General features: G+C 41.8%; 1 protein-coding gene across 5 annotated transcripts; it reads right to left on the bottom strand.

The window, feature by feature from the left end:
• Positions 1-5,009: 5,009 nt before the first annotated feature.
• On the bottom strand, positions 5,010-108,641 carry tln2a (talin 2a). 5 transcript variants are annotated; one of them, XM_010891225.5, is made up of 59 exons: positions 108,260-108,641; positions 77,853-77,900; positions 54,670-54,837; positions 53,406-53,503; positions 52,508-52,637; positions 51,811-51,963; positions 50,625-50,767; positions 49,352-49,479; positions 48,658-48,721; positions 48,397-48,501; positions 46,501-46,656; positions 44,669-44,770; positions 44,242-44,318; positions 42,903-43,083; positions 42,625-42,738; positions 42,278-42,386; positions 41,121-41,329; positions 39,100-39,198; positions 38,681-38,848; positions 37,799-37,933; positions 37,502-37,661; positions 36,623-36,789; positions 31,168-31,296; positions 30,273-30,386; positions 30,040-30,153; positions 29,655-29,789; positions 29,077-29,205; positions 28,824-28,926; positions 28,218-28,426; positions 27,055-27,174; positions 26,672-26,869; positions 25,762-25,901; positions 24,903-24,996; positions 24,516-24,605; positions 24,201-24,323; positions 23,808-23,951; positions 23,491-23,652; positions 23,287-23,427; positions 22,949-23,130; positions 21,920-22,052; positions 21,670-21,771; positions 21,065-21,235; positions 20,698-20,844; positions 19,413-19,514; positions 19,079-19,198; positions 18,834-18,980; positions 15,009-15,175; positions 14,585-14,768; positions 14,221-14,346; positions 13,340-13,456; positions 11,842-12,027; positions 11,535-11,642; positions 11,327-11,432; positions 11,194-11,199; positions 10,626-10,750; positions 8,761-8,949; positions 8,446-8,628; positions 8,192-8,317; positions 5,010-7,999 (listed from the first exon to the last, which is right to left on the bottom strand). In XM_010891225.5, the coding sequence occupies exons 3-59, from the start codon at positions 54,803-54,805 to the stop codon at positions 7,871-7,873; spliced, it is 7,635 nt and encodes a 2,544-aa protein (XP_010889527.3). In that variant the 5' UTR covers positions 54,806-54,837; positions 77,853-77,900; positions 108,260-108,641; the 3' UTR covers positions 5,010-7,870. The 5 variants fall into 5 exon arrangements, with proteins under 5 accessions (XP_010889527.3, XP_010889528.3, XP_019910935.3 ...); XM_010891226.5 differs by lacking the exon at positions 11,194-11,199; XM_020055376.3 differs by lacking the exon at positions 77,853-77,900.
• Between the last annotated feature and the right edge of the window lie 2,975 nt (positions 108,642-111,616).

Raw genomic sequence — 111,616 nt, 5'->3', positions numbered from 1 at the left:
ACAGTCAACCCACTGAGTGTTTAAGAACCTGTGAAAGTGATTGTCCCTGGGAGGGATGTTCTGGTATCTGGGCTGATTGGTTCTGTCAGGGAGGAGAGGAACATGTCAATTTGAAGAGGGCCATCAGATAGTGTTGCATTAACAGGAGCATATCATTCAGTGTCAACTCTGTAAGCTCCTACATGCCCCAGAGTGTTTGACAAACCCCCAGTGAAACATAGAAGTACTTTGGCATTTCAACAATCTGTCTTCTCCTTTGTGACAATTCACAGGGCCACGAGAGTCAGCTGCAGTTGTCACGTACGTGCAGGGGAACTAGAGACCCGAGTCCAAACACACCGTGATTGGCTGCATGGTAGGGCCTAACTTGAACTTCACTTTTACAGAAACGTATATAGGATACATTTTTATGAGGATGAGAATGAAAAAGGCATGTCACGTATTGACATTTACAGTAGACATGCTTTGCAGTACTCAGAGGACGTACAGAACATATGTTAAACGTGATAGCACATGGGTGAGAAGTATTCCATACTGCTCCTGAAGGTCATATATTAAGATTGAATACTTGTGCTGGCAAGGTGAAACTTTTACCACTCTGAACTTGAGCAACACAGACAACTCTGTTGCTACTAGTCACTCTGGATTAGTATATATTAAATGGGAAAAATGTAAAACTGAATAAGCTATACAATGACGAAAAGAAGATCAACTAAAAAACTATGTGGAATTTATATCACTGTATCCTTCTACGTTCCTTCAAAGAAGGCTTCTTGATGTGTTTTATAATTCGTCTTGTCCACACAAGTGACACCAACACAGTGATAATAATTGTTCAGAGATATCACCCATTTGCTTTTCACTTAAATACGATTGTTTACAAAATCTGGTAAAAGGTGAAAAAGGGTGTATGGATGTTTTATATCTACTGTAGGTGAATAGTTTGCTGTGGTCACTAATGTTCTCCCTGGGGTGTCTGCATCTTTTTTTAGGATACACACTAGACACAGGCAGCTGTCATTCCCTTGATAGACCAGGCTTTGTCCAGCTACTGCCAGGCACACCATGCCACTCATAGAGACAGATCAGAGACCACAGGCACCGCTCATCCACAGAGATCAGAGAGGCTCAGAGCAGAAGCTATGATATTCGAGGACTTTCTAGACTAATGGAAAGAGATGCTACTAGATAAAAACACAATACCCAGCCAACTCATAATGGTTTAAACTCCCTTGGCAACCATCTAGGACCTCTGATAACCTCTGATACCCAGTTCTGTAAATTGAAATATCCAACTCCTAAACAGCTTTTGGATTAAAAAAAGCACACAGATTTTAATTTACCAGCGTTAATAGTATGTAGGTATATTTAGTGTTGTAGTTATTAAACATTTTAGTACAGTGCATTTTCATGCTCTTTGCCCCCATAGTTTGAGTGTTCGCTCTCATAAAAATGCTAATAGGCGCACTGAAGTATCTGACTCGAGGACGATGGCCCTCCATTACTGCAAACCTGAGATAACATCCAGTTACTCTCTCCTTGTCATGTGTTTCTTTTAGGCTTCTACCTTCACCATTATTTTAACAGTATCCCAGTATCCTCTGTCTGACAATAGCATAGTGGTGTCTAGAGGCTTTCCAGGGTGGTGGGAAGTATGTGGCCCGGTCGCACAGTTGGTCATAACATGGCTGTGGAGAAGTGTGTTGGTCAGTATGGAGTAATGGACTCTGGTAATCACTATGTTAACCCTGCAGACCTTCTTCATTACATTGGATTGTCTTTCTGTTGTTTTGATTTATTGTTCTTTTTTGTTGTTGACACTTCATGTCTTATCACTGGAGACAGATGTAAAGGGGACAGTAACCTAATGCAGTAGACATTCTGAGTGTATTACAAGGAAAATAAATAGATGCATACAGCCTGGCCACCCAAACACTATGATCTGGCCAGATGCTACGCCACACCCAAAGACGTTTGTTTCTTCTATACAATAGGAATCCTGTTTGGAAATGACCAAACCATTTCATTGGTCCCAGAACATGATGGGGTACATCTGATTTGTCCCAGAAACAGATGTAATTTGCTTTGATAAAATTGTTGAATCATTATAACCAATTGCTGATTACCTTCTTTAGTATAACACTATATTTACTACTCCAAAAAAAAGTGCAATGGAAGGAGTTTCAAGCTGAAATATGGAGCGATAAATCGAGAGCAGGATCTCAATTTATCAGGCAACACTATGAGCACTCCCAAGACAGGAGAATATATTAAATTATGTCAAGACTAGTTGAACAATAAAAATGTTTCAATAGATTCTAAAAAGAAATGGAACTTGAATGGTCCTTTAGGGGTTCTTCACGAATCAAATATTACGTAAATGGAACTAAGTTAACGCAAACTTTTGCAATCTCATTTAAGTAATGCAAGTTGTTCAATTCTCTCCTGCAATGAAGTAATTGCTCACTTACTCTATAACTGTTTGTGCCACATTTAGCTGCAATGACTTCAACGAAATGTTTCCTTAATGTAGATGTTGATAAGTGTCTCAAATCGCTATGGAGGAATTTTGGCCCACTCTTCCACGTAGAGTGGCTTTAACTCAGCAACATTTGATATAGAGCTTGAACTGCCCTTTATAGGTCGTGGCACAAGATCTAAACTGGGTAAAAGTCATTGATATGTTTGCTATATTAAGTTACCCAAAACACACATGAAACACGTCAATTCTCCTGGAAGAATGTTGTATACAGATGAGCGAAAAAAAAAATGCTTTTTGGACAGCTTGATTCATAAAATGCTCACCTATTTCAGGCTTAACCTAAATGCTTAATTCCACATAAGAGAACCTATATAAACAGCCAAGTATGGTGGTTGTGTGATGTTTTGAAGATGCTTTGGTCCTGACAATGAAGTGCACCTGAATCGTGCAGCATGACAATGATCCAAAATACACATGCAAGTCAACATCAGAATGGCTGAAAAGTAAATAAATTCAGAACTAAATCCATTTGAGATGTTTAAGTTGTGGCAAGAACTATAGAGTGGTTCATGTTTATATATCCACATACTTCACGTTGATGGGTTAAAGCAGCTCTGCAATAGAAGAGTGGACCACAACGATGTTTGACTGATCAACAACTTAAAGAAGCGTTTTGTTGACGTTATTGGAGCTTAAGCTCACAGCACCAGTTACTAAGGGGGCATCACTTTTTCACAGGGAGGGGCACCTGATAATAAATATATACATTTTGTATTATTCATTAATTCAGATTCCTTATATTGAATATATGGTTTTGGTTGAAGACCTGACAACATTCACTGTCAAAATAAGCGAAACAAATTGAGAAGATCAGAAACGGGGAAAATACTTTTTCATGACGTTGTTGTTTGTGCTGACAGCTTTGCGACATCAGGTGTCACCCACCAAGAGATCACATCCATGTGTGATATAAGTGTCTCTGGTTGCAATATTCAAGGGTGCTTGCTGCTGGCATTTAGACATGATGTCATTAGTGTGTCATTTTCCCTATGTGGCGGAAGGCATGCTAAGGAGTCAGGTTTGGAGGGCGGTTGGAGGGAAGCGACAGTTAGCCTGCCCCTTCGAAAGACAACAGCTGATTCATCAAGTTTTATTGTGGTGACCTGTGGCACTATGCTCATCAAAAAAGCTTCACTGTCCTTGACTCCCAAAAGTTTCCTATCAAAATGTAATGAAGGAACACTTTAAATCCCATATAGAACAGGCTTATCAAGTGTCAATGCAAAAAAGATTTGGAAGAATTGCCCTACACCATTTAAAGGTTGAAGGCAATTTCATAAAGCTGTACCATTTTAAGCTTTGGGCTATTTAAAGGGACCATATAATTTCATTAGTAATCAGTGGCATCTCATACAGTAATTCCAATTTTCCAAGGATTCGATAAGTGTAACTTCATTTTTACCTATACATTACACCTTGAGTTGTGATTACAATATTGAGATCTCCACTTCCTGCAAAGAATTCTGGGTATTATCCTGAAAGAGCTAGCAGCTGTGCCACAATGTAATGTAAATAACCTCTCCGTCACATTTTAGAGCTGCCAGAATTTGCGCATGTCTCCACTCTAACCTAGACCAGCTGAATATAGCACAGGGCTCACTGCTGATTCAGAAATACCATCTACCTTACACCTTACTTACAGAAGAGCTGCTTAATGTTAGTAGACTGTCGGAAGAAGCACTTGTGCACAAATCAGGTCACAGTGGCTCAAAAGTATTCCCCCCTTGGATTTTCTACATTGTGTTACATCATGAAATAAAAATGTAGTTATTTAAAAATGTTAGTTTCATTTAAGTATTTTTAGAATTTATATTGTCAGAATAGAATCTACAAACACAAAACAAAAATGTTTGAACTCTCGACTGGATTGTGTTCCAGGCTTTGACTGTCCTACTCCAGGATGTTGACCTTTTATACTTTTAATCCACTCCAGTGTGTTTTTGACTGCATGTTTGGTGTCCTGCTGGAAATGCAACCTTCTCCCAGGTCTCTTGCAATCTTCAGATTGTCTTCCAGGATTTGTCTGTACTCTGCTACCTCACATTCTACCTCTAAGGCCCTGATGCGGAGCAGCGATGATGTGATGTTATGCTTGCCCCAAACATAGTGCTTAATGTTGAGACAATAAAAATACATTTTGGTGTCTTCAGACCATAAAATCTTCTTCCACTTGGTTTCAGAAGTCCTAGCGAGGGTGAATACATTTTGAGAACCACTGTATTGCTGTGATAGCTTGTTTTTAAATACAATAAATAGTCTGCTTCCTTTGTCATAGGTTCAAACAAAAATAGTCAAACCTCAATAAATATGTTCTGTGATTTGAGTTCCAGTTGGTCTGAACCTGAGAACAACAGCCTTTGAGGCCACTGGAATCAGACAAACTGTTTTGCTGGTACATTCAGGGAAGCTCAAGGCATTTCCAAAAGATACTCCTGTAGTCAACAAAATGACAACTACAAAATCCATAAAGACATTACTTTGAAAGCCTTTATTTTCAGCGAATACAAAAAATATGTTGTTTTCTTGTTGCCAGATAGTTTGTCATTACTTCATATCTTGTAGTATTGTCATTTTATTATCATTTAATTCATAATGGAACAAACATACAGGTAAAAACAGTTTCTCCCAACCTTTGAAACATGTCACACTACATTAACAGTGACAGCTATATAATCTCAATATCCTCATCACAATTATCATTCAAAAACTAATTCAGTGGCTTGAAAGAGGAAGAAAAAAAAAATTCCATAAAACTTCAGTGATTTACTTGTAACATACAATAACCGAATGACAGCCTAAACAACTTCAATCTGTCATATGTACATAGTTCAGAAGCATGTTGGTACATACCCACGGAATGCAGTACAAAAATGTGTTTTCTTCATATATATAATATACATACGTATTGTATACATATACGGATGGTACTTTTTACACAGTGACACATTTGTCTCTGCCTTCAAGGCCATGGGTGCAGCAGGCAGGTCGATGGGGAGGAGGTACATAGCTTATGGGACTGTACAATAGTACCAGTGAGAAAGCATGGAAAGGGCCCTGTGTTTCTCCCCCAAACAGGGAACAGACAGTCTTGGAAATGGGCTATGACAGTAAAAACCCTGGGCCCAACTCAATGATAATAACTACACTGCTCTGACAAGAAGAAGAAGCAGACCAGATGCTGTATGGACTACAGACTAAGGCACTAATAATAACACTACAAATACCAGATAAGCTTATGACAGAACCGTTCCAGTAATTGAACTGTAGAGCACAGTCACACACCAACACAGAGTAAAACATGTCTAACATGGACTGTGTGTTTATTGGGGGTTACTGTCCTTGTGCAGCTCAGAATACAAATATAATTCAGTGCATTCTATTTAGGTTTATTTAGTGATCCAAAAGAGTAATAGAACCACAAAGCCATGCATACTGACACTGCAAGAGCACAACTTTACCTCACAATAAGGCTTATATTACTAACCAAAACTCACTGACTGTCCATAAGACTAGTAAAACCAAACACTAGGACTACATCTGAGTACACATTAGGAGAACGGAATATGTTTGTTTTTGAAATGAGCATTTGCTATTCAACAATTCCAAGTAGTCCCTCCCAGTTAGAGTATGTTTTCCGGATGAACACAGCCCTGGCAAACATACTGGTAAATATACTTCAATAGTAGCCCATTTCATCTCTCAAGTCGTGCAGAGCAGCATTACAGTAAGAGCAAGGGATTTGACATTAAACAAGAGAATGGGATCCACTGTAGTGATTCAGCAGAGCCCTGTGAAGGCAATGGGGACTCCCTCCATGTGACACAACAGGGAGGGGAAACCATAAGAAGCACAGCACATTGTGCGTAGTCAGAGGTACCGCTTTGCATTCATTCAAAAGGTCTAAGGTGTTACAATACTACCGCAATCAGTTTGCAAGTTGGTTTAGGAGTTGTAGAGAAATTACACAATTTTCAACTACCGTTTGCCTGGGTTTTTCAATTAAAACACTCCCCCCTTCAATCAAATGGTCAATAAGAGCCGTTGTTTCCTACATTCAAATTTCTGCTTACAGTATATGTAAACCTTTCAGAAGTTAGGGGCCTCTTAAGTACCTAGTGTAGCAGATTGGAACAGAGCAAGAGATAGAGCATTATAAAATCGCACCCCATGCAGCTAAGACCGCTACACTGCACCCTACAGCATGGTTTAAATATTGTAACATCTGTTCCAGCTGTAGTGGGAACAGATGTTAGTGAGAACTGTATAGGGAAGTCTTTTAACTGACTCACCTTGGTCCAGTACAGCTGAGACAGCTTTAGAAGAGACGTATTTGTAGGAGCCATGAAACTTAAGCTTATTGTAATTGTCAGAGGAACATAACTTGCTAAAGATGTTACTCCTTCTGTAGTAACTCAACCTCCACATCGCTGAATAGCATTATACATTATAATGCATTATAAGAGGTTTGGTTGTCGTAAAGGGGTCCCTAACCAAGGGTTTAATAACACTTGATTATTGTCTAAAAACAGGAGGGTTACTTAGTGTCTAGAACACATGCACTGTATAGGAGGACTAAAATGTATTTGCAAGACAAAGCAGTCATTCCAATAGAAATGGTCACTAGTGTACATCCATACATTTTGTATAAGCTTTTTCTTTTATTTAGTATGGTCCAAATACCGCAACTGTCATATCTGTTGTTTGACAAGAAGGCAAGATATTGACCACAAGGAGCTATTAGTCTCCAAATGTGCAATACATGTGACGTTAAATGCAAGTTTTACCTATTAAATGCTGTAATTTATCAATTGGCTCATAAAAGGGAAATGATAGCGATGAGTGTGCGTGCTAAATGTCTACTGTACTCTATGCACCAAACATCCCATTCTGTCTACCTCCATGCAACCCCGTAAAATAATTTGAAATCCTCTTCATGTAGAGATTCAATGTTAACACTGATAAGGACATATAGTCAATAGATCTATAGATAGTCATTCAACGTTTTTGGAAAGTCCCATCAGGATACATTGCTGGCTGAGCCGCTACTAATGCTTTCCTTATAATGCTATTCGGTTCGCAGTAACTGACATGCAATGCATGTCAGTTAAACTGAAAGCAGCCAGGTCCTGGTGTAGTGGTAGGAGATCATTGTTGGTAGTTGAAGACCACAACTTCCGATGATGTAGGATGGACCCCACTGGGTATATTGAAAGGCCAACTTTGCCATGTTTCACACTGAGAAAGTCAATTCATACGGCCACTTGTGTGTGTGGAACATATAGATACCGTGCATGCACGCACAAACACACGGCAGCAGTAAGGCAGAGCTCAGTTGTCATCCTTCCGTAGTTCGCTGGGTAAGAACTTGTACTGCTGCTGTCTGATCTGAGCCAACTTCTTCCTGGCCTCCTCCAGCTCCCTCTCCTTCCTCAGCATCTCCTCCTGGGCTGCTATGATCTGAACACCAGGTAGAACCAGTACCAGTTAGATCACATCCCCTGACTGTAACATGCTATCTGGGCATGATAAAGTAAAGGCATCAGTCAGAACACATCTGATTCCAGTAAGTCTAGGCAAAACACTTTGCAGCCAGCCTGTTGATCTATATGCTAACATCACTGAAGAGTCTGCCAGAGCCCGGAGTCTCACCTGAGCGATTCCTCCCACAAACTTGGTCTTGACCACCACGCGGTCATCGTCTGCCTTGTCGAATGCCGCTTTCTGGGCTGCGCGCACCAAGTTGTCTGACGCCCTCTTCACTGCATTCCCAGCAGCCTGAAAGAAGAGGACAGTCCACAGTCATACCACACACACATTATGACCCCTAGCTGCTGCTGCTGCTATATTGGAAGTGTAAGAGGACCCAGGGTCAAGGGTCAGTTTGGTATTTATGGGTCTCGTACCTGTAGCCTCCTCATGGCCTCGGAGTCCTGATCAGCCTTGACCTTGCAGGCCACCAACAGCTGGGCAGTGGAGGCCGCCACCTGTTTGGCGGATGAGATGAGCTTCTCCTCGCTGGCGTGGCCCTGGACAGAGGCGTTAGCTGCCTCACACAGGTTACTAGTAGCTGCTGCAACCATCCTGGCCTGTAGGACCAGAACACACACAGGGGAAAAGGTTTCTAGACTTTCACACAGATTCATTGCGGCCATTATTCGTGATGGGACCGACGGGTTATCCCGAGGCTTTATTCACGAGGCATCTGTGTAAACACTTACCGCTGAGATAAGGCCCTGGGACCACTGGCCATCATCCACAGCGTTTGCTGGGATAGAGCCAACTTTGCCCTGAGCCACCAGCTCCCTCTGGGCAGCTGAAGCAGACTTGACCAGGGCACTTGTGGCAGCAGCGATGGACTTGGCTGCCTCCAGGATCTGCTCCTCAAAGTCCAGTGTCTCGTCGGCTTGCTGGGGGGGGTGGGGGGGGGATGAGAAGTCAACACTCAGACGTCAGAGTCAGCTCATTACATGACAAACAAATGTTTTTGGTGTTAAGCGTTATATCCAGCAAAGCGATTCATTTGGTCACTTCTGTACAGGCTGCACAACACAGAAACCTCTTGACGTGACATCATAAGCGGAAAAACAAAGCAAACCAGAAGAAACACGACAGGGTTTCACCTGCGCTGGACTGCAACTGCTGAAACCCTGATACTTATTCCAGAATACATTATTCTACTGTCTGTCAACCCAAGATCACACCCCCAGTTCACCCCCACAAAAAAAAAAACACACACACACACACACACTTCTCTGGCGCTCGCTCACAGACACAAACACTATAGGTCTGTAGACAGGGCGGGACACTGTAGGAATATGTTTGATATATAGTTGGATTGAATAACAACCTAATATATCAAACATATCAGACAGAGCCCTGCAGAGAAGGCTTCCAGGGTTTATAGTCTGGGTCTGATCAGAGATGTAAAGCTACAGGACACAAGGAGATGCTTCAACAGGAGCAACACTACGGAGGGGGGGGGGGTCAGTCACAGAGCAGGGAGCAGGGGTTTCCTTGTGAACAATGTGAATATAATAGGACTGGTACACCGACCCAGGTACAGACAGAATGTAAGTCATGGTACATTGGGGAAAAAGGAAAGTTGACACTACTTTTAAACTACATGAAGAGAAGCACCACAAGTGGACATTTAAATACACAGAGAATCCCTTTATGAATCCAACACTAGGATTCATGTCAACTGAACACTCCTGAATCTAAGTGTCAAAACTGATGAGAGAGTGCTTCTTTAAACAGACATAAACAGACAATGACACACACATTGATAAACACACCAACAACAACACTGACAATTATGAAGACAGAATTTGCTTACAGGATTTGTAATTGCTAGAATTTATGAATCCTACATATTTTATTTCGCACACAAAAAAACATGTAACCATTTTCAATTTTTCATATGCCACATGCCCAGGCAGGTCTTGGCTACTTTGGTATTGGCAACTATGTTGTGGACCAACCCAAATAAAAATAATTAGAATTTTACCCTGAGCGACTTACATCTAAAATTATTATTTTCAACTAACTGAGGGACTGTCAGTAAAATTGCACACTGCATATTCTACTTCTCTAACTCACCAGTACAGGCTGATTAAAACATATAGGAAATTCAAGTATAATAGGTAGATGCAAGGATGGTAGTGTGCTAGCAAAATCTGACTGTGTAACATATATTATTACATAATCTAGCGTATAGCCAGAGGATGGTAGTTGGGAAATGATTCACCTTCTGTAACCACCATGTAATGGTTGTTTTGACAGCTGCGCAATATCAGTTGATGGTCAAATTAGATCAAACGCACACCTTTAAAGGGTGGAGGCCCGAAAGGAGCTTAACATGAAAGGAAGATAGATGCCACACACTCACATGCTCTGACACATATCTTAATGAAATATGAACAGACAACCTAACAATCCCCGTAGATCGAAAACATTTTCTGTTTGTTTTTAATAAAGATGTGTGGTGGAGCATGTGTTTATGACTGTGCAGCCACTTATATTTTATTTCAATCAAAAGAATCCATACCAAGTGAGATGCATTATGGTTAATGTAGACTCCTACCTTGGGCTTGGCTCTTGGTTTCAACTGCTCCAGTTTTTTAGCCGCTGCTTCGATAGACGCCGCCGCCCCCAACAGTTCAGTCTCTGCTATCACTGTGGGGTCCTCTGGGTCCACCCACTCAGTGCCTGAAACACACGCAAGTCTGTTACCTCACACGTAGACACAAACACACCCAAGTTAAAACCTACGCGCCATGGCAGTGAAACGACACGGCATGCTTCACAACAAGACTGCACACACACCAGAGGGAGGCAACACATGACTCGGCATGCACAGCCAATCAAACGTGTTCAACATTAAAAGCAGCTTCCCGTCGGTGACATTAATACGCCAATGAAGAGCACCCACGCAGCAATTAACACTGTGACCTAACATCAAAAAGCACACTAAAATGAGGTGCGTGGCCGGACGGGTGGGTATACAAAACATGGTCTGTCATCGTGGATTACTACGCGGCCCCCAAATGGGACTGTTAAAGACGGAATGAATGACAGCCGACGCCGTGGCGGAGGGGTGGTAGTTACTTTGTATGAAGGGTGAGTCACAACCGTTTGCATTTCTAACTTACCCCCGTCTGTGGCAAAGAAGGTTTGAACATAACGTTAATAGAGCATTCAGGATACGGTCGTCCGCTTAATGGTAACTATGGCAGTGCATTACGCAGCCTGGCGCACCGAGGCGAAGGCAGCGTCTTCCCTCACCTTTCATGGCCTCGGCAGCCTGGATGAGTTCAGTAACAGCCCCAGCTACACGCTTAGAGTAGGCTGCCAACTGCTGCTTCTGCTCTGAGGTTGGCCTTTGAAGAACCTGGGTTAAGACCGAGCAGAGGTGGCTCAGGAAAACAAATCGGAATGATCACCATCTCAGGTCACTCGGGCACATAAGCAAGCGGGCACTGGTGTAACATACCAGTAGGACATGTTCAAGCAAGCTGATGTAACCTGTGGTACATTCTGCCCCATAGAGCAGCGCTCTGCTTCGTACGTCCTCATTCACCTCCTGGTGATAGGCTGCTTGCTGAGGGAGGGAGGGACGGACACACACACACACACACACACACACACACACACACACACACACACCCAGACACACCCAGACACACACAGACACACACAGACACACACAGACACACACACTCTGTTAGGAGTCGAACGTTTCACTAGACGGGGCAGGCTGTGGTGTCTGCCCTGAGATGGTTGGGTGCGTGGATCAGAACCTTGCATGTGGTGAGCATGTCGAAGATGGCCTTGCGACTCAGATTAGCGGTGGCTATGACATCCTCCTGTCGGGCGGAGTTCCCAGCTGCCACGGCTTTGGCTGTTGCCGTGGTGATGCCCTTAGTCATGCGGATGAACTCCTCAGGCGTGGTGGACCTCTCCGGGACGTCTTTAGACTGGAACACCTGACAAATTCAACAGGATTTTAAAAACATCATTGATTTTGGTCAATTCCATTTCAGATGGGTAGCAGACTAATGTCTACCTGAGCATCTGAAAAGAAAATGGATAACTACCAAATGGAACCATGCTCCCTCCTAATTATCATTAAGGTTTAGAATTTCTGTGATTTATTTGACCAGCTGACATAGAAAACTATATGCATTTTGACTAATATCGAGTAAGTGGCTAAGTCTCAAATATGGCATTTTAGTCAATCCTATTTCATGGCTTTTAGAAGAGGGTCACGGCTTGTTTTTCCACTCACAGGCTTTTATGCTTTACTGGATAGAAATAAAGTGGGCTAGATGGAGGAGAGATTGTGCTGAAATAGCAGTAGGCTGGATTAGATTCGTGCTGCAGGGATACACATGCGCCAAAGGCCGTGGCTTAGACCAATAGACCTGCCTAGGCTACAGAACTCTTCTGTACTGTCTATTTCAGATCCAGATAACATCTATTATGGTCAATTATCTTCTGCAAAGTAATAATGGAACATTACAATGTTTTCAATAATATGGTTTCTGTGTTCAGCCAAGACGTTTTTTCAAACTTCGACTTTTCCCTAATGTTGTCGCCCCCCTAATGTTGAAGCTCTCTCATTTCATGGAATTGCACTCCTAATTTGCTTTATTTCCCATCCTCATATTCGTGCCAGTAAGTCACACCCGCCCTGTTTGTCCATTTTTGAGACATAAAAGTTGCGATTTTAAAAGCTAATGTAATCCCCATTACGCTGCCATCTCCTATACTAAACAACCCTAGAAATAAACCTGAAATGTACAGCTATGTATAGCACCTAACAGGGCTATGTTCTGAAAGAAACCAACACACAAGCTGCACTGAACTATCCCAACGTTACATTGTTCATTGAGTTTTAACTTGAGTTTGTCTAATCTTGTAAGATTCTAAGACTCCAGTGGCAGTATCTGCACATCGAGGCTGTCCTGAGGGATAATGATTAGGCTGGGAGCTAATCACCAGAACAATCAACTAATGGAGATTAGTGGCTGACAGAGGAATACCAAAGGACAGCTGGGAAAATACAGGTCTTGGAACCTTTAAAAAATGTAATGCCTGTGTTGTAGCTAAATGGCTATGGTGCAATCACTACAGATGGGTGAAGATTTTAAGTATCAACTCTTTAAAGGCATGAATCCCAACGACTAAGTACGCGTTTAGGGCAAAAAGCGTAAGTGAGAGATGCATGTTTGCTGTCATTCGTCCTTATGGAGTGATTAAATGATTCATTTAATTCATTAAATGAGGCCTGCTTACTGTGAGCTCCTGTTTGATACATTCGATGGTGGCCTCCAGGGCCCTGGTCCCCCGCGTAGCCTCGTCCTCCACAGCCTTCACAGTCTTCAGCAGGGACGTCACATTGGTCACCATCACCTGGTGGGTTACAGGGATCACCTTCAACCACAGAGTACATTTACACATACCCAGAATATTACTTGTAAAATGGGGATGCTAGTGGCAGGGACATAGAAATATTTAGTGAACTGAGAATTGAGATAAGGAGTTAAAAAGGGATTTAATCGGGTTTTGTTTAATTCACGTTGCGTATTTATTCTCTAACCCAGTGGTGTCAAACCGGTTCCACAGAGGGCCGAGTGACTGCAGGTTTTCACTCTCACCTTGTACTTGATTGACTAATTAGGTCACTAATTGGTTCGTTTCTACCCTCACCTGGTTGTTTTTAGGTCTGAACTGGGAAACAATTTATTGGAAAAACCAAAAACCTGCAGACACTCGGCCCTCCATGGAATGGTTTGACACCCCTGCTCTAACCCTTTTGCTGATAGTACTTTATGTATGTAAATCATGACATGGTACTGAAAGACAGGGGGAGCACAACACCCATTCAAACATACCACAGAACAGTTTGAGCTGAAATACAAGCACTGCTGTTCCGCCTCCGTATAATCACAGACCCAGCATGCCTTTCCAGTGTACTGGAAGCCACAACACTCTTAACGCACATATCAGATTTAGGAGGCATCCCATTCACTGCCATGGGCTGTTGAAGGTGCAATGCTGGACAGAGACATTAATATATGCGCTGGGTCTCACTGACACACCTACCAGGAAGTAGAACCCCCTGGGTCTCACTGTCACACCTACCAGGAAGCAGAACCCTCTAAATTGTCCCCTACCTTGGCAGCACTCTTCAGCTGGTACATGGATGGGTCGTCTGCAGTCTTGCCGGCAGCACATTTAGTGGCTCCTATTAGCTCAGCCAGGGCCTTGGCTACATCTTTCACTGCGTTGATCAGAACCACCTAGGCAAGACACATACATATCAGCTTCTTAAGCCCATCCTATGGCGGGCACATCAAAAGTTCTACTGAAAAAGCTAGAGTACTCCTTACATTTAAAAGCAGTTTCTTTAAAGACAGGCTGCAGTAAGCTGATCCTCAAGTCAATTTATAATTGATTCAATTATATTAAAATTACCTAAAAAGTTTACAATTGAATGGCATGTTTACTCACAAACCACATATAAATGACTTATGTTACCTGAGTCTCTGGGTCATCAGAGCCGATGCTGGCGGCACCCAGTTTGACCACGTCAGTGAGCTGCGTGATGGTCTTCGCTGAGGACTGAGCAGCCTGGGCCAGTCTATCCTGACCGGATGCTGCTCCAGAAACCAACATTTTAGTGTCCTCCACCAGAGCCTTTGCTGTCTTCAGGATGTTTTCCCTGAGAGGGACGAGAGAGAAACAAAGAGAAAACTTGGTAAAATGTCCATAAAAATCTACAGATCATATCTTTCGACAGTTTTCTCTCATACCATCCTGCTAGATGACCCACCCAAAGATATGCCATGGCTAGTTTAACCCTTTAGAAAACGTAGCTCCATTTAGGCCTAAAGCCTGATTCCAGATTACTACAGTACCCAGTGCACACCTTGGCGTGTCACACAAACACAGTCTCAAGCACCTGTGATCAGCGAAGGACTCGTCATTCTCTGCGTTAAGTGTGCCAGCGGAGGCAAACATGATGGTGGTGTCCAGGTCAGCGATGATGCCAGATACCGCACTGGCAGCTGTGATGCAGGCCTGGGTGCCCTTATTACCTGCCTGTAGAGCCGATAGCACCATGGACACCTGTTGCGGCACAGAGAGAACATATACAATCGTTGCCATAGACATTTGGGGAAATGCATCCATACACAGTGTCACAAAGCTCAGATTAATGCATGGGAAAGATCTGAGAATCCAAGCAGTCAACGGAAGTCCATAGTGATGGTTGGTGTGGATTTATCTTCGGACGGACAGGTGTTTTTGGAACTGTTCTCCAGTCATTCTTTTGTATCATTTTGAGAGGTTTTGGTTAATCTTGTGGGTTTTTGATATTATGCTCTTTGCACTGCAAAATGTTTATTTATTTAGATTTATTGATGTGTTTGTCTAGCCGTATCAGACAGACAATAGGAAGTGGAGGACCACATGAATCAGAATGACAGCTACATGGCATGTTTATTTCCTTCAGTACCCACTCCGCTGAGTGAATATTTGAGTAAATCAGACTCAAACCTAATATGTCCATTCAAATCCAAGGACTAAGAAAATATATTTGAGTTCCCCTTACACATGAGTATACAAATAATGTTGAAAAGGCTTTAGTCCTGAGTATGACAGGGACATGGCCTGGGCAGCGTCCAATAACACGTTCTACAATTATAGAACACTACTTTTGACTAGAATGTTATCGGTTCTTAAAGGTGGTGCATTACAGGTGCTGGTCATAAAATTAGAATATCATCATAAAGTTGATTTATTTCAGTAATTCCATTCAAAAAGTGAAACTTGTATAATGTATATATTCATTCCACACAGACCGATATATTTCAAGTGTTTATTTCTTTTAATTTTAAAGATTATAGCTGACAACTAATGAAAACCCCAAATTCAGTATCTCAGAAAATTTGAATATTGTGAAAAGGTTCAATATTGAAGACACCTGGTGCCACACTCTAATCAGCTAATTAACCCAAAACACCTGCAAAGGCCTTTAAATGGTCTCTCAGTCTAGTTCTGTGGGCTACACAACCATGGGGAAGACTGCTGACTTGACAGCTGTCCAAAAGACGACCATTGACACCTTGCACAAGGAGGGCAAGACACAAAAGGTAATTGCCAAAGAGGCTGGCTGTTCACAGAGCTCTGTGTCCAAGCACATTAATAGAGGCAAAGGGGAGAAAAAGATGTGGTAGAAAAAAAAAGTGTACAAGCAATCGGGATAACCGCACCCTGGAGAGGATTGTGAAACAAAACCCATTCAAAAATGTGGGGGAGATTCACAAAGAGTGGACTGCAGCTGGAGTCAGTGCTTCAAAAACCACCAAGCACAGACGTTTGCAAGACATGGGTTTCAGCTGTCGCATTCCTTGTGTCAAACCACTCTTGAACAAGACACAGCGTAAGAAGTGTCTCGCCTGGGCTAAAGACAAAAAGGACTGGACTGCTGCTGAGTTATGTTCTCTGATGAAAGTAAATTTTGCATTTCCTTTGGAAATCAAGGTCCCAGAGTCTGGAGGAAGAGAGGAGAGGCACAGAATCCACGTTGCTTGAAGTCCAGGGTAAAGTTTCCATGGTCAGTGATGGTTTGGGGTGCCATGTCATCTGATGGTGTTGGGCTACTGTGTCTTCTGAGGTCCAAGGTCAACGCAGCCGTCTACCAGGAAGTTTTAGAGCACTTCATGCTTCTTGCTGCTGACCAACTTTATGGAGATGCAGATTTCATTTCCCAACAGGACTTGGCACCTGCACACAGTGCCAAATCTACCAGTACCTGGTTTAAGGACCATGGTATCCCGGTCCTTAATTGGCCAGCAAACTTTCCTGACCGTAACCCTATAGAAAATCTATGGGGGATTGTGAAGAGGAAGATGCGATACGCCAGACCCAACAATGCAGAAGAACTGAAGACCACTATCAGAGCAACCTGGGCTCTCATAACACCTGAGCAGGGCCACAGACTGATCGACTCTATGCCACACCGCATTGCTGCATTAATTCAGGCAAAAGGAGCCCCAACTAAGTATTGAGTGCTGTACATGCTCATACTTTTCATGTTCATACTTTTCAATTGGCCAACATTTCTAAAAATAATTTCTTTGTATTGGTCTTAAGTAATATTCAAATTTTCGGAAGTTACTGAATTTGGGATTTTCATTAGTTGTCAGTTATAATCATCACAATTAAAATAAATAAACATTTGAAATATATCAGTCTGTGTGTAATGAATGAATACAATATACAAGTTCCACTTTTTGAATGGAATTACTGACATAAATCAACTTTTTGATGATATTCTAATTTTATGACCAGCGCCTGTATAAGGAATACGGTGACATTTTCACCTTGGTCCGGGAGAGCCATCAAAATCAAGGCAAATCATAGAGGCCAATATGATACTGACTCAAGCAGAAGCAATCACATTCAAACAAACCTTGAAAATGTGTTTCCTCTTAAAAGGCTACGATAAAAGCTGGACACATAAAAGCAGAACAGTATCAAAGCAGGATACATCAAAACAGAACAGCAAATCATTATACGAAGTAGAAAGTGTGTCCACCTTTAGACTCCGCTCTTTGTTTCTACTAAGCCAACATACCAATGTTTCAGTATTGATTAAGTGACAGAGGAATACTTACCATGCATTATTAAACAGAAGTGAAGACCCTGGCTCTCTACCTAAGAATCTTTAACTATAATGCTGTTATTGATGTTCCTCAAGTATTTATATACATTCCTATAGTAGTAGTCAAGACCTTGGGACTAAAAGGTTCTATCTGCATAGTCTAGCCACCAGTCTGAACTGTAGTTAGTAGGCAGTAAGTAGTAGTCGGAGCAGTAATTATAACTAGAAATGAGAGAAGTAAATGTAGTGTGCCTGGCAGGCTGTTTATGTTGAAATAGTTTGAAGGTGGGACTGCTTAAGCATGCGGTCACATTGGTTTTAAGGATACTGTAAAGAGGGTTAATTAAGGATAATTATGCAAATTATGTCAATTAATATAGTCATGTTTAAGAGTTTGAAGTTGGGGTAGCCTAAACACGTGAACCAGAGTTAGTTTGATCTCTCTGGCCTGAATGTGGTTGTGCTTCCACACATTACGATACAAATATCTTTGCCTGGTTTGAAAGCATTCGTGGGTTTAGACCCCGCCTACAGTACATTGTTAGAACCTTGTCCATAGATTCTAAATCAGTCTGCCTGAAAATATGAGGGAAGTAGAAACACTTCACTATTTTAAAAGGGATCTTAAGACACACATTTTATCCTTGCTTAAAATTCTGATAATTTACTTCATTCATTTTATTAATTAATTCAAGAATGTATTGATTTCATTTTATTTTTTAGATTTTACTTTGCATTATTTTATATTAATCAATAAGTATTTATATTCTATATATTCTATTTTTTTTTTTATTATTATTGGTTAAGCACTTTGAAACACATTTTATGTAAGAATTGTGCTACATTAATAACACAGAATGAAGTTAATCTTAATATACACATCTTAATAAGGCCAGAATTTGGAACGGGTTTACTGGCCATTCGTGTATATGGCTAATGGTAACCAGGATTAGAGGTTACACAGCCATTTATAAGTGACATTTGTAGTTAAATTCAAGTAATTAATCAACATTCGATTCAGCAATTCAGGACTTTTCATTACCTAATAACAAATTAAAAAAGGTATTGACCCCAAATCCGGTGTGGTCAACCAGGTAATGTCCGCCTACAGTACAATACCTTCTCAGTGACGGCACGGGCACAAACAACAAGCTCTCTCTTTGTGTAGCCGTCAGAGGGGGTGATCTGCAGGGCTCCAGCCTTCTGCACCAGGAAGATACAGCTATGACCCAGGTCCTGGACACGCGTCTTGATCTGAAAACCAATCTGGAGGGGAACAAAATCGGGATTGATTAGAAAAAGCCATAGAATAAGGATGGATGGAATGACTGCAGGATGGGACCCAATCGGTGGTGGTCGGTCACCTCGGGGGGTTCAGCAGTGTGCGCAGCTAGGCGTCCCTGGAGCGCTAACTGGCTGTAGTCCGTGGTCACCTGGGAGGCCAGCCCCCCCAGCTCCTCAGGACAAGTCACCGACTTGGTCATCTGGAGGACAGAAACATTGACATCAACACAACACTGGATCCTTGAAAGGAATGAGGAGACCAAGAAACCACAAAACATGGACCACCGGAAAGTAATGACCTACGCTCCACAAAGAGCATGGGGGCTTCATGATTGGATGGCAAAAGACTTACTGATAAATTGATCTAAACAAAACCAGTAAAACAAATGGGTACTTCCATGTGAAACCTCTTACCATTTCCTGAGCAGTGACAGCAATGGCTTTGGAGAACTTCACCATGGTGGTCTGGTAGTCAACAAATGAGCCCTCTGGTTCTGGAGTAGTTCCCTCATCCAGCTGAGAGGAAAAACAACACATAAACCACACTCTTCAAACCAAACACAAACCTTATTTCACCAGAGACTCAACTATATTTAACCGAAAAGAATGCGCTTATTCACCATCTAAAATCACCTGATCAATTGGTTTATCTCTCTGCCTTTCTGTCTACATCTTCTTTGTATCCATTTTGCCAGCAAACTGCAATTGGTTCTGTGAACAATCCCATAACATTTGTTAACGTGCAGAAAACGCTCTGATAACGGTCCAATTTTCGTGTTTTAGGGACATGTTCCCAACTGACTGTTCTCACAAACTTACAGTATTATACATTCTAGTAAACTTTAAAAACCTGACAAAATGTGTTCAGGGAACATTCTTGTTATATCAGGTTTATGGTTTTTGCGCCTTTGAAGAAACATTCTCTAATAATTCTCAGCACAGTTTGCATGTTACTGGAATGTATGCCAGTACATAATACATTCTAATTAGATGTTCATAAAAACCAATTTCAGTTTGCCGGCTAGCATCATATTATAATAAATAGGCACATCTAGCACAGTCAGTGAATCTACTTTCCCTAATTAGAAACCTGTCATTATTATGTGAGCCAGTCTACATCAGACATACAGAAAGACACACATGACCTCCAAACCCGGTGATTAAAACAAAAATGGTTTTTTTTAAATGTCAGCTTCTGGGGCGCTTGGTGAGATGTATAAAGTAATTGATTGGGGTACACTAATGTTATAACCTTCCCTGCAGACACAGATTGAAGAATGCCATTATCTCAATGGATTATCTCAACAGATTATCCACATTTAATCAAGTCAGACACATTCATTCAAATTTAGAGCTCACAGTAATGTACATTAATTATTCATGACATAAGCTGCAGCAAAACTGCAGGCGGATTCAAAGGCAATATTTAGAATGTATGCATGTCTGAGATTCCACACCTTTCACAGAGCACAGAAAAAAAGAGGGGGAGGAGAGGTAGAACGAGACGTTCAATGAGTCATGTTTACATTCCAGGCATCCTCTTCCTACACAGCCATGTTGATTATTTATAATGCGACTGATAATTATATAATGGCAAATGCCTTCAATGCATCTCATTGTCAGCCTTACGGCAGTATTTTAACCTAGAGCTGTGTCGCTTCTCCCAGACACTTCCAGTCGGAAAGGCCCCTCCACTCACCCTGCCCATGGCCGCTGCAATTGAATCCACCATGCCCCCTACCATTCCCCCCTCGCTGGCAGCCTCATTCAGGGTCACCATGATGTCATCCACAGCCTCCGTCATCAGCTGGGCAGCCTCTGCTATGGCATCGTGGGTATGGGAGGCCTGCAGGCAGACATCTGGGTGAGTTTCTCTACTTTTAAGATTGAACTTAGAAAAGGCTCCCTCTCATTATTGTTCAAACAACAGATGTATTCGTTGTTTGGGGAAATGTAATTGCCTAATCCATTGAAATCAGGAGACTTTGAACACTTTTTGAATCCAGTCAATGAAAGTCGCTGGGCAACCTGTAATGTGTAATGGTGATGGACTTCTGGAGCTGTACCTTGGGGTTCCCGCCACCCTCTTTAGCGGCATAGAGCATCTGCAGGGCAGATTCTGCCAGGGTTTTAGTCTGGTCCAGGAAGGTCATCTGCTGCTGGTGGTCCTGCAGCTTGGAGGCCACACCCACAGACGCCACAATCAGAGGCTCAAAGTAGCCAGCCAGCTGAGTCACCTAAGATTGACAGGAGTCAAGGTTAAAGGTGAAGACGTCTGACCGCTGTTCCAGGTCATTTTGTTAGGTGAGCTCAGAATAACTGATCTTGGAATGCCAGGGCAAGTGAACATAAATGGACATAAATCTTTCCCTTCCAGCACTGACTTTGCTGATTGCTACATCAATGAGTACATTTTTGCCATATACATTTTAGTGATGTAGCCGTAAAGAATAATAGGAGGGTATTTCAGCGTTACATGTTTTCCCACCTTGTCATCTTAAGATGAATGAGCTAAACGGCAAGTTTCTACACATAACACTAATGACTAACAGCATAAATCTATGTTGTGCATCATGAAAAAACGAAATAACCTGAAACACAACCACTGACTGAAGCTAGCTGGGTGATATACACAATGAGTAAAAATGACCATGCTGCTGCAATTAGAGACCTTGTGTCCCAGCTCGGCAGCCTGACCCCTGGCGGCTGTAGAGATGGGGTCGATCAGGTGGCCAATTTCTTGTACTGTGGATGTCAGCTGCTCTTGCAAAGCCTGAAGGGAAGTGAGATGAATCAAGCTGCTTTTTCACATAAAATATACTGTTTGTCCTAATAAGCGGTGGATCTACAGATCCAATTGGAAGGGATGGAGAGAGGGACAAAGAGGTTGCTTTTGGGTTAGTGCTGAATTGGTTTAGTACCTCCAGCGAGATGTCATCCCTGCTGGCAAGGTTCTGGCTGACTGCAGCTAGCGAAGCCTGCTCTATGTCCCGGATACATCTGTTGATGTTATCTATGGAGTAGTCACACTCCCTTTGGCCTGGAGCCTTGTCCCTGAGAGGGAAAAAAGAACCAAGAAAAATATTGGCAAGGTTTCCATTGACATGCCAAAAATAATCTTGCAACATTTGTAATGTCAGAGGCAGATAAACTGAATAATTGTTCATCCTTTCGACAAGGCAGAATTCTCTTTCTTTTCCTGTTGCAAAAAAGTATAGTGAAAACCATTTTTGCAGAAATTATGGCGATAGAAAAAGTCTGGAAATAATCCTACTTTTTTAATGTAACTACTGTAGATAACATTTCTAGTTGCCTAAGCTACTACTCTATGAAATCAGTAAAGCTACCGAAATACAAAGATAAAGTATCTCAAAATAAATACTGTCTTGACTTATCATTGCAATTAGAAGTTTCATTATCAAATAAATTCACATCACTAGGCCTACATTAAGTGCAAGTAACCAGAACACAGTTACAGGCAATAAAGTAGGCATATACACATTTTTAGCATGGCAAATACTAACAAATTCTTCCACTCTAACCATTGTCTTTTGCGGGCTACCATAGACAAACAGATTGATGAGCAAAAATGTGCCAAATATTTGGAAATACTTCACTTTCTTCAATGTTATTTGATTTTGTGAAAAGTCATGAGGTCATTAAGTCCAGCAATTATCAACACAACACAGTTCAATAGAAAAGCACAATGGAAAGTTCCTATGCAAACAGTAAATATCAAAAAAAGGTTATGTAGCCAGAGACCTTGACAAATGCTATGTTTTGACTAACCATGAGTAGGTTTACAAATAGTCCTAAGCCAAATCAGCCCGACAAGGTGTACATTATTTGCCTTGCCCATCCTCTGAAACTACCTATTCTGAATGAATCATTTATAACGGATTAAGATGTCTACATTGAGTCCAGAACATGCGTGATGGTCTGTGACTTACCTAATAGCTGTAATGAGACCTTTGATAGAGTCGGACACTGTCCGGGAATGGCTCGCCAGGACCGACCAGGTGGGTGGGTCTTTGGGGTTGATGACCAATGAACGAGCAGTCTTCAGCAGGTGTGTGGAACTGTCCAACATGGAGCGAGTTGAAAGGAGGATGGGCTCCTGTGCAGCAGTGCCCTGCACACAAACACATGGAAAAGCTCCCTGTCAATCACACCAATTGTTTCACAGAACAAACAATTTTTTCTACAAGTTGATTGTTACTCAAATGTTTGTAAGATTTCAGTATACGGTTTCATGCTTAGCAACGGCAGACAGTTTGTATAGTTATACCTCATGGCTGATTTTAGCAGGGATGCTGGCAAACTCTGGATTAGAAGCAAACGCTGTGAGGTTCTCCACAGCCTCTATTAGAGGAGCCGTGGCCACACGACACTTGTTCCTGTTCTCCTCAGAGAAATCACCATCCAGAGCCTGGAGAGAAACACACATTAATACACATCAGGGGCCAGTCTTAGGGAGACAAAAAAGTTTTACCTTTATAGTTTTGACCAGGTTGGCTGTGCTGTTGGCCACTTCTTTGGCAGACTGAACAAAGTGCCTCTTGGCTGTAGGATTGGCTGTCTTGGAGGAGGCCAGACGACAGGCGTTGCACAGAGCTGATGTGTGCTTCGCTACAATGGTGGCGGATGATAGTACCTGGAAAAACCCACCATAACAGATCAGATGAAGGAAAAGAACCACTACACAACAGAGGTGAGGTTGCAGCTGCCAAATATGCAAGGATCCCATGAAATCAGACCAACTTCAATAAACACTAAATACAAACAAACCTGTGTTATGTCCCAACTGACCTGTGAGGGGCTGCTGTTTGGATCCACAAGGTTCTGACAGGCTGTCTGGATTGCCTGATTGGCTCGTGCAAACTGGATGGGGTCAACCAAACCCTGATGCCCTGCCTGGCTGTTGGGGTCAGACACGCCCACCAGGTAGGAGGCCTGTCGGGAGAAGGGGAGGGGGGCGGGTGTTGTCAGACGGGACCAGACCAAAGCAGAAACATTAGTTTGTCTCAACAAACAGAAGGTCCCCACTCCTACTCCTTTGATAGCACAAAATCTCCCTCCTGCAAATAGAGTGAGTAACTACAGCGATCAAATAATATATGATTATAGTCGAGACACATTATTCATTGGTGGGGGGGGGGGGGGGTGGGGGGGTTTCAGGTACAAAGAAGAATATGAACTCACCTGTCCTGCGGCCTCAGTCAGGCCACACAGGGCTTTGGAGGCCACTCCCACGCAGTCACCAAACGACAGCACATCCCCCGTCTTACAGTTCTGAGAAATGCCGGCCATGGATTCTCCCAGGACCTGGCAGGACAGGGGGAATGAGGGGAGAAAAACAGGAGAAGAAAGGAAGGGATTACAAGTTAAGCTGGTGCATTCCTCAGCCAGGTCGCCTCACTCACACCCATCTCCCCCTCTCCATCAGTCCGGGTACACGGGAGGTAGCGGTTACGTGGGTCACTGTTTGGCAGCTCTCCGGGTCGTGGCCCTCCCTACCTTGGAGTTCTCCATGACGCTCTCGATGCAGTCAAAGTAAGAGAGATCACTGACTGGCTCGTTGGGGTTGTCCAGCATTCCTTTCACTGCCTGAGTGATGAGAGGAAACATGCTTTTAACACACAAAGAAGGGAGGAGAGAACCTTGATTACATTCAGTCAACTACAGAAGAACAGATCATTATTGGGGAGGACACATTAACTTACTGGAACACTCCCAAAACGCGAACGTTTATTAAATGTAACATTTAATCATAGGGAACTTATCAATGACTTATTGTTGCTAATATCCCCTAATTAGGAAAAAAAACTGCATTCAAAAGGAAGATTATTGCTACTGGACCACAGTTATCATCAGCAAAGCTAATGTTATTGATGATCATAGTACCTCCAGCTCTCTGAGGGCATTGTCACACTCCTTCTGTCCCGGGGCCTGCTGTGTGGCCAGCGTGATTAGCTGGTTAATGCTCTCTGTCACCGCTCTGAAACGCGGGAAGAGAAGGAGAACAGAGAGAAAGAGAGGGGAGAGAGCGAGCGAAGTGAGAGTAAGAGAGAGGGGAGAGACAGACCGAGAGAGAGAGACAGACAGAGAGAGAGAGAGAGAGAGAGAGAGAGAGAGAGAGAGAGAGAGAGAGAGAGAGAGAGAGAGAGAGAGGAAGAGACAAATGGAAAGTAAAAGAAAGAGGGAGAGATGGAAAGAGGTTGAGACAGAGTTCAAAATGAGAGGCACTTAAACCAGCGTTCCGCTACATTACACAAACACAAGGGCCCAAGCTCCATTGGCTCCAAATCTAATAAGGTGTTCTGGGTCTCTCTCCTTCCTTCTACTCGGGTCCTCCTCGCCAGGCTTCAGTGAGCCAGTCAGACATTCCAGTCCGACGCCTCCCTCCCTCCGTCTATCCTAACCTTCCAATTACCAGACGGGAAATCAACAGTCTCCACAGGCCCTAAGGGAGGCTGGGTCTACCACTCAGGGGGACACGTCTGCTGTGAAGTGCAGCCCCACTGGAGGTGTAAGAGTAGGGGTGTAAAGAGAGTGCGCGCGCGTCACACGAAAAGCCTTCCAATTTCATAAGGCACAGTGAAATTCCTTATTGCTTTGGCCCAAGCAGAAGTGTATTGTAACACGATGCCAAAGGTTTAATGAGCTGCTGGAGAGAAATGTGCCCTTGTTCTAAATCCCAAAACGACCTAAGAACCAGTCAGCAGGTGTGGTGTTGCGTGATACCATGCAGTCGGGTAGCTACCTCGCTGCAGCAGCCAGCAGGTTCTTGGCATTAGCAGCACCAGGGTCTACAGACAGAGACTTGGCTGCCAGGAGCAGCTTGCTGGAAGCCATGGAGATGTTCTTTAGGTTCCCTATCACCTGGATCTGGTCATCCTTCCTCTGCAGAATCCACAGCAGAATCAGGACATTATTATACGTTGTTAGCACTCACAAAATCTATCAATCAGAAGTCAGACAAAAAAAAAGTATAATAACATTCTGCTCTTTGAGATCTGATCCATTTCATATTGTATTAGGACATATTGCCCTAAGACCAGTGACACTGGCGAAAAGTGCTGAGCAACTCTCTAGCTTCTCCAAAAATGTCTATAGTTACTCTCAAATTCAGTTCTAAATATAAAGAGAGTTGTTAATCTGCGTCATGCAACACATTTTCTACTTCCTCCGAGAAGTGAACCACTCCGAATTAAGAGCAAGGCAGCCCGAACACAACCTCTAACTGTGATCTTATTAAGACTCAGAGCACCGGTATTTACTGTATGACAAAAGCTAACGAACAGACAGTTTGCCAGGTTCTGTTTCATGACGCCAATCGGTGAACCAAAAGGTGATGAGAATTACATAAGTCACCTAAAAACAGAAGAATTCAGTTGTCTGTGGTGCCTCAGTTGCGTTCAGTCGGCGGAAATGTTGGTCAAGGGCTGGGGGTCCTTCCCGTAAGGGACACCCAGCCATTCCATTTGTTTTATATATTCCAAAGTTATTACACCTGATCCAGGTTGACAAACTATCAAGCCTTTGACTACGTAAATCTGGAGAGTTCATTCAGTGCAACAACAACAACATCATCTAGAAATATTTGTGGTCCCAGATGAGAGTTTTGAGAACAATTTGCCATGTTTAGAACCACACAGACAGACTACTGGGACCTGGGTGTGTCCGGCCATCTCGATTCCGGCGTCCAAGAACTCATCGAAGTCTTCGCTGAACTTCCCAGACGCATCTGCAAGCTGGCCGCTCGAACCTCGAGAGGCGTGAACCACATCCCCTGCTGATTGGTTCAGATCTGCTGCCGTCTGGTTCAGATCGGTTTGGGCCTCCTGGAAAGACTTGGTGGATGGAGGAAGCTAGAGAAAGAAGTGAGCAAAACACAGTCAGTTTTTCAGTTGTGATGGATTAGTGATTAGCCTGAAAAACCTTTATTTAAATGAGACCTGTTTGACTAGGCATCAGCTTCAAACTGATAAGAGTGATTGTCTGAGGTAATCAGCGGCTTTACTTGAGATATGATTCAATAAGAGCTAAAACCCACCGTTTCCACCAGCAGTTTTTTGCTGGCCTCTCCGATGCTCTTGAGGGCCATGTCTACATCCTTCTGGCCAGGCAGGCAGTTAACACAGTTATTCAGCGAGTGGGACACAGCCTTAGCAACCTTAAACAGAAAACAGGTGCGTGTGAGAACGCATGTGTGGCTGCGTGTTTTCGACAGCAGTGATAATGTTGAGTTACAATCAAAATCTAAAATGCTAATGAGCCAAGAAGCAGAGCGGAGAAATTGATGTTAGTAATTTGCACTTCTGTTTCTAACAGAACATAGGCCAACCAATTAGTCTTAGTCTCTGTGGGGCCAACAATAGAACATGAGTCATGCTGGTGAAAGTTTTACTGACTGCATAACTAGGACTAACACCACCTGAGAACATGAAAGGGACACAATTGAAGCATTTTATTTGTAAAGATTTGAAAGAGCTAATCAAAGACAAATTCAAGGACTCACAATTGATTTGAATGGAGTCCATTTTAAAGCAAAACCGAGTATCAGTGGCATTTAAAATGGGTCCTAACTGACTTGCAAACGGACACAAAACACAACACAAGACATTGTTCAGTCTTTCCCTTGTTAGTTTATCTCTAGTACCATCTAGAGATGTATAATTTATTCATCATGCAGGAAGGATATGGGAAGAACTAGGCGTAAATGTTTTATGTGTGCTTAGGCTGTAAATCTGCTGCTACTGTAGATTTGGATCAACAAGAATACTTCTTGTCCAGCTAGGTTAATAGATTCTTAATAGAATCTAATTTGTACAGTTGTAGTTATTTTTTACAGGCAAGTAGTCAGAACTAGCAATGGAATTTGTGGAATCACTAAAGAAACAGTTGACTTTGATTTGACCTTCACCCTAACACAAGCAAGACTGAGTTGGTGGTGAATTACAACAAATAGCTCTTTGTTCCTGGGAATTTAAGGCACAGCTGTTGAAGTCAGATGTTATCAGCGCTTTGGATGTTAAAGAGCGTCAGTTTAACAACAGATTGTTGTTATATCTACGTATCTTGTCACCAACAAGACGATAAATGGAGAGCCTGGATGTTTGTTAGTCTCAGATTCACACTCTGATTCAGTCTTGAGTGAAGTAGGAATCAACTGTTGGAGCAGTACAGTAAATGCTCCCGGTGTCAGGCCGGCCTAACCTGTGCTAGCCTCTGCTGGCTCTCTGCGTCGCCGGGGGAGATCAGGGCCTGTTTGGCCTCGTGGATCAGCATGGCCGAGCCCTCCATAACATCACGGGCCGAATCCAACATGGCCGCTGCTGATGATGGGTCGGTAGTAGAGGCTGCCACACCCCTGGCTGCCTGGGCTAAGGTTTTCAGAGCCTGGGCTGTCTCTCTGGCTGCTACCCCTAAATACAGAGATACAGCAAAGTATCAAGCACCTCGGTCTGAATCAGTCATTTAGCACATGTATTTACAGTCACTGCATACAGTATACTCTGTTTTAGCTTGCATGGGAATAAAACCCACAACTGCACAGTTAAGCAATGTCACATCACATTCTTTTGCCTTAAGGTTCTGTGCTAGTTTCAATAGAATACATGCTTTATCTATCCATCTATCGCTCTCTACTGAGCTTGCTTCAGGATATGGTGGAAATACAGTAGTAGTACAGTAACTGTGTAGTGTTCTTATTTAACAGTATTACTGCCATTATAGTGGGTAGGGCAGTAGTACAGTACCTGTGTAGTGTTCTTATTTAACAGTATTACTGTCATTATAATGGGTAAGGCAGTAGTACAGTACCTGTGTAGTGTTCATTGCCCTGTGCAGCACAGGTGAGCAACTGCGCCATGGATGATCCCACCGACTTAGAGTTGCTGCCCAGGTCCTGAGCACACTTCTCCAACTGCACCGAGGACACAACACCACAACATACAATCATTTTATAACACACTTAGTAGCAGAAAAAAACAGTTATCAAATTGAACAATAGAATAATTTACACATATTATTTTTTTTCTCCAATGAATCCAAAATATTTCAAAATCTCCCTAACTGATTCTCCAGGTAATGGTTTCAGCTGCCGGTCAACGGCAGCCATCTTGGAGTCTTGCAGCTCACTCTTCAGAGTCTGGACGGCTGTGAGAGCTGAGTCAATCTCCATGGGGCCACAGGCTTCATGGGCCTACACACCACAGAGAGCAGACCAGTGAATTAGTAACTCTAGACAGCCTTTAATCCATCAAAGACACTCATACTAAATACCTGCTTTCAGGAACTGTCTAAGCCAAACAGCAGGGTATAGTGACAGGTAGGTGACTAGCACGACTTAAGTGTGGTGGGTATAAAAAGTAACCACCCCCTTTCAAAATGTTAAACTTCTGTTGCCTAACAGTCTGAAGTGAATGCATACAATCTTGACTTTTCCCTGCATTATTTACACGCAGTAACCCACAATATGCAAGCAAAAAACATGATAAAAAAAAACTGAAATGTCATAAAATGTAGAGTAAAATACCCCTTTTGGACACTGAACAAGCCAATCGGCTTTTATCTGTGATCAACTGTAGTGACTGTATTTTGAAAGGGCGTGGTGACTTTCTACACCCATTGTTTGTTTCCTAGTTTGTGTACCTTCTGTGCAGCGGTCCTGAGCTCTGCCAGGCTGGTTGCCAAGTTCTTTGCACACTGACCCAACTGCATGGCAGCAGCCTGGTCCATCACCGTGGGAACAGACGACTTCGCTGATGTCACCATCTTGCTGCCAGGCTGTCCCGGGAGAAATATGAAGCATGTCAAAATCCTAAGAAAGATCAGGTTTTATGCCTGATATATTTGTTATTTAATCTAATACAGACCAACCCAATTATTAATGACCATCAAGCAGTAACCTCTTGAATAACTGACAGGCTTGGTAAAGATGAGTAATCAAGAGATGATAATTTTTCTGAAAAACATTCTGACGGACACTGTATGCAGCTTTCAAGTGCGCGTGCACACAATGTTACTAGCTGTGTACCTGTAGAAAGTTCTGGCTGGCGATGATGAGGGCTAGCTGGACACTGAGGTCTTCAGGCTGGGCTTGGCTGCCTCTCACCCCCTGAACCAGCTGGGGAATGTGGTCAGCCACTGCCTAAATTCACACACACATAGACCACATACAAACAGTAGTCAGTAACACTTTCCATACGGCTGTAGTCAGTAACAGTTTTTTATAGGCCAACAAATAGTGTAATGAGACAATCCTAGTACCTTGCAGCTCTGCACCAATTGCTGGTGAGCGGCAGTGTTCTTGTTGGAGGCTGCTGCATTCTGGGAGGCTGCAATGGTCTGAGTGGCGGCGGCTGCAGCTTGCTTGGCAGCATTCTGTTGAAAGATCAAGCAACACGGCAGGTATCTCTCACCACTTGTCCAATCAAAACCTTCAAATGACACGTTAGGGTGGTTTCCATTCAGAGCTAGGGGTCCTCAGGTGAGAGATCAAATATTTAGCAGGTCGTTCTTTAATATAGGACTCACATTAAGTCCTGATAATGGTCACAATGCTTCTTTTAGATTTCTTCTGATAGTAGTGCAAAAGCAAGATACTGAAAACTTTATTTCCATATGAACTTAAAATGTACAAGTGCTTCTCAGTGTAAAAAGGGAGAGAAAGACTGTTAATACAACAGCTGAAGGTAAGGAGTTTACTGTAAATGTCACTCATATTCAACTGGCGTTGTTAACATCCAATTACAACACTGGAAATCAATAGCTCTGGTCACATAGTTCACTATGGCGCAATTGTATTATGTAGCAGAGCATATAAGAGCATATATAAGAGCATATAAAAGAACATTTCCAGACTTTCAAAGCCCAGTATTTTCTATGTGATTAATCAGGCCATTCATGTAGAGCATGATGTGACCCAAAGCGATTATCAGTACGGTAAACCCACTGACATCAACCGGGGAGGTCGGCCCATATGTACAGCAACAGGGCTCTGCCCAGACCAGCCCCATCTAACAGACACAGACCTCTAGCCTGTTGATGAGCTTCAACAGGGCTCTGCCCAGACCAGCCCCATCTAACAGACACTGATCTCTAGCCTGTTGATGAGCTTCAACAGGGCTCTGCCCAGACCAGCCCAATCTAACGGGACACTGACCTCTAGCCTGTTGATGAGCTTCTTCTTGATGGCGTTCTGGGCTGCAGCGTTGGTGGCCACGCGCAAACCTTCGGCCGCCTCCCTCAGTCTCTGCTGCTGGTCTTCATTCTCTGGGTACGCCGCTGCGCCCTGTCACACACACACACACACACGAGGAGATGTATACAGACCGAAGGGCATCCGGGCAATCTCTGCAGTCCATCTGTAAATATGTCTGACACGACAGCAGCTGGCCTTTGTCTATCCATCACATCCTGTTAATGAGGAAATGAGGAGTACTGATTCATTACCTCCCTCGCTGGCTCCAGCTTTATCTCGCCTCCTACCCATCTAACTACATCTCCTTCTCGCCGTCTTTACCTACTTCTGTATCTGTCCCTGTCTTGCTTCACCTCTCTTCCTCGGCCTCAGTAGTTCTCAGACTGCCCCCCCCCACCACCGCTCTCCCTTTACTACTCCCCCTGTCCTTTTACCAGTTTGTCTCGCTGTCCCACTCTCTCTGCAGCTCCCACAGATTTTTTCCCCCTAGATGTTCAGTTCACACAAACCAATATATCTAAGAGCTTCTCTGCATCCCATTGTTGTGTTGTGAGGGAATGTAGTGAGGCTAGAAGCTAAGCCGCCATGCCATTTAGTTAATTAAGCAGCCAGGTGCCTCTCACCTGCTGCTGAATGTAAGCCTCTACAGTACAGTCATCTTACAGGAGGCATAAACACACATATACAGCAGGGTAATAATACAGCCCCAAGGCAATGTTTATGGTAAGCACACATTAATGTAAACTGACATTCATATTTCCCCAAGAAGAGGGAAATAATCTGCTTGACTGTGGAAATGGAAGACAGCCCATCTTAGACAGCCCATTACAATGTATCCTTGGTCCTAGTGATTCCTGTCAACCAGGTAAGCAGTCTCAAATGTGTGAGTAAGAATTGTCCCTGAAGGGAAAACCATCATATTTAATAATTCGACATTGGATGCGACACACATTGGTAATCTGAAATTAAACCACATGGCTTGTGTACAGATTGTGTCTCAAACAAGAAGCTTCCTACCCTATTTTAACCCTGGACTGTGGACTACTGCTGATAATCCTCTCTCCATGCCTCAGCAAAACCCCTGCTTTCCTCTGGCTGGGGGTAGTGCTGTTCAACATAATACAGCTGGCCCCTTTCTGACAGTAAACAAGGAAACCGTGGCTGGGCAACGGTCTAATCCTCTATTGATAGTGATAAAGATACGGTAGCTGGTACGGTTTGATTAATGTGACATGGATCAAAGGCATCTAACCAGCTGTAAGCTATGGCCCTGTTTAGCATTCCTGATAGCAGGGATGTTATAACTGTTATGCCAGGCAGAGAAAGAGATGTGAACTGCCTCAAGAAAAGTAGACATTTAAATAAACATAACCAGGATGCTTCGAAACAGCACTTCAGAAAAAGCAAATCTCTTGCAACTAAGCCAACACCTTATATTTTATTTTTGTCTGATATGAAATACAACCATGGCTGAATGACAATTTCATATCAAACATTCACGGATAGCTCTGGGAAATAAAAACTGCACTTTGAGACCATTGCCTAGTGGAGAATATCCACATTCATACAGTAAAGCTGCCTTCACTATGGCAGTGAGTCGGTCAATTGTTGGTCTCAGAATGGTGTTTAAAGCGAGAGACCACAAAAAGACAGACACAGCGGTATAACAAGCTATACTCCAGAGATCTCTAGGGGTCAGAAACAATGTTGAGAAATAGAGCATGGGAACATAGTGATCTATCCCTGCATTTATAACCAAGTAGAGAAATGGAATTTCAGTTGGATGCAATCATGTGCTTTAAAGTTGAGGAATGCAAATTGACTAGTGGTCAATAAGCACTACCAACAATACATCCTTTTACAGTGTACAAAAAACATTAATCAATTGCTTTTTTATAAATAGATGCCATTAAGTAGGCACTTGGGAGAAGTCATGGGGAAAGTCAGAAGTGTAAGAAGTGAGAGCTCAGGCAGACGTTTTCCTCTAATAATTCAGGTTTTTCATCTGTTGACCTCTTACCCAACTTTACTACACCGGGATTCTTTTTGGTCATTATTAACATACTCACCCCTGAACACCCGTATCACTAAAATGCCTTATCAATGTAATTGTTGTAGCTACAACACGGAAGAAAACTATCGTCTTCAGGTAAAGATGGCACAGTTAGAGGCTCGGCTTCAGACGCAAATGTCAGGCAAGGATAATGTTAGTTTAGAAATAGAAAAAACTGCGTCTGTGCCACCAGGAAGAAACGATAGTGTTGTTAGCCCCCTGACACAGCTGAACATAGCATCAGCGTGTAAACTAGCTAGAAAGATGTGTCGGCATCGAGTAATTGTCTCTGGCCCCCTCCCAGCTAGGGGTAGAGACGAGCTCTACAGCAGACTTGCGCAACTCAGTCGCTGGCTGAAAACGGAGTTCTGCCCGTCGCAGGAGGAAGACTTTGTAGATAACTGGCTCTTGTTGGGACTCTTCCAGAAATAGGGCCTGGCCTGATCTGCTGAGGAGCGACGGACTCCATCCTATAAATCCTATAAAACTATAAATTCTCGGACTACAAATAAATTCCTTGATACTCTTACAAGTTTGCTCATTAACGACAGTAAATAAATCTGTAAACGATCAAATCAAAGATCTAAACTCAACACTGCGAAATACATTAGACACGGTTGCACCACTAAAAACAAAAGAAATACGCAACAAGAAACTTGCTCCCTGGTACACAGACAATACTAAAGCACTTAAGCAAGCCTCCAGAAAACCTTTGGAGCGAAAGTTGCGCTCCACCAAGTTGTAAGTATTCAGACTAGCCTGGATAAACAGTACACAACAATACCGAAAATCACTCACGTCTGCTCGATCAGCTTATTTCTCCAACCTGATTGAGGTGAACAAAAACAATCCAACATTTCTTCAATACAGTTGCAAAGTTAACAAAAAAGCAAAGCTCAACAAGTGAAGTGGGTCTTCACTTTAGTTGTAATGAATACATGAACTACTTTGAGGAAAAACTCGTCACCATTAGAAAACAAATAACTGACTCCTTAAATATAGTCCTCAAAAATCTGTTGTCCTGAGAATGTCCTGAACCTCCCTGACCAGGTGTCAATGGGGCCACTTGGACATGTTCTAGCCTGGTTTAAATCTTATTTATCTGAAAGATATCAGTTTGTTAGTGTGGATGGCATATCCTCTGACAAGTCAAAGGTATGCTTTGGTGTTCCTCAAGGCTCGGTTCTAGGCCCATTATTGTTCACACTATATATGCTGCCTCTGGGCGATGTAATCTGAAATCACAATGTACATTTTCACTGTTATGCTGATGACACACAGTTATATATTTCAATGAAGCATGGAGAAGCCCCAAAATGTGCTACTTTGGAAGCATGCATTTCAGATATTAGGAAGTGGATGACAGAGAACTTCTTGCTCTTAAACTCAAGAAAAACAGAAATGCTTGTTTTAGGACCCAAGAAACAAAGAGCGTTGTTAGCAGATCTCACTGTGAACCTCGACGGCTGCATGGTCGTATCCCAAAAAACTATAAGAAAACTTGGCGTTACCCTTGACCCTGACCTCTCCTTTGATGAACATATAAAATATGTCTCAAGAGTTGCTTATAATCAAAAACAGATGCAGAAAAACTAATCCATGCTTTCGTTACTTCTAGACTAGATTACTGCAATGCTCTTCTTTCCGGTTACCCTGACAAATAAATAATCTTCAAGTAGTGCTGCACACGGCTGCTAGAATCTTAACTAGAACAAAAAAACACATTACTCCTGTATTAGTGTCCTTACACTGGCTACCTGTTAGGGTTAGGACTGATTTTAAGGTTTTACTGTTAACCTATAAATCAATACATGGACTTGCTCCTACTTACCTTGCTGAAATGATCCAGCCATACATACCTACACGTAACCTACGTTCGCAAGATGCAGGCCTTTTAATTGTACCTAGAATTTCTAAATAAACAGCTGGCGGTAGGGCCTTTTCTCATAGAGCTCCACTACTGTGGAATGATCTGCTAATTAAGGTTAGAAATGCAAACTCAGTGCAAACTTTCAAGTGTCTACTAAAAACTAATCTCTACAGCATGGTTTATGATTAGGTGTAGCCTGGCCTGGGGTCGTGAAGGTGACCAGAAGGCTTGATACTGTCCTTGCTGTCTTGCCAGGTGGGCTCTCATCGCCACTGGGATGCCCTCCCTCCAATGTCTTTCGGGGGAAGAGTCACTGGCTTGTTGTCTCTCTAAGTTCTCCTTCTCCACTATAAATCGTTGTTGATATGAGGAATGCATTTTCTGAATTTTCCCAGTCTCCTCACGTTTTAAACATGAGGACATGAGGTCCTGGTCCACACCTGCGGAGTACCTGGTTTGGGGGGCCCGTTGCTGTCCCTGTCCTTGTCCATCTGGTCATACTTCTGACCTAGTCTAAATTTAAATAGACTCTGGATTTAGCCCACATGCATTTATTAATTATTCCAATTGGACTCTTAATATCTCACCCGGCACAGCCAGAAGAGGAGCCTGGGTCCTCTCTAGGTTTCTTCCAAAATTTCAGCCTTCTTATGGAGTTTTTGCTAGCCACTGAAATTCAACCCTATTACTGTTTGCTCCTTGTGGTTTAAGGCTGGGTGTTTCTGTAAAAGCACTGTGACAACTGCTGTTCTAAAAAGGGCTTTATAAATAAATGTGATTGTTTGGAAGGGCATTGTAGAGGATTCCAAGTCCTCTGTGGTAAATACCCCCTTCCCACTTGGTTCTGAAGGCAGGCAGAGGTGCGACAGGGGACAGGCTTTTGCAGCCATACATGGCTTTGCTCGAGTCACTGGGATTCACCAGACATCTCTGTCTTTAGAGACTACAGCCCAGACAGCTTTTCCCCTGTGCAACCAAGCAGGGGATGAAAAGGTCACTTTGTATGTATGGGAAGGGGGAACCATCTCAGAGAGCTCTTGAGAATCTTTCACTGTTCCGGATTACGTGGAGGATGAATCAGTAAAACCCTACTTTAGTACAACCTACTTTACTAATCCTCCTTTAAGTAGAGCCTACTTTACTAACCCTCCTTTAGTACAACCTACTTTACTAACCCTCCTTTAGTACAACCTACTTTACTAACCCTACTTTAGTACAACCTACTTTACTAACCCTACTTTAGTACAACCTACTTTACTAACCCTACTTTAGTACAACCTACTTTACTAACCCTACTTTAGTACAACCTACTTTACTAACCCTACTTTAGTATTTCGATAATGGAGAGGATGTTCTAAACCCATCCTACAAAAAAAATTCAAAGGCTGTGCAGACTTAATCAAACTCCAGCTTCAGTTGATTTAAATGTGACCCGCTCTGACAAAGGTTGTAGATTGAAATCTTAGTGTAGTAAATATGCCAGTCTTTTGTACCTTAGCAGCCTCCACCATCCTGGCTGTGGCATCTGCCAGTAGTTTAGCTGCAGCGAGTAGCTTCTTAGAATTGTCAACATCCACCTCGGCTTCAGCATCTGACCGCATGGCATTCACCAGGTCAGAGGTGGCCTGAGCCAAGACCCGAGCCTGCCGAACCATCTCCCCTGAGAGGAGGAGAGCAGGAGGGGAAAGGGGAGGGAGGTGGGAGGGGTGGATTTAGAGACGGGGGGGAGATGTGCGTGTGAGACAGAAGGACAGAGACAGGCAGCGAAAGAAAGAAAAAGGGAGAACAATACAAATTAGGCCCTGAGAAAATCCTGTTAGGAGAGATGGGTAGTAATGCTCCGCGTTAAAGAACATTTGGCTTCAGATTGCAGGCATCTGGCCGCTAGCCTCAGGAACTCTTGCAGATCTGCCAACAGATCTGCCAACACTCTCCTGGAGAGAAAATTGTTTTTCCAATCCATTTTTATACTCCAACCAAGTGAGGCTTGCGTCAGGTGTGACATGAACCCGCATTGCTGCTGGGCGATTGCCACCATTCTTCTACTGGTTGTGGTCCCACGTAGCTCAGCTGGTACAGCAAGGTGCATGTAACACCAGGGCTCGGAGTTCAATACCCATGAAGGGCCAGTACATAAGTGTACGCACTCACTACTGTAAATTGCTCTAGAACAGAGCCACCGGTAAATTACCTAATGTAACTGTGGACCTACAGAAGAGAAGGAGGTCTTTAGAGGAGCAGGGATATGTTGAACTTGCTACACAGTAAGCGACTCCAAATCTGAACATTTAAATCACGCTTTATTGGCATTCAATTGTTCTATTGAGTGACTTCATCACTACCCCTATTAGGGAATCCTCTCTCCTCCTCACCTGCGTCTCCCATGGAACTGAAGATGTTCTCTGTGACAGTCATGATTGTGTCAGTGGCCTGATCGTAGCGGCCGATGGGCTCGCCGCGGGAGGCGTAGTGGCGTACGTGCTCCAGCAGGTCCCCCAGGGCCTGACCGACCACACTGGCCGCTGCACTGACCTGCAGGGTCGGAGGCAGGTCCGTTTCAGTTCAACTGTCAGGAAGCGAACTTACAATCCCATTCGAAACTTCCTCAAGGCTTCCACATGAGGAAAAGGTCACCGCATTGAAATGGAACCGGTTCGAACTCTCCTCACCTGCTTCAGCAGCTCTCCGTCTTCTGTGGCAGACAAACAGGCCTGGACGCAGCCCTCCACGGAGCGGTCTACCAGCTTGCCTGCCTCAATCAGCTGCTCCTGGCACACTGGGGAACTGATAGTAGGACTCACCACCTACAGGGAGAGATGGACCCACTGAGTGTAATATACCGAGAGAAAGATCAGCTATATCTGGGACACTGGGAAACTGATGGTGGGCCTCAATACCTGGAAGGGGAGATGGAACAAACGTACATTTGTGAGATAGGAAGAGAGAGGTGAGAGGAGTAGAGAGAGAGATCAGCTGCTCCTGACACAACAAGGAACTGCTAGTTGGGATCACCACCTGGAAAGGCAGATGGAGAAAAAAGGAGTGTGACAAAAAAAATAAAAGGTGAGAAGTGAATAGAGTGTACTGGGGGAGTTGTGAGTGAGAAAGACAGACAGACCGAGAGGTATACAGAAAGAAAGAAAAGCAGGGAAGAAGAAAGAGACCATCATAAGCTAGCATACGGTTCTGTTTAAACCATGAAATTCAGAGAATATAAATACAGGTGCACTGTTATGGGTTTAGGCAGGAGTAAAGGCATGCTAAGGAGATGTACCCTGTACAGCAGGGGATCAATTAAGGCAGTGTATACATTTCCAGGACATGAAAAACTCCTACCCACATTTAAGATAATGTTCTTCTGTTGAACATCTACCGGCATGTGACTAATCCTGACGTTGTTTTTCTTTTTACTTCACTTTACAAACTGACGTGGTAGAATCAAAGCTACAATATTTCAACCTAAGCACTAACACAAATCAACCTTTTTCTGATCCCCCCCCCCCCCCCATGGTCATTGAATGTGAGTGTGTGAGAGGTGTAGATGGCTCTACCTTGGCACAGGCTACCAGCTGCGAGGTGGACAGGGCACACTGGGTGGCAGCCGCAATGACTCTGTTCTGCAAGACCGTGTCTTCAGCCACCTGGGCCACGTTCTTAGCCTTCAGCACCATCATGGCGGCCGCGTTGGCCACCGCTTTAGCCAGGTTCATCAGCACATCCTGGGAGACACATTTACCATCACCATCATCGTCATCGTCATCCACTTGATTTGCAGAACCGAGTCACACTCTACTATAAGCAGGGATAGCCAGTGAACGAAAGACTGGGATTTAAAGAGTAACTCGATAAGTCACTCAAAAGAATATAATAAAAACATTGGTTACTTGAAGCAGAAAGCATTGACGTTGCAATCTAAAAAGGCATAGTTCATCACATATTACGTGGACAGAGTTCTGATGACCAGACTTACCTGGAACCTCTCGTCTGTCTCGTTCTCTCCTATCTGGCGCAGCAGGTCCCCACTGGCCTGGCCTATACTGCCTGCTGCTGTCAGCACGGTCTGCCGAGGCTGTGGGAACAGTCAGAGTACAGCCAGGACAGATGTTAGGCCACCTGGGGTCTAGGTAGAAACCTGGTCAACCGCAGCCTGCATTTCTGAATGAGCATCAGTGCATTTCCGAACAGCGGGGACAGAATCTCCCCAAATCATGGTAATCCCAACTGGCCTTGAAGAGAACACAGTAGGGAGCAGGTGCCCGTCTGTGTACGTGAAATCCATTATTCAACAGGGCAGTTATGAATTATTCACAACAGAATTACTCTCACAAGTGTTTTAGGGTTTTGTTCAGAATGAACAAAACACACTGAAGCAAAGAATGGCTAACTATATTAAAAAGCCATCATTTGTTCATACATGCAGGCGGGAGAACAAGAGACAGTCAACAGCTCACACACGCACACTGATTTTACCTTACTTCTGAGGACTTTTGGTTTTCAAAATGTATTCCCATAAAACAAAATCCTAGTTTCCCAAACCCCTAAAACCTTAATGTAGACCTAATCTTACATCCTAACCCTGATTATTAAACCTGAACTAATCCCAAGTCTAAAATAGTCAGAGGGCCGTCCAAGTGATGACACTTCGCCAGATTTGTCATGGGTAACTATATTTATTAAAGGGATGGGCTGAAAACTGTGCCTGTTACTATATATTGAAACACACACAAAAAAAAATTCTGTGTGGTCCCCATATATCTATCCATCCTGGTTATGTCATACATTTCTCTCCCTGGAAGATATCAAATGAAAACCTGGAAGCAGTGGCATCGTATTAATACAGTAGTGTCCATAAGGTTAGTGCCAAGTTCAGTATAAAAACATCCAATCCATCAGCGGCCACAACTAACACCTCTGCAGGGATACTCAAAATGATTTGCAACCACACTACATAAAATAAAGTGATGTGAACAACAACTAATGTTTACTTTTCTGCTTAGTGTGATTTATAGTAATATTTAAATACAAAGGCATTACACACTGAAATGCATAAACATGTATTGGACTTTTTAGGTAGAAAAGGGCAACATTATAATTATTTTTCTGCCTGGTCCTGTCCAGTCTGTTTTAAGGGGTTCTGGGGAGATAAAGAAGAGACATACTGTAAGTGTTCCTGAGAGAATCTTCCAGAATGAGGGTAATTATATTTAGCAACTGAAAACATTAAGAAACTAGACCCAGTTTAATGTAACTGTTTATTCCAATCCCATTTAGGGGCAAGTGGATGTCACATCCCCACTTTGGAGAACGATTCTCTACAGCCTAATAATAATCATCTATTTATAGGCAATTAAACTCTAAGAAGATATGAACATTGTGATGTCTGTTCTGTAAAAGAATATGGCTGAGCCAATGCAACTCAATGAGAGGTCTGAGTAAACCAACAACACTAAATCCTCTGTAGAAGCTACCTAATGTGCTCTTCAGATACACATTGTGCATCACATCTTGCTGTTGCTTGGTCTTATGGGTTTCCAGTGGGTTTCTGGAAAAGCACGGTGACAACTGCTTATGTAAAACTAGCGTATAAAATACATTTGATTGATTGACCGACCTTGTCTTGGGCCACCGCCCTGTTGTGCGTAGAACTCTGGTCACTGAAACATCTGCAGGATTTCATTTCAAGTCTGCTGGATTTGCACTAAGCCACTAGGCTAAGCCAAAAGCCTGTGCACACTCAACACACCAGTGGTACCAAAGTGAACGTCTGGTCACAGAAGTCCAAGGGGAAAAAGGTCCATAAGGATACTGTGTAACAAACCCCCACATTGTAAACCTAGAGATCTGTTCAGTCCCTCTTGATAGTGGAGAGCGGGGATTACTGGTATTGATAGCAGAGAGGTTTTAATGCTGATTACCCATCTGTACTGACTTTGTTCTGGGGCCAGATTTGCTGTACGACGCAAGTTATCTGCCTTCCGCGCCCTTCCTCACCTCTCCAGAAGCAGGCTCCACGGCCTTGAGCAGATCAGAGACGGCTCCGGCCAGGTTCCTGGCGGCACCCATCAGATCGTTGCTCCCGCCCAGATCATCTTCTATCAGGGCGGCCAGCAGCTTCACACCCTTGGACATCTCTGTCAGGTTGGAGGAGATGGTGGTGATGGCACAGCCCACGGCCGTGTAGTCGGTGTCTGTTGGGTCACCTATAGGAGGGAACGAGGAGGGAAGAAAGGGGAGTGGATGGATACAAAAGGAAAGAGCCGAGGGGGTCAGATAAGAAACAGATAAGATGGTTTACCATGCATTCTAAGTCCCTCTGGGCAGTTCCCTGGGCTGCTAATAGACTACAGAAACCACTAATTAAAGACCTCAAAATATTTAACCAAGGACCATAAACCCACGCCAACGGGCATAAACCCACGCCAACGGGCATAAACCCACGCCTCATGTTCTGATACTCTTTATGAATACAGGCCAAGATCTCCACCGGTCAACCTAAAAGGGAAGTCAATTTCCTTAAACAGATGAACCCATATTGGGTTCAACATGGCATTAAGCCAATAGATAGAGGAGCCTGGCCCACTAGAAGACTTCAAGATGGAGAACAGTAAACCAACACTGTTAATGATCCAGCCCATACTTTAAACCCAGACCACTAAAAAAAAAAAAAAAATCGACACCAGAAAATCAGGCCAAATAAAAAAGCTAATAACACATGAACAAACAGCACAGAACTGTTTCAGTATCTAGATTTGCCCAAATCCTGCCTATAAATACAGACACTCACTCTCCTTACATATCACCCCCCCCCCCCCCCCCCTTTTTCAATGAGATTATTGACAGAATCACAGGAGGACAGATTGAGAGGGGATAGTGGTGAAGTTGTGGAGATCGGCACTGAACACTGGTCTCCAACACCAAGCCGTGCACGGCCACAGAGCCTGGAGCGCCACTACGGAACCATGGCTCCGCTCAACAGGGCCTATATATTCAACTACATAGATTGAACAAAAATATTTTTACAATATTTTGTACTGGACAATTTGCCTTGGTCACTAAAAATACATTATGAGCTTAGAGAACCACTAGAGACAAATGTCCCCTGTCTCTAAGGTGTATCTGTTCTTTCCGTGTCATAGTAAGCCAGGTACCTGCAGTGAGGTTGACCACAGAGGCGGTTCCTGCAGTAATGGCATCCACCTGGGAGTGGATCTCATGTTTGGACTCATCCACCTTATTCTGAATCCACACCTTGGATGCCTTGAGGAAAGACAGGCTCAGGTAAACAAAACACAGAGGAAATAATTCATTCAATAAACAAACAGCTTAAACATATAAACGTTTATTATCATAAAACCTCTAATGGTTGAAAGAAAGTACTATTAACCTGAAATTAATACAATATTAATCTGCCTGAGTGCTCTGTGTGTACTGTAACATGTCTTGTCTCTGTGTGCGTGTATACTGTACCGTGTGTGTGTGTGTGTGTGTACTGTACCATGTCTTGTCCTAGAGGAGGCAGGTTGTCCACTGCTCCCAGGTCAGTCTGGGCCTGTTGTACCGCCTGCATACTGGTGTTAATGGTCCCCATCAGAGCCTGCTGGGCCGAGCTCTGAACAAAAGACCAATACTGCACTTATCTACATGCACAGCCATAGGAGAAGAGTGTGTGTGAGTGTGTGTGTGTGAGTGAGAGAGGGACTAAGACACTGGTAGGAGAAAGACAAACAGAAACAGAGAAAGGAAGGAGCGCGAGTGGTTAGCCCACAGCCTCACCAGTGGGGGCATGTGTCCTCTGTGCATCTGTCCCATGGTGACCTGCTGCTGGGCAGAGGGCATGGTGCCCATGCTGAGAGACTCTGTCCCTACAGACCCAGACCTGATGACACCTGGCAGGGCCACAGAGCCGTGCTCCACACGACCCACACGGTTAAACTGCTGCTGAAGGATCGTGGACCTGGTCCGAGCAATGCAGAGTAGAAGAGAGATAAACAGAAAGGGGGAGTGTAAGAGAGATAGAGTGTGTGTTGTTCTTAGAACAGGCACGTTTTTTTTTTTTTCAAATTCTTTGGATGCAGCTTCCAGATTTGGTTTCCTGTGTGTCTGCAGTATTAATGACTGTGCTGTGCTCTAGGCGCTCCATGCACCCTCCACAATGACTGGCCCAGATAGGGAAACAACAGAAGGCCTGCATTACAAATGCCACCCTATTCCCTGTGTATTGGACTAGGGCTGACCCGAGTCTATTGGGCTCAGATGTAGGGCAGTACGGGGGGGGGAATAGGGTGCCATTTCAGATGTGACCAGGGTCAATACTCACTTGGAACTGGATAGGAAATATCAATTGAGACGAGACAGGGAAGAAGCTTCCCTTATTTAACCAGAGCTCCAAAGAGATAAAGGGATACGCGCATAATTAGGTATGTCAGATAAAGCTGTTGTTAATCTGGATAGAGAAAGGATTCCCTTCCTTTGTTGCTTTATCTGCAGGGGACAATGTAGTCCACAACAGGAGGACATTTTCATGTGCACAATAACAAGTGAAATACACTAAGTGTTCAGTTTATTAGGTACCCCCAACCAGTGCCGGGTCAGACCCCATTTGCCTACAGAACATCTTGAATTCTTCAGGTCATGTATTCACCATGTCAAGGGGAATGCACGGCCACTCAAGTAAACAGAACTCTGTCGAGTGAGTGGAACAATTCAGAAACAAACACCACTCTGCGACAAGGGGCGTTATCCTGCTTGAAGGCTAAACTGGCACCATTGCAGGATGCAAATGGTCAGAAACAATGCGAGGATAGGCTGTGGCAATCAAATCCTGCTCAGCTGGTATGAAGTAACATGACCAGTATCAGGAAAACCAGTATCATGGAGTCATCCTACATACACCTAGTGGTGACTCTGAACATGATGCAACAGAAACAGAGACATATTTGAATGTTGTGTATTGTAGCTGTACATTGCACTCCCAACAAATGAATGATCACTGACCAAAACAAGAATGAGACCACCTGAACTTGTTTTGCATTGCTTTCTCTAATGAAGACAACCCCAGTGGGTAAGAGACCACAACCAGGTCAACTCAGAGGATTTATTTCAGTTCACATACTTCTTTGGGGAGACCGATTCTTCCAGCATGGTGGATTCTTCATCTCCTTCTAAACCAAAACGGTCTTTACTTTGCTTCTACAGAACGAGGAAGACAGAGAGCGAGCAAGAGAAAGAGTGCAAGGGTGAGCGAAAGAGGGTGGGAAAGCAAGAGAATGAGAGTAACAGAACATTTACAAAGTGAAATTAGGATCAAACAAGTGACAAAGAATGTCTCTTCTATTTCTAAAAGCCCTAGCCCTTAGCGATGTGTACATGTATTTTGACTGTCAGGTTTAGACAAAATGGGACCAGATTTGCGAGGGAGTAATAATGTTATCAACAAGCAGTATTCCTCACTTCAATAACAAGCAGGGTGTTACCCATCTTGAAAGACCAAATAACTAGGAAAGACCTAGCTAGGATGAGACAGGGCTTCCCACACTCACTTTTTTGAGGATGATGTCAATGTATCCAGCGATAAGCTGAGAGATTTGTTCTCCCTCAGTGGTCTGGACTGAGTAGTAACTCTCCTGATACTCCCCAAAATCCTACAGCAGAAAGGCAAACACAGAATGACACCTAATAATACATACACTGTAAATGGCACATTTTATACTGATCAGTGGTCAGGACTAAACAGTAGTTCTGTTATTACTCAGCCGGGTCCTCCTACAGAACTTCATATTAAATGTAGCACGAAACAGTAAAACCCAACAGCAGGCAATCAGAAGCTTATGCCAAATCCTATAAAATCCAGAGCAGATGCAAACGCACAGCCAAAACGCAGGCCAGAAATGCTAAATGCTCCATCTCATACTAGATTAATACACACAGAGGTTCATGACAAATACTAAAACGAATAGCAGACAATACACAATACGACAATCAAAAGCCAGACCCACCACTACAAGGGGTTCTCTTGTCATTTGTATACAAATATAATTTGGCTCAGCGTGTGGAGATTAATGTCAATGTATGGATTAAGTTCGTTGTAACAGGCATCAGACATTCTGCTGCTGGCGCCAACATGACGTCAAAGTGCTAATGGGCCGCAGCCACTGTCAGATTAAACCAATTACAGTTCTAGTCGAATAAGGCACATTTCGTATGGGAAAACCACGTCGAAAGAGTAAAAATCACTTCGGATGCTAAATATCAGAAGACATTTCATAGAATATCTTGCTATATTTTCAACAGTCATATTTCTGGGCACCATCTTTCAGATTTTAAAACTGATCTGACCCCGCCAGCCGGCATTTCAAAATGGATGAAAGTGACAAAGGAATATGTATGATTGATTAAATGGGAGAACAAAATTCTATGAATATATTTCAAAGCAGTTCAGCAAAATGCACAGCTTAACTTCAAAGGCTTCCCATAGAGCGTCCCAATTCACACCCTATTCCCTTGGAAGTCAGCTATTATAACCACAGAGCATTCGCCTCCAAACTTGCATAAACACAGACAGGATTAATTCAACGGAGTGTTGTAAAGACAGCATGTCTACCAGTAGAGATCTTCTAGTCTTCCTTTACGCATCATCTTAAATCACAAAGGATCGTTTTTGTCAGGCAAGACAAAGGGGTTTTGTTCAATAGATTAGATCTAATTAAAAAAAAAAAAAAAAGTATTAAGTCAACAAACAATGTCTTTATGCTGATTGTTTTAATGACATCGCAAACATTCAGAGAAACATTTAATTAACTGAGTCAGCCTACATCCTCTAACCCGGAGTAGGGCACCAAGGATATATAGCACAGTCCAATGTGTTAGAGGGGAGATGACAGAATGTGTGTTGAATGCAAGATGTCACAGCAAATAGTTTGTTAACAAGTAGCCAGAATATTGATGGAAAAAGGAAGACTGGAAATTAAATAAAATGAAGAAATACTGTAAATAACTGTTTACCTCACAGCCAAATACACAAGCATGGCTACTGTATTGTAAACTACAGGCTGACTGGGTGTGTAAAAACACAAGGAGAGACACACACACAGGGACACACACAGGGACCTCACCAGGGACACACACAGGGACCTCACCAGGGACACACACAGGGACCTCACCAGGGACACACACAGGGACCTCACCAGGGACACACACAGGGACCTCACCAGGGACACACACACAGGGACCTCACCAGGGACACACACACAGGGACCTCACCAGGGATACACACAGGGACCTCACCAGGGACACACAGGGACCTCACCAGGGACACACAGGGACCTCACCAGGGACACACAGGGACCTCACCAGGGACACACAGGGACCTCACCAGGGTGAAGCTCTTGGGTGAGGCTGCCCATCTCTTCACGGTGGTGAGGGGCCATTCCTGCACCACGTCTTTGGTCTTCTCCTCCACACGCATCACTGACTCTTTGGTTATCCCCAGCAATCTGGGAACCAGCTTATTCTTACTTTTCATCTTCTCCTTCAAACAGCCAATTGAGAACAATTGAAAATGTTAAGCAACAGCATGTTAGAGAACAGTGAAAAATAAGCACAAAAATACATTTGGGGGAGATTAAGCAAAAACTAGGCCTAAATCTCATTAGCAAAAAGCAAAAATTATGCAAACCTCAGTTTTATTCTCTCATACAAGTACAAACATACAATACAAAATGGAGAAGAATAAGCAACAAATCTTCCTTTGAGAACAGCGTAAAACTCCATACTGATTGTTAGAGAACTGTTAAACACAACACTGAAGAAAATACACAAAAATGTTATTCCATCAAGCATCATGGACTGCATTCCGAACACGAGTAATAACAGGCAGAAAGACTTCCTCTTTGCCTTGCCCTCTATCAAGTGGTTTTTCAAAAAGAGAGAGGGAGGAGTAGACTGGGAGCAACACAGGGTCAGAGGTGAGAAGTGTTTAGGAGATGATTTTTGTTGCCTTGCTGGTGGATTAAGTTTAAGAGGCACTGGAAGATCAAAGGATGACAGTTATTTACTTACTGTACAATATTTGAGTTTCTTTGTATTCTTTAACTTAAAACCCATTTACTAGACTTGACAGGTAATGTCGTTTTTGTATTCTCATCATGAGTATTATGAAATTATAAATATGCCATTCGTCTGCAGCTTTATTCAAATATGGCTAATGTCTCCAAATGTGATCACAGCAGCAAATTACTGGAGCTAACCTCTAACTAGCCAGCAAGCTAGCAAAACAAATCAAATCAGCGGACATCTATGAAGCCAGCAAACATGTTCCTCAGTCTCTAGAATGGAATTCACTTCAAAATGTAATAGTAAAGGCTGCCTCTTGTTTCCACAGCATGCTCCTTTGGCAGCCTACTTTTTCTTGTTTTTGCAGGTAAGTTGACTGAAAAGACACTCATTTACAGCAACAACCTCAAATCAGTTAAGATCAACTGCCTTGCTGAGTGAGAGAACAACAGATTTTAAACCTTGCCGACTCACGGTTTTGATCTACCAGTGTTTTGGTTACGGGCAAGATGCACTAACCGCTAGCCACCAACCGCACCCCAACCAGACAGTCTAAACTGAGGACCGCAGTGTGGCCCAGACCGCTTCCTGAAATGGTAAGACAAATCTGAACACAATTAGATTACAATTTCACTTGTGCCCCTAGACCAGTCTTTCCAATTATATCTTTGTATTCTGACAGCATGTCAAGCGTAGACACAGCAACATCAGATCTCAACATTTACAGTAACTTAAACATGTGATACACTAATAAATGTCTGTGCCAGAAAGCATAAAGGCGTATAATATTTCCTAATTACCCCAGTCAAATCATTACAACAGACTCTTTTGTTAGACTGCTACACATTAACTAGGAAAGGGTGAATACATATGTTTCAACTGGATAACAACATTGGACACCTGTGGTCAAGGAATGAGCAGACATGAGGTTTTGCAGCCTAGCCCTAATTTATACTGTACTAACAAACCCCTACAGTTGTTCCTGGCAGTCCAGCACAAACAGATCTGGAACCAGGCTAGACATATTTCAGTCATCTGGTTGGTCTTAAATATAACGCTCAGGTGAGATTGGATTCGGTTCACTCCAAAGAGAAAGCATTCCTCCGATATGAAAGGGGCCCTGGTGTTCCAAAAACAGGAAAAAAAATACAGATACGCAGCTGTAGCACACTGATTTATGCATCTGCTTGTGGTTCCCTCACAAACACACTCTTACCTTCACCAGGAAGAAAGAGACTCCATATGTTCGGAGAGACCTTGCAAGCTTCACGTATTTCACTTTAGCTTCAATCTCGGTCATCTCACCACAGTTCTTGTGATCCTGTGATACAGATAACAGCAGGGAATACTATTGTTTTCTAGTTTATCTGCATAGGGGGTTTGACAACAAAAGCTTTAATTAATTGAAATAATTATTTGGGTAACTAAAATGAATTCTACTTGTCATACACAGTACATAAAAATAAATGGGACAAACCTGAAATATTTTCTTTTCATTCCCTCGTTGCTTGATATATTCTTTGGGTAGAAACTCCTTGAGGCTAAAACAAATGAAAGGCAGTTGACGGTTTAGAGGTCTCAAAAAAACCAGCCTCTGCTCTCCTTTATGGATTTAAAAACTACAACAAAAACAAATGCCATGTTTTTTTTTCATTTTTAATATTTTAACAAATAACCAATTTCTATTAACACCCAGAAAATGTACAATAATTCCAGTCCAGATATAATCCACATCTGATGGAATGATCAGATCTCTACATTTCACTCCTAGTATTGAACACATCAATACTAGGGGGGGGGGGGGGGGGCGTTACTCTAGATAAGAGAATATGCTAAATTTGCTTCAAGGTGAATAATAGAAGTTTGCAATTAACATTATATTAGTCTGGATGTGTAATGTTGTTTATATGTGCATCATCTATGAGCAGAATAACTATCATACCCAGTTAGGCATTCAATTCCATGTACTGTATGAAAGCAGATGGTTTTGACAACATGTACATAAAAGACATGACAATTTTCAGGGACTGATTTTGGCTTGAACTCTCTGCTTCTACAACCAGTGGCCAAAACCAGCACACTGCATCTTTAAATCATAAAAAAAAAAAAAAAAGGAATGATCATCATCAACATGGAATGTTCAGGAATTCTTAAGGTAGAATGACGCTTACTCTAGGAATCCCGGCTTGTGTTTGTGTTCTATGTGTGGTCCAAACTGGATCTGTGCCTGAATCCCTGCGAACTCACAGGCCTTGTCGAAGGACACAGGGTGAGAACCATTCAGGATGTCATCTCGTGCCTGGGAGACAAGAATGTTCTATATTGTCAGCATCATAGGACACTCACTAGCCAAAATTCTCTGGGTTGGCATCAATGTGGTGAGAGAAGAATATGCAAAGTCAGTACATCACTAGTATTACATGGTTACCTCAATCATATTTCAATCCTTTGAAGGCACACAATTCAAAACACCTATTTGATGCTAGTAACTCAACCCAGATCCCTTAATGATGTCCTAAAGCTTGTTCATGTCTCCATGAGCCATGAACAGAGACAGCCTGCTGAGTGTCATCGATGTGCTAATTGACCCAGGTCCTTTATCTGGCCTAACCGCTTCTTACAGCCATTTACGTGAGCACAGAGGCACACAAGCACTTACTGGCAATTACACAGACAGAGCAACAGCACAACAGGACTGGCAATGAAAGTGGTGCTTTTGTCCTTTTAAGGAACTCGGAGGAGAGATGTTTTACACCCAACAGGACCCCCATGTCAAACAAATGAATAATTAATCTGCATACATTAAAATACATTGCTATAAATGCAATGGACCACACATAAAAGGCACTTTCAGATAAAGAGTTGTTACACTACAATAGATTTATTTAAAACGAAACGTGTTGCCAGATTTCCGTTGGAGACACATTTAGGTATAGCGTGAACGGCTGAAAATGGCAATTGGTGACTGTTAAAACAAACGGTAACGTGGGACAGATACTCCCTGCAATTACTGACGTCCAAATAGATTGTCTCACTTGATGTGTATTGGAGTAGAACGAGCAGTAAGGTAAGAAGCATAGTTAAGTCCTCCCAGCTACATGTGTAAACAGAATTAGAAAAAGGCTGTACTGCCACATTAAAAAGTGCAACACAGGAGTGCATAACCTCTGATTATACTAGGCTAAATGCTAGGGGAATAACACAGATGACTTTTCATCCATCAACTACTTCGTCCTCCATTACAGCATGTTTCTGTGGAAAACGTAACTGCTAATGAAAATGAAGGCATGCACAACAGAGGACATGAAAGAGAACAGGAGGAGAAAGAGAGAGAAGGATATGATAAAAAGGAGAAGAAATAGAAAGAGGACGCAAAAGAGGGAAGATTGAGAGACCCAGAAATGGCAGGTGAGGAGAATAAGGGACAGCAGAGAGGTTTCATACCTGGACGTAGAGCAGGTTGAGCTGGACCGGGTCACGGGAGTCCACATTCTGATCAGAGTAAAAGAACTTCCTCCTGAGCAGCAGAGTCTCTGTCTCCTCTACGCCCTGCTCCCGGAACGTCCTGCTGTGGTCCAGCCAGTTCACTAAACATAAAGACAATTAAACTAATAAATGTACACAGTTTAACATTCTCAATAGAGCTAACCAAAATCCAACTGGGCATAAAAAGGATCACTGCACTACATTCAACACGTTAAATTAGAAAGAGATTACGGAAGATGGCTAGCTACAGTTGAATCGCTGACATGGCCCAGCAAAAAAGGTTTGTTAAAAGGGTAGTCTCAATTCTAAAAAAACACTAAATCCATGTTGGTGTCATTGTTTCACTCTGGGAGGTGGTGATCTTTTCAACAGAGGTTCATCCTGCCTGACATTTGGAGGGATTTGCGGTCCATGGTCTATATGATCGAACACATCACAACCAGACAAATCTATTAACAGATGAGAAATGCACACTTTATTCAGCAAACAGGAAGATAATACAATGACGCAGGATACAGCCTCCAACTAAAATATGAGGTTTCTGGCACCCAAAGCCGCTGAGCATTCAGCCACATGGGTAAACATAAACTGTGAAGAGAGAGAAGCGCAGCAGCTAGAAAACTCAGGTTGATTCTCAAAGTAGCACTTTACAAGATCATTACTAGACTGTACATGAATAATTCCCTCCCTCCGATCAAGCCGTGAATTCCAGCTCTCTGTTTTCAGATGATGTATGCACTTGGCACCTAAACCGAACTATAAGTTGGCCACTCATGATGAAGTACTGCTGGATTGTGTGTTTGTTTTTTCCCTGGGTGAAAAGTATTAAAAAATAATTATCCATTATTTATATCATTATCAAAATGTATTTTCAAAACAGAAAACAGGGCATCATGTTCAAGGAGAACAGATGCAATTAAGGGAATCAATTAAATGACCATATTACTGCTTACTTCATTTGGTTGGTTCATTTGGTTGAAATGATAAACTTGACTGCATGGTTGATTTTTCACATTAGGGCAATTCATCTGGGTTCTGCATCAATGTGTTCCCTGAACCAGTGACAAAGGTGAGCGTAGCCAAAACACAGGCCTTTTGCTCCACTGAGAGATTAGAGCAATAAGACAGGTTAGTCTAAACTCACAGTCATCGTCAGTGTGAAGCTTAGCTTTGAGTTTTTCCATCTTCCTCTCGTCCCGGAGCAGAGTTCTGTCTTTCTTCAATGTGCCCATCCCATCATCCTTCTTCTCCTCCATCACCTCCTGAATCAAAGAGTACTCCTCGTAGTTGGTGATTCCTAAAATCACAGGAAAACACTTTCAGACACAACCTCGGCCCAGTGGCTCTGTTAGGGGAGGTAATAAAACAATATCACCGGAACAATGTTAGGGAAGTCACATAAGAACAAATGGACAATGGCTTTGCATATTCAGGTGAGGTGGGCATGCACAGTCAATATGTAGCGTGTAAATGACAGTTAACAGCATACAAATCAAACATTCAAAGATTCCTTTGAGGATTCTTGGCTACTAGTTGTGAAAGCGGTGGCAAAACAGACCAGGGCAAAACAGAGCTGAAATCAAACGAACTGGTTGGTGGACGCAAAGAATTAGATCTTTCTACTTGATGTGAGGTCCAGAAGGAAAATTCAACAGTGACATCACTGCAACACAGTGGATGGTTAATCCAGTAGGGTAGGATGGAGACGGAAGGAGACTAAATTGTAATCTTTCACCATCAGGGAACTATTCAGTACACTCACATTCACCTTACTATGATCACACATTATCTTTCATGCGACGTGTCATGTTACCACTGTAAGAGTTACCCTGTACATTCACCTATACGACTGCAGATCGTCACTAGCAGCTCTCCCACTGTTTTGGAGTCGTCCACCATGATGGTTTTAACAGCGCCATCCAGCATCTTTATCTTCAAGGGCCTCTGTTTCTTTTTGTATTCAAGGATATCCTGAGAGATGGGGGGGGAGAAAAGGAAGGCAACAGATGAGTGAGAAAGTGAGTCAAATAATCATTGAGTGACTGTGGAGAAAGAGAGCGATCTGAGTCCTTTAAACAACTGAAAGGAGGAGAATGAAGAGAGCAGAAACGTCATTGAACGGTTGCTTGTACCGAAGCCACCACTCTCTCTCATCACACACAGCGATATGAAAAAGGCTTGCCTCTGCACTACATAATCTGTCATTCCAACAGAACTGGTGCCTGGCCCTGCTTTAAAGACAACAATCTAACACACTTGATACGCGTCATCTTTGAGGACTGACTTTAATCAAGGGTGGTAGGCTTTATGTGGGTGTGTCTTGTGTGTCATGCCTGTGTGTTACAGTATGTGTGATCTGTCAAGCTAATTCATCTACACTAAACATCTCATACTCAACACAGACCATCTCCATGGCGACGACTACAAAGAGCCCAATCTACAGTTTAGGCCAGATCTCTAACTCAAACTCTGCTCACCTCCCTGCATCTAGATTAAATACTGCAATACTACAACTACAGATGTGTACATCAACTGAAAATACATGTCCATTATGCTTTATACCCGCCACTCAATATTCCATTAGCTTATATCAACAACAAGCATTGAATCATGTGCATTCTGTCAGTGCGCATGTCTACCACCAGCTGCACCAGAGTATGTGTACATTTCCTAAGTGAATAAAAGGGGATTCTGATCAAGGAAAGGGTCACTTTTGGTATGCTATAGAGTTATTTTTACCCCATTCCGTAGCATGTAATAATCCAGAGATCTCCCTGACTCCAGCCAGATGCCTTTCCTGGGGTCCTCATCAGAAAGGAAGAGACCGTAGTCAGAGGCTGAAAGAAAGAAAACAAGTTGGAGAACGCACAAAACATATAAGAATATTTGATTTTAATGGTACTGACAGATAAAGGAAATTTAATTTACAAATTAAAAATAACTCCTGGTGCACCATTTAGGCTATCATTAGTATAACTCAGAGGGTCATTAGTGTAATGGTCATTAGTGTAGTTATTAGAAGATCATTAGTGTAGTGTAACTCAGGGGTTCAGCCTCATACATAGATCAGGAATTTGATTTGGTTTAGTCTAAAGCATACATGTTTCTGGTAATGTTACAGAACCAATTTACTTGTGGTGCAAACACACCTCCCCATCTGCTACATAGCATTTCACCAAAGACCCCAAGGAAGTAGGCTGGCAGGTTTGAGAACCTTCCAGGGGCAGAGGGCACGCCAGTCCGCCCCACCCCTGCCCCGCCCCTGCCTAACTGTAAACTATCAGGACCTCGTCAAAGGAGACAAAGGCTTGAGAGCAGGAAGTGGGAATAGCTGGAAGAGGAACACAGTGAAATGGCCATGCAATGGGACAAGACAAAGGAGTTGGAGAGGCTCCAGAAGGCCAAGAGAGGGCAACAACTAGCTTTGTTGCTTTCTCTGCCATTGGGCCCCAGAGAAACAGGACCCCAGGAGAGTGAAACACATCAGGTCGGGGAAGTAGGGTGGAGGCTACCAAGACTTAAAGCACCCGTGCCCATTCCTCCACAAACCGCAACCAGGAGGCGGCCCTAGAGATAACCCTGCCTCCACATCACAACGGTTGGTCTGTTAAGTTTGATTACTCCCTCAACTCCTTCCCTAACACACATGGTTTTGTGAATAGAATGCTCTCCAGGGGCGTTAACCATTTGTCCAGGGATCATTCCCAGTGTCCCTCCCCCATTCAGAAATACGAAAGAGACGTACACTGCCGTGAAATTGTGGGTAAAGAGAAAAACACGAAGGCTGGGGAAAGTTAAGGTAAGGGAGGAAAAACGCTAAATGAAGAGGGCATAGACAAATACATTGGCAGAATATTAAATCGCACATAGTCAGAGGCTCCAGGATATTTAGCGCCAGAACTTATTTCAATTAAATGGCAGACACAACGCAGATCCAGTGCCAAAGTTAAGGGGATCTGAACTGGGCCCCAGTCTCCTGAATGTGCATGTGTGGAGACTGTACCTTGGCCGGTCTGGGCCTCCGGGACCCTCTCTCTGATGATCCGACAGGCGTCGTAGACTGCTGTGGATGGCTCAAACTGCATGGTCTTCACCACGTTGCACTGGCGGACACAGATCTTCAGCGACAGGGCCACCATCTTGGCAGGCTGTGCAGAGGTTGCCTCAACACCTGGAAGGATTAAAGGCGGGCTGGATTTAAGACCTGCACCTACATATGAAGCAAAGACATGGGTCTGGAGTCGTTCTCTCACCACACACACCCTGCATTCATTACACACAGAATTACTGTGATTTCGAACCAGTGACAAATTCACAAGTTTTCAGCTACGGTCCATCTGTTGCCTGAGAGGGGAAACTAACGGAGATGTCGGTCTGGATTCAAATAATTTGAGAAGAACACTGCCGTCTGTCTGCTTCTGAGCTGAGCGGGTAGACTGAGCAGCCGCTAAGACAACTTAGAACACGTTCATATATAACCCAGTCCCAGACAAACAGAAATATGATGTTCAGAGAGAACATCTACTGTGTATATATCTCCTGTATTACTCAGTGTCAGACAAGGAAAAGCTACTGCAACTGGTTGATTAAAAATCACAAAGGGATCAAGGCTGTAATCTATAGGTCCCCACAGAGTAAGGCTCTGGTTGCCTACCTGAAGTGCAACCCCTAGGATTACCCATAACATGAAGTAAGGATATCACTTTCTAACAATCTATGCCAACATTGGTATCCCAAAAACAGAGAATCTCACAGGTATAAAAGTTCAGAGGGAGAGAGGTGCCTTATCCATCAGGGTGACCTGTCAAACAGACTTGGTTCTGCTGGGAAACAGGGCCTCTTTCAGGGCTGGTGGATCAGAGGTTAGCAAGGCCATGGTGGAAGCACACAGTTACTGACCCCTTCTGCTGCTGTTAACTGCTCATCTCAATACCACCTTACACTGCAATGTGCCCTCTGGCCTTGCTTGTGGACCCGGGTAAACGGTCTGCTCTGTGGGACTCAAGTGCATAGTTTAATATGAATGTGGGAAAAAAGGCCAACCGATGTAAGTGGTTCTGTTCATAAGAATCCTAACTGCAGGCATACAAAACTAGCTTGCCTTGAAGCGATCAAGAAATATCGATGTATAATGACAGTATCAGCAGTAAATACTGTCATGGGTGTTGGTATCTATGAAACAATTGTAAAATAGGAAGACAAACATTTACTTGACACGTGCAAAATGTCAGGTGCAAACAAGCTTCAGACATTCAGAATAGCCATAAACCTGGAGAAAGGCTACATAACCACAGAGCATTAGACTAAAGGCAGAACAAGGCTATAAGGTTGTCAATTTAACTAACAATGATTTGTCAACATGATAGTGTTGACAGACCTACGGCTAAGTCAATAACCTCTCATTATGTAATGGTTACAGTCCTATAGCATCTGGTATACTGTCAGTTCAGTACATGCTGAAAGAAAAACAATATTCATAAGTGTATATTTTACCAGCAGGACAGTAAGGACTAGAGAGGACTCTATCACAAGTGAACCAACAGCACGCAGGCTAGGCATTTACCTCAGGCTCAAAAAGAATGCAAAGTTGTTTGAAGATCTTTGAAGTCTGGCAGATTTCACACGTCAGGTTTGCCTGTGAACCGTTCTTAGCCTAGAGAAAAAACACTTGACTCCTATATTCACTTGTAACTGAAACATGCATCTCCTTCTTAAGGTGCCAGAGTGAGCCTAAGAAATTCAATAAAATGGAATCAAACATTAGAACAGACATTCAATTTCACTGCTGAATTATACCAATTGTTGTGGATTAAAAGAAGCTACGTTATCCATTGTAACCATTAGTCTCACTTGGACACACTGTAAAATCAGGGACAATGTGGATGGTAGGGGCCACCAAAAAATCGGGATGAATTACAACAGGCAACAGGGGCTGCAGACCTATGTCCATTTTAATCTATCCCATAATATTTATCTGAACTACATGAAGAATATCTGCAGGGACAGTTGCTGTAGCCGTCAACAACAAAACATTGTAAGAAAAACAACAACAACGTGAATTCCACAGGGGTGATGGACAGAAGAAAAGGGCAAAGACAGAAGGTAGATGAAACAGAGAGAGGAAGAGAGCAAGTGACACAGTGCCATGAGTGTCCAGTCAGATTTTTTGCATCATTCTGGCAAAGAATGTTATCAGATCTTCAACACAAACAAAATATTAGATAATAAGAAACATGAGTGAGCAAACAGTTATGCAACACACAATACCGGTGTTTCGGTGTGAAAATAACCTGTAGACTCAAATTATTTTAGCAACAATGACTGCAAAAAAATTTGGTGAATTCCTGGATGTATTTATACACTGCACATGGAGGGATTTTGGCAGGGTGGCCCCTCCTTGGAAAATTCACTACTGTCCCAAACTTTCTCCATTTGGACAAAAGGGCTCTGAATGTGGGTCAGATGGAACCCCAGAGCCGAAAAACCGCTATATAACCCTTTCCAGACTGACATGTATCAATAACTGTTTTCCAGAGGTGTTAAGGAATTCCTGTTGATTGTGGCATGTGGCTTTGGAACCTTTGAGCTGACAAAAAAAAAAGAGAGAGAGAGACCCTAGAAACATGTAGGTCAAAGGAAGAGTGTGTGATGAATGTACGGCTATCCCCAGGCCTGGATGCTGTATGTAATATGGTACACAATCCAATGGTCTACAATCCAATGAGACTGAAGGACCATTGGGAATGAGATTCAATATACAAACAGAAAACACCAATGTGGCCACAAAAACAATACTGTGTGTGTGTCTCCAAATCATATGACACTGTACCAGCTGTACAACCACACACTGGCCCACATGGTCTCCATTTAATACAATAATGGTTTGAATAGAAACACATGATCTAGCTCACATCTGAACAGGTTTCATCCAGCAAGAATATAATCCCAAATGCTATGTTCAATCCCAAATAACACAAATTAGCTTTGGGAGAATTATGTGATAAAAAGAATAATAAATAAAGCAATAAACATCTGGTTTGAAGTGGACAGTGAGAGACACAGCATCCTTCCCAATTGTGTTGCTGGTGAACTGTAGCTAAAGTGCTAATGTATTCCTGGAACATGTAGCAAATTATTATCCGTCCATTTTGCATGGAGCTTCTGTGAATAACAAACAGGTAAGTGATGTCAGTCAGACGCATCTCCTCCATACAGCCAGACCCACATAAATTACTACAGAAACATAAGTACATGAGCTTCTCAGACTAAACAGGATGGGCTATGTTAGTTTGATGGAGTGTCTGGACACAGGCGTACTTGGGTTTGTGTAGAATCTTGTAAAATAAATACCAAAGGGTGCTTAGTGGCCAAGGGCTTTAGTGCCTGGGTACTACACCAAACCCACTACAAAAATAAAAACACAATTTCAGAAGGTGGGTGGTGTGTATGCCTTATCTTGTATAAAAATGTCATGCTGTTGGAGCCTGGGGGAGAAGTTGGAGCTCGGCCATGTATTCAAACACTGTTGACATGATTCATATTTAACCTCTGCCTGTTAGCGGTGTGTCTATATTCAAGACTGACTAACTTAATTTTTTTTGCCCATGTGAATGTTCCGCACACGGTTCGGATGGAAATTAATTACAAACCTGTTGAAATGGTGAGAAAGGGAAACACTTTAGCACCACACATGACATTATGTCCTTGAGCAGGGTGTCCTGAATGTCGAGTGGATTCACACTGCTACCAGACTGACCCAGCTGTTGAACATCCTAACACGATGCAACTGTTGGGTAGTTAGGTAGATTACCACTCCAATTGGGTTGACAAAGGTGAAGAAATCTGACAGGCCACCGAGACTAAGGACAACTTCCTGGGATTCAAAAGGCAGGCAGCCAGAAAACTGGACACTCGTGCTTCAGACTTGAGTCTGGTCAGATGCCAATCAACCAGGCAACCAGACTGAAGTGATGCTCACGGAATGACAAGTAGTGTGAGCCAGTGAATGTCTACGATGGAGTTGTGGCAGACCCGTGTGGTCATGGAGGCTTGTCACCCATTATGGAATACCTCACCCCACATCAAGACAACGTTCGGCGATATCAGATGGACGCAGCACTAAGACCGGCCTCAGGATGACAGGGAATCTGGCTGTTAAAGACTAAGCTCATCTGGCTTCAACTACCACTATTGGCGAGGACATTCTCACCTGCACTGTTAAGGCCAGGTTACAATTACACTACAAACACCTGATGGTGTTCTGAGAGAGCAGAGTGGTGGTGCTTAATTGGATGAGGGCTGTTCATTGGATTGCTAGATGGAGCTGGCCATTTCTGTTAAATAATCAGTCCCATATTCTACACATGAAATGCCCATTATTGGCACAAGCTTGCAATACTGATATTCAGAAGTCTTAGATATATTCAGAGACTAGAAGAATGTGGTCTCAAGATTATCGGTCTACATAAATCAAGGGCGAAATAGCTAGCTGCTAGTCAGCAGTCATGGGGAGCCTTAACATGTGGAGGAGGAACAATGCTTCCATAATAGTCCCGATATTTTGTCCTGAGACGCCAGGGAACCTGTGTTACTAAGCAACATCACCATACACAGATGTAAGGTTTCACCCAGAAAGGAGACTGACATTCACAGACCTGCTGAAGGGCAAACAGAAGGCCACAGACAGAACACTCCAGCCTCTAATCTTCTGAACCCTTGGTCCCTGGAAGCTTCATGTAGTGCAAGATGCCTGCAGGCACATCTACCTGTAGGATCAGCTTAGCCATAACCAGTCATGCCCAAAGACTCACTCTAACCCTACTATTCCTTGCTCATCTTACTACCTGCAACCTGATAGCTACTGACAGCCCACCTCTCCAACATGTCCGTTCAGTGATGGGTTGCTACGGTTACACAAACTGCTGTCAGTAGCCTTTGCCATGACATTTCCCAACCTGAAAGAGAAGGGAAATGCCTGTGTAGTACGCGCACACAGCATTACACAATATACCTTAACTGCAACAGCTGAAGACTGATAAGTTGATCATTCACTTTTTCTAGTGGAGACCGTAGAACCATGTCAAAACTGGTAAGGCAGTCAACTCGAAGCAGTGAATGACTACATTATATCCGTTATTATGTAAAACATGATTTAAGAGAAAACCCCCATAGAGCACCATGAGGTCACTTACACGCCTCTCCACCCACTACAGAAAGAGCATAATGCAGAGGAGGAACATTATCAAAGCCAGCTATGATGCAGGGTGAGGTAGGTAATTTCCTAAGGCCTTTTTGAGTACTTTTTGAGTACTGCTACATCTGTTCCACCTGCTGCTTCTGAAATGCTCAGATGGAGTTGATAATATAGTTACCATGTTGACTTTAAACTTTTTTTTAAAGGACATCAATAACACAAAGCAAAAGACACCAGGCATGAATTTCAGGTCCAAGAACCAGCAGTGCAACAATGGTGAGGCAGAGCAGATATGACAGCAACACCTGCACCCACTGATCCTAGAGCTCCTGAAACATGTTCTCTAAGACAGAACTGCTGCTAACTAAACAGACACAACCCCCAACCTCAACATCCCCACCCCCCCCCACACACACACACGCGCAGACACACACACACACACACACGCGCAGACACACACACACGCGCAGACACACACACACGCGCAGACACACACACACGCGCAGACACACACACACACGCGCGCAGAAACACACTCTTGATTCACCCGTGTGAAATCCTCTTCACACTCCGATACATCTCTAATGGAAGCACCAAGAGCTGAAGCACTGGATGAGCCCAGTTCAGAAGTGAGTCATTACACAGACCGTAATATGGTTCTGGGTGGGTGTTTGTGCAGGCTGCCTCTGCCTGCCTGAGCACAAGCATTATTTCTATACAGCACAGCTTACTCTGGCATGCATCCCAAGTGGCATACGATCCCTTACTTAATGCACTACTTTCAAGCAGAGGGCATAGGCTGATGTTTGGGACGTCGAAAGAATCAACAGCAAACAGAGATTCCGAGGATGCTGCAGACCTTCTACAGAAATGTGGGCACTACTGCAGGAATATAAAAGAACAATTGATTTTGCAAAAGAAACATACCGGTCTGTTTTGCAGACAAGAGAGTGTAGGTGGGATGTAGGCTACTTTAGTGCTCCAAAGCTGTAGGTGGACATTAAATTCCAATTATTAATGCTGCAATACATATCCTACATACAGTTCTGTTTAAACACTATTCAACCATTCACTGCATTATTATATACACAATTTGAGTGTATACTAGCAGCTTGTCATGCCATGATCAAACAACTGCTCCTGGAAAAAAAAAAAAGAAAAAAGCATATTGACAAGATTTAAATACTCTGAGATGCATCTGGCTCCAATCAAGCTTTTCACATTAAAGATAGTTCAGAGTAAGATATTTTTTCACTGCAATCAGCTGGCAGCAGCTCCAAACAAACTTAAATATGTGCACAACAGTTTACGTTCATTATACATACATGTCTATCAAAAATAAGCATATTCAACAGTAACAGGCTTAGTTTGTCAAAAGAATATATCCATTTTGTTATAAAATAGCAACCCCCCAAACATAGAAACATTTACAAAAACAGATCATCCCTAATTTTAAGAGTAGGCCTATGGATTTTGCTTTCAGCGAATTGATGAATTGGAAATAAATTCCACACGTATATCTTGCCATGGAACTGTTAATAATATTTCATTGTGGAGTTTAGTCGGATACCCCCATTCCACAGATGTCGCGAGCAAGTTAGACAACCCTACCTCTTCTGTGTAGAAAAGTTGTAGAAATGGGCATGTGCCAGTGGCATGTGTCGTCAAAAGCTTAGAACACAACAGACTCTGACACACAGACCGCTGAGCGAGCAGTATATTATAAAGCAATATGTCTTGGTGAGAATAGACCCATTTCAAGTCTGACTTCACGTCAAACCTGATGGAGGTTGCTCTGACGTGATGAGTTGTTGCTTCAGTTCTCCATTTGCAGTTATCCCATTCAACAGGTATGTCCCTAATTGTTGTCCTTGCCACACACAGCCGCTGTGTCTCCTTAAGCATTTTACAATATTGATAAAGCCTCAAGGATGAAACATCTTCTCTTGGTTAGCTTACCTTTCATCACCTTACACGATTTTTCATGAAATGTTTGGATGTCAGCCTCATTGGATTATTCTTAGTTATGGTTTTGAGTTTGAGCCCTTTAATCTCAGACAATTTTCTTCTTCACTAATGGCCCAGTTGTGATGACATCAAGAATTGGGAAAATGGGCTAAAAACAAATAAAAGTACAAAGCAGTATTACCTAGCTAGCAATTGGTGTAAAACTGTTCCACGCCCAATGTTGAACTCCTACACCAAAAGCTCATTCATCAGTTAACACATCCCTTTTATTTCACATCACGTATAACTGTCTGGCTAAACTAGCGAACCAAGAGAGAACTTCCACCGACACTTGTCACCGCATATCTGTTTAGTCAGCTAGGACAATCATGTTAGCTTCTATGACACTGTCAAACTTCAGATGTAGATGGAAATATATAAAAATTATACAACAAGAGAGTATAAATCCAAGAAGTAAGAATTGTTACTACGTTTTTTCTTTGATAAATGCAGTCTATAAGGTGGTGCGCCATTACTTGTTAGTGCCCCTTGGGTTCAATCAGTGGGCTTCAGTAATCTTCGTAGACCTCCTCCAGCACATGGAGTCACATAAACACTTCATCCCTTGAGCTGCATGGCTTCCATCCTGATGCTGGGAAATCAATACCTTGTCGTGGACTAGATGGGCACACATAATCTTCCTGGTCATGACCCCATTCAAGCCTCATCACTGGGAACACGTGGGACACATTCCATCTACAAACTCAATTTCCGGAAGACTTCGGCTCTAGTTCCAGAAGGCTTCACTCTGATTGGCATTGTTCCCAGGACTGACAGGTGCAGGTGCGGGCCACTGGGTTTCTGTCCGGGCTAAGAGTTGACCGTGATGCCCTGTGGAATGCAGAATGGCCTCAATGGCATGGCGGTGCCTGGAAATCAGGTGACTTACAAAAGCTCGAATGCCAGCCAGCTGCTGCTAGGGCACTGGCCTAGTGGCCTCTCACCCAGACCTAGCCAACAACCCCAGCTATGCCAGTAACCTGAAAGCCACAAGCAAGACGACAGCTGCCTGTGCGTGCGTGCTTGTGTGAGGGAGTGCGCTTGACGTGTCAAAGTGTCATTGTTTCGGATCATTACTGAGTAAGTAGAGGGTGTGGTTTGCAGGTCCCACAGAACTGTAGGGTATATTGTACATTTGCATACACATGATAAATCAATTCTGATTAAGGCAGCAGGCTGAGGATGAACATGCTTTGCTGAACTAAATCCTTTTAAGGTCAAAACAAATGTAATCATACACTAAAATAATCATACAGCCTAGGGATGTCTCACCGACTTACTGTTGCCTGTGCCATGAGCTTTCTTTAATGGGCATATCCTACATATGTATATGTAAATATTTATGAACAAGATAAGTTAAGATATGCCTTAAAACAAAAAGTATCCAACACGTCATCAGCAGATTTGAACTTACAACACCTGCAGCACTGTTAGCTTTCTCAAGCGTAGGTCGGAGGGCTGTCAGACCGGGTTGCGTTTCCTGAGGTATGAAAGGAAAACTAAGCACATACAAACAACATATTACAAATCCAGCTCAACATACTGTAGGTTTAAACAAGAAACCAGGCAAGCCTACTTCAGCCAGCCTGCAACAGAGAGTGTTGCCATCTCAAGATTCGAACCAGGGTCACCCATGTGAAAGGCTGATTTGTTAACCACTACACCACGGAGCTGTATATTTGCCGGGTGTCAGTATAGCCTCTTGTCTCTATCCTGAACAAATCCTCTATTGCCACTGGCAGTTTTAAGAGTTAATTGGCCATTCGTGAATGACATTGATACAGTTAAACTGACTAGTTTACCTCCACCACAAATAGTGTCTATGTATGGCATTTGCCACTGGCCGTTTAAACAGCGTATTAGCCAATAATAAACTTTACCGGTATCTACTAACTTACTGGAATAATCATAAGAATTGAGCAATTGCTAGTGAGTCTGCCAAAGCTATTTCATTTCATGGCATAAGAACGTATTTTATTCCTTTCATGGCAAAACAACATACAAACCCAATTCCAAAAAAGTTGGGACACTGTACAATTGTGAATAAAAACAGAATGCAATGATGTGGAAGTTTCAAATTTCTATATTTTATTTAGAATACAACATAGATGACATATCAAATGTTTAAACTGAGAAAATGTATCACTTAAAGGGGAAAATAAAGTTGATTTTAAATTTCATGGCATCAACACATCTCAAAAAAGTTGGGACAAGGCCATGTTTACCACTGTGTGGCATCCCCTCTTTTTATAACAGACTGCAAACATCTGGGGACTGAGGAGACAAGTTGCTTAAGTTTATGAATAAGAATGTTGTCCCATTCTTGTCTAATACAGGCTTCTAGTTGTTCAACTGTCTTAGGTCTTCTTTGTCGCACCTTCCTCTTTATGATGCACCAAATGTTTTCTATGGGTGAAAGATCTGGACTGCAGCCTGGCCATTTCAGTACCCAGATCATTCTTCTATGCAGCCATGACATTGTAATTGATGCAGTATGTGGTCTGACATTGTCATGTTGGAATATGCAAGGTTCCTTCCCTGAATGAGACGACGTCTGGATGGGAACATATGTTGTTCTAGAACTTGGATATAACTGTCAGCATTGATGGTGCCTTTCCAGATGTGTAGGCTGCCCATGCCACACGCACTCATGCAACCCCATACCATCAGAGATGCAGGCTTCTGAACTGAGCGCTGATAACAACTTGGGTTGTCCTTGTCCTCTTTAGTCCGGATGACATGGCGTCCCAGTTTTCCAAAATGAACTTCAGATTTTGATTCGTCTGACCACAGAACACTTTTCCACTTTGCCACAGTCCATTTTAAATGATCCTTGGCCCAGAGAAAACGCCTGCGCTTCTGGATCCGGTTTATATATGGCTTCTTTTTTGACCTATAGAGTTTTAGCCGGCAACGGCGAATGGCACGGTGGATTGTGTTCACCGACAATGTTTTCTGAAAGTATTCCTGAGCCCATGTTGTGATTTCCATTACAGTATCATTCCTGTATGTGATGCAGTGCCGTCTGAGGGCCCGAAGATCACGGGCATCCAGTATGGTTCTCCAGCCTTGACCCTTATGCACAGAGATTGTTTCAGATTCTCTGAATCTTTGGATGATATTATGCACTGTAGATTATGATAACTTCAAACTCTTTGCAATTTTTCTCTGAGAAACTCCTTTCTGATATTGCTCCACTATTTTTCGCTGCAGCATTGGGGGAATTGGTGATCCACTGCACATCTTGACTTCTGAGAGACACTGCCACTCTGAGAGGCTCTTTTTATACCCAATTGACATAAGTTGCAAATTGGTCCTCCAGCTGTTCCTTATCTGTACATTTAACTTTTTCGGTCTCTTATTGCTACCTGTCCCAACTTTCTGGAATGTGTAGCTCTCATGAAATCCAAAATGAGCCAATATTTGGCATGACATTACAAAATGTCTCACTTTCAACATTCAATATGTTATCTATATTCTATTGTGAATTAAATGTAAGTTTGAGATTTGTAAATTATTCCATTCCTTTTTTACTCACAATTTGTACAGTGTCCCAACTTTTTTGGAATCAGGTTTGTACTTTTTTCTTTCATTTCTTTCATTAATAAACGTTGTTGCTCTCAATAGATTCGAACTGAGGTCTTCCACATGAAAGGCACTGTCTTTAACCACTACACCACGGCATTACACATTTCAGCAGTCACAAGTCTCCATTGAGGATTGTATTAAACTGCCTAACATTTTCTTAAGTTTACCTCCACCATAGGGTCTATGAACTGTATTGCTTTTGACACTGGCTGTTTTAACAGCTAATTAGCCAGTAATAGGCTTACTAGTATCTACTAACTTCCTAGAAATAATCATAAGAATTGAGCAATTGCTAGCGAGACTGAAGATGACCTTTTCCATGCCAGAAACAGTTGCAAGAAAATGTATAATTTCCGCTAAGGCTTACTATAACGTAACTACTGTATATTAAGCCAGCAAATGTGTTTGTCTATCCTGAACCAAAACGCATGTACGGATGCGTACTTGTAAAATCCACCAGAAACAGTCGCAATACAACCGTAAACTGTTTTATTTCAGGCTTACTATAAAAATGTCGATACGAATGGTTTTAGCCAGCAAAGTTTGTCTATACGGAATTAACTCATTACGTGTACTTCGCTTCGCCTGCAAGGAGATACGAACTCGGGACCTATAGTTCACGAGTCTGCTTCTCTAACCACTATGCTATTTAACAAGGGGTAGTCAGTCAGTCAGTCACTCAGTGAGAGACATTCACTCTTCTTGGCTGGCTCCGCTCACACGGTCCGGCAAAAAACAAACAAGTTTGTTATTCACAGACTGCATCTTTAAAAGCAATGCTCAATTTATCTTCATAAGAGAGCATGCAAACCCACGATAAGCTCCAGCATGGGAATCTGATCGCAGTGCAACTAATTGTATAACACAGAACACTTGTAAGCAGCTACTAGGAGTTCCATTTCCCCTGTCTAGGGAAATTTGCCAGAACATATGCTTCCAACACTGAATGTCAACATGATGAATACCTAATAGAGAAGTAATACAATTATGCCAAAGCATCACGCAAGCTAAGATTTTCTTTTTTATCAGCGTTATGGACATAACACATACTTAGGGTTAAGACAGCAGCATGCAAACCTTTCTGTTCCAGGGACTACGAAAAAAAGAACCTATCAGCTTCTACATTATACTATCACATTTTGATTACATGTTGTTTTTTATTCTTTTAAAATTGCACAGATAAATATAATAGCGATAAATATGAAATCAACCATAAACTGGGCAACCACAACCTCTCCCAAGTGAGATATTTGCCCATGGTGAGTATGCCGTGGCAAAGAACCCATGAACATCTTTCACAGCCAGACCTGACAGATATCAGAGTGTAAGATTTAATTACGTACCTATGAAGAGTTTTAGAAAAAAAAAAAAAGATTTGCTTCCATTATGGTAATGTTTCAAAATGTCGTCCATTAGCCCAGAGAGATGTTCACCTTGGGAAAGGTCTAAGTTCTTGACCCATAATCCTTCAAACCTCAAATCAACAAATGCCAGCCAAAAATAAGTTACCTACTGACAGTTGCTCTTCTTTCTAGAATGGCATGAAACACATTACACACTACATATTCTCTTACACTGCTGAAAATAACCAGTTTTACACAATCACCAGGACCCTCCCACTACCCTTCCACCCACATATACAGAAAACGTAAAACCTTTTGTCACTTTCTACAATTATTGGTTAATAGAAGGTCATGTTGTACTAGTCAGACATTTGAAAAACCTCCGACGTGGTTTAACAACCCGGAAAAGAAAAGAATAATGCATGAGATGGAATTCAATACAATCACCATACTAGGCAAAAATGACACTAGTTTCAGAAATAATTACAGCTACAGTAAGGTGGTGTTGAAGTGTGACAATAATTGGCGAAAACTGTCCCACTCCCAGCACCCTCCAACAACTAAAAGTAATCATTGTACTCATCTCTGAGATCCTTGACTTCGGTAATTGTGGAAACTCCCTATTATCAGCAGCCCACTCCAAATTCCTTCTATACCTGTCCTCCAACACTGGAAGTGGGTACATGCACTCTTCTGAAATGTGATGACTGACAATTGAATCTCAGGAAATCATGGGAAAAGAAATGTGGTGTAAGAAAAGTTAGCAAAAATTTTGCTAACCATCTGAAGACTCAACATATGCATTGTTAGTATTAAATACTCAGACGCTATAATGGGTACAAGGATGGTTGTAATCAGACAGAAGTGAGGACAAAACCCAGCGGAAATACAATCAATCTTCTAAAATATACACTCACCTAAAGGATTATTAGGAAAACTGCATTAATGAGAAATTGAACAGTTTATCTAATCAACCAATCACATGGCAGTTGCTTCAATGCATTTCGGGGTGTGGTCCTGGTCAAGACAATCTCCTGAACTCCAAACTGAATGTCAGAATGGAAAAGGTGATTTAAGCAATTTTAAACGTGGCATGGTTGTTGGTGCCAGACGGGCCGGTCTGAGTATTTCAGTACAAAGAATGGTGTGAAAAGGGAAAAACATCCGGTATGCGGCAGTCCTGTGGGCGAAAATGCCTTGTTGATGCTAGAGGTCAGAGGAGAATGGGCCGACTGATTCAAGCTGATAGAAGAGCAACTTTGACTGAAATAACCACTCGTTACAACCGAGGTATGCAACAAAGCATTTGTGTAGCCACAACACGCACAACCTTGAGGCGGATGGGCTACAACAGCAGAAGACCCCACTGGGTACCACTCATCTCCACTACAAATAGGAAAAAGAGGCAACAATTTGCACAAGCTCACCAAAATTGGACAGTTGAAGACTGGAAGAATGTTGCTGGGTCTGAGGAGTCTCGATTTCTGTTGAGACATTCAGATGGTAGAGTCAGAATTTGGCGTAAACAGAATGAGAACATGGATCCATCATACCTTGTTACCACTGTGCAGGCTGCTGGTGGTGGTGTAATGGTGTGGGGGATGTTTTCTTGGCACACTTTAGGCCCCTTAGTGCCAATTGGGCATCATTTAAATGCCACGGCCTACCTGAGCATTGTTTCTGACCATGTCCAGCCCTTTATGACCACCATGTACCCATCCTCTGATGGCTACTTCCAGCAGGATAATGCACCATGTCACAAAGCTCGAATCATTTCAAATTGGTTTCTTGAACATGACAATGAGTTCACTGTATTGAAATGGCCGCCACTGTCACCAGATCTCAACCCAATAGAGCATCTTTAGGATGTGGTGGAACGGGAGCTTCGTGCCCTGGATGTGCATCCCACAAATCTCCATCAACTGCATGATGCTATCCTATCAATATGGGCCAACATTTCTAAAGAATGCTTTCAGCACCTTGTTGAATCAATGCCACGTAGAATTAAGGCAGTTCTGAAGGCGAAATGGGGTCAAACACAGTATTAGTATGGTGTTCCTAATAATCCTTTAGGTGAGTGTATGTTGATTAAGGGTTTAACCATATACAGCATATCTTAAATTAGAAAGATGCTGCTTCTGTTGAATATTTTAACCTTTGTTCGACTCCATAAGCTCCAACTGCCATTAATTTAGTGGCTAATGTTGAATAAAGCCATCTCACAATATAGTATTGCAATATATTGTAATATTTATTTTCTCTGCAACATATCTGCAATTTGAAAACTGGATTCTGGTTGGGTTATTTGGAGGGGAGGAAGACAGACGTGTCTGCTGTGTGCTGAAATGCAGTCTACTGCAACAGGAATAGTATTGCCTAGGTCTCCCAGAACTAACAGCTTGTTTAAAATGAAATTGCCACAGCAATGTAATTTAACATTCAACCCAATCCCAACCCATCCGATCAATATCTCTAAAATGTTATTTTTATTATCAAATCAGATCAATTAGTTATTGCACCCCTAGGACAAACTGTCTTCTTAATTTATGTATGACAAATTATGAGGAAACACATTGTCGTAATAATATAACGTAGGTTTATATGCGTAAGGTAGGCTATTTAATGCAAATCAAAAACCTGTATGCCATCTGTTTTAATACAAGGAACCAAATGGGCATAATAGGAACACAAGTGATTAACAGTAAAAAAATATATAAATAAATAGAAAATGTCATTCTTTGACAACAATTTTAAAATACAATAACAATTATTTGGTTATTTTCATTTCCATTTTGTTCAGGAGAGGTTATTTTTATGCATGTGAACCTTTTAAAAATACATGCAACAAAATTGATACTGCCAAATAAATGATCAGTGTATAACAATTTCAGCTTCAAATAAATAAGAACTTTTATTGGAAAATTAGTTATATTTGCCTGACATACTAAGCAACTGTTTATGTAGCAACTGTGTGGTGTGAGCATTAGCCCATGAAACCCATCTTTTCATTGGGTAACAAATTATATTAAACAATCAATTAAAAACACACACACACACACATTATGTTTTATAGCAAATTTGTAAATTTACTGGTATTAGCACTTGGACATCCACAACTTAAACAAATTGGATTAGCTTAATATAAAAAGTTGCATGGATGTAACAAGCACATAAACGGATAAGCCAAAAATGTGTGACCACCTGCCTAATATGCAGCTGGTCCTCCTTGTGCCGGTCAAAACAGTGCCGACCCACTGAGGCATGGAGTCTATAACACCCCTGAAGGTGTCCTGTGGTATCTGGCACCAAGACATTAGCAGCAGATCCTTCAAGTCCTGTAAGTTGTGAGGTGGGGACTCCATGGATCGGACACATTTGTCCAGCACATCCAACAGATGCTCGATTGGATTGAGATCTAGGGAATTTTGAGGCCAGGGCAACACCTCTCTCTTCATCATGTTCCTCAAACCATTCCCAAATTTGTGCAGTGTGGCAGGGCATATTATCCGGCTGAAAGCGGCCACTGATCTCAGGGAATTCCATTGCCATGAAGGGATGTACCTGGTCTGCAGAAATGTTTAAGTATGTGGAACGTGTCAAATTGACGTCCATATGCCCGGACCCAAGTTTTCCCAGCAGGACATTGCCCAGAGCATCACACACCCACCCTGGGCTTGCCATCACTTCCCTAGGTAAACAGCGCACACGTACACAGCCATCCACATGATGAAAAACAAAAACGGGACTCATCGGACCAGGTGACCTTCCACTGCTCCACGGTCCAGTTTCCCCATCATACATGCTCATTGTATGCGCTCTGGATGGTGGACAGGGGTCATCATGGACACTGACCAGTCTGCAGCTACACAGCCCCATACGCAGCAGGGTGTGATAAAGAGTGTTGCAAAACAGTCCTCCCTTAACCATCATTAAAATTGTCTGTGACTTGTGCCTCAGTAAACATTCTGTCGGCACAAACCAGACAGGATAGCAATTGTTGCCCTTGCGCATCGATAAATGTCCTTCCAAGTACTAAACAGCATTTCCAAAAACATCAGCAAATGAGGGATTACAATAACAAAACTCTTCATTATTTTTCTCAGGGAACATACAACTAATAAACAAGTTAATAACAGTAATTAGGTGGCAGCATTACCACCCCAGACAGCACACATCCCAGCGCCTCTGCCGGCTCATGCAGCTGACAGGGAGGGGGGGAAAAACTGCGTACCAGTCACACAGGAATGTCCTGAATTTGGCAGGTGCTACTATATTAATTTTTTCACACAATGTGGCAAGCCCGAATAATATATACAATGTGGCAAGCTGTGTTGAACCCACTAGGCGCAATCATTTTTACATTACGAGGTATCTTTATTAGCAATTATAGGGAAATAACTAAGAAAAACTCCAAAGTTAGTTAGTGCTTTCCTGTAATTGAAAATTCAAATAATCTAGCAATATCGATTCACAGGGCTACCTTGACCTCACGTTGCAATCTTATGTTGCCTAATTTGTTATTTAAAGAAGCAGCTATGGCAATGAAGAAAAGTGGAATGCTTTATAAGACAAATGGATGCACAAAAACCCAAAACACACAATGAAATATGTTGGATCAGCAGCCAAATTAACATACATACGAGGTTGTTAGACGGCGGTGCCATACGGGGATGTTAGACGGCGGCGCCTCTTCAAATTTGCTTCTCTTTGAATGCATTTTAGCTCTGGTCGCGCACAGTGAGAAACCACGATTTAACTTCAGTAAGAATGTTAGATATCAGCAAGACGTTTGTGACGGTAGGCTGCTTTTCTGTCAACATAGTTGTTCATGAGGTAGACAGCTAGCTAGGTAATTTAGCTAGCTACATAGTGGACATAGTTAGTCTGTTGAACCTCCCACAGATATTATAGCAAAGTGCAAATTCAATCAGAAGTTGTTGGACAACAGCAACTTTGCTTTGTGGTTGAAATATGTTGAAGAGAAAGAAAACTAAGCCCACTGCGTTTTTGCAAGTCTTTCAAACTTGGCTCCTTCATGGGAATTTTATCTGTGGAATTCCATATGAAGCGTGAAAGACAAAAACGCTACGAAAAGCCTCCAACAAATGCCCAGCATTTTCCCGTTGTTTTTGGTCGTATCACCAATGACCGCACCGGGAAGTACGCCCAGTAACATTAATGTTAGCAGTAGGCTAACTGCTCTAACAACAGTGGGTACTTCAGTCGAATAGGTGTCCTTACGTATTTTTTGCGTGGGGTGTTGTGAAATTGCTCGTAAATTTTATTCGTAGTGGCATAGTCTTAAATTTAACATAATGAAACCTGCAGATACCCTGTGTTGGAGTCCCTGCGATTGCAAAATCCCCTTAACAGCCTGGGGCCCCAAGCATTTGCCTACCTGTCCACAAGCTACAGTCTGGTTCTGTGGACCTGAATCTACAACGTGTGTGGTGTGCAGTGCAATAAGTCATATTTTGGAAATTATAGGAAAATGACCAGCATATCGCAACTCAGCAGTTCATGTGTGCATATTGAACCATAGGGGGCATTCTGAACGGTTCGATAACACAGTGTACCATAGCATTCAGAGTATATACACTGCTCAAAAAAATTAAGGGAACATGTAATCCTCACAGTATAACACCAAGTGAATTAAATCCCAATTTTTTTTATTTGAGGCTATGAGTGTCAATTTTAAAAGATTCTCCCCCAAACCCATTTTCATATCAGAGGACCCCACATGGGGTCAGGACCCCTAGCTTGGAAACCTCTGCATTAAGAGGAAATAGGTAGGTCATGATTTTTTTCTTTTTTTTTCTTTTACTTCTGCTAATCCATATTGCATTTTTTGCATTAGTTATTTGCAGCAGATTGATGTGTAGAACTGACCAAATAATAGAACTGAATACTACTTTCACCAGAGAAAACATTTCAGTGGTTCGAGAAGACCTAAGTTCTAAGCAATCAATAGGAAAAACAAGCACATAACATTTACACCTTAGTTCAGCAGAGAGGAGAGCAAGAAGTTGCAAAGTCCCGCATACTGATAACCCCCAGACAACACACAGTAAGTAGATTGTCAGCCAATGGCTCTTTATACACAAGTGTTTCACTACATTTGACCCATTTGTCCAGTTCTAAAGGAGTATGTCATTAAGCAAATGGGGCGACGTTTAAGACACAGGCCTTATATACAGCGCTTGACATTAACGTTTTTGCTCACCCGCCACTGTGGCTAGTAGTTACTACCTACATTTTCACTAGCCACCATTTTGTTGTTGGGGAATTATGTTTTATTTGATAAAATTTGACTATGGTGCGCTACATCTTAGCCTGTGTTGTTCACCGGTTCAGTCACTATTAGGCAAAGGTGGTACCCCACTCTACCAGACACCCCTCTGTGAAATACTTTATATAATGTGGCTACACACTTGAAAAAGACAACCATTATAGTTTTAAATCTGCCCTGTTGTCCATGTCTACTTGTGTAGCTAATGCACGTAATACAATGTCCCCCCTAATATCAACCAAAATAAGCAAGCAAGCAATATATATATATATATATTCTTAACATGACCTAGAACTATTAACATGTCTTTTAAAAAGAAATATGAAATCACACATCAGCTTTATAATTGCAGTCAATATTATTCTTGTCTATTTTTGTTATACTATGTTCTTGTTAAAATAGACTCACATAAAAAACAAAACAAAACTTTACAAAGCTATTTTCCCCCCCATCTTTGCCTTGACGCCACATGGTTAATCTCCCTCGACTTCCTTCAGCTGTACTAGGCTCTACTGCTGTCGCTGATCCAGCGTCTTAACATTCATATTTTTATATTGTTAGTAACTTAAATAATTATGTTTTTTCACTCTATATATTTCATATATAGCCTAAGGCTTTTGGTGATAGTACCATACCATACCACCATACCATCTTCTTCCGCTTATCCGGGGCCGGGTCGCGGGGGCAGCAATCTAAGCAGGGATGCCCAGACTTCCCTCTCCCCAGACACTTCCTCCAGCTCTTCCGGGGGGACACCGAGGCGTTCCCAGGCCAGCCGGGAGACATAGTCCCTCCAGCGTGTCCTAGGTCTTCCCCGGGGTCTCCTCCCGGTGGGACGGGACCGGAACACCTTCCCAGGAAGGCGTTCCGGAGGCATCCGAAAAAGATGCCCAAGCCACCTCAGCTGACCCCTCTCGATGTGGAGGAGCAGCGGCTCTACTCTGAGCTCCTCCCGGGTGACCGAGCTTCTCACCCTATCTCTAAGGGATCGCCCGGCCACCCTGCGGAGAAAGCTCATTTCGGCCGCCCGCATCCGGGATCTTGTCCTTTCGGTCATGACCCAAAGCTCATGACCATAGGTGAGAGTAGGAACGTAGATTGACTGGTAAATCGAGAGCTTCGCCTTGCGGCTCAGCTCTTTCTTCACCACGACAGACCGATACATCGACTGCATTACTGCAGAAGCTGCACCGATCCGTCTGTCAATCTCCCGTTCCATCCTTCCCTCACTCGTGAACAAGACCCCTAGATACTTAAACTCCTCCACTTGAGGCAGGCACTCTCCACCAACCTGAAGTGGGCAAGCCACCCTTTTCCGACTGAGGTGATAGTGCATACCCTAATCTGATGGTATTTTCAATGGTCATCATCGCTAAAAACAAATCTGTAATTTTAGGCTACTAGAAGTCACCTGAAAAGTAAAAAAAAAAATGATTGCGGATTAGATGTAGTTTGAGGTTATTAAGTTTTAATGGAATATTTTGACATGCTTGAGTGTGAAAGAAAACTAGGATCCACTTGTTTTTCCAACATTACTCATCTCTGCAATATCTGGATCCGTGTGGTCCTATATGCAAAGTTGCCAGATTTCATTGACCATAAACTGTATTCTGCCGATGTCTCCAGAGAACAAATCGACACACTCAAGCCCATTAAAAATAGTCTTGTTGTGTAGGAAACACACACCCCCGGCAACACTCAATATGGAAAAAGTTGGTATTTTATGTGAGCGTAAAATCATGTTTTACCATGCCAACACAGAGGCAGGGAGATATTTTGGGAAGGCTGTTGCCTATGAGCTTTCGAATGCAGGGAAAACCCTGTGTATAGATGTATAGAATGCCACCCGCCAAAGTGGCTAGTAAGTGACTGCGTTACATGCCACAGCGAAATTCAACCCGCATTTGGCGGGTGGCCAGGTGCCAATGTCAATCCCTGCTTATATAGCCAACTCCCTTATGGAGGTCAAAAATCAAACTGACCTAACATACTTTTTAGACTTTCGTGTCCTCAAGCCTCCGGTGTTCTTTGCTCCGGTCAGGTTTTGATATTTCTAATTCCACAGGTCTGTGGTAGTGTTGACAGCCCAGGTATAACAGGACCACCTGAAACGCTGATGAGAGTCTGAACCCGGACGTCTGAGGCCTCCAAACAGATTACCACCCAGCAACACACTTTTAGTGCATCATCACGAAATATACAATCTGAGTTCAAAATGAAAACCTATTCCCTACAAAGCTCACTACTTTTGAGCAGGGCTAATAAGTGGCCTAATCCATTGCTAATTATGTACAGCGAGCAAATTACTGAACGTGTCCCATGACTGTTCTGTGATTGCATTTCTACAGGTTAGTGGCGCTACCAGCTCAACAGGGGTCACTGGGGCTCCCACGACCATGTCAAAAGAGCGCCACAAGAGATTCACGGAAGTCCAGAATGTGTATGCTGAGGGTTCGTCAGAAGAAGCAGGGGAAGGCGGCCGAGGAATGGTGCAGGACAAAGCTTGAGACAGTCGAGCTTTGGGCCTCTGCGTTGGAGAAGAACAAGGAGACGGAGTAGACTAGGGCTTCCCTTCTGGAGCGGCAGCTGCATCACGTCAAGGACAGTCAGAAAAGCCATCAGGAATGTGAAACCAGGGCTTCCCTTCTAGCCAGAAAACTGGAGAACAACAAGGCCCTTCTGAAGAACAGCCAGGTTGGTGTAGCACTGCAGCAGAGGGATATTCAGAAGTGACAGAAAAGAATGGAGGAGTTGGAGGTCAGTGCCTCTACAGTGAAGACAGGCCTTGCAGAGAAATGTTACCGGTTGAGAGAAAAGCAGACCAGAGCCTCCTAGCTGAAGACTATTGATGGAGTCAAAGCGTAACATGTAAAAGACAAATGTGGCCAAAATGGAGGAGTGGTGGGTGAAGGGGATTTAATTTGACCAGCTCAAGGCTCAGCTTGAAGATAAGACCGCCATACTGGAGAAAAAAAAAAGAGTTCCTGCGATCAGCTTAAGAATGAGCTAGCAAAAGCAAAAAAAGAGAGGTCAGGCCGAGAAGACCACCAGGGACAAGAGCAACACTGCACTGGCCAAACATTTTAAGTGGAGAAGGTCTGCCAGACTGTTGCAGCCCAGCATCACATTCAGGCTGAGGAGGAGCAGGGACTGGCCAGAGGCAGCCTTCTTGAGCGGGAGAGGTTGAGCAGTCAAGAGGAGGCCCTACGGAGAGAATAGGGGCTAGAGATGGATGTCCTGGAGAAAGTTAATTGCTGAACGAGTTGAGTGTGCTAGAAAAGTTGTTTTATAATTGTTTATTTTGATATACCGAAGTTAGGTAAATACTGTTGTTAACTATTTCTATTAATTTTACTTTGTAAATACTTCTATGTTCTCTTTCATATGATTGAGAACAGCTGGGGGTTTGTTAGCCAAAAAAAAAAGAATTAGCTTAGGAACAGCAACCTGGAATTCTGTCCTTTTTAAAATTATTTATACTAAGTAGAATTCATAGACTTGGTGCTATGATACTTCTGCATTAACAATATTAATACATTGCATAAGCTATATTTATTTAAAAAATTATATAAAGTAATACCAAATACTTTGGGAAAGTATTCAGACTCCTTAGATTATAGACTAATATTTAAATTGTATACTGTGGTAGTTATCAACATGTATATCTATTTTAGATGAGTAGCTAGATATTACTCTACAATTCACTAATTACAAACTGTGTAATATTTACATCAAGTACTAATGATGGCTCTGTACTCAGTAAACAGCCAACTTTCCTGTCCAGATAAATATCATCCAATTAAAAAATATATACACTCTTTACAACTGCTGGCAGCAAAGACCAAAGACATGCAATATGATGTTATTGATGTTAAATGGTAGTCGACTTTACCAGAGACTGGCTGGGAGTTCAATGTATCCTAGATTGGCTTTTTTTGGCTAGGAGGTCGCAGAGAAGATTTGAATCTGAATTTAGAAACTAAACCGGAACACACTGAAATATGCAATGTTAGAAGAGTTTAATATTTTGGAAATTTGAAAGATTTATCTGAATAATATCAATGTATATAAAATAATGCTGAATGTGCACTGGAGAAAGAAGGTATTTACTCTTTACAAAATTGCATCTTGTTTGATTAGAGACGCGACCATTGCTTCCCAGTGAAAACATTGACTCTAATGTTAATAATGACATTAAAATAAAACGTGTAGAAGTCAGCCCCACAAGCTAACATTCTGTACATTTCCTACACCCCTTGCATAAAGGCAGTGCACATACTTTAGCTGCAGATACGTAGCTGGCACACAACACTATCGTAGCCAAATGGACACCTGACATCGGTATGTCTGATTCTGATTCATCTTGAGTGAATGCTTAATCTACAAATGTTGCGGCATGGCTGAAGTTCTGTTGCAAAACAAGTTCAGTCATGCAGTAGTGAAATACAACAAGGTCATCAACCAGAAATGTTCCCAAACTTGGGACATACGCGCTTTTTTTGGCTGGGACCATGCAAGATGGTCTTCAACTTTTGACATACTTTAACCTACGCCTTGTGAGGGTAAATTCTTAATTTTTATAAATCAGATTATTCGAGTTACACAATGAACAGCCCTAAAGTATATTGTTCATAAATCTGTAGAGATGGAGACATCGTTTAATGATAGGTGCAGGGCCTAAGGCATGTAAAGGTATGAACCATGATTCTGAATGTAGTGGATTTAGAGACTGTGGAAACGTTAAGCATCCAAATCTAAAATATTACCTTATGGCTGAGTGTAATGCAGCCACGGATGTCTGCAGATATTCACAGCTGAAAAGGAGAGAGAGAAGGGATGAGATAATATGCAAAGAGAATTCCAATGGCGGTTTCCACTAAGATTTAAACGATATATAACAGGTAAATGTGTAATATATGTGAGCAGCTACAGTAAACTAAAGTATTATTACAAAGATGCTACTCTGAGGCGGAATATTCCTACGGACAAGGTATTTATATGCCATGGCAACCATGATAGTGCCTCTGGATTAATTAATTAGTAATTGCAGTTACTCAATACAAATCATGTGCAGTCACAACTAGGGAGGGTAATTTGTAAGCAGAGACAACAATGAATGAAATAATATTTGATCAATAATGGAATGTTTTGGTGCATGGGGCAACAAACTAGCTCAACCACTACATTGCAACATTGTCCATACAAAACATTATAGACATCTGCACTGTGCACTGTTTTGATTCTTCCACCTTAGCACCAAGGCTGATGTTTAGCCATCGACAAAATCCAGAAAGACCTAATGACCTACAAGGCCCAGTTCTGAAAAGTCCAATGTGTTATGTTTTTTTGTTTCTTCTGGTCAATGATCTACTTGCCAATCTTCAGTCACCCACAGGTGAAACTGTTGAAAAGCGCACCACTGAAGTACACAAAACAAAAGTTTCTCATAGGGTGTTTACTGTATTTCAGCATCTTCCAATAAACTCAGAGTAGCCTCTCTGAGTACACGCTGAAACAACTCCGAGCACAAATGGTTAAAAAGCTTATTTGACGCCGAATGCAGCCACTGCCTTAAAACATTGCATTTGTACTTTTGTAGTCTAGTAGTTCCTACCATGCATTTGTCTGCATGAAAAATAAGAGGCGTCTGTAAGACAAGGGCAGATCCTGAAGGACCCGGGCTGGGTATTTAATTTACAAAGATGTCTCTAGTGACCAAACAGTTTGAGCAACAAACTATTGTAAGATGAAAAGCTGAGACAAAAGAACAATTCTGCTTTCTAAAGTTCACAACCCACAAAACAGTAGTTGTAAGTTGTTCTACATAGAAAATCATAGGAAATCCCAGGACAGAGTTACTATAAATACTGGATCAAGCTCACATGTAGTTGCTGTCAAAAACTCCCAAGATGTCACTGCCTAGTTGAATGTTCATTTCATATAGATATTTTTTTGTACTAACATGATGGCTATTAAAATAAATGTTTAATCAGGTTTTTGTTCTCTTCATTGACCTTTATCATGAAAGCAACCGTCTGCGAATTTGTTGGGTGATATACAGTACCAGTCAAAGTTTTGGACACTTACTCATTCAAGGGTATGACTTAATTTATTTGCATTTTCCACATTGTAAAACAATAAGGAAGACATCCAAAATATGAAATAACTCATACGAAATCAAGTAACACAATTCAAAATGCACATATATTTTAGATACTCCACCCGTTCGGCTTGACAACAGCTTTGCATGACAGTGTCACCAGCAAAGCACCCCAACATCATCACACCTCCATGCTTCACGGTGGAAACCATTTGACCATAAAGGCCTAATTCACACAATCTCCACAGCTGGTTGAGATGTTTATGTAAGTTGAACTCTGTGAAGAATTTATTTGGGCTGCAATATGAGCAGCAGTTGATTTCTCAGGCTGGTAACTAAGTAACTTACCCTCCACAGCAGAGGAAACTGTGGGTCTTCCTTTCCTGCGGCGGTCCTCATGAGAGAGAGTTTCTTCATTGCATTTTATGTTTTTTCTGACTAAACTCATTCGGAATTTTCTGGATTGACTGACCTTCATGTATTAAGGTAATTATGGACCACTGTTCCTTTCAGTATGAGCAGATATTGACATAATATGGACTAATAGAGTACAGACATAATGACAGTCTGTATACCAACCCTACCTTTTACAACCCAACTGATTGGCTAAAACACATTAAGGAAATTCCTCAAATTAATTTAAATGCATTCCAGGAGACTTCCTCCAAGGATTTTCCTGCATATAATACTCAGGCAGCCGCCTTCCTAAAATCTCACACCGACTCTGTGTGTCTGCATGGTAAAACATAATTTAGCGCTCTTACGCTAAACAGCCAATCAGAGAAATACTGCAGCGAATGTGACCATGAGGGGAAACTTTTTTCATATTGGCAGTCTTGCCAGATGGGTAGGGTTTCCAACAATAGGGCTATTTTTAATGGGCTAGAGGCAGGTCGATTTATAGATAGGGCTGTATAGAAACAATTGAGTTTGTGTAGATATCAATGTTAACTATCAATGGTCTGGCAACCTTGCATACAGGACCTTACCGGTCCTGACATCACAGAGATGAGTAACGTCAGAAAAACAAGTGGATCCTAGTTCTTGTACACCCAAGCAATTTAAAATATTTAAATAAAGCTTAAAAAGGTGCCTTATGCAGCGTTTAACATTTACAATAGTTTAACTGAGGGTATGTAAGGGATAAAAAACAGTCAGGGCTGACACTATCCCCAGTGCAATGGTTGCAAGTAAAACGTAGGCCAGGACGTTTGTTGGAGTGTACTTCCTTGAAGGTGTGTGAGGTAAAGGCCAATGCCAAGCTTTATTTGGGTTCATGTAGCCTACACTGAACGCTCCAGAAACTAAATATGGAAGCAATGCGAGCATAAGACAAAAGAGTGTACATTTTGCATTTAATGGCGAGTGATAGTCTTAAACTGGTGTTATCTACAAAATGTAAAAAAAAATAAAAAAATTGCATTGTGGGTTGTTTGAACTAAACCTTGTGCATAAGCTAATATTGCTCTGAAGAAGCAATTCTATTGCCTTTTAGCTAGATTTAGGTTTGTGCAAAGGTTTGTCGAAGTGCCCATATTGTTGTTCCAGCTAGCGTTAGCTAGCACGATTATGATTTCATGTTTGATAGATAGCCATCAACGAGTTTCTGAATTATGGCAATGCATCTAACGCAATAGACAGCCCAGATGACGTTTGGATTGGTTTAGCTGTTTACTTTGTTTATTCTGAGTTCCGTAGTTTTGGAAAGGGCCCATCAACTTTAACCCCATTTGAAACGAGTGTGTGTTCATAGTTCCAGCATCAACGGTTGGAAGTGACATTGCTTCAAACAGGTCAGTATGCTTATAGACAAGGTCAGATCCTAATGGAATTATAGAACCGATATACAACTCACTGCCGATAGGTGGCGTTAAGTTGCATAGGGCACCTTTAACGCCTAAACTACATCCAATCCGAATAACATTTGTTAACATTTCAGATGACGTCTTGTAGAATCTGATTTTTTACAATAGAGTTTGCGAGACAGACAACAATGACTGGTGAAAAGGCGATTAGATTAAGGCATGTAGGCTACTGTTCCCAACATTTCATATGCAATATACAGTGCAAAAATATACACTAAACATATTTAAGTCACTAACAATATAGGAATGTGAAGATGCTGGATGAGCGCAAACAGCATAGCCAAGTAGCCTACAACAGAAGGAAATTGAGAAAGGGGGATAAATTAAGTGCCGTCAAGGCATTATCAAAATTGAACACTGTAAATTTAACACAGGGAGGATTTAACACTGTAATAGTTGTCTTTTTCAAGGGGGGTGTCAGGTAGAGCGCAGGGTAGTGGGGGTTGGGGTACCACCTTTGACTAATTTCCAGCCATGAAAAACCCTGTACCTCATGAAGCTGGTTGAGAGAATGCAAAGAGTGCGCAAAGCTGTCATTAAGGCAAAGGGTGGGTACATTGAAGAATCCACAATGTGAAATCTATTTTTATCTGTTAAACACTTTTTTGGTTACTACATGATTCCATGTGTTATTTCATAGTTCTGATGTCTTCACTATTGTTCTTCAATGTGAATGAGTAGGTGTCCAAACCTTTGACCGGTAGTGTACATATATCACTGATTGTCCTGGAAAGAAAGTGTTAAGACATTCAACATTTTCAGAGGAGATAAATTAAATTAGCGAGGGAAAAGTGTGGTTCTTGAATTTATAGGGTAAAAGAGACACTGGCATTACTACAGTATGAGTTTGTATTCTAAAGCCCCAGATTATTGCTTTGGGTATAATACAATAAAGTGTTTGATATAGCATTCAAAAAAAGAAGTCTGACGAGGCCTGCGGAAATGTCTGTAATTAGTACAGCTTACAGTACAGACGTTTGTGTCAACATGTAGCTTAAGGTGCCTTGAACTTAAAGAGATGGGTGTGGCCTGCAACTTGGCTTCTTTGGAAAATTTAACTAAATTAAACTAAGCCGGTTTTCAAAATGTATTTTAAATCGGGTGGGAACACCATCTGATTCCCTGGAGGGCTAAAGAGGTGGGGGACACACAGGCTCCTATTGCCACTGGTAATCTGAGGTGTAACAATGCACCATCCCAGAGTCCATTGTTGGGCTACATTTATCAACTTTTCCCACTGTGTTTCATATGGCAAGGGGGACGGCTTGGGCGCCCCACAGACAATACGGTGCCATGGGAAACACAGCACCCAGCTGTGAAAATGGCTGTTTAATAAAGTAGCACTCTATGGTATCCCAGTTAAACGCTGTTCCCTAACCACACCTATTCAATTTGAATAACAGTCTAATTAATAGACCACCAACCCCAATACACCCTGATAAAGCAACAGCAGCACTCAACATTTAAATTGGCCACTGAGTTCATAATTAGCCATGAATCCAATAACATGCATAGTTATTACCCGGACAATTTAATCAAAATTGAATTGCACAACTGAATCCAAGCATTAATCACATTGTATTTCATTGTTTCAATTCACCAGGCAGTCGTTTTAGATTACTTATGAAGTACAATATATTTCTACCTCCTGCAATAAAGACTACAGTAGCACCCAGCAATAAATATATGCGCAACATTCCTTTGTCTGAAATACATTTAGCTTCTAGAAGACATCCACGTGAAGTGTCAACCCACTGTAGAAGTCCTTAATTAAATGAACCCTAATACTTTGACACTACATTTAGCTTGGTTCAATAACGGATGTAATCATTGAACATTATTAGCCTTGTATTTACTCTTGGTTATTCAGTGGTAGAATATATTGTTGTGGAATCAGCAGACATCTGGTATCTATGGCTAAACTGACCTATGCATCTCTGAAACTTGATAGACCACTGCAGTCTTCAATTCTGCATGCAAGTTTTCAAACTACATTCACTCACTGCCATATTTCAACATGTGTATCATTTCCCAAAAAATGTATGGAACAAATTTTCAGATTGAGAAATGTGCTCAATCTAAAAGAAATGAAGATGGGCCTATAGATTAGGGACACTGTACAATCCTCTCTCTTGTCAATGCTAGCTAGAAGTGCCCAGTGGCCCTAAATCATGCCAACATCAGAGCTCAAATTAGCTTAAAGTGCTGCAGCTTAACAAACCTCACGAAATGTCTGAGATCCATCCCAAATAGAAGCTTATTCACGATAATATACGGGCACGGCTTTGTAGCAGAGTCCTATGAGCCCTGGCTGAAATTATTGCACTAAATGGGAAAAGGTTGCCATTTGAGACACATCCCTGGTGTGTTCCCCCGCCCTTCCATGTATCATAGCAGGCACAGCAATGTAATTAGCTAAGTGGGGTCCTTGGGCTGTGGGCTTTAGAAAATATCAAGATGCACATGTGGCAAATAGACTCATTATCTAGTCCTTCCGCCTTTCACTACTTACTTGCGTCTCCGGCAGCAAAACAGATCAGATTAACCATAGGATATAAGCTTTACCATGCCAGGGTTTTCCTGCATTCAAAACTCAAAGGTGACCGCCTTCCCAAACATTTGTACTGCATCTGTGTGTAGGCATGGTAAAACATGATTTTGCACTCATACATTACCAGCAAAATACTGCAGCAAATGTAACGAAAGGAGGAACATTTCCGTATTAGCAGTGTTGCCAGATGGGGAAGTTTGGGCAATTTTAAATGGGCATGGGTGGATCACTTTACATGTAGGGAAGTATAGGGAAAAAATTGCTTTTGAGCATTGTCTTTTTTTTTGCGGAGTGCGTGGGAGATGTCAGTTTACTGTCAATCATATCTGTCAACCTTACATACAGGAGCACATGAGTGCTGACATCGTGAAGATGAGTAAAGTCGGAAAAACAAGTGGATCCTAGTTTTCTATTCCACTATTACACAAGCATGTCAAAATATTTCAGTAAAACTTCATAACCCCTAAACTAGATCCAATCTGCCTAAGATTCTGTTACATTTCAGAAGACTTCTAGTAGCCTAGAGTAACAGATCTTTCAAAAGAGAATTTGCGAGACAAACTAAGATGATTGGTAAAAATACTATTAGATTTGGCTACGTACTGTCACCAAAAACATTACATACCCAATATCCAGTGAATGAAATATACAATCAACCAATTTAAATCTTATATAAATATAAGCCGCTGGTTCGGCGCAAGCAGTAAAGCTGAAGGGAGTTGAGAAGATAAACGATGTGGCATCAAGGCAAGGATGGAGGGTAATGCAGCATTTTCTATTTAAATTTTTAAATAACAACCCTAAACATATCTTCAGTTAAAACATTCATCCAAAAACTAAAATACACAGAAGCAATGCAAGCATCAGAAAAAGCACAGAGTAAAACAAGCGTACATTTGGATTTGACATTCATTCAATGGCGAGAGCTGAAGTTTGTATGAACAGTGATGCAGAGTTGGCTGGGTAAGTTACTTTCTACGTTACAAGTAAGGTAATATTAGATACCTCATTTAGCTAGTTGGCTAGATAGTCAAGGAAAGCTGTGTGTAAGTTATTATATTGTAACTTAGAATGACAGAAACAATACTTTGATGTAGAAAATCATTAGATTAGATTTTATTAGTATGAGCGCAGAAACATTTTAGGGAGGTTTATCTCAAAGTCTGTTCCTCCTCACACAAAGGAGCAGATACCAGTCCTGCTGCTGGGTTGATGCCCTTCTACGGCCCTGTCCAGCTGTCCTTGTGTAACGGCCCGTCTCCTGGTATCTCCTCCATGCTCTTGAGACTGTACTGGGAGACACAACAAACCTTGCAACTGCACGTATGGATGTGCCATCCTGGAGGAGCTGGACTGCCTGTGCAACCTGAAAGGGCTGCAGGTACTGCCTCATGCTACCAGCAGTGACAAAGACACTAGCAAAATGCAAAACTAGAGAAGAATCAGTCAGGAAGGATAAGAAGAAAGAAACTGTGGCCACCACCTGCAAAACCATTCCCTTGTTGGGGGTTGTCTTGCTCTTGCCTCTCCAGTGCATCTGTTGTCACTTTCATTTGCACCAAAACATGTGACATTGATTCACAATCACTTATGCTTCCTAACTGGACAGACTGATATCCTTGAAGTTTAATTCACTTGGTGTTCTACTGTGATGACTAGCCTACGTGTTTCCTTTTTTTAGCAGTGTAAATATACTGCTTGTATTTTGTATCTTGTAGCATGTGCATTAGCTGCACAATTGGACAAGACAACAGGGCAGATTTAACACGATAATAGTTGTCTTTTTCAAGTGTGTAGCCAGATATTATATAAAGTATATTAGAGGGGAGTCCGGTAGAGTGAGGGAGCAGGAGTACCTCCTCAGCCAATGTTAAACATATTCACTTTGAAAACTACGCCTGGTACACACACACACACACACACACACACACACACACACACACACACACACACACACACACAATGTTCAATACAACAGATGGAGAAAAGGCCTTTTCCTTACGTTGCATCTTTGTGAGTAATGGCAGTTAAAGAAACTGCAAATGCTGCACTTCAATAGGCCCAGAACACAGGAGAAAGGTATCGACCATCTACATCCACTGTTGGTTGCATCATTCTTTCCTTACCTAGTGTTGGTGCTGGAAGGGGTTGTTTTCTTTTCTCTACATGGACTACAACTACTCATATACATCTCCAGCAAGGAAAAAATGCTCTTCATACCTCATTACCTCAGAGAATTAAGTAGCAGAAGAGATCAATGAACAGAACTGACTTTCATTCCAGCAAGATAAGAAAGCAATTTTTTTTTTTATGCAAGCCCTGATTACCAGATCTTAAACTGTCAATCCAAAATGTATATCAGGGTACTCAACCATGTGTATGCACAAGTGACCAGACAAAAAGTATTTTTAAATCACTGTATAGTAGATTCCACTAAGGGAATACATTCTCAATTTCATGTACCGGATTCAATCAATTAAACCTGCAGCTTCTCACATGATAATAGGTAATCCAGTGACAGTAACTAAAGGTGTGTTACCTAACCAGAATAACAATACATTGGTGCATTCCTGGAACCTCTGAGCCTCAAAACCCTTTTACTCACAGAACAGATTCAACTTTGACAGTATTAGGTATACAGTAAGATGATATATTTTGACAAGGTGCTGGCATTAAGAATTTGTGGGAGGATTACACATACCTCAATTAATCAATGATTTAATCACCTAAAGAAAGCACACCGGCAACTTAAAGGAATAACCTAGAGCTGCTACAGACATTTTTTGTTAACTATAAATTAAGAACAATTTGGCATGTTTTTAATCCAGTGGTTTGGTTGTTTTCAGTAATTTGTAGAAGACACATTCACAAAAGAATGTTTCAAAACAAGATATTCAGCTTTTTGGTCATTTGTTGATGTTCCCTGTGAACTGTTGGAGTAAACTCCAAAGACTCCCTTCTTTCTCAATGAATGTTTGTCTTTGTTATGTCTAAGGCATATATCCACTGCTAGACTGCTGATACTGGAAATAACATTTGGCAGGATAATAACAATAGTAAAATAGCATTTACTTTGATGGTTGAAGAACAAAAAGCTTGTAATGTTGAAGATCTGAATTGTACATCGATCATTATTGATTTTATATTGATTATTTTCGCCATATTGGTCACAATTTATCAGCTGCACACTAAAGCAGAAACATCCGTCATATTAAATATTTTATAAGATGAATATAAGATGAAAAAATTTTACAGCCTTAAATTCTGAGGAATTCAATTAACCCCTTTTAATATTGAGCTTGACTGACATGTAAATCAAGACAGATTAAAACTTTAACAAGGAATACAAAACTACAAAGGAATTTATATACCAAACAAATTTTGGATGTCTACTATATTGCTGAGGACTTTCAAATCTTCTCTTCCTACTGGCCAAAGGACCAACAGCATGGACAACTCGTTATGTTATACAGCATTCAACATGCTGTCTTACAGAAACTTTTTTAGGGCTACTATCAGATTGAACTCTATTACCATGGTAACAATCTGATGTTTAGGCAACAGATGGAGACATGGCCATAACGCTGCTGAGGTGTTTCAGCTGTATGATCCTTAATGTACTGGTGAAAAGGAAAAACTGTCCATGTGCATGGAGTCCTGGAAGTTTAGTGTCTGCTCAATAACTCGTTAATGTAAATCAAGATTAGAGGCGGGGCATGCATTATGTGCCTCCAATCATGTTCATTTGAACATTTTAAACTACACTGGTGTCATAGTGGCTTAGAAGTGATGGCATTGAAGTCCCCACAATAAAGAGCACTCATTAAAAGTTGTGCACTACATGGAAGTCATGTGGGACAGAGACATGGAGGGTTTAAGAGTGTTCTAGGACATCTGTGGAGCAGCTGTTGCAATTTCTCCTCTTCTCCGAGGTCAACCGGGCAGGAGTCCTGTTTAGAGACCCCATTAAATCCTGGCTATGGCCAATTGCTGGAAATCAAACACCAGAGCAGACCCGCACAGTCAAACTACAGTCCCAAAACACGTGCACATGCACACACGCATGCCCGCACCACAGTCTCCCTGCTACAACAAGGCAGCAGAGGTCAGACAAATCATTCCTTCCTCCAACCTCAAAGGTGAAGAAAAATTTGAAATGATTAGCTCTGCCCCCAAGTGTGGAGGGGCACACAGCAATTCAATGACTCTGTCACTACCTCAGCCCTGCCTCCTCAGCCCTGCCTCCTCAGCCCTGCCTCCTCAGCCCTGCCTCCTCAGCCCTGCCTCCTCAGCCCTGCCTCCTCAGCCCTGCTCTCAATGCCATGAATGGAATAAACACAGCAATCTAACTAGAAGGGAGGTAATGGCTGCTACACTGATGATTACATCTGTGGAAGACATGAAACCCATGACCTGTGTGTATCCACGCGTGTACAAGTGCAAGGAGCAACTTGAAAACCACAATTACTCAAGGGACGCTGCCTCCCATTCTCCAAACCTTTTCCTCATTCCAGTTATGTACCATTTAAGCTCCACAAGGGCCTGCTTAAGCTGCCACCATGGTCTCTCTGGTATATTTCCCCTTATTGCTAAGATAGCTAGCAATAAAACAAACTCATCCACTACAAAACAGATCTGAGAGGTCCAGTTGAACCATGTGACACAGCATGGATCGGTCCCTTTCAGAGAAGGGATAAACTAGCTGAAGGGCTGATGGTTAGAGGTGTCGGGGGGGGGGGGGGGGGGGGGGGCAGCTGGGTTAAACTGGTGCTGTCACGGTCGGCATGGCAGACATGCGGGAGGGAAGGTTTAAGTGACACCCTCTGGTCCAGGCGCCCCCAAAGCTGGCACGGTGGCAACATAGCGGGTACAGAAGGCCTTTCTCCCTTCCCCCTCCTGCTTCTCTCTGTCCCTCACCCTTTCTCCCTTCCCCCTCTTGGTTCTCTCTTGGGTCCCCAGTAGTGGAGGATCCAGCTGCCAGGCATTAATGACATAACAGAACAGCTTGAGTTCAGAATCAGTCAGACCTGTGGAATACCACACACTGACTCCAGAATGGCAGACTTGATTCTTTCAAACAATTCGTAACGGCTTTCAAAAAATGGAAATTTGTTTTGTCTAGGGGAAATGCGTTTGTTGCCAGGTAACAAAAGGTGTGACCGCTCCGGGGACCACTCATGAGCTTTCAGCGCTGTGATCAACCTTTAGTGGACGGAATTATTACTAACAAGCTGTATTGCTCTAGTTCTCAAAAAGATGTGTCCAGAAAGTGCATAACCTATCCTGTTTACAGCTATGACAGGAAGCCCAATTGTATGAATCATTCTTTATGGAGAACTAAAGGAGCCCTTGTACTTCCATGTCTCATCTCCACTCCTGATCAACAGATAAGGCCATGCTGGTGTCGCCAATCCCTTCCTCACGAATGGTCGTCTAATCTCTTACAAATCAGCCGTGGAGAGCTATGTGAACTCTAATCCTCTCCTTGGGTGTAAAATCTGAGTGCAGGACTGTTTGAGGCGATAACTGTATTTTTGTTTAACATTGTAACTTTATAAAAGCTTAAAACAAAGATAATATACCAAACACACACCTATTATCTTAGGTAGGTTTTAAAGCAAATGCGTACAGTACTGAATAAAAAAGACATTTAACAGATAAAAAGACTGGCGCATTACTTGTCAATCCTGTCAACTTCCCTACATAATGATCCTTCCAGACAGGTAGGCTGACCCGTTGGCAACCAATTAAAAGGCCTCTGGCTGACTGACTGGCTGGGGAGAGAACCGAGAGGATGTTGAAAGAAAATAACATGACAAGAATGGCAGGCAGACTCAAAGGACTGTGGCTAGCCATTGTTAGGGTAAAAATCCAGGCCTACTGGTTTAGAGCACCACTATTCCATTATGAGGGGGATCAATACAGGTACTTAACAGGATAATCATTTTGTCAATATACTACAATATTGCTTTTGACATTATCACATTTTTGCATTAGTCAGCAGTACCTATGACGAAATTATGCTTTCTTTAGGGAGTCCATGGCAACACAGTTTGAGTCTAATATGCAACATCATGACTACTTACCCAGTCTCTCAGACACCTTGAACAGGCTACTTGACAGCAGCAATGCTTTTCAGCGACAGTGTCATAACTAACTAAAGCTGTTAAAAAATGCCATACCAATTGGGGACTAAGCTAAGTAACCCATGGAATGATTTGGAAAGGAGCGCACACGCATGCCACAATGTGGCTATAAAATGTAACATCATATACCTTCTAAATGTTACATTTACAGACATTTCCATGCCGACGGTGCCCAAACAGCATTACCCACTTTCACACAACCTCGCTGAGTTAGTGTAAGTCCGGGTGGTTATAGTGGGACAAGAAAATGTCCATCTTCCGGACACGGACACGGACACACACAGACACGGACACACACACACAGGGCATTAGAGCCATATTCATTAGATTAGAACACACAAACTGAGCCTTTTTTTATTCCTAATAAACATGATCCATTGTTTCTCAATTTTATCCAGAAGGCACCATTTCATTAACGTCTAGATCTACAACTACTTGTCCCTCATATGAATTCTAGTCCTAAAACATGGAAGCAATCCCTTTTTTCCCCTGAACATAATTTCTCTCTAAGTACTGTCTGCCGTTTCCCATGTTGACACTGGTTTAGCAAAATCTTACATGATAGGGTTTCTTCAAAGTGATAGTTCACCCATAAATCAAATCATTATCTCCTTTGATGTGTAGATCAGAGATCCGACTGTACGCACCCAGCTACAAAACATCTTCAGCAGACCTTACTCCCTAATACATGGAAACGATTGTCACAATGACTGACGATTTCCCCTAATGTAACAGGGTCTAAAGAACAGATGGTATGATGATCTGACAAACCAGACTGCAGTCTTTTTACGCGTTTTCGAGTAACGCGGGGTGTGGTACAAGACGGTACTTTCCTCCTCCCTCGCCACTCGCTCATCAAGCAAATTAGGTAGACAAGAAGAGAAAATCGCTGCAAAGGGCATTTTATCTGTAATGCACAGTGCATGACAAAATAGGTCTTCCATGGTAGGAGCAAGTATCCTCAATGAGTAGTGTCATACAGTAGTAGTACTAGTGTTAGTTACACACATCACCGTGACCAAATGACCACTTCAGTAGCCGGACATAGTGGGAGAGCGGACAGGTTCAGGATGAACCTTTACATAACGAGACAACTCGGTTGTGGAGAGGAATTCATGTATGTAGCGGTAGGTCAGGGCAAGGCGTTTGGGCAGCCAAACCAAGGGCTTTCTGCCTTCTTTTGTATAGATGGAGCGTAGGTCATTAGATTAAAATTTTTAGCTAGTTATCGTCACACGTCTGAGCACGGTAAGCACAGTATTAGATGGTATTGCAGTATATTCATTCCCCAATTAAGAATTTTAGGAATTTTACTCCAACCACAACAACAGATGTGAGCCGTAGCATGTAGGCTACTACTGTTGCAGCTATCATCAATACCAGAGAGCAATTACACTCACAAGCAAGAACAATCACAGAGCAATCACACCCACAAGCAAGAACAATCTCAGAGCTTCCCAAAAAGGTACATCATAGGATGTCAAGTGTCCATGCACAGAGAGAAAGATTACTCCAGTTGATGTAATACAAGACCAGACACACTGTCTGGGATGGTGATGGGAGGCGTATGTCCTTAACATGGCTACGGTTGCGAACATCCAAGCAAACACTGTGCACTATTCAGCCAGATCACTGACTAGTCAGGCATAACTGACTAGGACCTTATAAAATCTGCTTTGCAGATGGAAACTTGGACATTGCAAGAATGCTTATTAAATCTAATAGTTGTGTTTGAAATGACATTGGTGACATTTGAAATGCCTGCCACAGGTGGACCCCGAGGGATCCTCTGAACTCCCCAGAGGACCACCCCATTTTGAGAAGAACCAGAAGGGGTGACAAAGCATGAATTTCAGACATGGAGTGTGATCCTCCCAGTCCCTTGTTAACATCACAAGAGAAAAAATATATATATATGTTAGACTTATCTTGGTTTACATTATAATTTCCACCAATTTCAATATACACCGACATGTTTGAGAAAATGAAATGATACGTGCGCACACTGCACATTACCTTGATACAGTCAACAGAATTGTCCCCACACTGGCATACCTCAGTGGGGCTCTATCGAAAATGTGGTGCACCCTACCTCGGAGGGTGGTGTCTCAGATCTATCGATAGCTGCAAGTTTACTTCTATACGTCCTGGAAAATGTAGTGTAATGTACCGGGCAACCCCTCAAACAAACTCACAGCCCTTGATTCAAGCAGATTCAAAATGATTTACTGCACCCCAAAGCAACCAGTGTCATTCCATCTCTGACTGTAGCAGCACTGGAGGTGTTGACATCGTAGCTGGGGGCTGACAGAGAGAGTAGTGGAGACAGAAAAGAAATCAGAAAAACCCTGGAGGGACAGAAGACAGGAGGACGGCTAGGGTTTCCCACTAGAGCAGCATACTGAGGCCGATTCCACCAGTAGGCGACAGCTCACATTTCAACTGGGGACACACACACACACACACACACACACACACACACAGGGGTGGTGGGGCGACGACATTCAAACAGACGGATTAAATGCATACTGGATAATACTGGGATGATAATGCTGCTGGGATTAGATTAGTACAGAGAATTTGATGGGTCCACACCCAAAGGGATGTTGCATGAATAAAGCTTAATTTGAGGCCTTGCAACCTTCTTCAGGGTGCAAGTATAAAAACATTACATTAGGAAATGAGAACAGGAGCAGAGACAACATAAGTTTTGCGGTTTACATCAGTGAATTCTTAAAATTTTTGAACGGACAGATATCTACTCTCCGGCTGAGAATTTATGTCAGACTTACAGCCCATGTAATTTATATAGGAAATACAGCATTTCACCATAAACAGTCTCTAAGTGGCAGCTTGGAAAGTACTAAAACATAATAATATTGGAGAACTGATCTCACTGGGTTGCCAGGTTGTGTAGCAATGTTTATGTACAGCCAATATAAAAGGACCCAATCACTGGGTTGCCAGGTTGTGGTCTTTATCTACTCCCCTGATGGGGGTTACAGAGGTACTGCAAGCACTAAGCAGTCTTTCCACCACAGAGGGGCAAGAACAATGGAAGCTTGACTCCACTTACACCTTTCAGTAGCATCATACCTTCACCAGTCAGGGCTTCCAACATTTGCATTCAAAAAGGGTCAATAGTTAGAGACAAAGAGGTTTAGTTAAGTCATTATTTCTGGTGAAAAGAAAGTCACTGTTGTCTTGTCTTGCAAGCAGTAGCAGCTACCGGATAAAATGACCATGTTTTCAAGGTTTATTTGTCAAATGCACTGAACCACATAGCGTCATCCTGTACAATGAAATTCCTATGACATGGCACCCGACAAACTACGTAGTTCGGGTTAAGAGTATATAAGCAAAAATATATATTACATTGAAAATTATTACAATAAAGCAACAATACTGTATACATAACACTAAACTAGCATCGGCAAAACAAAAAAAAAGAAAAAGAGTACTGTAAACTACCAAAAATATGGGTAGTATTATTGAACATCAAGATATGGCAAGTATGGCTGTAAAATACATAAGTGTGACCAGCAATTGATCAATCAAATGTATTTATATCTGCAGATGTCACAAAGTGCTTTTACAAAACACCTGGCCTTAAACCCCAAGGAGCAAACAGTAGTGTTGAATTTCAATGGCTAGGAAAAGAAATCCCTAAAAATGCCAACATTTAGGAAGAAACCTAGAGAGGACCCAGACTCAGAGGGGTGACCAGTCCTCTTCTGCTTTTGCCAGGTGAACATATTAAAATTAAATTTATAATAATTAATAAATGCGTGTGGGCTGAGTCTAGAGTCTATTTAAACTTAGTCCAGGTCAGAAGCAAAGGGACAACACGCGGGAGGGGGAGGTGTCAGCACAGTGGCAGCTGAAATCGTCAGGCATCGTTGATAGAGTTATTGAAATATTAGACAGATTCATATGTGCTATAAGCTTATGACATTAATTTCAATGAACAAATATGTTTAAAATGTAAATAGTCAAAGGGCTGTTAATCTCCTGCCTATTCTGGTCTTTGGATGGTATATCCACCTTGTTATTTGAACAACTATTTCTTAATATTCAAACAGGGTTGTTAACATTAACCACCCAAAATAAATGAAGAGCAACAGTCCTAACTCCACTATAGAGTTTTTTTTTTTTTTTTTTTTTTTTAAGTGGCCAGGATGTCACGCACTTCACACTTATAACTGGTAAAAATTACAAAACTTTGAATAGATAAAATATACCTTGCATATCAAAACAGCAAAATCGAAAAAAGTGACACCCTTCACTTATAATAATTAATAAACTGCTTGCCCAAATCAAATTGCAACTACAGTGGACATAAAGTCTACACCCCTACAAAATGCAAGGTTCTTGTGATGTAAAAGAATCAGACAAAGATAAATCATGTCAGAACCTTTTCCACTTTTAATGTGACCTATAATGTGAACAATTCGAGGGGGAATGAACACAATGTTTGAGTACACGATACACTACGCCTTCACTTGACTGTCCATACAGACAGCGATGTCACTCAGAGCATCCCACACAACAGGTTATAAAGGCACTTTACTGTTCGCTTCTCTTGGTTTGAAGTTTAAGGTAGACCATCCCTGTTGTTAGACTTCCTGCATTTGCTGCAAGATTAACAATTAAGGCCACATCGGGACAAAACACTGAACCGCATTTCGTGGTTGTTGGGCGGTCTGGCCCCTCTCTTAGGTTTCAATCATCTAATCGCTGCTGGATAGTAAAGCAGCCACTATCTCCGCATCCTCTGGACGGGTTCGTTCATCAGAATTTGAGGCTAACGTTAGCCGTAGTATCCATTTAGTTGCACTAGCTGAGCTTTCCCCCAAGCATGCCGCAACAAAAAAAAAGGCTATTTTCAGCCATTTGATTAATGTCAGCCTGTCTACATGTAATAGAATCCAGATGCCTCCTTGTTATGCGCACTACACAAAAGGTTTTTAGCCAGAGAGAAGACGACAGCAGTGTAAAGATAGTGTATTTAAAGGCTCTCAAGTCTCGCTTAGCCTTTTCTGTCTCTGTCCCCATTTTGAAAGCTGGAAAGGAGATCTGGCTAAACTCTCCCTTCACTCCGGTTTCACTAATAAGCAAAGAATGGATATCCTTATATAAATCTATTGAGTACAGTCAGCAAACATCATCAGAAAAAACTTTTTCATCCTAAATGGCACTATATTCCCTATATACAGTAACTGTTATACTTACAAGAAAATGTAATCCGATTCCATTTGTGAAGTTTTATCATGCCAGGTAAATCAATACTTACATGACATCCGCAACATTGTGGACAATAACTGTGTAATTATATATTTATAAACTTGAAGCAGCTGGATCTCAAGTTGGAGGATTCTATATTGACTCCTTTGTAAACAAACCCCTTTCTGGGGCAAACCTGAACATGAAACTATTCAAATGGGTCTACGGTGCAGTACTTTCGACCAGGGCCCATGTCGAGTGGTACAATGAAAGGCACTTAAATAACTATTTCTGGTCACAGTGGATGCATTTAACGCTACTGCATGGTGCAGGCAGTCAGATCGGTCATGCTTCAAAGGGATTGAAACGGAAAGCAGCACTAGGCATTACAACACAAACAATGTGTAAAACCGGTCCAATAAAGATGTCAGGAACTTCCTGGTTTGGCCCTGGTTTTTTTTGGCCAAGTAAATGGCAGCCCAATAAATGTCTGATGCTGAAGAAAGGTTGTTGAGGGTGTTGTTTGATTGGGGTGGCTATGCAGTTTCATGTTTTTTTAAAGCTGTAAGACTTACATTTCTTGAATACTGGTCAAAGAGAGGACAGTTTGTACAAAAACAAATCTTTAAACTGATTACACTATAATGTTTTTTCTCTCTGTCCATAAAGATCCTTGAAGGAAAAGCAGACAACTTTATTGGCATCAACTAGATTTATTCTACTAATGGATGAATTCTATTGACATATTCAGGTTGATATTTTTGCATCGTAGCTTAAAACGTTCTCAAAAACGTCACAGCAGCCTCTAGTGCGTGGGCTAGTCATGCAAATGACCATATGACGCCATATGCAGAAAATTATACGGTGTATTATCCATACAGTCAATATACAATCATGTGGAAAAAGAAAGAACACCCACGGGACATATGGATATGTAATCTTCACTTCAATATTGACAGATTGAAAGATTATACTGTTCAATAATGTATTCATTATAAATAAAACAGAAATTAATTTCAATAGTGCAAAAAATATATATACACCCCTAGCTTGAATAGCTGGCGTTCCCCATTAGGCTGAGGGCATTCTTGCATGCATGGTCCTCTTCAACTCCCCACACAGCATTTTGATGGGATAGAGATCTAGGTTTTGACTCAGCCATTCCTTAACCATCCACTACTTTATGAGCCTGCTTGTGTGTACTGGATCATTGTCCTCTTCATCGATCCCTGTTCTATTCAGCTATAACCTTTTTCCTCACATTCTCCTCAAGAATTTTCTGGTACAATATGCAATTCATAGTTCACTCAATGACCGCAAGTTAGCTCTGATGCAGCAAACCATAATGCCACCACCTCTATGCGTTATGGTTGCTATGAGGTTCTTCTGTTCAAAGGCAGTGGTTTTGTTTTTGCTTAAAACAGTATCTGGCAATGCAGCCAAACAACTCCACCTTCGACTCTGTCCAGAACACATTGCTCCAGTAGTTTTGGTCCTTAAGAAGGTGTTTTCTGGCTAAAGTCAATCGTGTCTTGATATTCTCATTTGAGAGTAGAGGTTTCTTCCTTCCATTGACCTTTCCATTTCTAGATTATCCATCTGACAGTGGAATAATGTACTACGAAGGGCTTGGAAATGTCCCTCTCAGACTCATTGGTATCAACAATCTGCAGAGGAATTTAGATGTTGGCATGATGGGTTACCACACACCCACATGGTTAAGATCAAACCAGACCATGTTTCTAATCTTGGAAGGCAGGAAACCCCCTCGTCATTTATGATTTTTTTTATAATTTGCACCTGTTTTAATGCCGCCATTTCAAATTTTATAATTTTTTTGATGTAGAGGTGTACTAACTTTTCTGCATAAGGAAACTGAATAGGTATCACTAGTGCTTCATTTATAAATTTAGAGGTCCCGGATTGCAAAACGAATGCGGACCCGGTAAAATCTTTGGTAGGAACAAGGTGCCTGATCGAACGAGCTATAACAGGAGCGCAGTGCTAAAACAACTGAGAAAAAGCCTCACGCATGTGCTGGTAAGTAGATAATATAAATATAATGAACACAATGCCTCAACACATCCATAACTGTCATCACTGCCAAAACTGGTCTATGCCCACAATACAAACTTATGGCACTTAACCATACTCATTTCTGATTATAATTCAAGCATTGCACCCAATCCATAGATGGGCCTAGCCAACTACACCATATCATCAGCATTATCGGATCATATTCATTAACACTACCGTAGTTTCTGGAAAATTTGTATTCCTACCTCTCCTCTTTAAATGGTCAAAAACACTCCACATAACAGCCATGGAGCTCTGGGCTGTTAAGGTGCCAAATGTCCCACTGGTTTAAAAAATGAAAATAAATCTGATAGTCTTTTAGACATAATTTCTATCATTATTCCACCAAAGCTGGTCTGTCAAATTATGTGCATGTCCCAATAGGTACTGGATAAATGTCACCAAGTCCCGGATCCAGAGGCCCCAGACTAAGCACTGGGTATGACACCTGCTTTCCAAAACTGAGGACTGATCGAGACTTGATGATTTGATTCTGATAAATAAACTAAAAATATTCAAGATAAATATACCATTTAATATGTACCCTATTAACATCAGTTATGTATGTTAAGACAATTGCTTTTGTCCAGTTTAAAAAAAAAAAAAAAAAAAATCCAGTCACATAAAATACTATACATCAACGCTTTGTTAACATCATGTTGTCAGGTCAGTCGACATCAAGCAAACATTGACAACAATCTGCAAACTGCAGATTCCTGCACCATAAGGTGAATAAGGTTATCTAAGTCTAGTTTCTTGAGGCTCACTGGGACCGTACAGTGACAGTAAACAACCAACTATAGATCTGACCCCTGACTGCTCCACATACAGCTTGGAACACACTGTCATCAGGGGGCAGGGTAGTAAGGTAAATAGATGCACATCCCTCTACAAGAAATGTATAGCACATAAATTACCTATTAAGTTGAAGGTATCAGATGCAAAAAGTTAAGTAATCCCAGGTTGGTATTCCACAAACAAGATCTCAAACAAAGAGCAGTTTGATATTTGGGATGCAAGTGATTTGTTGAATCTAACTTGGATAAGCAAGAACCATGGGTGGAACCACTTGAAAGACATCCCTGCCTCACTTTCCAAGTAGCAGACCAGCATATGAACATTTGTAATGGGAAGAGAATCTATCCTCATGGGAAAAACAAGAATAGAATCCCTTGCTTGAAGTGGCAGAGCAGACGGGTGGGTTCCAGTTCCAGTAAAGTTCCCCCACATGACCCAATACAACCATGGCCAGAAACACTTCCCGGGGAATTCCCACCCAGAAAACTATATTTGGCATGGTTACTACCACAATTGTGTCGGAACTGATAAATTTCTGATTAGTAAATAGAATGGCACAAATTGTTTCAACAAGAAACATGAGTAATTGTCAGATGTTGTTTGGATATACAAAATGTCTTATCAGTAAGTTCAAACCACCATCTGCAGAGTAAGTAATCAAATATTAGTTAAAGCTAGTAGCACTATTAGAATTAAAGTGTAAAAAAAGAGCCTCACATGAACAAGGGAATCAGGTGCTAAGGGCAATACAAAAAAGTATTATTCACCAAAGATGCTTCTAAAGGATACATTCCATGAAAACAAAATGACTCTATGACTATTCCACTTTGGTCAGTGAGACTTGACTTCCATGAAAATTTGAAAAATAGCACCAGTCAGGTTCCATCAGTATTCTGTATCGCAGATCACAGTAACTCTACCAGTCAAAGTTTGAAACCTGTCAACTCTGATTGAGCAACTCTGATATATCCAAAGCACCCACTAGACTGAAATGAATTGTTGGATTGCCCCCAGAGCTAAATAAGGTCAACAAGGAACAAGGTGAAACACAAAGACTACAGTGTCAAGTAGTGACATAGCTAATCATCAGCCTCTGAGCAAATCTTAGTGTGGCACTACTAGGGGGAGGTTCTACAGACTTTAATAAAGTTGCCAATGTTAGCAGAGACCACAATCACAATCAATTCCTGAACCTCAATGGCACCGGGGCTCCACTGTACCACAGTCAGAGCCATATTGTCCAAATGTAGAAAGTTTGGGGCAGTAGTGAACCTTTCCAGGGGTGACAGTCCTGCCAAAAACTCTGAAAGAGCAAGTCCCAAATCATCCAAGAAGTCATAGAGAACCCTAACAACATCCAGAGATCTGTAGGCCTCTCTCGCCTCAGCAAAGGTCAGTGTTCATGACTCCACCATTGAAGACACTAGGCAAACACAGGATTCATAGCAAAGCAGAAATCCATTCCCACTACAAAGAACACGACTGCTTGTCTCAATTTGCAGAAAAGCACCCGAATGATCCCAAATAGTTCTGAAACAATGTTCCATTGACAGATTCGTAAAAAGTGAAACTTTTTGGGCAACATGAGCCCTGTTACATCTGGTGAAAACCAAACATTGCATTATACATTAAAAACCTCAATGATCAAGCATAGTTGGGGCAGTTTCTTGATTTGGGGATCAGAACGTGGACCCCTTGTCATTGAGAGAACCTGCCTGGTATAAAATATTACAAAGTTACATTCCAAAAACATTTTGGAATGGCTTAGTCAAAGTCCAGATCTAAACCCCATTGATATGGACCTAAAACAAGCAGTTCATGCTCTAAAACAAATGTCACTGAGTGCACTTTGCACCTTCTTATAGACAATGTGAAGGAGTGGTAAATTCAAATTCTAGGTATAAATGTGTAAAACTGGTGACGAAATTTAAAAATAAAGTTGGTTTGTAGGGAACATTTTTATTAATCTTAATAGACTGGATTAAGAAGTTGTTACCATACAAATATATGCCCATCTACTGATTATAGTATAGGATTAAATGTGCAAAGGCATGTATTGGGAAAAGCTACATAACATGTAACTACAGTACATCTGGACATTTATTGGCTGATGACTTACTATCAAACATTATAAAAAAGTATAAGGTATCGCCACACAGACCTTTGTTAATATATTCAGTCTTGTCAAAAAGCTTGGTCAATTCATGTGAAGCTTCACATTAGTTCCTAAAACGTTAAGGCAGGGACTGGCAAAGCATGGCCTTCTTCCCCTGGGGAAAGCTTGCTTAAAAAACTAAAAATATTGATTAATCAAAAACATTAGTTCTTACAATTCCGCTATGCAGCCATGAGGTTGCAGACATCACAATTAAATACAGTGGTCATTTATGGTTAGCAGACTCCTGATTACAGATCAGACATTTCTGTCCCAGTGACTAAAAGGCATGAGCCCGGCCCCCCCGAGTAGGTGACCATGCCAACCGTGGAGCCTTGCCAATGCCAAAGTCCAGCAATAGCAGAGGTGCTCAGCTGCAACCTCAAACAAATTTTAGGGCAGATCCACTTTCAGCAGGGGTGATATGAGAAGCCTGTATATTAAAACAGGAATTTCACCATCATTGGTTGAAAACTTCCAGGATGATATAACAAACGTCATTATAGTGCATCATTTTCTCAGACATGACTCTCAGTCAATGGCAGACTAACTCTTAGGTAGGTAGACTGGGATAAATACTTGTCCAGCGGGGAATATTCCCTTCAAGGAGTGGGGGTCCCAAATTGCACCCAATTCTCTATTTACTATAATATTTCCTTGGCCAACGTTTTCAAAAAGTGGGTTGTTAAGGAGGAGAAACTCAGTACAAACATGTGAAGTTCAGAGTTTCAGAACGGGAACGTGCTATAACGTGCCACTATTGTCCAACAGGATCTTGCTACCTCCTGCTTGGCTCTGCCGATCTCTAGGTTCTGCCAACTCAGCCTTCCATTGCAAACAATAGGCCAACTTGGCTTAGGTATTGTTACTATGGGCAATGTGGACTTCACAGTTTTTTTATTTTTATTTTTTTTATATTTTAAAAATATTAAAGAATATCATGAACCCTTTCTTATAGTCAGCAATATACCAAACATTTAATTTTGGAACATGTAAACATGTTACATTTTTTCAACAATGTCTCTGAATTTTTTTCAGGATTATCTTGATCATGAAGAAGACAAAGCTCGACTTGCATTGACACTTTTGGTCCTCATGTTGTCAGAAACCAGCAACAGACTCCAAATACAAATGCAAAGGTTAGAATCAAAACAAAACAGATCGCTCTCTTGAGCATGCATTAATAAAACAAACAACCATCTAACCAGAGACAGTGAAGCCAATTGTCCAAATACATTTGATCTACTTGAATAAGGGGACTGTGTGCAAAACATGCTGTTATTTCTACATGATTCATCCGATATGGAAGAAAATACTCTAATATTAAAGCTGACAGTCTTTTTTGACCCAAAGTGCTGGACTACAGAACCAAAACGTATGGACTGCACTGCATATATCTTGCTTTATCTAATCACAGGCTACATTTGAGCTACGCTGTGTGCGCACGCGTGCGCGCAAGCTTGTTTGGGTGTGAAAAACTGAAACTTCAGGACCGTAACTGCAGAATATGTGAAGTGTCAGGGCTCATCATCAAGACTTCTCCAAATATAGTAATAATATGTCAAAAATACTTATCATGTGACATTTAATCATCCAATGTACCTTTAAACCATCAGAAAGGTTCATTCGGATTGACTTTAACAGGGTGTCTATTAAAACAAGGAAAAACATCAAAAAAAAAGTCAAGAGACATTTTGAAAACAAATGTTTTTTGTCAGGGACAGACGTAACCCTCCAGGTTCTAGCTAGGCTATTACCTTGGTAGTCATTGCTGAAAACACTTTAGAAATGAGAATCGCACTTGCAGATTAGCCTAAGGGGCCCGTAGTGAGCGTTGCAACTGGCCTGTGAATTAGCCCAGGGACACAAGAAACACTGATGACAAAATGCCTATTTAAACATAAACTGTTTGTCACATTCCTAATGGTTATTGTAATTGATTCTCAATTTCAACACTGAACTACAGCCTAGTGAAACTACAACTCCCTAAAGCCTTGTTAGTTTTGTTAATTCAAAGGATTTCCCAAATCAGTGCATTGAGCTCACAAAACATAAATGACAAATGAAAAACAAATGTTTTTCAAGGACTTCTTATATCAGAACTGATAAGAATGATCAGGCTGCTTTGGGCATGGGTTACCTTTCTGTTGCTTGTGTACAGTATTTAAACTAACTCTTTACAAAGCTGACCAAGCAGAAATAGCTCAGACTTGCTTTGCAAGCGGCCATATTTGATTTGCAATGCAAATAAGACGTCCTTCACATTACATCTGAAATGGATAGAGGATGAGTGCAAGTGGAGGACCAACAGTATAGGAAATATTGACTTGAATAGAAATACATGAACTCATCTTTCAACCTTTAGGATCTAGTGCATGTCAGTGGTATAGTATTTTATCAGTTGCTGTTGGCGGGAACATAATCCAGCTAGCTATGGCTGTGAGCCTGTGAAATCTGAATGCTGTGTTCCCTGCCTTTGGATGTTGCTAATTATAACATAAGAATTTGAGGGTGGGAAAGCATAGCAGTGAACCAACTGCAAAGTTGGTTAGGTTAATATTCTGTTTGGGTTAATACTATGGGTCTATTGATACTAGGAGAGCTGCTCTAGAGGTATTTGAAGAAATATTCTCAGCTAGACCCTTTAAGCTAATATAAACTTGTGAATTTTCTACACCGACTGCTACCTCCAAATGTAGTTAAACACATTCTACTTTCCAAGCAAGGCACTGCAAACCCAATTGCCTTCTGGGGCAAAACAGTGATACAGTAAAAATCTTAACAGCAATGTTTTATCATTAATCTTCAGCAAATATTTGGACACTTTACAAAAGTTTGAGCCTGAACCTTCAATAGCAGAAATTGCACAGTTCTTCTAATCCGTATTTGGCTATACCCTGTTGAATGGCTTCAAGAAGCATTGAAAAAAAGTCTAAACGTGAGTCAGCATGCGCAGGCAAGACAAAGAAGTCCCTACAACTTGAATTGAGAAAATGCTAAGGAAATGTTCTCTATGAGCAAGCTAACCAGGTAACAATGTTAATCAATGTGATGCCAATATTATTTGTTTAGCGTGCAAAGTAACATAGCCATGTATAATGCATGATACTGTATGATAAGGTTAATGCACCAAATTAAAGCTGTTCAGTAGCTAGCTAGACTTGGTGGTGGCCATGTCAAGTTGTTAACTAACTAGATATTTACTACTGTCTAACATGTTCAGATTTTTTTGTTTTTCAAATTGATGGCTTGTGTAATATTTACTTTGTGCATCTGTATCATGCAATATTTAAGTATTACATGAGATAGAGACGCTGCTCACGTGGCACGCTTTCAAACTGTCTATTGAGAGATGAAGTGCAACAACTTTGTAGGTAGCATTACGGAAACCACTTTTAAGAGTAGGTAATTAAAATATCTGTCGACTGACGAGACCCATGCTCATAAAGACACCGGGTCTGAATGCAGCCTAAGACTTTGTCCTAATTCTCTGCCATTCTCCCGAAGCATGAACACTTCATCAGAAGGATTTTACAACAGAGAACACCACCTGTAGCAAACTATTACACAGGATGAGAGAAAGTGCACATTTCTGGAAAAGAGTAAGGAACAGGGATGTAGCGTAACTAAGAGTTAGACACCGACAGGTAAAGAAAAGCCTTGGTCCTCAAGTCCAAAGGAATCCAGCTGTTTTGCAGTCTTTTGATGTCTTAAGTTATGGTTACAAATAGCTTGGCTGGGTGAAACAAGTGTGAAATTCTAATATATTACTCTTAATCTGCACTATGACAGCCCTGGCTGTGACAGTATTGTAGATAGTGGCTGCATCAATTTAGCAAAGCTTTCAAAATGAGACTTAACCTTTAATGCTCTTAAGCACAATTTTACTTAACACCCATCTGGATTGCATTTAAAAAATATGTATGTTTTTCAAAAGAATGATAATCACTCATGTGACGAAATACAATCTGTGTAGTCAAATCAATACCAAACCAACGACATACAGTACTAACCTGCACATCAACCACATCCAACCTCTCCCCAAGACAGGAGCCACCTGACAGAGTGAAAGCATAACACACTCTCTATCCCTGGTACTCCAGAGCAGCAAGTTTACATTGCACATCCTGTTGCTGTCTGGCTTCCAAAATGGCACCTTATTCCCTATAAAGTCCAATACTTTTGACCCAAGCCATATGGCCACTCACCAGAAGTAGTGCACTACGCTATATAGTTAGAGGGAGCTATTTGGGATAGCCCAGCCGGGCTCATTACTTCCTCTTCCTGGGTTGTGATGACAGGCAACAGAGGCCACTCCAAGCACAACACAGGCCGAGTCAATAAATTAGCACTAACACTCATGATCAACTCCTCCACAACCGGATGCTATTGGCATTGGAGGTCTTTAAAACCAATAAACGGACAGGCCAATGGCAGTTCTAAGCTTGTGTCATAGGTTTAAAGGTTTTTTCCATTGGGACTCAAGTTTAGTATGCAAAATACAGCACAATGCATAGATCCGAAGTGAGCAGTCTGGGAACCAACGTCATTTGATGGCAATACAACAGCTATATATAGCCTACAATAATGACAAAAGAATGTTCGTATAGCTTATTATCACATTTTATTATATCCATACAAATGGCCAACATACAAATGAGGTATCCTATCCCACAATCATATGGACTCATGATACAAACTTGGCATTAACAGAAAACAGTGCACCTTCACAATCTATACAGAGACAAAACAGCAGATATATAAAATGACTCAGTTGTGATTCATTATACTGCCACTCTTCATGCTACTGATCTCAGTGCTGATAATTGGACAAACATGCCCATTTAAATATTAAGCATATTTGTCAATCACTATGGCTTTGACAGAACACAGCTCAAAGAAGCTACACCAATGACAACATTGTCTATAATGAGAATGGGAGTAACAATATGCATTTGATTAACACAGCTTTTAAAGGTCAGAGTAATTGCTAATACAAAGAGGTAAAATAAATGTCAGCTTTGTAGGTATAGAAATTATTGTTGATGACAGACCAGTAGTACACTCAAAACTTAAGGAAAGCTTACATATTTTAGAATGCATATGGGAAAAGCAAAGTTATTTAAATAACTTCCTTTTACAGAACAATTTAGGGATTTTATTTTTTTACCCATGTACACTCACCTAAAGGATTATTAGGAACACCTGTTCAATTTCTCATTAATGCAATTATCTAATCAACCAATCACATGGCAGTTGCTTCAATGCATTTAGGGGTGTGCTCCTGGTCAAGACAATCTCCTGAACTCCAAACTGAATGTCAGAATGGGAAAGAAAGGTGATTTAAGCAATTCTGAGTGTGGCATGCTTGTTGGTGCCAGACGGGCCGGTCTGAGTATTTCACAATCTGCTCAGTTACTGGGATTTTCACGCACAACCATTTCTAGGGTTTACAAAGAATGGTGTGAAAAGGGAAAAACATCCAGTATGCGGCAGTCCTGTGGGCAAAAAAGCCTTGTTGATGCTAGAGGTCAGAGGAGAATGGGCCGACTGATTCAAGCTGATAGAAGAGCAACTTTGACTGAAATAATCACTCGTTACAACCGAGGTATGCAGCAAAGCATTTGTGAAGCCACAACATGCACAACCTTGAGGCTACAACAGCAGAAGACCCCACCGGGTACCACTCATCTCCACTACAAATAGGAAAAAGAGGCTACAATTTGCATGAGCTCACCAAAATTGGACAGTTGAAGACTGGAAGAATGTTGCCTGGTCTGATGAGTCTCGATTTCTGTTGAGACATTCAGATGGTAGAGTCAGAATTTGGCGTAAACAGAATGAGAACATGGATCCATCATACCTTGTTACCACTGTGCAGGCTGGTGGTGGTGGTGTAATGGTGTGGGGGATGTTTTCTGGGCACACTTTAGGCCCCTTAGTGCCAATTGGGCATTGTTTAAATGCCACGGCCTACCTGAGCATTGTTTCTGACCATGTCCATCCCATTATGACCACCATGTACCCATCCTCTGATGGCTACTTCCAGCAGGATAATGCACCATGTCACAAAGCTCGAATCATTTCGAATTGGTTTCTTGAACATGACAATGAGTTCACTGTACTGAAATGGCCCCCACAGTCACCAGATCTCAACCCAATAGAGCATATTTGGGATGTGGTGGAACGGGAGCTTCGTGCCCTAGATGTGCATCCCACAAATCACCATCAACTGCAAGATGCTATCCTATCAATATGGGCCAACATTTCTAAAGAAAGCTTTCAGCACCTTGTTGAATCAATGCCTCTTAGAATTAAGGCAGTTCTGAAGGCGAAAGGGGGTCAAACACAGTATTAGTATGGTGTTCCTAATAATCCTTTAGGTGAGTGTATATTCAAATACATTTTTGTATATTCAATACATGTTTTTAATGCCCACGTGGAAGACCACGCAGTTCACTTTAACATTGACACAAAGAGAAGGAACCCTGGCAGACTTCGGCCTACAGGATCAATGTCAAAACAGACCTAGAAAACCAGTCATATATGGTAGGCGTGTCAGCAATATCAGTCTCCCTGAGACATTACCTACTAATAACATCCTTTTTACTAACACACCAAATACTCAGCCATGGAGGCTTCTGGACGATTTACTTTTGTCCATAAATCTGCCCACAAAAACTCTTGCACAGCAAATGTTTAAACACCCTGTCTCTCTGCTTCTCATATAACAGTGTCAACCTTTTCCCTATGATCTGTAACGGTCCAGTCAGCCTCGAATCGTGACGTCAACCTACAGGCTAAATGACAGCTAGTTTGAGCGGCTTTTAGTGGTGATTTATCCAGAGCAATTACAAACTGTACAAGCCGCCATTTGAATAATAATTAAGCACAAAAACATGTTCTCTTTTGTATCATTTTTAAAAGGCTTACATATGAGAACTATACGGCTTCAGTCTACTATGCAATATTAATGATAAAGTGATGGTATTGTGCATTTAATAGGCTACCCGGCCACAGCGATACATCAATGCAAACCAAGGGGTGTGGCACTATACCATGCGCCGCAAGAAGACAAAACGCATCGTCACATCACAATGTAAATACAGTAAGTTGTGGAATTCCACAGTCAAGAACGCGCTAAGACGTATTGAGACGGTTCTACTTTACTAGTTAACGTAGCCCTTCGTTAAACAGTGACACAACAGATTATAGGGAGCAGCAGCCACGCACGTGCAATGCCCACGGCCGTGGAAAACTGCTTAGAGCTAATTCCACGTTAACAAAAATTCACAAAATTCGATTTTTCAGTTTAAACAACCCGATGTTTAAACTAAACCGATTATTGTAAAGTTAAACAAGCAATGCAACTTTATACACAATGAGTACTTACAACAAAAGTACAGGTAGCCCTTGTGCATATAGCCTAGGTGTAGGATTTGTTTAACTTTGCAAAAAACATTTTGAATGACATTTAGTGTATCATGAAACAATGAAGACAACGCAACGTTTTAGAAAGGTGTAGAACTGACTTTGATGGTACAGCTATCAGGTTAATATGGCGGCTCCAAATCTCGCTTCTCCATGCAGTTACACTTGAATTGGCATAATATGTAACTATGCATTCCCCTGGATTTCTGATAACAATATAGGGTATTTGTTACTTTGGTTCAACTCAGAAATGATGTTTCATTTTTACAAACAGGATGTTTCTATCACGTCTTCAAATAATCTAATTTCACACACAGAACAACCACAAAACACGCAGGGGCTGGGGCTCCGACTCCTGCTTCTCTTCACCAAATATAAGAAGTGAACATTTAGGCAAAAGGTGAAAATGTAGTGCTAACTACTTAATTTACTGTAATACTTTGAAAGAGAAATTCCTCAACAGGCAAAGTCGTTTGCAGCCTAATCGGACACTAGCCTATAAAACGTAGCCTTATGACCATTCGGAAAAGTAGGGGATCGGTTAATTAAATGCCCATTATATAATTACTTACACAAGTACACCAGTTAACTTACACGGACAAAAACAATGCAGTAGCCTAAGGTTACCAATCTCTAAAACCTGGCATGTAATCCCATTCATTCGATAGTCAAGCAAGGTTTGCACATAGCCTTGTTCGCTGTTTGCAACGTACCCATCACCATCCTCAATTAATAATCAAGCATGGACAGGGAGGTCAAATTTCGACGCCTATTCCAAGCCGCGGACTGAACAAATGAATTAAGCATGGAGACAATGAGCTATCCTACCTGTGAATCTTCTACTGTAAATCTTCTACGTTACTGTTTCATTGCATGGAGTCAGCCCTTTCAGATGCACATTAGCCAGCAATCTTGGAGTAAAAAAAAAAACTCCTCGCTGAGAAAATCTCTGGCTGCAAGTGGCCAAATAGTGAACACTGTTGGGAGAAGGGGAGGTAGCGAGGGGGCGGAACGGTAATCGTTGGGAAAGGAAACTCGTCATAAAAAAAGAGGGACCGTTGGGACTTTGTAGTCCATTTGATCACAGGAGCTCAGCAGCTGAGATAATTTATCCAATACACTGAAAAGATACTCAAGTAACCGTTCTAATGGAAATTGCCAAACAAATGCTCAAAGATGGAAGACAGGCAGTAGGAGGCGATATCGTGTGCACCATTCTAGCCAATAAGAGGCAGGCGACGCGTATGAACAGGCACAATTCCGATATTTTTCTAATTATTATGGTCATTGTCACTTAAAGTAGCCGAAATACCACGTGCGTCCACTTACGTTAGATGCCTAGACTCATAATAACCTAAGCATTATGAAATATATATTTGATTAAAAAATAAAAAACTATTTATATCATGACTGTAATAGCTTACGACACTGGGGGACAGTACGCGGACGCCGGCGGACGCGTAGTGTCCAAATTGATGACGTTCGTAACGCCGGAGATTGGAGTGGAAGCAAATGAAGTTCAGTCAATATTAATGAGCGCGTTAGGAAGGAACAGTTCGAAATGTAATGGGAGACGGTCAAATAGTTATGTTGTCTAACTTACAATTGGAGGGTAGTGTGTTTTTCACATTTAGCAGGTGTTACCCTGTAATATCTTATTAATCTTAATACATATACTTGTGTATGAGTAATCAATAGGCTAATCATATATTTTTTAAACAGGAATTGTGACTTGGGACTGTTCATCTTCTATTTCAGACTATTTCAGCCCTTGAGGAATTCTGCAAAATAATGTACTTATTGTTTCAAGACCTGGATGCATCTTCTGTTTGTCAAGACCGTCATTTGTGGTGCTGAAACACAAACAATGATGTGAAAGCACTCTTATTCGTTCTCAATTTTCAGTTATGCTATGCCTACGTGGCCCGGAAACCAAAATGTGTTACATTCTTTTTATAATTCTGAATTTAATGTAGCATTACTGTTTTGAAAATCAGATTTACCTCTAGTCGATCCTTGTCTGTACTCGGCCCACAGACTGATCATAATGCGATAAGCAGTATGGTGTACTCGCCCATGGTAGTAGGCTATTACAATTTTGGGGAAAAAGAGAAAGTTGATGATCAGGGGAGAAATAACTTGTATACTGTGTGATGACAACCTGGCATTTTTTCGTATCGAAATACGTAGTAGCCTGTATAGTAAGGATACTGTACTGTATGTGGGCAGTTGTTCAACCCCTTTTAATTATATTTTCTCTACTTCCAATTTAATAACAATAATGACAACAGAATGTGCGTATAGCTTATTATCAAATGTTATTATAGCCATACAAAAGGCCAACATACAAATGAGGTCATGTATCCTATCCAAACATATGGATTCATGATACTGTACAAACTTGCCATTAATAGAAAACAGTGCAACAAAACAGTCTTTTATTTTAGGATAGTGAACATATGAAGCCATTTATTATCACATAGTTGTTTGGCTCCTTTTTAAATGATAACAGTTATCACCCAAATGGCCCTGGTCAAAAGTTTACATACCCTTGAATGTTTGGCCTTGTTGCAGACAAGGTGACACACACAGGTGAAAATGGCAATTAAAGGTGAATTTCCCACACCTGTGGCTTTTTAAATTGCAAATAGTGTCTGTGTATAAATAGTCAATGAGTTTGTTAGCTCTCATGTGGAGGCTAGATATGGAGCCATGGGAAGCAGAAAAGAACTGTGTAATAAAGTAATGGAATGTTATAAAGATGGAAAAAGATATAAAAGGATATCCAAAGCCTGCAAATGCCAGTCAGAAATGTTCAAGCACTTATTAAGAAATGGAAAATTCAGGGATCTCTTGATACCAAGCCAAGGTCAGGTAGACCAATAAAGATTTCAGCCAAAACTGCCAGAAGAATTGTTCGGGATACAAAGAAAAACCCACAGGTAACCTCAGGAGAAATAAAGGCTGTTTTGGGGGGATGCCAATGGGGTGATGTTTTGTGGGGTGTGAGCTCTGAAGGTGTGGGGAATCTTGTGAAAATAGATGGCAAGATGAAGGCAGCGTTTTATCAGAAAATACTGGCAGACAATTTGCATTCTTCTGCACGAAAGCTGCGCATGGGAAGAACTTGGACTTTCCAGTACGACAATGACATTAAGCACAAGGCCAAGTTGACCCTCCAGTGGTTATAGCAGAAATAGACTGTTCTGGAGTGGCCAGCACAGTCCTCAGTGACCTTAATATCATTGAGCCACTCTGGGGAGATCTCAAATGTGCGGTTAATCCAAAGACTTTGCATTACCTGGAGGCATTTTGCCAAGATGAATGGGCAGCTATACCACCTGCAAGAATTCAGGGCCTCATAGACAACTATTACAAAAGACTGCACGCTGTCATTGAGACTGAAGGGGGCAATACACAGTATTAAGAACTAAGGGTATGCAGACTTTTGAACAGGGGTCAATTCATTTTTTTCTTTGTTGCCATGTTTTGTTTTATGATTGTGCCTTTCTGTTATGACCTACAGTTGAATGTGAATCCCATAAGAAATATAAGACGTGTTTTGCCTGCTCACTCATGCTTTCTCTGCAAATGGTACATATATTATGAAACGTTTTAGTAAAACTGTACTTTCTCCTCCTATAGAAATATTTGAGTTTTAATTAATTTAGTTTATTTTCATTAACCAGATAATATCTTATCCCTTACCTGTGCTCAAAAAGGTGGATTGGTATCATACTTGGTAAAATGCTTAGTGGACAGGGCATGACAAAGCAGTTTTTGCTTCATTAAAACATACTCACTTACATGAGCAAATGTCCAAAATCCAACTCCAAAATCTTTTGCCAGTCTTCGTTCTTTTTTCCCCCTATTGTTATTTGGAGAGATGTACATGTACAATAAAGTAGGCTTGTCATGGTTATTAGTAGTTGGTCTTATATAAATTGCTGCCACATGAGTTAAGAAACATTTGGTTGTCTCTAAGCAGACAGGTCTTCCAGGTTATTAGCTGTTGCTGAATTTACAAGTTGGTTGCTTCTTGTACCAAACAGTTGATCTGGACATGATTTGGTGGTCTCTGATAAAAAATTAAAATAAAACAGTTGTAAAGACTTGTCCAAATTGTCCACCATTGGTAACTTAAAATATGCTGTAATTTTGAAAAGGTTTGTCTAATGTCAGATT

This window comes from Esox lucius, chromosome 2 (genome assembly GCF_011004845.1).
Source record: "Esox lucius isolate fEsoLuc1 chromosome 2, fEsoLuc1.pri, whole genome shotgun sequence".
NCBI classification, from domain to species: domain Eukaryota; kingdom Metazoa; phylum Chordata; class Actinopteri; order Esociformes; family Esocidae; genus Esox; species Esox lucius.
This window is presented reverse-complemented; position numbering and strand designations above follow the sequence as displayed.

What these genes read in the sequence shown, in the direction of transcription:
- tln2a (XM_010891225.5), bottom strand. Translation starts at nt 54,805, where the DNA reads ATGGTGGCCCTGTCGCTGAAGATCTGTGTCCGCCAGTGCAACGTGGTG. An exon ending in GGGATGACATCTCGCTGGAG is followed by an intron (nt 21,772 to 21,919) that starts GTACTAAACCAA and finishes ACTTCCCTTCAG; the next exon opens with GCTTTGCAAGAGCAGCTGAC. An exon ending in CCCGTGCCGTCACTGAGAAG is followed by an intron (nt 15,176 to 18,833) that starts GTATTGTACTGT and finishes GTGCCGCAACAG; the next exon opens with GTGTCCATGGTGCTATCGGC.